At 40.4% G+C, this 121,896-nt stretch overlaps 3 protein-coding genes and 2 pseudogenes across 6 annotated transcripts; 4 read left to right on the top strand and 1 right to left on the bottom strand.

Moving 5' to 3' along the window:
* Nucleotides 1-29,331: 29,331 nt before the first annotated feature.
* Nucleotides 29,332-66,387, bottom strand: SPATA18 (spermatogenesis associated 18). 3 transcript variants are annotated; one of them, XM_036852088.1, is made up of 13 exons: nucleotides 66,084-66,387; nucleotides 52,346-52,451; nucleotides 52,098-52,213; nucleotides 50,569-50,681; nucleotides 45,474-45,569; nucleotides 43,362-43,601; nucleotides 41,418-41,682; nucleotides 39,764-39,922; nucleotides 38,739-38,914; nucleotides 36,391-36,514; nucleotides 34,502-34,585; nucleotides 31,821-31,866; nucleotides 29,332-30,136 (listed from the first exon to the last, which is right to left on the bottom strand). In XM_036852088.1, the coding sequence occupies exons 1-13, from the start codon at nucleotides 66,168-66,170 to the stop codon at nucleotides 30,066-30,068; spliced, it is 1,683 nt and encodes a 560-aa protein (XP_036707983.1). In that variant the 5' UTR covers nucleotides 66,171-66,387; the 3' UTR covers nucleotides 29,332-30,065. The 3 variants fall into 3 exon arrangements, with proteins under 3 accessions (XP_036707983.1, XP_036707982.1, XP_036707981.1); XM_036852086.1 differs by lacking the exon at nucleotides 43,362-43,601 and having other exon boundaries at nucleotides 30,050-31,510; XM_036852087.1 differs by lacking the exons at nucleotides 43,362-43,601; nucleotides 45,474-45,569 and having other exon boundaries at nucleotides 41,418-41,673.
* Nucleotides 66,388-75,937: 9,550 nt separating this feature from the next.
* Nucleotides 75,938-97,535, top strand: SGCB (sarcoglycan beta). Its single transcript, XM_036852841.1, has 6 exons — nucleotides 75,938-76,043; nucleotides 82,437-82,646; nucleotides 89,499-89,684; nucleotides 90,345-90,536; nucleotides 90,871-91,002; nucleotides 94,334-97,535. The coding sequence occupies exons 1-6, from the start codon at nucleotides 75,978-75,980 to the stop codon at nucleotides 94,535-94,537; spliced, it is 990 nt and encodes a 329-aa protein (XP_036708736.1). The 5' UTR covers nucleotides 75,938-75,977; the 3' UTR covers nucleotides 94,538-97,535.
* Nucleotides 84,393-84,893, top strand: LOC118895844 (annotated as a pseudogene).
* Nucleotides 97,536-97,600: 65 nt separating the features above from the next.
* Nucleotides 97,601-120,856, top strand: LRRC66 (leucine rich repeat containing 66). Of its 2 annotated transcripts, XM_036852840.1 has the most exons (6): nucleotides 101,221-101,289; nucleotides 103,134-103,314; nucleotides 109,143-109,290; nucleotides 110,547-110,716; nucleotides 116,770-116,959; nucleotides 118,208-120,856. In XM_036852840.1, exons 3-6 carry the CDS (start codon nucleotides 109,245-109,247, stop codon nucleotides 120,082-120,084), a joined length of 2,283 nt encoding a protein of 760 aa, XP_036708735.1. In that variant the 5' UTR covers nucleotides 101,221-101,289; nucleotides 103,134-103,314; nucleotides 109,143-109,244; the 3' UTR covers nucleotides 120,085-120,856. The 2 variants fall into 2 exon arrangements, with proteins under 2 accessions (XP_036708734.1, XP_036708735.1); XM_036852839.1 differs by lacking the exons at nucleotides 103,134-103,314; nucleotides 109,143-109,290 and adding an exon at nucleotides 97,601-97,949 and having other exon boundaries at nucleotides 100,789-101,289.
* Nucleotides 113,326-113,931, top strand: LOC118895561 (annotated as a pseudogene).
* Nucleotides 120,857-121,896: the final 1,040 nt, after the last annotated feature.

Raw genomic sequence — 121,896 nt, forward strand, 5'->3', positions numbered from 1 at the left:
AGAGTTCTCCATGTGGTGCTCAGATGGAGAATGAAAAGTCCAGAAGAATAAGTATCTGCAGAAGGTGGGCACAGGAAGAGGCAAATCATTTTTCACAGTTTCATTTAAGCAGCAAGAGCTAGATGTAGGAAGTATGGGAGGAGACTGGTTACAAGCTTGATTCTGGCAATCAAACAGATCTGGATGCAAATCCCAATCCCACCATACATCAGCCTTATGATCTTGAAGAAAGTACTTCATCTCTCTGTGCCCTGACTTCCTCATCTATAAAAAGGGAATTCTAATAGTATCTGTTTCAGAGTTCTTTTTTTTCCTGTTTGCTTTTACATCTTTGTTTTGTTCTGTTTTATTTTTAAGGATGCACTAAGACATACCACATAGAGTACCAAGCACCATGTCCAGACCATAGTTCTCAATAAACATTGGTCTTTCAAACTTTATCTGGGGGATACTTCCAGTTGTCATGGATTAACAGGAATCAGATTTACCCTCCTGCCTGGACAACTTAAAAACCAGACAAAGTTTTTGAAGCAAAAATTTTCAAGACATTGAACACAAAGCAACAAAGGAAAATGATCCTTAATTTGATCATTCCAATCAAATTTCCCAGCTGGTTTCTTTGTTGTTGTTGTTAAAATTTACAAACTGATTCTCAAATTCACATAGAAACAACTTTGACAAAGAAAAATAAACTTGGAAGACTTCTACTACGTTACTTTAAGACTTATTTAAAAGCTACAGTAATTAAAACTCTATGTTATTGGTGTCCAAGTAAACAAAGATCAATGTAACAAAATATAGAGTACAGAAATAGACCCACACATGTATGGTCAACTGGTTTTTTTACAAAGGCATAAGGGAAATTCAGTCTGGAAAGAATAGTATTTTCAACAGATATTTTTGGGTCAAGTGGATATCCATATGCAAAAAAAAAAAAAAAAAAGCTAATTTGAATTCATATCAAATCTCACACCAAATACAGAAATTAACTCAAAATGGATCATAGACCCAAGTGTAAAACCTAAAACTAAAATTTCTATAATACATAGGAAAAAATATTTGTAACCATGAGTTAGGCAAAAATTTCTTAGGTAACATCAAAAGCAAGAGCCTTAAATGAATAAAAATGTATAACTTTTTTTGGATCTGCATCAAAATTAGGAATGTCTCTCCTTTGAAAGACACTGTTATGAGAATAAAAAGAAAATTCACAGATTAAGAGAAAATATTTGCAAATCATATATCTGATAAAGAGTTTACATCCACAAATTGTAAAGAATCTTCAAAACTAAATAGTAAAAAAATAAGCAATCAAATAAAAAGTCAACAGAAAACCAAGAAACTTCATCAAAGAAGATATATGGATGCAATAAAAAGAAAGAAGAAAGAAGAGCATATCCTCAGCATCATTTGTCATTAGTGAAATGTGAATTAAAACCACAATGAGATACCACCACTACATACCTACTAGAATAAGAAAGACTGACCTTACCAAGAGTTGGTAAGAATATGGAGCAACCGAAACTCTCATACACTGCTCAAGGAATGTAAGATGGTATAACATTTTGGAAATTAGTTTGTTAGTTTCTTAAAAATTTAACCATCCAGCTACCATATGGCCCAGACATCTCACGCCTAAGTATTTACCCAAGAGAAATGAAAGCATATGTTCACAACAAAGACTTGTACACAAATGTTTATAGCAGCGTTATTTGTAATAGCCCAAGACTGGAAACAATCCAAATGTCTAATAAGTGAATGGATAAACAAATTGTGGTATATCCATATAATGGTATACTACTCAGCAATAAAAAGGAATGCACTATTGATACACACAAAGGATGAATCACAAAATAATTATACTGAGTAAAATAAGCTATACAAATAAAAGAGAGAGAGAGAAAGATGCTATATGATTCCATATATATAAAACTCTAGAAATGTAAATGAATTTATGACAGAAAGCAGATAAGTGGTTGCCTGGGGGCATGGAGAGTGGTGTGATGGAGGGATTATAAAGGAGCACAAGGAAACTTTGGGGATTTGTAGACATGTTTATTATCTTGATTGTAATGATAGTCTCATGAGGATTTACATATGTCAAAAACTCATCAAAAGAGGGAAGAGATATGGGGATATATGTATATGTATAGCTGATTCACTTTGTTATAAAGCAGAAACTAACACACCACTGTAAAGCAATTATACTCCAATAAAGATGTTAAAAAAATTTAAAAATTTAAAAAAATGAAACATGGTAAAGAAAAAAAAACTCATCAAATTGTACACTTTAAATAACTTTGTTCATAGTTAGTTATATCTCAATGAAGATTTTTTTTTAAACTCAAGTCTAATAATTTTTTAAAAGTCTGTGAAATGATGACTGTGCAATTTATTCATTGTAGCATTATTTTTAATAGAAAATTGAAAACAAACCATACCATTAATAAAGTTCTGGATAAATATGCTATGGTGCATCCATATATTAAAATATATATGGAAAGATCTCCAAGATGCTCTGATAAGGGCAAAAGGCAAGGTCAGAAGATTCTTCTAGAGCTCTGATCTTGAGTAGACATTCACACTCCCTTTCATGAATACTGAATGGGGAAGTCTGGAGGCTCCAGAATACTAGGGAACTATATTCAAGTGTTTATTTAAAGACACCCATTGATTTGGGATCCTGACTTTTGTCCTCTGCAATTTAAATTAAAAGTTTATATTTACATGTGTGTGTTTAAATGTTGGAGATAAGAATCTGTATTCATCACCAATATATTCGATATATTATATATTTGCTTATATATATATAAAGATATCTAGAAGGATTCCAAAAAGTGGAAAACCATGGAAAAGAAATAGGCAGATGGGGGAATAAGTACAGCAAGGAGCTTTTAAAAATTAACTTGATAATCTATATCAAAATGTTTCTGAATCTTTAAAAAAAATAGAAAAATTCTGCCTAGGGACTGAGGAAAAGGAGAATTTCTAATGATAACTCTGAAAGGGTATATTTATTCAGAAATCTGGAACTAAGACCTCACAGCTTCCTCATCCAAGAGAAAAAGTACATAAAATAACTAAACTTCAAAGATGCAGAATCTTTTTTGGGACTTTTCCCCCTAGTTTCTTAGACCTTTTACTGAATTTCACAAAGCTTATTTCAGTTCCAGTTTTCTGATATATCCTGCTGAATTTTTAGTCTTGTAATACCTTCATAAAATGGATTAAAAGTGTTAACAACTTCATAGTTATTGGTATATTCCTAATAGATAATGACCAATATTCAAGACGTTTATCTGTTCTTCTCTTTTTCTGTTTTTCCCCCTCTCGCCAGCCCCTGTCTTACTTTCTTGTAGGTCAAATATTAAACAGTCAATGTCAAAAGTTACTTGCAGGCAAATAAGGAAATAAAATAATTGTTATTTTTTTCAAACAACAATTGTTTAGTTCCAGAAACCATATGAAAATGAGTGGTTAACCGTGCTTAACCTTATTAAATGAAAAAAGAAAGGATATTGCAAGCATCACACACACAAAAATAAAGGAATTATTCAATCTCATTTATAGTACCATGAAATCTATACAATTCAGCTGAAAAACATTTGCCCACGGATGGCTGCCTCATTGTGAGCAGATGTTGCCTTCAAAGAATTTTAGACAACGGTGGGTGAAGAGCTTTCCAAATACAATTTAAATGTATACATCTATATTTATATGTTACCCAATGTCCAGTGGCATAGATACATTTTTTATCTGGGATTCAATTTCTTCATGATTGCCTTGATCTGTGTAATAAGTTTCAAGTAATTGTGACCTTCACCGTATCCCAAAACTGAAAGGATTTGGCAAGAAATAAATAAAGGTTTGATTTTTCTCTTCATTCACTCATCAAGGTTATTATTTGCTATTTGTTTCATTCTTTATTTCTTGGGCTCAACATCTGTTTTATTGGAAAGACATGTGTGATGTAGAGAAAATTAAACCAGGATTATTTCCTGGCAATCAACAACCAAAAGTGAATACTAAATTTGTTGGTTGTTAAAGCCTTAAAGAGTATTTGGAGGAAAGAGTATTTCTTTCTCTTATTTCATTTACAGTGGAAAATCAAAAAGTGGATTCTGGAGGAATCATCTCCTGATGATTTTTTTTTTTTTTATGTTTTTATTTTCTCGGTGAATCTAGTGGAGATTGCACATTTCAGCAGAGATGGCCAATACACTGAGTTTTATAAAGGGACAATTCTGAGTTTATTTTCTTAAATGGGTTTATACTTCATATATAGTTCCTCTTTTTCTTTTAAGAAAACAAATGTCATTGGCTTTTCCCCATGTAGGAAATTGTATAAGTTTATCTTGCACATAGGTTTTTTCTGAAACCTAGTTTCTATAACTTGGTTCCAGAGCCAGCTTCATGGGTGTGTGATCTGTCCAGTAACACAGGGCCTCTCACTCTGAGGGGCCAAATGCTTGAGTTAATGCTCTGCTGTCGCCATCTTAGTACTCTTAATAATCAGAACAAGGGACCTCACATTTTCATCTTGAGCTGGGCCCCCCAAATTTTGTAGCAGGCATGCTCGGTTCATGTAAACAGTCATCAAAGTTCTAGTGAAAGAGTATCCTGGGCCTTATGAAGTATAATAGAGGACATTTATTGAGCATTAGGTGCTGTTCTAAGAACTTTATGGGTATTAATTAATTTGAGCGTTAAGAAAACCACTACAAGGTACGTGTGATCATTGGCCTCATTTTACAGATGCAGAAATTGAAACACAGAAGTTCATGAAATTAATCACTTGCTCAGCAAATTGAGGGGCCAGAATTAGATCCCAGACAGCCTGACTCCAGAGCCTGCTATGTTGAAAGTAGTGAGAACAGTTAAAGATCATTTCAGAATCACGTGGCTTCCATAACAGAGTGCCAATCTTGTTTTGTGCCTCTATGTCCCATTTCCCTAGTTTCAGACTTTATCTGGGTAACCAGTATACTGTAGATGTTTGGTTTAGCAGAATTTATAGGATGCCCCCATTGCTTTGATCCATGAAGTATCCCACCTGCAAGTATATCCACAGACCAAAGGATCACATTCTAATTCTTTTGGGAGCATCCATGTTACCATCAAAGCACCTGGGGTGTTTAAGGCTAACTTCCTAATTCACATATTTGCTAATCCAGAAGATATTCTTACTTTTTACTTCTTATTTAAGATGGACTCAGTTCTTTGGCTGAACTAAAAATGCGTATTGCCCCATAAAACTTGCTTCAGCCGACTTGTAATTAGTTTGCCTTCTGTCAGCGATGGGGAAACCAGCTTCTGGACACTAATATTTTTCAGGCAGGGAAGGTAATAAAATCTGGCAGTCAGCAACTATGAATAAAAACAAAGAAAGCAGAAAGGAAGTCCCATTTTGTGAGACATGGCAACTCAAGGCCAAAACATCCACATGGTAAGGGATTTACTTAAAAGTATTTTCAAACAAAGAAAAGAAGATGTAACATAAATACCTCATTGGGGGGAACATGACTGAAAGTGCTAAAAAAGATTGCCAACATATGCCCAGTGAAGACAATGAGAAGAGTTTACCCTGGTGGCTATGAGCTATAGCCTTAAGACCCGGCTTTAAATCCTGGCTTTATCACTTAATAGAAAGTGAAATCTTAGGCAAGGTTTTCTTTTTCTTGGCTGTGTTGGGTCTTCTTTGCTGCACGGTCTTTCTCTAGTTGCCGTGAGCAGGGACTACTCTTCATTGCAGTGCGTGGGCTTCTCATTGCGGTGGCTTCTCTTGTTGTGGCGTGCGGGCTCTAGGGCACTCGGTCTTCAGTAGTTGTGACACGCGGGCTTCAGTAGTCGTGGCTCGAGGGGTCTAGAATTCAGGCTCAGTAGCTGTGGCACACGGGCTTAGTTGCTCCATGGCATGTGGGATCTTCCTGAACCAGGGCTCGAACCCCTGTCCCCTGCATTGGCAGGTGGATTCTTAACCACTGCACCACCAGGAAAGTCCCGGCAAGGTTTTCTTTTATGTAAAATGAACACCTACTATGTGCCAAGTGTTGTGCAAGCGTCAGAAAAAAAAAAAACAACCCAACATGGTGCCTGCTTTTAAGACATTTCCATCTAGAGTGATACTATAGTAGAATACTACTATTGCACATATATACAATAAGTATAAAAGATGGTGAGTTCTAGCATCATTCAGTATTCCACCTCTCTGAGGAACTGGTTACAACCTTACCGAGGGTTAATAGAACGACGCAATGGGATGTCCATTTCTGGCTTCTGAGTCCTCACTTCCAATGACACAAAGAGCTCATTCTGCTTAAGCACTCCTCAGGAGTGCTTACCAGAGCAGCGGTAGACCCAACACTGGGCTTCAGCAGCTAATGGTGTTTAGGGTTCTTCCCTTGAAGCATCTGAAGTACTGGGTTCATGAAGATGATGCTAAATATTTTCTTAGGGCTAAGACCATAAATTCAACTACAAAACTGGAACATTTTCAACCGTATTTCCCCATAATGTGAGTGTTTGGGGTTTTTTAAAAGTACTTTTCCAGTAAATTGCACACTGCTTGCCCACAGAAGTAAACAGCAGCTCAAGGGCAGATGATGAGCACCCGTGGCCTTCGGTGCATAAGTTGTAAGAACACTTCCCCCTCAAATGTCACCGAATTTCTACAGCCAAGTTAAGCACCATATGTGTGCCACATTTATTCCCAGAGCAGCCGTTACTCTTATTTCCCCCAGCAAAGGTTATGAGTCATGTTTGGGTGACTCAGGACTTCATAAATTGTGGTAAATAGAGTCAAATTTTCTTTTTCCTATGTGATTGAGCAACAAAAATCACTGCTCTTGATAACACAAAAATGAATATTGTGACACATGTTCACAGGGCCTCGAATAGGTTAATAGGCCCCTTTCAGAACATCTCCCATATTTTAAGGTCCATGTTTTTTCCAGCGCAGACTTGGGTACCAGGCTTGAGTGATTTTTGTATTCCCTTGGTCTCTCCGCATTAAAATCTTAGGCTCTGGTCAAGTTCAGCTTTCCAATCCAAACCTCCAGCTAGATAAAAGAAAATGTGCTAGAGACGCAGCTAACCAAATCTGGAAAAAGGGTCTTAGGAGTGTGAATGAGGGGTGACCTCACTGGGATGGGTAAGAAGAAAATCTTCTTTATCATCGGTTTGGTGGATGTCTGGAAAACAAAACAGCTGCAGTTATTCCCCTCCCTGCATCCAGGCCCTTTGCAATGCAATGCTGCAGCCCTTGTCATCATCAAGATGCAACCTGTTTCCCCAGTCCTTGGATCTGGCCTGGCCTTGTAACTTGCTTTGGCCAATAGAATATGGAAGAAGTGACAGCGTACAAGGACTTGCACTCTCCCCCTCTCCTTGACCTTGCCTCCACCATGTGAACAAACCTGGGCAAACCTGCTAGAGAATGAAAGACCACTTGGTCCATGGTCAGCTGACTTGATTTACCAACTGTACTCCCAGCTGGTACCTATGGTACACATGGTACAGGATCCAAGAGCCCCATGTGACAAAGTCCAACCAAGACGAGCTTATTGATCTGCAGCTGACTGTGTACAGGAATGAGCAAGCCCAGCTGACATCAACCAACCCTGGCCCAAATCATCAGAACCACACAGGTGCCCCACTGACTTGTGAGCAATAATATGTAGTTACTGTCTTAAACTATGGAGGTTTGTCGTGGCTTGGTATACAGCAGTAACTACCTGATACAAGCATAATCACCATAATCATCTGCATCATCAATAACCATCATTCATTTTCACATTTGTTCCATATACCTTCTCATCCCATCCCCAGTTTCCCTTATTATTAACATCTGACATTAGTGTGGCACATTTGTTACAATGATGAGCTAATATTAATACATTATTATTAACTAAAATCCATAGTTACATTAGGGTTCACTGTATTGCACCTTCTACATGTTTTGACAAATGTATGATGACATGTATTTCCCATTATGGCATCATACAGGGTAGTTTCACTGCCCTGAAAATCCCCTGTGCTCCTATTCATTCCTCCTTTCCTCCCCCACTGAGTCGCTGGCAACCACTGACGTTCTTACTGTCTCCATAGGTTTGTCTTTTCCAGAATGTCATGTAGCTGGAATCATACGGTATGTAGCCTTTTCAGATTGGCTCATTTGAACAGTTTTTATTTGTCTTGCACTGTGTTACTTTTCCTAAATGATCTCATTTAACCCCATAGGGTGCTATTATTATGCTTAGTTTACAGAGGAGAGAACTGAACTCAAAGATGAGTTAACTGGCCCAAGGACACATAGCTAATAAGTGCTGGGGCTCCAGAAACTCCGGCCTTTCTGATTTTAGAGCCTAACCTCTTAATTATTACAGGAAAAGTTGCAAAGTGGGATCCAGAGGCCACATTCAGCCTATGGTTTTGTTTCATTTGGCTCACCTGCTGTTTTAAATACCAGAAAATTTCAGCTTTTCTTTTAAATATTGTAGGGTGTGGCAATTTTAGGCCTGAGTTCTCACACTGCAGTTGTCTTAGCCAGTTGGGACTGGGTAGTTTAAACAACATTTATTCCTCCAGTTCTGGAGGCCAGAAGTCCGAGATCAATCAAGGGGCCAGCAGACTGAGAAGTGAGAGCTCTCTTCCTTGTAAGGAGGATGGTCTGGCTAAAGAATGACAATTTCACTCAGCCAAACACTTTGATGGATTCTGGTCCTGAGAAAATGGGCCTGGGGGTACATTGGGAATAGGGGCTGGAGGGGGGAACAGAGCTCGAGGAGCATGGAGTCCCTATGGGCACCTCGGGCCATATGCTGGTGAAGGAGAAAGAAAGGAAATTGAGAGAGAAGAAGAGCTAGCAAAGTGGCATGAAGCCTAGGCATTATATGGTGTGGCAGAGCTAGTGAGAGATGCTGGTGGTGATAGGTGTCTTAAAACATCTAAGACCAAGTGCTGGCAAGGATGTGGAGAAATTGAAACCCTTGCACACTTTAGTGGGAACTCAGAAGGGTGCAGTTACTATAGAAAGCAATATGGAAGTTCTCAAAAATTAAAAAATAGAACTACCATATGACCCAGCAATCCCACTTCTGGGTATATATCCAAAAGAATTGAAATCAGGATCTCAAAGAGATATCTATACCCCCATGTTCACTGCAGCATGATTGACAATAGTCAAGATATAGAGACAGCCCAAATGGCCAGATGAATGGATAAAGAAAATGTTATATATATATATATATATATATATATATATATATATATATATATATAGTGGAATATTATTCAGCCTTAAAAAACAAAGGAAATCCCACCATTTGTGACAACATGGATGAAACTAGAGGACATTATGCTAAGTGAAATAAGTCAATCATAGGACAAATGTGCATGATACCACCTATATGAGGTATCTAAAAATAGTTAAACTTGTAAATCAACTATACTCCAATAGAAATTAAAAAAAAAAAAGTAGTCAACCTCACAGAAACCAAGAATAGAATAGTAGTTGTCAAGGGCTAGGGGAGAGGGAAATGGAGAATTGTTTCTCAAAAGGTATAAAGTTTCTGTTATGCAAGATGAATAAGTTCTAGATATCTGCTGTACAGTACGGTATCTATAGCTAATGACATGGTATTGTGCACTTTCAAAATATGTTAATAGGATAGATCTCATGAAGTATTCCTACCAGAAAAAATAAAATGCAAAAGAACAAAGGAAATTTTTGGAGGTGAAACATATATTTAGTACCTTGTTTGTGGTGATGATATCACAGGTGTATGCATATGTCCAAATTCATCAAGATATATACATTAAATGTGTGCAATTTTTTGTATATCAATTATACCCCAATAAAGTTAAAAAAAAGAATAAAACTATTTAATATGCAATTTCACACTGATTACTGTGCAGTGCGGTGTTATGAAACTCCCTCATACTAATTCATAGACCTTTACTGAAAGTTCTACTACAGTCCACAGCTGTGTATTCACAATTGTTTGGGGGAGAGACATCAAGAGGAAGATTCTAAGTTTGGAGTAATATGGGGCAGTGAAAATTGAAATAACACTAAGATTCAGAATGTAAAACAAGACTTCAGAGGACACAGGAAATCAGAAGGAGTGACAATGAAATTCAGAATGTTGGGTGGACATTGAACTTTAGTTGAGGTCTTTATTTGTGGGTTCAGGCTATTTCTGTCTAGATCATTAGGACTCAGGAGACTTCAGATGATATCTGAGTTACACAACCATTGTGTTTAATCAAGAATTTCCCACTGAAATCTCCCAGCTGGTTCCATTTGCCTTGCCCCAGGCAAATGCAAACCACAGGTATTTGACTCTAGTTGGGGAACAGGGTGTCCAGACAGAATGAATGCATGGGCCTTGATAGTATATTTTCCCAACAACCTCTGCAATTAAAGAAGTTTGTAATCCAAGATTTGAGTAAGTAGTTGTATGAGAGAAGATGGAATGTGTTTGAGGTTTCTAGATGAATTATAAATAACAGAAATCCTTAAATTGCCCTGAGTTTTTTACTTTTAAAAGTATGCCTTCAGAGTACAGGACATTTTGGCATCTTGACCCGGTGGAAATTTTTATCCCAAGCTCTTGATACTAAAGACTATTTCTGCTCATGGAACATTCTCCAGGATAGATCATATCTTGGGTCACAAATCAAGCCTTGGTAAATTTAAGAAAATTGAAACCGTATCAAATATCTTTTCCAACCACAATGCTATGAGACTAGATATCAATTACAGGAAAAAATCTGTAAAAAATACAAACACATGGAGGCTAAACAATCCACTACTAAATAACCAAGAGATCACTGAAGAAATCAAAGAGGAAATTAAAAAATACCTAGAAACAAATGACAATGAAAACACGATGACCCAAAACCTATGGGATGCAGAAAAAGCAGTTCTAAGAGGGAAGTTTATAGCAATACAAGCCTACCTCAAGAAACAAGAAACATCTCAAATAAAAAACCTAACCTTACACTGAAGCAATTAGAGAAAGAAGAACAAAAACCCCCAAAGTTAGCAGAAGGAAAGAAATCATAAAGATCAGATCAGGAAAAAAATGAAAAAGAAATGAAGGAAAACAAGAGCAAAGAACAATAAAACTAAAACCTGGTTCTTTGAGAAGATAAACAAAATTGATGAACTATTAGCCAGACTCATCAAGAAAAAAAGGGAGAAGACTCAAATCAATAGAATTAGAAATGAAAAAGGAGAAGTAACAACTGACACTGCAGAAATACAAAGGATCATGAGAGGTTACTACAAGCAATTATATGCCAATAAAATGGACAACCTGGAAGAAATGGACAAATTCTTAGAAAAGCACAATGTTCTGAGACTGAACCAGGAAGAAATATAAACAGACCAATCAAAAGCACTGAAATTGAGACTGTGATTAAAAATCTTCCAACAAACAAAAGTCCAGGACCAGATGGCTTCACAGGAAAATTCTATGAAACATTTAGAGAAAACTAACACCTATCCTTCTCCAACTCTTCCAAAATATAGCAGAGGGAGGAACACTCCCAAACTCATTCTATGAGGCCATCATCACCCTGATACCAAAACCAGACAAAGATGTCTCAAAGAAAGAACTCTACAGGCCAATATCACTGATGAACATAGATGCAAAAATCCTCAACAAAATACTAGCAAACAGAATCCAACAGCACATTAAAACGATCATACACCATGATCAAGTGCGGTTTATCCCAGGAATGCAAGGATTCTTCAATATACGCAAATCAATCAATGTGATAAACCATATTAACAAATTGAAGGAGAAAAACCATATCATCTTCTCAATAGATGCAGAAAATGCTTTTGACAAAATTTAACACCCGTTTATGATAAAAACCCTGCAGAAAGTAGGCATAGAAGGAAATTACCTCAACATAATAAAGGCCATATATGACAAACCCACAGCCAACATCGTTCTCAATGGTGAAAAACTGAAACCATTTCCACTAAGATCAGGAACAAGACAAGGTTGCCCACTCTCACCACTATTTTTCAACATAGTTTTGGAGGTTTTAGCCACAGCAATCAGAGAAGAAAAAGAAATAAAAGGAATCCAAATTGGAAAAGAGAAGTAAAGCTGTCACTGTTTGCAGATGACATGATACTATACATAGACAATCCTAAAGATGCTACCAGAAAACTACTAGAGCTAATCAATCAATTTGGTAATGTAGCAGGATACAAAATTAATGCACAGAAATCTCTTGCATTCCTATCCACTAATGATGAAAAATCTGAAACAGAAATTAAGGAAACACTCCCATTTACCACTAAAACAAAAAGAATAAAATACCTAGGAATAAACCTACCTAAGGAGACAAAAGACCTGTATGCAGAAAACTATAAGACACTGATGAAAGAAATTAAAGATGATACAAACAGATGGAGAGATATACCATGTTCTTGGATTGGAAGAATCAACATTGTGAAAATGACTATACTACCCAAAGCAATCTACAGATTCAATGCAATCCCTGTCAAACTACCAATGGCATTTTTCACAGAACTAGGACAAAAAATTTCACAATTTGTATGGAAACACAAAAGACCCCGAATAGCCAAAGCAATCTTGAGAAATAAAAACGGAGCTGGAGGAATCAGGCTCCCCTGACTTCAGACTATACTACAAAGCTACAGTAATCAAGACAGTATGGTACTGGCACAGAAACAGAAATATAGATCAATGGAAAAGGATAGAAAGCCCAGAGATAAACCCACGCACCTATGGTCACCTTATTTTTGATAAAGGAGGCGATAGTATACAGTGGAGAAAAGACAGCCTCTTCAATTAGTGGTGCTGGGAAAACTGGACAGCTACATGTAAAAGAATGAAATTATAACACTCCCTAACACCATACACAAAAATAAAGTCCAAATGGATTAAAGACCTAAATGTAAGGCCAGACACTATAAAACTCTTAGAGAAAAACATAGGCAGAACACTCTATGACATAAATCACAGCAAAATCCTTTTTTGACCCACCTCCTAGAGAAATAGAAATAAAAACAAAAATAAACAAATGGGACCTAGTGAAACTTAAAAGCTTTTGCACAGCAAAGGAAACCATAAACAAGATGAAAAGACAACCCTCAGAATGGGAGAAAATATTTGCAAATGAAGCAACTGACAAAGGATTAATCTCCAAAATTTACAATTAGCTCATGCAGCTCAATATCAAAAAAACAAACAACCCAAACCAGAAATGGGCAGAAGACCTAAATAGACATTTCTCCAAAGAAGACATACAGATTGCCAACAAACACATGAAAGGATGCTCAACATCACTAACCATTTGAGAAATGCAAATCAAAACTACAATGCGGTATCACCTCACACCAGTCAGAATGGCCATCATCAAAAACTCTACAAACAATAAATGCTAGAGAGGACGTGGAGAAAAGGGAACCCTCTTGCACTGTTGGTGGGAATGTAAATTGATACAGCCACTATGGAGAACAGGATGGAGGTTCCTTAAAAAACTAAAAATAGAACTCCCATATGACCCAGCAATCCCACTACTGGGCATATACCCTGAGAAAACCATAATTCAAAAAGAGTCATGTACCACAATGTTCATTGCAGCTCTATTTACAATAGCCAGGACATGGAAGCAACCTAAGTGTCCATCGACAGATGAATGGATAAAGAAGATGTAGCACATATATACAATGGAATATTACTCAGCCATAAAAAGAAATGAAATTGAGTTATTTGTAGTGAGGTAGATGCACCTAGAGTCTGTCATACAGAGTGAAGTAAGTCAGAAAGAGAAAAACAAATACCGTATGTTAACACATATATATGGAATCTAAAAAAAATGGTTCTGAAGAACCTAGGGGCAGGACAGGAATAAAGACGCAGACATAGAGAATGGACTTGAGGACACAGGGAGGGAGAAGGGTAAGCTGGGACAAAGTGAGAGAGTGGCATGGACATATATACACTACCAAATGTGAAATAGATAGCTAGTGGGAAGCAGCCGCATAGCACAGGGAGATCAGCTCAGTGCTTTGTGACCACCTAGAGGGGTGGGATAGGGAGGGTGGGAGGGAGATGCAAGAGGGAGGGGATATGGGGATATATGTATATGTATAGCTGATTCACTTTGTTATAAAGCAGAAACTAACACACCACTGTAAAGCAATTATACTCCAGTAAAGATGTTAAAAATAAATAAATAAATAAATAAATAATAAAGACTATTTCTCTATACGTTTTAATGAGAATGATATGAATATTGACAAATTTCCATATACTATGTTTCAGAAAACATAATTATCAGTTAGACATTATATTCAGCTCTGAGTAAACTGATACCTGAAAAAAAATAGTGTATTGATCACACAAGAATGTATTCTCTTGTGTAAAAGAAGTCTGGAGTCAGGCCCTCCAGGGATCATGTAGTGATTCAGAGTTTATCACTTCCATATAAACACAGGAGCTTTCTTTGCATATCAGACTAGGAAGAGGCCATTTGTGACTTCACCAGAACTGCTGAACACTTTAATAATCTAAGGGTCCAAATGTTCTGCTTCCTTCCATAACTGCTGTCTCATGCGAGTCTCACCTGAGGTAGGTCTGGAGACATTATTACCTCCCTTGCACCAACCATGAAAGGTAAAGGATGTGAGTCATAACCAGGAAGTGGCAGTTCTCTTTCCACTGAGTGAATGAGTATGAAAAGCTCCAGATTTGCCACCAAAGACTGGACAAACAGCTTCTCTGGGACAATGGACACATCATGGGCACTGCTCTCAGGACACACTGAGGTTTCTCACTTCAACCCAACAGTAAGTTTCTGGGCAGAGAATGCTCCCATCCAGACCAAGCAAGGCCGGGGAGAAAGAACCCAGCTGCCCTGGGTCTCAGTGTTCTCTTCCCCCTAAGCGTCCACAACCCTGTTAAAGCTCCAGACCCTACTTATTTCACTGTGTGGCAAGGACAATTTATTTGCAGCTTTCTCAACTCTCACAAGGCCTCACTGTAGCTCTGTTGATCTGATTTAATTAAAATAAATTCCTGAAAAAAACTCATACAAAGGACTTGACCTATAACAATATTCCTTGTTCTCTTTTGTTAATTTACTGGAAAAACGTACTTAAACCCGTTGAACCCAACAGATTGCAGATCCAACTGTATGATCATCCAAAAATTTATTTCTCACTTCCTAAACTAGTTATATAGTCAGGTTCAGGTTCACAGGAAACCCCCAGATCTCATGCAACTTCTTCAGCGTCCAAAGATGTGAGCTGTGTTCCCTTTAAGATGGACGGGAAATCTAGCATGGAAATGATGTTTCTAAATCAGATTCTCTCACTCTGCAGGCTCCAGCTGCTCAAATTTCATGAGGATGACTTCTCAGGGCCTTCAGATCTCATTTCACATCAAGCAAAGTCTGGTCTTGATTAAAGTAGCAGTGAGGAAAGCATACGGCAGTCAGAGATGCAGAGACTGAGTAATCAGCCCCTGCAGGTTCACACTGAAGAAAGTAAGAGCCCATAAACTGTCTGCATCGAAGCTGGGCTCCAAATGAAACATGAGCTTGCACAGTCCCTGTGTTTATATATTTGAGTTAATGGAGTTTTTAATTATTAAAAGTGAGTCGAGCCAGGCAAGGGATTTAGTGAGCTCCGTATTAAAATAACACATAGAGGCAAACTTTCTCCAACTCTTGACAGGATGAGTGTCGGGACTCTTTGTTGTCACGTATTTTAATAGGAAAGGAAGGGGTTGGAGCTGAGACCATGCACAAGTTACTAGGCTTTTGCATCTGCAGAGTGGAAGGAATAATGCCTTCAGCTTTCGAATTCCGTTAGGACTAGACAAAACACTGCTTCCGGGAAACACTGCAAGAACTAGCCATGCAAAGAGGAAATGGAGCTTCTCTTCCTGTCATCAGAGCTACAGGCCAGACCAGACCAGAAATTACACTGGTTACTTCTACAGACATGGCTCGGGGAGAGCGTTTGCAGAGAGGTCTCGTTACAGAAGGAATCGATTCACAGGTCTTGTCCTAGATGTTCGGAGTTCTTTATACTCAGGAGAAAAGCTTTAAAGTTCCCCAGCTTCAGAAATTGTTTGCTTTTTTATTTTAATGGTGTAGAATATTTCAAAACAGTGCGGTAGTATTGCAGCAGGGCGCTCCTGTTTTTTAAGATGTCTGCATCCTTTCCTGCCAAAACAATGTGCTATTCAGTCCTCTCTCTTATGCACAATCCTTAACTATTCTCAAAAATATTAATTCTTTCTAAAGAAACAGTGGTAATGTTTTTTCACCAAAGCCCAGAGCAGAACCAGGTTTGACCTGGCCGCCTGTATGTATACTCTACGGTGGGTTTTCCTTGGCCAACAGTGTCCTGCCTTCACTGACAGCTTCTCACAAGTAATATCCCAGGATTCCTAGAAGTGACCCTGCCTGGGAACTGAAAGCCAGAAAACTGAGAGCCTGGGAATCAGAGAAAGGGGCCACAGCACTGGGGAAGAAAGGGACAGGGTTGGAGTGGGGTGTGCAGAGATGGAATGCTGAGCGTTGTCAGCAAGAGACAGCTTAACTTCTCCAGCTGCTTCTTCAATGTTCTATGGAGATTTGGGTTCTCAGCACATTTATCTAGTACCTGTTCTGCATTGTTTCAAATTTAGTTCTTAAAATATCCCATTTTATTCATCAAGAAAGTAGGTCTCTGGGAAGTTAAATGAATTGCCCAAGTTCACAAAGGAAACCACAGGCAGCATAGGGATTCCCACCGCCAAAGAACTGATGCCAAGCCCTGGGCACTAGTTCCACAGACCAAACAGCCTGAAAATGCTGCCCAGGGGGTCAAGAATTAGTTCCCATTGAGTGATGGAGCTATGTAAGGCTCAGCAGTTCTGGGGGATGGAGTGAGGGGAGGTAACAAGAGGGAGTGGATAGTTTGGTTATGAACTCAGAGGGGGCAGCAAATGCGGAGACCTCCAGACCTACCCAGTAATCTGCCACTCCTTTTATCCATGACTTTTATCCTACCAGTTTCTCTCCGTAGCCCTCTCTCTCTGTGCCGGCTTCAAATACATCTCTTTCATCCACCCAAATCACCCTCTCCCTCTTCCTGGCGCCCAAAGGGAACTCCCACCTACTGGTAGGAAAGCCTTGTTGCAGCCAAGGATTCTTCTTAGTTAGGGTGAAGAAGGAGAGAGAGAAGAGGGAAGAAAGGAGAGGAGAGAAGATAAGGAACCCAAACTGATGGTACCTCAGCAGGGGTCACCATCAGGGAGTCACTTCTCGTCTTCCTTCTGTACTCTCTTCTTCCTGACACATCTCCCTACAAGGCCCGGCATTCCTCAACAGAAGCCAGGCCCTGCACAGCTCTGCCTACTGACCATCCTCCAGCCCCAACATAACTGGAGGAGGAACCACCTGTGGATGAGGCCATTCCTCTAACACACCCTGTGGGCCAATGGTGGAAGCTCTCATCCATCCACTGTCTCCAGGCTGGAGACTCGGGTCCTTGGGGTGAAGTCTCCCACCTCCCTGAGATGTGGGGTTGGCCTGAGACCTGTCAGAAACCTCCCAAGCTCTGGACAGGGCTGCCTGAGTACAAAATAGTCCCTGAGCAAACCTCTACTCGAAGCTGTGTGAGGCCCAGTGTCACTTCTCCCATCCTCCCAGGAGGAAGAGAACCACCAAGACAGGCCTCAGAAAGCTAGAACACCCCCAGACACTTCATTTGACTTTGAGAGGGCAAACTCCTGGGAAGACTTTTTTCTCTCACAGGAATCATTGCACCCCACTTCTGAAGTTTCTGGACTGACAGTTATCTGAAAACTGGCATCAACTCAATTCTCATGCTACTCTCAGTAAGAGCAAATATTTTACTTCATGAGACAGGAGTGAATTTTTTTTTCAAAGACTCATGGCCTGGGATAGACTTTCTCTGGACACTTCCTCTCTGAAGCAGGGTCCCAGCAGGCAGACTTTACATATTCAGAGTAACATTGCCCCCAGCCACGTCTCCAACCTTTATCAGCACACCTCTGCATGCAGTACAGAGTGTGTGTCCATGTGTTTGTGAGCCGTTGACAGAATCTCTCACTCGGCTGGTTCTGGAATGCCTGTCTGTTGGTCATATACCAGCAGAGGAAGCAGCCCAGGGAAAAAGCATTGCCCTCACGTCACCTCCCAGCCTCCCTCGGTCACTCTGGCCCTGCGTTTTGCACAGAACATCGGCGGTCCGCTGCGCTCAAAGCTGAGCCAGAGGAGAAGTGATGGAGTGGATAACCCAGCTCTCTTCTCTCAGTAAAACCTGGAGAAGTATTCTATTTATGCACACAGCGCCACACTAGTCCCCATTCAGTGTCCACACTGGTTGGTGAGGCTCCCTCATGGCTCAGAGACACCGCGTGCAAAGCTGCCTCTGTGGCTAGAATTCCCTCCTCGGACAAAGGCTGTGGAGTTGAGGCTGGTACTGAAGTGAGTTCCCTGCCAGGGGTCCTGTGGAGAGGGCTTCTGCTGGCAGCCAGGACCATCACATGGGCAGTAAAGGGCAGGAACAAAGGGAATTGTCCAGACATGGAGAACTTCTTTTCTGGTCAGAGTTTCCAGTAACAAAACCAGTCCCCTCCCGTGTGGGAAATTCTGAAGAGAGGCGAGCACAGTAGCTGTGGGAAACGTGCAGGCTGACCATCTTCTTTTTTTTTTTTAATGTATTTATTTATTTATTTATTTTGGCTGTGTTGGGTCTTCGTTTCTGTGCGAGGGCTTTCTCTAGTTGCGGCGAGCGGGGGCCACTCTTCATCGCGGTGCGCGGGCCTCTCACTATCGCGGCCTCTCTTGTTGCGGAGCACAGGCTCCAGACGCGCAGGCTCAGTAGTTGTGGCTCACGGGCCCAGTTGCTCCGCGGCACGTGGGATCTTCCCAGACCAGGGCGCGAACCCGTGTCCCCTGCGTTGGCAGGCGGATTCTCAACTGCACCACCAGGGAAGCCCTGACCATCTTCTTGAAAAGCCTCAGTGGACAAACTGGCTTCATGTTTTGCCCCGTACATGTTATTTTGTCTTCAAAGACCTTAAACTTTGAAGAAATTATGACGCATCCCCTCCACCCATTTACAATTCAATTTTTTTCACAGTCTGAAAGCTTAAGGAAGTCCAACAAAATTCTGATTTTTTTTCCTTAAAGCTACTTATAATACTTTTTGAAAATAACAGACACCAAGTTATTTTACTTGGGGGGTGACCTTGCCTTGCTGATACCCTAGTTCATGTTCAGCCTGACTAGCAGCAGCCCAGGATTGGTCCTGGTCCTCTACTTCCAAGTATGAAAATCAAAACAGAGCATTGTTGTTGGCCCTCGGGGTTATAAGCAAACATAGATCTGCAGGTTCATAAGAAGAAGGAAAGAATAATCTTTCTTCTGTTTTCAATGACTCTATTGTCATAACTAAGAATATGTAGAAATTAACAAGTTCATTTAAATTTATTTATGGCTCTTGGGAAAAGGGTGTTCCAAGAGAGGAGGCTTAGTGGGACATTGGTATTATCTCCAAAGGGAATGACTTTCCAAAGTTTCTCTATGAAGTTCTTATTGTTCTTCAAAGCAGAGATCACTCAAGTGCTAGTGCACTCTGCACCATCCTGTAATTGATGGAGGGCTAACTCTTCTTAAGGCAACTCTCCAGTACACAGAGACTAAAGCCAAACAAGATACGTATTTCAGAAAGCCCCATCAAAGAACAGACGATGGGATTACATCCAGTAATTAACAACTCCCCCTTATCTTTGACTTTTCCAAGGAAATGTCTCTCTTCCTGACACAAGATGTTCTCTTTCAGTGTGAATATCAGAGATTATATTTTGCTCAAATAACAGTTTCTGTGCTGTTAAATGTCTTTAAATTTTTATTCACTGTACCCTTGATTAGAAATGCCTTTTAGGTCCACCAGTACAGATGTCCACACATCAGACTGGCACTTCCATCCCAATGTCCATATTGGTCTGAAATATGCCTAGGATTAAATGGAAGTGTATTGATCAGACCTGTGTAACAAAGTTCATGTGATCAGAAACTGAAATTGGGCAAATCCTCATTATTTCTTAGATCTAGCATTTTTTATTTTTGTGGCTACAGAGAAAAGTTGCTCGTAAATGCAGTTTCATGTGATCCAAGAAACCTGTTACTTTTGGTCTTGTTTCCAAACTGATTTATTGAAAAGATACAGATCACAATGAGATTCTCTCATCAAAGCCCAGAGATACTAGCCATATTGAATTAATTTGCAGACAATTCAAAGCATGCATTCAGAATCCAAAAGAATGTATTATCAGTATCATCCCTGTCTTTATTTAAAGTGCAAGTACTTTGTTCGTCATGGATTTTTTTCATTAACTTTGACTTTTTTTTAATATTGCACTAAAATATTATTTTATTACTGAGTTTTTGGTACCCAATGCAACTGCATTACTTGCCTCACCCTAGTCCAGATCCTGTGCATACTTCTCTTCCTAAAGGATCTCAGAAGAAAGGGAGAAGCCCCGTTTGAAGAATATGGTTTATTTCCCCTCAGCAGGGGAACAGCAAAAATGGTTCTGATAATCTCTTCTAGATGAGGCCTTCCAAGAACTTTGAAGATGCTACTAAACCAATACTAAAGCCACCTTCTCTTATGCAGGTTTGCTGGATAAGGTTCACTGTTGGGCAATGCACAATTCTAGGGGACACTGCTGTCATCATAGTCTAATTGGTGCTGCTCAGGACCGCTATCAGCCCACAAGCTATTGATTTTAGGTCCACCATTAAATAAGGAGCTTGCATCAGAATTTAAATCAACTCTATCCCTAAACATGCTGTTTAGTGCAGCTTTTTTTTTTTTTTTTTTTTCCCCCCCGTAGCAAAACTTTCTCAACAAAGGAAGCAGTTCATTGATTTACAATCAGGTCCCAGCTCCTTGTTGACTGGCACTTTGAATAGCAGTGATCCAAGTGAGAGGTGCTCCCTGGGGTTGGGAAAAGCAAAATCTGCACAACTGAACGTGGACATCCTGTTTTCACCTCTCCTTGACTTCCTGATAGACACAGCTCCAGAAGCAAAACTAGTAACAAAGAGATGTCCTTGAGAACAGACCCCCTTCAACCTCTTCTTTAATCCTAACCCCTTTTCCTTATATCTTTAACACTCAAAACTTTTCCTTTCCATTTCCTGGATTGACTCTGGGGCAAAGTCACTATTACACTATTCTGGTTTAAGAGAGATAGGTACCTTACCCACAGTGACTTCTGTCCTCCTGGGACCATGCACAATGTCTAGTTATTAAAATTAAATACTAAGTAGATGGATGCTCTATTGTTAAAACTATATACAAATAAGCTCTTGGCTTCCTGATGGCTTGTAACATCAATTAACAGCATCCTTGTTATTGATAATAAACACACACCAAGGAAGAGTTTCCTTTCCCAGCCATCAGCGACAATATCCTGAAACTGTTATATCTCTGAGGATAGTGGAAAAATTGGGGATTGATCCCCTTACCCAAAAGTCTGACCCAGGTGATACAGAGCCTAAAGACCTGGATTAAAGCCTCAGTGAGGGAGGGGGATGTATAAAATCCTTTGTAAAACTTTGTTTGGAGACTAGAATTTTCACTTAAACTTAGGTGTGTGGTCATTGGCAGAAGGAATATTTAACTGATAAATTCACTGGCCTTAAAGACGTAAATTTTAAGATCAATGTTCTCAGAAAAATTATGTTAAAAAATAAAATAGAAAAAAAATACCAAAGAAGATCTAGAGAAGCCAAAATGCAAATCTACATTTTTTAATTGAAGTATAGTTAATTTAGTGTTGTGTTAGTTTCAAGTATACAGCAAGGTGATTCAGTTATGCATATATATTCTTTTTTGGATTCTTTTCCACTATAAATTATTACAAGATATTGAGTATAGTTCCCTGTGCTATACAGTAGGTCCTGGTTTATTTTGTATGTAGTAGTATGTATATGTTAATCCCAAACTCCTAATTTATCTCCTCCCACCCCCCCCATCCTGGAAATCTACATTTTTGACAGGAAACATTTCTGCTTCTTCAGAGATTTATTTTTTTAAGTAAATAGTTTTAATTAATGCTATAGAATTTTCTTCTTTCATTTGTGACCTTTTTCAAACGCTCGCATATTATTCTCGTGAGTCCCTATAATTTCTTAAGAGAGTTTCTCGGCAATATTATTCCATCTTCCAGGTGAAAACTGAACTATTTGCTTGGAATAACCCTAAGGGTCTCTGAAACTGACCTCCCTGCTCAGGATGGACCTGGGGAGTTTGGATCATGGGAAAAGCTAACAATCTGAAAAATTTTGGAAACCTTCAAGGATGATTAAACCTTCAGTTTCTCCTATTCCATGTTTAAAAGCAAAGAACTATATTCAAAATATTTATTAACAAACTGAATCATGCCTCATTAAGAACTCCAGGTTAACAAGATGGTGGTGGTAGGTTGCATAAGGAAATTTAAAAATTAACACACAGAAAGCTTTGTTTTAGCAGAGGAATTTCTTCCCAGGCCTTGGGGATCAAATACATAAATACTTTATTAGGTATAATTATAGTTATTTAACACTTCACATTTTCTATCACACTTTTTGTATTTTATGCATGGCCATCCTCCATCGATTTAAGTTATTCTCTAAATTTATGGAGAGCAGTAAAACTGGTAATTGTTACAGATTTTACCTAAGGAATTGCTATTTCCCAGTTTGAGTCTTAGTACTGAGGGACAGTAGCCTATTTCTTAAGCAACATTGCCATCTGGTGGCTGGCTGTACATTTCCCAGGCCTACGTGAACTAAAGAGACCTCAAGTTTGGAATTGATTTATGCCCCACAATTTCCTTTAATTGTAGATCAAATTGGTTAAGGACAAAGGGATTATCCTGCCCCCCCAAATTTTACAACTTTTATTTCCAATAATCAATGTTGTTTTGTTTTACAAGGCCACTTCTGGCTATTCAATGAAGAAAAGCTTAACCAAACAAGGAAAACATTAAGAAAAAAAAAAAAAATCTATCATTATTTCCACCAAAGCACCATGTATTTCAAATACTGGCACATTCAATTTGAAGTTACATTTAGCCCCTCTGTATCAATATTTCTTTCTTGGAGCTTTTGAGAACCTAATTTTCAACACTAAGACACTAGTGATGAGAGATTATATTGCGCTCTGAAAACAGAAAAAGTGCTTTAGTTTTTACGAATAGAAACTGAAACAGGTTCATTTCTAATCTTCTCTTTGGGACATTTGTTGAGTAAACAGAAAAAGCCAAATGTCTCTCCTCTATTTAATATTTGGGAAAATTCCAGTTGAGGTGGGCCACCTGTGAGGTCTAATATTTGGATGTCAGTTTCACTCTATTTTAGATTTTCTCTAGAGATTCATATGAATAATCATAAAGCTGTTCCAAAGTCTGAATCATCCAGGTGACAAGCTCCATTTGGCAGACAACCACGAGTAGGCAAACTGTGGCCGATGGGGACTCATTATTCTAACTGTGTTTCTAACTCTCAGTAATACACAGTGAACACAGGTAGAAGGGAATGACATGAAATACACATTCTGACAGCTCAACAAAGAAGCTATCCAAATATGAAACACAAGAGAGGACATTTTTTAACCTCTAGGGAAGAAAAATAAAATTTCTATTCTTTTTTGTCCTTCTCTTTCTTTTATTGAAAATCTAATTATATAGCAATATTTTTATATGTATGTACACAGATCAAGAATACATATACTAAATTTTCAGTAATTTACCTATTACTGGAGTATGGCAAATAATATTCTCAGAGGCTTTTAAATTAACATTTTATTTTCCATTTAGAAAGTTAAGGACAGCATAATACATGCAATAAATTATTTCTGCAATATTCTGCTTGTGAGTCATTAAAGCCAGATCGAGAGCAGTGCTTTTCAAACTTGTCTGCCAATGTTAAAAATACAGATGCCCCTGGAGATTCTGATTCAGTATGCTTGGAGTAGAGTCCAAGAATCTATCTTTGATAATCATGCCAAGTGATTTTCATCATCAAACAAATTTGGGAAATATTAATCAACATTTTTATTGAAGTGACTTAAGATGTAAGTATAATCACAACTCAGACTTATTGGAAGTTACACATAAGTTAAGAATTGTCATTTTTATTAACCCAAATATTCAAACATTTAGAAAATAATTATCTTAAAATTTCATAAAATGCATGCATATATGAATCAGGATACAAATTCATCTTTATAGGGAATGCTATTCAGTGTGTTCTAATTTTGAATAATATCCATTTGTCTTTTTCATTGATTCATAATTACATTAAAGGTTAGGTACCTGTTTTTAAGAAGTGTAAATAGATTTACATTAGAGAGACTAACTAGGAAAACAAAACCCTGATAAAGCAGAAGAGAACAAGAAAGAGAAAATAGAAGTAAAGATGCAAAAGCATAACATGTGAGGGACTGAAGGAGAAACATGAATGCTGGAAAAGCAACACTGACATAAATACTGGGTTCAAGGGAATTTTATTTTATGATACGCTTGATAGAAGGGTGAAGAAAATAAGACAAAAGGGAAAGATAAGCAGAAGTATAAAGAATAGGGATAAATAAGAGATTTCCATTTTGAGCCTTTTATCCCATAACGAATTTATTGAGTGAAAAGTCTGTTTATCAGGTGATAGAGTCAGAATTCTTCCTTCCTTGTAAAAGTTGATAAAACCTAACTCCCAGTGGTGAGCAGCATCTGTAATTCTAGAAAACCAATAGGTCTTAGGAAGAATTTCCTGAAACAGGTCTTCTAGAACAGTACTTCTTCAAGAACTCCATGAAAAAAAAGGCTTCCATGGCAAAATAAATTTAGAGAGTCTGCACATGACATTCTCTTTGAAGCTCCCCACAAACAGTAGGTTAAAGGCTCTGAAGTCCTATAGAGATTTGTTCGAATCACTTTTAACTCATTATTTTCCAAACTTAGTTGGCCACAGGACACTTTTTTTCAGTTCACATCTTACTAACATTCTGTAGAATCAGGGAGAAGAGGGTGGGGCTCAGCATCAGAAAACCTGGGTTGAACTTTTGCTCCAACGTTTACGTGCTTCGTGACCTGGGTCAGGTTACTTAATAACTTAGCCTTAGCTTCTCCATCTGTAAAATGGGTTTAATAATGCTTAGCATAACATCTGGCACATAAAAAATGTTGGAGTAAGTACTAGTTATTTGTATTCTGCAAAGGCTATTCTGAGAAACATCTTAAACTTTCTGTCAAATTATCAATATGAAGCGTATGTATTAAATTATGCCATCACTCTTCTTAACATCAGAAGAAATTTATTTTTCCAATCAAAGAAAACCCGAAAATTTTTCTTTTATTTTTCCTCCCTCCACCCCCAACCCTTTTTATTTTCAGTTAGGCAATTTCAAATCAAACCAAGAAAGGTCAGAAATCAGTCACATCACATCCAGGCCAGTGATATGCAGCAGAGAGTTGTCATAAACAACAGGATAGATTGGATACAAACGGGTCTTAGATAAAGATAACCATTATCTTAGTCTGTTCGGGCTGCCACAACAAAAATAGCATAGAGTGGGAGCTTACTCAACATTTATTTCTCACTGTTCTGGAGGCTGGGTTGTCAAAAATCAAGGTGTCAGCAGCTTCAATGTCTGGTGAGAACCCGCTTTTGGGTTCATAGACGGTCATCTTGCTGTGTCCTTACATGGGAGAAGGGCTGAGGGAGCTCTAGGGGGTCTCTTTTATAAAGGCACTAATTACATTCATGAAGGCTCCATCCTCATGATCTAATCACCTCCCAAAGCCCCCATCTCCAAACACCATCACATTGGGGTTTAGGTTTCAACATATGGATTTTGGGGGGACACAAATATCCAGTCTAAAGCAACCATTTCTAAGATGAAGCTGCCTTCTGGAAACACAGAATTCTCACTGCCTAGTAAAACTCTACTGGTGCCAAACACAAGAGTGTAATAGGTGTAACTTGGTTTTCATGCCCTTGACCATCCCATTCAAAGGGTAAAATTCCATTATATATCCTGCCAACCCTAATCACATGCTAAAGGCGCTAATAGTCCTTCATCTCCCCCTCCATCCATATGACTTCCTGAAAAGACTCCAAAACCTCCTAACACCATGACTGGAACATCATTTAACAAGCATCAAGAGACTTCCCTGGTGGCGCAGTGGTTAAGAATCTGCTTGCCAGTGCTGGGGACATGGGTTCAGTCCCTAGTCTGGGAGGATCCCACGTGCCATGGAGCAACTAAGCACAACTACTGAAGCCCACACGCTTAGAGCCCATGCTCCGCAACCAGAGAAGCTACTGCAATGAGAAGCCCGCGCACCACAAAGAAGAGTAGCCCCCGCTCACTGCAACTAGAGAAAGCCTGCGCGCAGCAACAGAGACCCAATGCAGCCAAAAATAAATAAATTTAAAAAAAAAAAAAAAGCATAGACAAATGCTTCCTAAGTGAATCAATGATGAATGAACGAATAACTGTTTCCATTCTCACTTCAACTTTGTGACCCGCAGAGCCAGGCCAATCCTAAAGTCTGTTATTCTAAAGACACAGCTCTGAAATTTGTCCCCTGGTCTAAGAAGATAGAAGCAAGTAGGAGGGGCGTATAATGCCACATCCCCAGCAACCCAACCCCGGAAATCAATTGCAAAAGGGTCCGATTCATCAAATGGCGCTCAAGAGCTTCTGACAATTATCCAATTACTACCTTTTCCAAAATATATTTCACATCACATTTCAAGACATTATTTTGGTTGTATCCTAAAATTATGGCTTAAACTATATTGAAATAAAGCTATAACATACCCATTTATCATATTTTTTGTTGTTCACCCAATAGCAAATAGAGTTAGCTGCCTGGTTTTTTTGTTTTTTGGTTTTTTTTTACATCTTTATTGGAGTATAATTGCTTTACAATGGTGTGTTAGTTTCTGCTTTATAACAAAGTGAATCAGCTATACATATACATATATCCCCATATCCCCTCCCTCTTGCATCTCCCTCCCACCCTCCCTATCCCACCCCTCTAGGTGGTCACAAAGCACCAAGCTGATCTTCCTGTGCTACGTGGCTGCTTCCCACTAGCTATCTGTTTCACATTTAGTAGTGTATATATATCCATGCCACTCTCTCACTTCGTCCCAGCTTACCCTTCCCCCTTCCCGTGTCCTCAAGTCCATTCTCTATGTCTGCATCTTTATTCCTGTCCTGCCCCTAGGTTCTTCAGAACCTTTTTTTTTTTTTTTTTTAGATTCCATATATATGTGTTAGCATATGGTATTTGTTTTTCTCTTTCTGACTTACTTCACTCTGTATGACAGTCTCTAGGTCCATCCACCTCACTACAAATAACTCAATTTCATTTCTTTTTATGGCTAATATTCCATTGTATATATGTGCCACATCTTCTTTATCCATTCACCTGTCAATGGACACTTAGGTTGCTTCCATGGCCTGGCTATTGTAAACAGAGCTGCAATGAACATTGTGGTACATGACTCTTTTTGAATTACGGTTTTCTCAGGGTATATGCCCAGTAGTGGGATTGCTGGGTCGTATGGTACTTCTATTTTTAGTTTTTTAAGGAACCTCCATACCGTTTTCCATAGTGGCTGTATCCATTTACATTCCCACCAACAATGCAAGAGGGTTCCCTTTTCTCCACGTCCTCTCCAGCATTTATTGTTTGTAGATTTTTTTGATGATGGCCATTCTGACTGGTGTGAGGTGATATTTAATTGTAGTTTTGATTTGCATTTCTCTAATGATTAGTGATGTTGAGCATCCTTTCATGTGTTTGCTGGCTGCCTGGTTTTGATACACTAATTGCCAGTGATACTGTGGAAAGTATGATATTCATGCTGGCACCCAGGGGGCAATTTTTTAAGTGTGAAATTATCGCATCACATTGCATTTGAAAGAAAATTAGTTCCTGCTTCATTTTCGATGCCCCTATTCACTCAGTGTATTAAGGCCAACAGCCTTCACCGTTTTGGTATTTAAATGGCATATGCTGAATGTCACTTACCCTACCCGTATGGTTCCTGGGCTCACAGTTCAATGACCTAATGCAGTTTGGAATACTAACTTCTTAAAATCTCCTTAACACATTACCCTTAACTATAGGTATGATACTATTCAAAGTCATACTGCTAAGAAGTCTCCCATTCAACCCAAACTTTATAGAACACTCTTGGCAGCAATCTGCCTTGTGAAGGATTTGCAGGTGCCTAAAAGTGAATGATAATGCTCTGCAACTTGCCATTTCTTAGGAATATGGCAGGTGGAGGACACAGCTGCAGTAATTGGAAGTATTAGATGGATCTCTGGGCCCCTCTCCCCGCACTCATTTTATGGCTGATGATGACCCTGGGATTATAGTTTCAGTAGATACTTGTAAAAAGACTGAGTAATTCACCTGTGAATGACATAACTGAGTTACATTCTTTTGTGACGTTCACCATATTTCTCCCACTGTCTTGCATAACTTTCTTATATATAGGTATTTGCCCCCCAAATTAATTCTTCAATTGATATGTGGCGCTCTCTCTTTTAAATTTGCTCTACTGGCTGTATTGTTTTTTCTTTCTTCCATCATATATGCTCTCTATGACAGGAAAAACACAAAGGAATGCAACTGGACATGACATTAAGCTCCAGAAGAGCCCGAACCTTGTCCATCACTACATCCCTAGCAGGACATACTGTATCTAGCACACAGGAGGTGCTCATTGCACTTGTGAATGTATGAATGAATGAATGAACGAACAAACCAATAAACAAAATAGCTGATGCTATAGGCCATGGAGGAACAAAAGAAAACAGGAGAGAATATTATTCTGAAATAAAAAGGCTTGGAAGAAGACCACATGGTGTATTGGATGAACAGGTTCTTAACCTATTTTACACTGAAGACACCTGGATTTCTCGTGGGGAGAAACTGAAATAATGTACATGAAAACGGTATAGAACTACTCAGAGAGAGTATCTTGAATATGAAGACAATGAATTGTGAATAAAATAAGCTGAAGCTGATAATTAAGCTGCAGCATGGAATCACAGCATCATGCAGTCAACCCCAGAGCAGAGGCACCATTGATATTTATTGAGGGAATTTGTGGCCCTGGTTCAGACCTCAGAAAATGGAGATGGGTGAAGGGAATCTGCAAGGAAAGCATTTCATTGCAAAGAACCTACAAGTACAGAAGCACTTTTTTTTCTTAATTTTATTATTAGATGTTAAACTGGTAATACAAAAACTAACATTTATCCAGGTTACAAAGAAAGAGTTTATCATTTTTCAAAGTCACCAAGGTTAAGGTGCATTAAGATGTTAATGCATCTTTTTCCCAATCAGATGCATTCCCATATTTCACTCCTAAAAAATTCTGATATGTAGGCATTCTCATTATTTAATGAGATTTTAGAAAAGACCTTTTAACATATAACACATTCTATGGTTTTAATATACACCAGCTTCTCCAGGAATGCATTTACTATGTAAATTAAGGCACAGCTGTAAGTTTTTGTTCAAAACTTTACCAAGAGTTGTTCACCATTTCAGAAAACCCATGACATTAGTGTTTATGATATTGCCAGTACAACGCACATTGATCTGCATTTGTAGCTAGTAATTCTACATAAAGGCGTAAGCGTCTGATGACTTTATCTTCCGGGATAGTCATACCCAAGCTTTTTTGTTGAAATACATTCTATTTTATTAAAAACTGCTTTCCTTTTTTCTGATTTATATTACAGTTCAAGTACTATATTCGTTGTTTAAAAGTATATATGCCTATAAATCATATTAACTTTGAACATCATTTCAGAATAGCCAAAATAAAATATTTGTTATGAAAGAGGGCATGAGTCTGGGAGGGTTGAGAGAACCACTGATCCCATCCACCCTCGTCGCTATGCAGTGAAACTGAGGCTCAGAGAGATGCAGTAACTTGCTTAAGGCCACCAAGCAAGCAGATGATCAAGTCAGAACTGGAGTTACCTGGGCACTGAGTTCTCCTTCCAGCACGCAGCCCTGCCTCAAAGTGATGCCTACATAAATGCAGAGGGAGAACAATTAAGTTCACGCTTCAGAATGAGTTGGTGACCATTAGACCCAAGGGGTGGAGGCTGGGGAGGTCTCTCCCCGTCCCTGTGTCCCAGCACAAGAGGCAAGATGCTTTAGGGAAGATTTTTTTGGTTTTTTGTGGGGTTTTTTGTTTGTTTGTTTTCACCTAAAAAGCCCCAGGTGCTGGTTCCGGTGCTGAGCTTACACAAACTGAGCTGTGACCAGTTCAGCGCTTCTCTCTAAAAGGCACACAGCAAAAGCTGTCATTTGCAAAGCTTGTGTTTAAAACCAGCATTAAAGTGAAAAGAATTTTTAAAAAAAACAAAACAGAAAGAACATTATTAATCTTGAGAAAGCAACATTCCATTATAACCTTGAATGTGAACTTTTTCAACAGTACTTCACAGTGAAGGAATCAAGGGATAGACATTCAATTTAAAATCCATAAATGGTACCCTTAGCTTTTAGCCTTGAGTTTAAGTGTTTTTAGTCAGATGGAGTTCTTACGCGGTCTGAGTTTGTAAACAACCAGGTGGAATAGGTAAAGGGTGTGTCCCAGGAATCTTTTATATTTCACACATACATTAAAACTGCCCGAAATATTCCCAGGAGATAAACACAAGGTAATTAACATTTATCTCCAAACTGGCTTCTATCCAAATCACAGCTCTGCATTTATGAAGCAAGAGAATTCTCTCAAGTAAGTAGCTTCAACAAACAGTGCTCAATTCAGCCACACTGGGCACTTCACAGTAAGAAAAGAGAAGCGAGCCAATGAACTATATTCTCCTAAATCATCATCACCTACATTTAGCCTGAAGTCACTGCTATGCTATAAGTTCCCCAACCTGAGACTAGGGCTGTCTTCCAAACCCCCAAAGAAAATTAAAACACCCCAGATTGTTTTCCAGTTAAAGCTAAAACCAGCAATTATAATATTTATGATCAGTTTATAAACTGAAATGACTCCTCTTGTCTTTTGGACTTAGCATGGTAAAGATTTTCCACTTTAGTTCTTGTAGTTGCTATAAAAGAGCCTCGTATTTCAGGATGAGAATCCTGAACCTGTGTAATGGACTTTGCTTCGAATGAATATGATCCTAAATACCTAGGCAATTGTTTTTTTTATCAAATTAATGGACTCTGTATCTATAAAATAAAATAAAATGCAATATATCTGAAGTTACAAATGCACTAAGCCAAAACATTTAACTCTCTGTGTGAAGTGATACACAGAATTGCCTTTTCACATTATCTTAAGTGAGGTCTGAGGCAGACAGCAGGCAGGCGGAGGCACTGGGTAAGTTGGCCGTTGCAGACATCCTGGGTAGAGGAACATGGCTGGTGGTTTTAAAACCCTAGGGAGAAAAGTAAACGGTTTATTATTATGGTCCATTTCTTAGACTTTCTTTTGGGAAGACCTAAAAGAAAGGTGGGTGGTTAATCTAAGTTTACATCAATCAAATCTCACCATGAGAGCCTCTTCCTGTGTCACCCATGGCACCTGCCGTGGTACCATCCCGCGAGAAGGCCCAGAAATAAGAGGTGTGAAGTGGAGGTAAGAAATGTTCTCCAAGGAGCAAAACATTCATTTTGCTGCATGATGCTGAGTTCTAAAAGCAACAATAAAAAGCAGAAACTTTGTTCCATCTAGACCATCCTACTTACTTGGCAATCCATATCTTATTGGAGAAGGACTCCGGCTTCGAGATATCTGGAAAATATAAAAGTGTAGTGTGAATTACACAGTAGATGGAGCTCAAAGAAAGAATCCTTTTGATGTTTTTTTCCTAAAACCAGCTAAGGAGTTTATCTGAAGCAGTTTAGAACTATGATGGTTTCCCCCTGAGGTTGAGCCCTGTGATTGCTTTTATACTTCCTGAAGTAAATGGACACTCAACTTAGCTTAAATTTTATTATTAACTAAAAGCTGAGCTCAGTGGCCTAGTTTTTTGTTGGTTTTTGTTGCTGTGGTTGTTTTTAGTGGTTGCTAAACACTTTGAGACGGGATGCTCACTGGCCATACTGAAGTCTATGCTTTCCAGAAAATATTTATTATTATTATTAATTAAAGCTAAAATGATCCAATACTCTCTGGCACATCCTTTATATGAATTATATCATGTGTCCAAAATGCTGTCCTATGAAGGAGGGTCACTGGGAAGCCAGAAAAGAGCCATTTTTCAAATCTCACCTTTGATTTCACTGAGGAAAACTACCCCCATACCTACAAGCCTGCGATGGCTCGGAAATAACTGACCGCAAGCATCATTCTTGCTGTGAGCTTTCAAGCACTTTAGATAAATAGACATTAACAAAGATGGAAGCTGTTCTGGATATGAGGTCTCAAACAAGTCAACAAGATTAACCAAAAATGTTTGTACCGGGCTTGTCGTAAAGAGATGATGCTGGAAAGGGACAGGATTTTGGCAGCAGTTTCACCTTTGAGAATCTACTTTAGTCTATCAAAAGTTTAAGTTTGCTCTCCCTGGGCACAAAGTTGGAAAAAGAGAGGATGGGTTCAAACATATACAGGTACTTATTACAGAGGGACATTGCCCATTACTAAGCCTTCCAATGAGGGTCCAGAGTTAAAATTCACCATGGCTGTAAGTGCAACAGGTGTCTAATATTGCTCTTTCTTCTGATAGAACACTTCGTCTTAGAATGAGAATTGTAATTCTTCCAGTATAAAACTCGTAATATGTCTTTTTAATTTATCAGCCCGTTAAATGTACTCTCCTTTTGCTTTTTCCTACTGTGAATACCTATTTGGCAATAAGGATAATTAAGTTATATTAAAATCAGCAAGAGCTAAAGAACTGTGTCTGACACATGGCTTTCCATTCTCAGGCCATTTCTTTCATGTGGATAGTCGTCCCCAGTTTCCCAGCCCACAAAAATTCTGCCAGATCACATAACAACTCTCCCGTGAACTAAATCCAGAGGGAATCTCTACCTCCTCTGACAGCTTTAGCTGTCATTCAGTAACATTCAGTTACTTTGTTGAAATCATACTGATCTTCCTATATTGAAACTCATTCAGGGAAGAAACCATGTTTTAGTCATTTCTGTATTGCCCACACACACATACACACTAGCATCCATCCGATAACGGAAAAAATGTTTGATAAGAATGTTATCAGGGCTCTCCTGGTGGCACAGTGGTTAAGAATCCGCCTGCCAATGCAGGGGACACGGGTTCGAGCCCTGGTCCAGGAAGATCCCACATGCCGCGGAGCAACTAAGCCCGGGTGCTACAACTACTGAGCCTGCGCTCTAGAGCCCGTGAGCCACAACTACTGAGCCCGTGTGCTACAACTACTGAAGCCTGCGCACCTAGAGCCCGTGCTCCACAACAAGGGAAGCCACCACAATGAGAAGCCCGTGCACTGCAAAGAAGAGTAGCCCCCGCTCACCACAACTAGAGAAAGTCCGCACGCAGCAACGAAGACCCAATGCAGCCAAAAATAAATAAATAAATAAATTTATTTTAAAAAAAAAAAGAACATTATCAAACATAATGTTTTGTTGAGAGGGGTTTAGAAGTTTAGGGCTAGAGTTGCATCGCTAGAGATAATTTCAGAGAAGTTGCCTTCTCTACCACTCTCCCTAAAACAAGTTTGAACAAATATTTAAAGAATTTTTATTTGAAGGAACAGCAAATTGTTAGCCTATCTGGTATCTTAACATGTCTTGGTCTAGATCTGTATTCAGAAGGCACTAACTAAATGTTATGTGTTGAATGAATGAACAGTGGTGAATCATAATAATGTTAGTTTTTAGGGATATTATCTCCAAAGTTTTCAGAGATGTTTTTGCTGTTATTTTTTTTTTTTGATAGATGTGTTAGTAATCCTAAGAATGAATACACAGAGACTAATCCTAATTCTTTCTACTTTGAAGTTTGGAGGAAAATTAAGACCTGCAATGCCCTTTATACAGTATTGAAATCCAGACCATTTGAGCAATTTCTCCAAACTCATACAAGAAGTTCTAGAGATACCAGAGACTGATGTGTGCAGAGACCAGTTGACTAAGATGTCCTATTCTCTGTTCAGGAGACTCATAGCTAATAGCCCATTTTCATTTAAAGATAAAAATAAAACACGAAATAACTAAAGTCTATTATTCTTTCAACTAATGAAGAAAAATACTACCTCTACTTCCTTCTTTCTAGAATGATAAATTCCTTAGCCAAGGTAGTATAAAAATCAATCTGGGGTGATTGTAGTAGGCTCTCTTTCTACCTACAAACTTATCATCACCTCTTTTATAGGTGACTGTGGACCAAAAAAAACATCAACCATAAGATGATTTTGTGTAAAAATGATTAGACAGATACGTACCGTGCTTAAACTAATACGGCTACGAGGGCAGATGGGACTTAAACTCCTGCTTCGACATCGACTTAGAGATCGCACTGAGTTCCACTAGAGAAAGAGAAAGAGAAAAATAGTCAATAGTTTGTGAAAGCCCAGGTGGCTTAAAACAATACTCATATCCCATAGAACGAACAAGAGGTTTTTCTGATATGATTACACTTGCCCGTTACTGGTCGTCAGTATGAGTACACTCATTTGCTATAGCTGCCCAATATTTGACAATAGCTCTAGGGTACTTCTCAAATAAAATCCCATTACAATGAACTTTGGGATATTCAAATTCATGATGCTAGTGGAACTTTGTTTTGATGAGTAAACTGTTAGAAATTACATTCAGGTTTGCAAGTGTTGGAGAACGTAAGCTCCATCTGGTCAGGAATTTGTGTTTGCTTTGTTCATTGCTGAATCCCCAGCACCTAAACACAGTGCTTGGGTCGTAAATAACTATTGAATAAAATGAATTAATGAATAAGTGAGTGAGTGAATCACTACTGTGGCCCACCTACTGTCCAACTAAGTTAATGAACAAACAGAAAATTTTATTTCCTATAATGAGATTTTACTAGTCAAAGTCTTCTCATCAATTCCCGTCGTTCAACCCTTTCCCAAGTTCTTGCTTTAAGGGTATTTTCTTTGTTTTAGGAGTTTAAGCTTGGGTAAATATTGGTGACATACTTGAGGGGAGAGAAGAAGGAAGTTAAAAGGCAATTGCTATTTGATGGAGAACACAGGAATAGTGGCTATTTCCTCTCCCTCCCTTCCAAATTGCACTGCAGACAGTCTACAACAAGAGTTTCTTAATAGAGGGTAATTGTTGTAAGGGCAAGAAGCACGTTTTATGAGCTCATTCATTGTAGAGCACGTGCGATTGCCAAGTCAACACAACCCAGTTTCTATGGGCTCAACTCTTACAGCACAGAATATTTTCATTGAGATACTTTATGCTACAGTGGGATGTTTAAGCTTAAGTTCTTAAGTTCTTTTAAATACACTACTCCGCTTCTCCACTTCATGTGTGAAAAGCTGCCATGAAGCACTTCCCCTATTCTCCAGGTCAAAGAGAACAGGAACTGAGACCACCAAGATGGTGGCTTTGCTCTGGACCTGGGAGCTCCTCTCCAGGATTCACTTAACTTCTAGGAAGGGCAGGGTAAAACTCCATAATGGGAACAATACAGAATATCCAAGCACCCGTAGCAACCAGTTCCAACATCCTCTCCCCACCTTAACACACACACTTACACACTTGCATACCTAAGACTCCATTCTGAAGGCTGTCCAATTATTTAACATGTTCAAAACATTCTACAGCCAATGTATATAGGAAGCAACCCTCCAAAACTGATTGGCTCCTCTCTCCCCACCTCCTCTGCCCTCTTTTTCTCCATCCCTCCCCTCCCTACACATCATACCAAGGAGAGAAAAACAGGACACATCCATCATATCCCAAAATACAGAACTATCAGTAAAAATTGGGCCAATTGTTTTCTGACAGTTAATTGATCACTTTTAAATGCTTAGAATTGTAGAGGGCCTCCAAAAGTTGAGCTCAAAGGGCTTTGCCCTTATAATAGCATAATATTTCTAAGACAGAGGAGGCAAATAGGACCAGTTCTATCTTGTAAATAAAGCAATAAACAAAGAAACGACTGCCAGGAAATGATGAAGACTCATGGAAGAATCAAAGAAAAGAATCTGTTCTTTCCCAGCCGGTCCCTTTCCTCTCCTTTGTACGAAATCTTATCAAATAACCCTTTATGAACTTCTTTTATAGAATCTCTGGGTTTATAAATGTTCTCGAACTTGTGAATCAAACACTTGTGATGAATTGTCACTATGCAAGGCCACCGTACAAAAGCCCCTCTCCTGGTGACAGCTTCTCCCTTCATAATGATACAGTCATTCTCCATGATAGCAGGCCACACGTGATAGAAGACCAAGGGAGCCGTGAAATCGGAGTCATAGCTTCGACGGTACCTATTTTAAACACCCAAAAGAACAAGAAAGAGAAGGTAAGCAGTTATGTAACCTAACTGGGAGGGAAGGGGACATCAGTATAAATTTTCATCTTTTATTCTGCTCACATTTAGATAAATATGGATCCTGATTCTATTATTAAAGAGATAGTTGTGGGCTCCTAGAATAGGAACCAGTGATAACAAGGACCCGACATGGGCTCACTAAAAACAAGTCATGTCATAGAGAACAGACTGGTAGTTGCTGAGGGGGAGGGGTTGTGGGAGGGATGCAGTGGGAGGCTGGGGTTAGTGGATGCAAACTAGCATATTTAGATGGATAAACAACAAGGTCCCACTGCAGAGCACAGAGAACTATATTCAATATCCTATGATAAACCATAATGAAAAAGAATATTTTAGAAAGAATGTATATAGAGATATGCATATGTGTAACTGAACCACTTCGCTGTAGAGCAGAAATTAACACAGCATTGTAGAAGTGCAATGCGCTATCACTGCACGATGGAGCCACCCCAACACAATACTGTAAATCAATTATACTTCAATTTTTTTAAACTGACAAAAGAAAAGTCATGTCAGACTAGTCTTGTTCCTTCTCAGGATTACAAGAATTGTAATTCAGGCAAATGCTAGAGACAGAGACCAACCATCTAAGTCCCACAGGCAACCTATAAGATTTCTCATGCTGGGGACTTCCCTGATGACGAAGTGGTTAAGAATCTGCCTGCCAATGTAGGGGACACGGGTTCGAGCCCTGGTCTTAGAAGATCCCACATGTCGCGGAGCAGCTAAGCCCGTGCGCCACAACTGCTGAGCCTGCGCTCTAGAACCTGCGCACCACAATTACTGAGCCCGTGAGCCACAACTACTGAGCCCGCGTGCCGCAACTACTGAAGCCCATGCACCTAGAGCCCGTGCTCCGCAACAAGAGAAGCCACCGCAATGAGAAGCCTGCACACCTCAACGAAGAGTAGCCCCCGCTCGCCGCAACTAGAGAAAGCCCACGCGTAGCAACGGAGACCCAATGCAGCCAAAAATAAATATATAAATAAATAGATTTATTTAAAAAAAAATTAAAAACAGAATTACCATATGATCCAGCAATTCCACTTCTAGGTATTTATCCAAAGAAAACTAAACACTAATTTGAAAAGATATATACACCCCCATGTTCATTGCTGCTTTATTTACAATAGCCAAGATGGACATCTAAGTGTTCATTGATGGATTAATGGTTTAAAAAGTTGTGGTATCTACACAATGGGATACTATTTTGCTATTAAAAAAAAAGAGAATGAAATCTTGTCACCTGAGACAACATGGATGGACCTTGAGGGCATTATGAAATAAGTCAGACAGAGAAAGACAAATACCACACAATCTCACTTATAGGTGGAATCTAAAGCAAACAAACAAACAAAAACCAAGCTCACAGATACAGAAAACAGATTAGTGGTTGCTGGACATGGGGGCAAAATGGGTTAGGGAGGTCCAAAGGTACAAACTTCCAGTTACAAAATAAATGTCATGCAGACGTATAATTGTTAACAATATAGTTAATAATACTGTATTGCAAATTTGAAAGCTGCTTAGAGAATAGATCTTAAAAGTTCTCATTGAAAGAAAAGAAAGTTTTGTAACTATATATGGTGACTGATGGTGATAATCATTTCACAATATATACAAATGTAGAATCATTATGTTGTAGACGTGAAACTAATACAATCTTATATGTCAATTATACCTCAATAAAAAAAATTTTAAACAATAAAAAGCAATACATGTCTGTATTTCTATAGCACTTTTCTTTTTTTTTTAACATCTTTATTGGAGTACAATTGCTTTATAATGGTGTGTTAGTTTCTGCTTTATAACAAAGTGAATCAGCTATACATATACATATATCCCCATATCTCCTCCCTAGCACTTTTCTTTTAAAGAGTTCCAAACAGACTACAGGTACTCATTAGTTCTCCCCAAGACCAATATGTTCGATGGAAATCATAACATCACCTCTGAAGCACATTTGACTGAGAAGGAAAATGACCCCAGAAGAGGGCCCTGCCCTGTAGTACAGAGAAGTATATGGCTGGGCCTGAAAATCAGGTAATGTCTGTTGATTTCCCCACCCAGAGTTCTTTTCCCTAAATTGTTCCCAGAGAATACAGACAAGATCATTTATTTATAAAGAATCCCTTAGCTTCTGCTCCTATGTCTCTTACTTGCAATCATTAAAAATTTCTCCATCGGCCCCAAATGCAATATCGAGAGGTGGGTCTAAAGTCTGCATTGCAAAGGCGATGCAACATATCTCATGGATGAAGTTACTGAGGAGGCAAAAGTCAACTTCAGGAGGGAATGAAATCTTGGGATTGACATTCATGGCTCGGATCACATCCTGAAAAACAAAAAGATGGCATCACCTTGTTACCAACCTGTGAAATACACACTGACAATCCTAAGGACGTTATGACTGATGGGAGGGGAAAAGAGCATGTGAGTGAAAACAAGGTAAACTAGAAGAGAAGTGCATGTGCTGAAAGGAGGAAGCCTCATTAACAGAGAAGGAGGAAAGATGACAGAGGACAAATGATATACTAAAGGCCAAGAAAGTCTCCAAAAACAAAAAACTAAAGCAAAAACCCTTAGTAGCTTTTATTTATTATTTCCTTATTTTTCTATTCTGGGCAAGTTATATAATCGCCAATACAGGACTCTGACCTGTTCATAATCTATAATAATAACAATTATAATAGCTTGCTCTTATTGAGAGTTTGCTCTGTGCCAACTCTTGTGCTAAGCAAATTACCTGCTTCCTTTCATTTAATCCTCTCACAAACTCTATAGGGTCATGACCATTGTTGCTCCCATTTTAAGATTAGAAAACTAAAGCACAGAGAGGTTAAGTAAATGTGCAAGGTCACACAGCTAGTAAGTGGCAGAACCAGGATGCAAATCCATAACTATCTTTCCCAAAATCATTGCTCCTAAGCACTATGGTATTCTATCTTCCAATCTTAAGAGCCTGTCTGAAGAATAGAACTAGAAAGCTCAGGATATTTTCCTCATAATATGTCTGAGAAAGAAAGAGCCAATAATGACTGGTTCTACAAAATACACTGGATGCTCATTCCTGCTCTTCCATTACATAGATGCGATGCTAAGCTGGATGGATTTCTGAGTTATTAGTATTCATTACAAACAGCAGCAGCAGCAAACCAGTCCCAATAAAAGACCCAACACTTACATTAACACTGCTTTGGGAATCATATAGATCAAGATGACAAATGATATAATCCAAAACAGCATCCTCAAAGTCATTTGACCCTGCATAAGACGGTGTCAGCGATTTCCTCACACGGATCTTGAAGTGTCTGAATGCCACTTTAGCTACATGGAACGCCTCCTGCACATAAAAGTACAGCAAGTTTATCTGGTGGGAGGAGGGAGGTAAAGAGGTCCAAAGCAAGGAATGAAGAAAGAATGCCCAACAAAAATTCAACATCATATTGGACTTCTGGTAACTAAACCCAGCGGTCAAAACTACTTTTAACCTGGGAGAAAATACATATCTAAATTGTGGAAAGTACATAAATACATATAAGACTATCCATATTCACTAATTTCAAGACAGTTGACCACTGTTCTGGTAATCCTGATTGCAAGAAGCAGGACAATGCAGGCATTCAAGGAAATAAAATCACCTGTGGTTACATAAATACTTGAAATATGCTAGTTGATGCTCTGATCCCACAGCAATATCATATTACTGGTCAAGAAATAAGAGAAAATTATCAATCTAGTGGTCACATCATACATAGACACATATCAAGCGTCTGACATGTTTCCTGGCATATATTAATTCAACAAATATTTATTAAATGCCTGTAATATAGCAGGCACAGGGAAAACTCAGTTATGCATGAAATATACAGCCTCTACAATTACAGAACTTTAACCAACTCAGTACATGATTCTTAATTATATAAATTATATATAAATTAAATAATTCTTAATGATATAAATTATCTTTTCTGTAAAAAGCCAGATAGTAAATATTTTAGGCTTTGCAGGTCATATAATTGTCTCTGTCACTTTTTTTTTTTTCACAACCCTTTAAAATGTAAAACCATTCTTAAATGTTAGCTCTTGGGTGGTATTTCTCTTAGAATTACAGATCAGGGCCAGATACAGCCCAGGAGTCATAGTTTGCTGACTCCTGATATAAATGAATAAATATAGGATAAAGTCCGGTAGATTCTGATAATTCCACTCTCACACCAATATTTTGTTTTGTTTGTTAATATTTAGCTGCTCTCATTACAGACTCTTAGTATCTCCCTATGGTACCCACAGAATAAACACATTTGCTTTGGATTTTAAGATTATATATGAGCATTTTTTAATCTTGCCATACTCAAGTAGTTAGCAGTTCTAGTAACTACTCTTAGTTAAATAAACAGAAGAGTGAACACAATCACAGCCTTTTGATTTTTCTAAGAAGGGAAGGTAACCTATCAAATGATAGCCCTTAGCAATAATATATCCATTGTTCGTACATATACCCATATTACAATAGAAGATCCAGTGCGAATCAGCTTGGTATATACCCATCTGAGATAGTCCTACATTTATGGATGCTTCAACAAATGTCTGGTCAAAATAGATATTAACATATATGAATAGTTATTGAGTGTGAAAAATAATTCATCGCAAATATCTGTAATGGAAGGAAGGCAGGGAGGGAGGGAGGGAGGAGACAGATGGAAACCCACCCTCCTTCAGTGACCTCAGGCCCTACCAGTCTTTTTTCAGCCGTCCTGTTCAGTTGACCCAAGCACTGCCTGGCCGCAGCGCCCTTGGACCGCGGAAGTGCAGCGGCGCGCGCGAGGCTCACGTACCACTGCCGCGATGTAGATGATCCGCTGCACCGTCTCGGCTTTGTCGATGCAGCGCCGCAGCAGGCACTGCGCATCCAGGCGGGTCTGGGAATAGGCGTCGCTGAACCGGGACAGCAGGGCGGCCTTGCGCGCCGCGCTGGACAGTTTGGCGCGACTTGGAGACGGGCTCCTGACCTTCGCGACCGCGGTGTTGGGGCTGGTGGACCGGCTGCGGCTGCGGCCGTGGCTGCGAGGGTCAGGGCTCGGAGACCGGCTCCTGGCGGACCTGTTGGTGAGCAAGAATCAGGCAGGGAAGCGCTCTGAATCCCTTCACTCTCTTGTTCCTAGACTCGGCTGCTTCTCTCCCCATAAACCAGAAGCCATGGGAGTAGGGAGAGCAGCTCCCTGTGAGAGGCACTGTGTCTCCACAAGGCCTCAAATAGGACCACAAACAAAAATCAATACTCTATACTTGCCTGGTGCATTAGAATTTATAACACACTGTCACTCACTCAGCGCATCAATTTATCCTTCAAGCAGCCAGGTAAGGTCAGCATTGATTGTTGGCCCTTTTACAGATGAGGAAGTTGAGGCTCAGAAATGCTAAGAGGGCTATCCTAGAGTAACACAGCTAGCAAGAGCTAGAGTTAAATAAAAAGTCCGATTTTCAGTATTTCTTACCCCAACCTTGGGCCACTAACACATCACTGAGCTTTCTGGTATAAAATGAGATGAACGCTGATTGAACAATGAGAAAGAAAATCTGTGCTCTCCTTCCATAGCAATGGAACCATTTGCAGTCATTTTCTCCTCTGCAGGTCCTCCATTTTCACCTACAAAATTTGTGCCCTATTTTGGGATGGTGGGGAGGTTATCAAGTGAGCTAATGCATGTGGAAGTACTTGGTGAATCGAAAAGCATTGTATCAGTGAAACGTATATTGCTACCAAGTACAAAGTAAATGATCAGACTAGCTAGTCCAAAGGGAATGGGCCACCAAAAAGAGAAGTTTTGTAGAAGGAACTGTGGGGCAAAAGGTAGTACAAAGCAGACTCTCTGAAGGTGGAAAGGGGACAAAAAAGTCCTCATTTATAGTGTTTGCCAGTTTCCATGGTGCAACAAATACTCTCGCCATAGCCAATTTCAAACTATCAATGTGACGTCACTGAACCCAGAGTTAGGTAGAAATGCACAGAATCAGTTCCCAGAGCTAGTACAAGCTGGCACTCGCACAACACTGATGGAGTGATTCCCCAAAATGAAAGCCTAAGGTGACATTTAGGGGAATGGAGAACAGGGTTAGGGGTGGCTTTGATAGCCTGAATCTGGGTACACTGTGGGGCTGGGGGGGAAGAGGGGAAGTGTTAGAAAGAACAAGGAAAATGCAGAAACTCCTAAGAGAGAAATACTCTACTTTGTCCTCACTTAACACTGTCTGAATGACCTGTCTTAACGTTCTGTCCATCAGTAGAAGGGAATTTCACATTCCCTTACCTACTCATTCCATCAAACAAAGTGAGATGTAAAAAGGCAATACCCTCTAGTAAAATGACAGTTGGTCATCCTGGCGAGAGAACTCGTAGAACTCAGAGAACAGGACCCTTCCCCTATCATGGAACAGTCTTTCAACATGGGTACCGCCTTTTGCATTATAGGCACTCAAATCTGGTATCAAAGAACCTTCCTTTTGCACGTCTTAGTTTCATTCCTTAAGCTTCAATGTCAGTCCGAAATTAATTAGTGCCCAAGTATTGTCAGTCCACGAGGTATTTTCTCTATGGAAGCGTGAAGTTAGAGAAAACAATCCCTCTACAATTCAAAGTTTTCCATATTATTGGGGTTCGCGCTCAGGATGTCATTTTATTTTTCTTTTTTATTTTTCTTTTTTCCTTTTCCAAGCCAGGCTTTTATCACTAACTCAACAAAAGGAACTTAAATGAAAAGATCTGTGAGACTTTGTCAGACCTTCCTTGGAGTACAGATTTTTCAGCGGACAGAACAGCTATCTCGTCCTTCAGCGTTCGGAGCTGTTTCTCATAATCGCATATCGCTTCTGCCTTCCGCTGGTCTACGCTCCACCCGTCCGCGCCCATCTGCTCCGAGCCCCGCAGCTCCTCTCTCCTACGCTCGGAGCCCCGCTTCTCTGAGCTCCTATGCTCTGAGTGTCTGTGGCGAGATTCCTCCTGGGCTTGAAGAGATTTAAGCCTGAACAGAAAAAAAGGTTTGAAAGAAAAGAGAGAAAGGGAGGGATGGAGGAAAGGTAATAAACAGCAATTGGCCTACTTAAGGAGGCTGCTCTATTTAGTGTGCTGTTATTGCCCTGGGAAACTCAGATGGAAATACATAGGATCAAACACAAATTAACAAAGAGCAGAATTGCCAGGGTCAGGGTGCCACTTCATGTCTGCAGCTTGCATGGGAAAAGGCTCCTGAAGAAAAGATAGGCATGCAAATCCTCTAGCCAAAGCAGAGTGGGCAGAGTCATGAAGTCTTTGCAGAGGCAAAGCGGAGACATACTATTCTACGTTGGACGGCTTCACTGCACAAAACTCTGGAAGCCTGTGACCTCCAAAACCTAGTCCAGAAGCTGGTCAAAGATATAATCTATTCTCTCTAGCTCTTCTATTCTCTGAACAGACGGAATGTGGGGGGAAACTGCAGTGGAAATTGAATACCATCCACAACACTAAGCAGAAGTGTGGACCTATGAAAATAATGGACTACTATGGAAAGCAGTAAAGCTTTAGAAATAAAACTGGCATCCTCATTAATACAAAGAGGTATGGCCATCATACCGGGGAGCAAAAGCCATAAGAAGAGAACATGGTGTGATGAAAATAACAGTGGTGTAAGAAGAAAAGGGAAGGGGTAAGATTAAGAAGGATGTAGATGGCTTCCCTGGTGGAGCAGTGGTTGAGAATCTGCCTGCCAATGCAGGGGACACGGGTTCGAGCCCTGGTCTGGGAAGATCCCACATGCCGCGGAGCAACTGGGCCCGTGAGCCACAACTACTGAGCCTGCACGTCTGGAGCCTGTGCTCCGCAACAAGAGAGGCCGCGACAGTGAGAGGCCCGCGCACCGCGATGAAGAGTGGCCCCCCCGCTTGCCGCAACTAGAGAAAGCTCTCGCACAGAAACGAAGACCCAACACAGCCAAAAATAAAAATAATAAATAAATTTAAAAGAAAAAAAGAAGGATGTAGAAAAACTAAAAATGCAATAGCAGAATTAAAAGCTGCCCTAGAAACAGTAAAGAACAGAATTGGTGCTATAAGGAATTGCTGAGTAATATGATCAAAGAATTTGAGAAGCTGTATCAACTAGGAAATGAGATTAGTGCTCCAAGCTAAAATTTATGGATGTTCCTGAAGAAATCAGAACAATTGGAACATGTATGAAGGCAATAGAAAGGTGTGTATGTATGTATGTGTATATATATATATATATATATATTTTTTTTTTTTTTTTTTTTTTTACTACAACTCCCATTTGCTCTTTTTGGGGGAAAAAAAATCAAAGTTAAGATTGAAAAAAGTATACCCTTAAAGGATCAATGTTTATTTTCCCCTTCTAGAAATTTATCTTTAGAGGATAATCTGAACTATATGTTGAAAATGTTGAATGTTGAAAATTGGCATCAAAGTAAATATTCCATGTTAGGGAAATACCCAAATGAGGAAATATGATGTACCTATTTAAGACTAAGCTCTGCTTTATTTTTTTCTTAGTAATAGACAAAAATGTTAAATGAAACAATGGGGTCCACAATTGTATACTTACATTTTGTTGTCTTAACTTTATTTTTAATGTACTAATTGGAAGAAATAGCAAATGGTGACAGTAACTGGCTCTGGAATTATGAGGGCTAAGGTTCCTTTCTACTATGTTGTACTTTGAAGATTTTCTATAGTAGATAAGTATTGTTTTGTAGTAAGAAAAATATATAAACCATTAATAAAAACATTGCTGCCTTTCCTCTTTATGGACAGATTCTTTCATATTGTAATGGAGCACCAAAAAAGCTAAATTCAAAGGTTAATCAGCAGCCTGCAATAATCCTGTCATTATTTTTTCTTACTGCTTTCTTAGCTGATTTATTTCCTCCTCTGCAGTCAGAAGGGATATGGCCGATCTGTTCTTGGTTTCTTCAAGAGTCTTTTCAGTTTCAGCCATACTGTAAGAGAAATCAGTAACTAAAGACAGATTTCCCAAAATTGGCAGACTTTCTAAATCAAGGCATAGGTTCTCTTGGGAACTTTTGCCATATGATATAAATTCAATATAAACAACATCAAATTATAAGACATCTTCATTCAATTAGATGATATTACAAATATTATGGCACACTAGTGTGCAAAAACATGCTAGCATCTTTCCTCGATGTCAAACACAAAGAAATTACAGAGCTACTACCTCTAAAAGACTATCTAATAATTACTGGTATTAGAATGTAAAAGACAAACTTGTTCAGTTTCTCCTTCTCACCCTCCTAATTCATCTGCTCTAGTTACACCGAATCCCCAGGTTGCCTCTCTCTATAAAATCTCCATTTTTCTGTAATATACTAATACCTATTCTTATTACTTTGCACTGTAGAGCTGCATTTGACTTAATTTTCCCAGATTTACTAAATAAATATAGAAAAATTATTTGCCCGCCTATGAAAAAGTCCTCCACTGTTACACTCGACTACCAAGTACATCGTGTCTTCCTGCCTCTGACTTCCACCACTAAATGAGCACAGTTTTCCTGAGTTTTCAACCTAGCTTAGTCCTTGTTAGTTTCAAGGACTCTCCTCATTGTAGACAAATCATAATAAATCATACTGTTTCTTTAGGAAGTGAGAATGTGATGGATGCCATTGGATGAAGACCAATGGTTCTCAATGAGATTGTCCTAGTACAGTGAGAGGCTGTGGATTAGCAAAGGTTTTTGGACTTCTCTGACCTTGCATCCCTGGAACACCCAGTATCTTTCATCACAGTAGTTCTGAAGCTAAGAGATTGCAACTGCTATCCAAACTCACACCAGTCTTCCTCCCTACACTTGGATGGAAGCATGGAAGGTCAAACACTGGCCTCCCCTATACAGTGAGGCAGATTGAGAAATAATGGGACAGCAGGATCCCTATCAAGTTCACACAGATCCGATGAGACAATGCAGGAGGTGGTGTGAGTTTCCCCAAATTCCATCTCATCCCCTTCTCCTCTAACAAACGCCCACTCATCCAATGAGTGCCTCTCCAAAGGCCACACCTGACTCTCAAGCAAAGCTTGTCTTCCCTTCTCCTGAGCCCCTCCAACACTTGTTCATATCTGTAATCTCATTACAAACACACTGTGAACTACTTGAAGGCAAAGATTTTATTTTATTCATCTCTTTATCCCCAGCTCCTAAAACAGTACCTGTCATATAGATTTTTTATAAAAACTGAAAAACTGAATGAATTAATTAATTAATTAATGAAATGTCTGAAGTCTAAAATAAAACCAGAGGAGCAATAACTTCACAATAGGGATGCTGGCGATTGTAAGGAAATTGCTGTGATTTAATTTCAATGTGAATATGTTATAGATTTTTTAAAGTATATATGGGAAAATGAACATTTTTATCAAGAGAAAACTGTGGAAAATTAAAAGAAGAAAATAGACCAAGAAAGGAAGAAGAGTATGAACAGTAATCGGGTTTTTTTCTCTCAAGACATGGCATACATGTGTGAGCACATATATATACAAGAAAATATATATGCCAACTTGGCCCCCTTGGACGATATACAGAGAGAAGAAAGGAGATACCTTCATGTGACAAGCATTGTTTTAAGCAGGCTAACACATTTATTTTTTGTTATAGATTTATTCATTCATTGAGCAAGTTATTGAGAATTTACTATGTGCCAGGTAAGATGCTAGATGCTGGAGATACAAGTGTCAGAATAGCGATACAGGACAGCAACACTTTGGAGCTTCCAGTCTAGTGGATCATAAATATTCAAACAAATTTTTCAAAGTTCCAACTTGCAATAAGTGCTATTCTTAGATGACTGTGAAAGAGAATTAGAGGAGAGGGAGAGGAAAGACCATTTAATGTATAGTGGTCACAGACTCTGAGAAAGTCACATTTAAGCTGAAACCTAAAGGACAAGAAAAAGCCAGCCATGCAAAGAGCAAGCAGAAGACTTCCATTTCTCTGAAAATGCACAGGCAAAGCCCTCGAGGTGAGGAAATAGACAGAAGACTAGGTGAGGGGAACTTGGCATGAGATGAGGGTGGAGCAGGAGGTAGGTTCAGATCACGCAGGGCTGGGAGAACCCTTGGGAAGGAATTTAGAATTTTTTTCTAAGTACAAAAAGAAGCAACTAACAGCTTTTAAGCCAGGGGGTGACTTGCTACAATAAAAGTATATCTGTATTTGCTGTGTGCAAAATGAGTTGTAGTAGAGCAAGAATGGACCCAGGGAAGCCAGTTGGAAGGCAACTGGCTGAGGCAAAAGGTAACAGCGACTTGAACGAGGGCGGTGGTAGTAGAATAGAAAGGAACATGTGTGGGAGACGTTTAGGAGGTAGATTCCACTGGATGTTCTAATAGATTGGATATAGGAAATGAGGACAGGTGAGATTTCTAACCAGAGTCCCAAAATAAAATCCAGCAGTCTTCCCTTGTCTAGGGCTCGTCAAACCTGAGCAGACCCGTCCCCATTCAGCACTCTGTTGGAATTTGCACCTTTGGAACTGAGTCACAGCTAAACTGGTCTCCACAGGGTTAGACATGGGAACCTCCTGGGGTGGGCCCCTCATTCCACATTAGGTAGCACCCTGGATTTAGAGACAGGTAGGCAGAGCAGTGGAGGAGAGAGCTGGCTACCATAGAATGTGGGGAACAGCCTCCGTCATTTCTGATGCCTTAAAAAATGGAACATGAACCACACGTGGGTTAAAAAACAAACCAAAACAAAAATAGGGAAAAGCACCTTCCTGTGTGCAACTTTCAAATGGGGGAGGGCAGTGTGTATACAGATAGGGAGAGTATACATACAAATGATAAAGCAGGGACTTCCCTGATGGCACAGTGGTTAAGAATCTGCCTGCCAGTGCAGGGGAAACAGGTTCGAGCCCTGGTCCGGGAAGATCCCACATGCCACGGAGCAACTAAGCCCGTGCGCCACAACTACTGAGCCCGTGCGCCACAACTACTGAAGCCCGCATGCCTAGAGCCCGTGCTCCTCAACAAGAGAAGCCACCGCAATGAAAAGCACGCACACCGCAACGAAGAGTAGCCCCCGCTTGCTGCAACTGGAGAAAGCCTGAATGCAGAACGAAGACCCAACGCAGCCAAAAATAAATAAATTTAATTAATTTAAAAATGATAAAGTAAACGGGGCAAGGGGCATATGAAAGGGTATATGGGTGTTCTTAGTACTATTCTTGCAAATTTTCTGTATTTGAAATTATTTCCAAATAAAAAGTTTTTTTTAAAAAAGCGTGCAGTCATAGTTTTTGGTCCACGATGCCCCTGATGGGTAACTACTCAGCCATAGTGACAAGAGAGGCAGGTAGGAATTCCTGGCTCCTACGGATTCTGACTGAAGACAAGAATCAGCAGTCGCGAAGCTTTGCCTCACAACCAGAGGCAAATGGAGGCAGCAGCAGGGACCAGCGAATGCCTGAGGAAACTTAACCAGATGAGCCGCAACTCAGCGCCCATCAGCACAAGACTCCAGTGCCCAGGTAGAACCAAGGCAGCAAGAACCCAGAGGGCAGTACAAGACCAAAAGCCCCTCTCCTCCATCACCAGGAGAGCACGGAAACAGCCCTCCACCCCTAGACGCCTGTCTAAGGAAGGAGGAGGACAATGGGACCCCTTGAAAGGGCAAACACAGCCCCGAACAGAACTTGGAATTAACTGAATATTTACACAAAAGGAACTACGATGAACCAGAAAAGAAGTGGCAGATTTAAGGTTCCTTCTTACCCCTCTCCAAATCAGTTGACGTTAGTTGAAATAAGTCATACGAATTCAGACAAATTATGCATTTTGCACATTTCATTTGTAAATTTTGACTGCTGCAGCTGTAAAACTACACACTGACAGTGGTTCCAGTTGGAAAAATGAATGGGAGTGTGTAGAGGTAACCCTGTGTGTGTGTGTGTGTGTGTGTGTGTGTGTGTGAGAGAAAGGAAAAATGTCTGGAGTAAAATATGCCAAAATGTTAACAGGCATGAACTAACAGGTGATTTTCATCTTTATACTTTTATTTGTTATATGCATTTTGACAAAGGAAATGTGTATTACTTTTATAATCAGGCAAAATTAAATCAATCGATAGAGATGTTTTCCTTAGAAGGAAATCTAATCAGAGAACAAGGCAGAATGCCACACCCTATTCCATCACAAGCCTTAACTAGTGACAAAAGAACCCCTTGCCGTCCTCTACATGTCAGCCATGGAGCAATGCTGCGGTAGGAGAAACACCTTACTGATGGATTTTTATTAGATGTGTTAAAAGCAGTTGCATCACATTTGTCTATCTCCCTCAAGTACAACCCAAAGTTTGCAATTTTCTTTGCAGTGATTCCTTGAACTTGCTACCCTGGCTTTACACACAGCATACATCTGAGATCTGTTACTGCCAGACACTGCTTAACTTTTTAAAAATACATTTTTATATCTAAAAGTTATTGCAAAATCTTGAATGGTTCTCAGTTAGGCGCGTATAACCCGTAACTGACAGATAGATGCAGACTGCTTCATCTTACTTTTTCTCTCTTTCTCTTAATTTTTCTCTTTACCTGATCTTTCACTCTCTTTAACCCTTCCTCTTCTGCCTCTTTTCTTATTTTCCTCCCCAAAGTTAGATTTTCATGCAACAATCTTTCTATTTTATACGTATGGACTGATGGTGGGCCTATGGACAAGGAGGAGCCCCAGGAATGAAGCCAAGGGGACCAGGGTCTTAGGGATCATAATGTAATATAGGAATCCTGTCCCCAAATTCAAAGACACTGCTTCCCAACTCATACACACACACACACACACACACACACACACACACACATCATATGACTTATTTGCAAATGTCTACATTTTACATGAGCCAGTATTCTCCTTTCAAACTTAAAAAATTAAGTTAAGAACAAGCAATTCTTTTTGGAAGCAAATAACTTGCATTCCTCTTACTCGTCTTGAACCTGGTTGAGTTGATGACGAGTTGCATTCAAATCAGCATCTAATTGTTGTATGTCCCGATCCCGAGCGCCAGACTCTTTATGTCCGTCCTTATCAAACGTGTCCTGGAATGGTACACAAATCAAAACAGAGTCTGAATACATGAAACCGCATGGGCAGATTGCAAAAACATTACGCTGGACAAAAGTCAAGTACAAAAGGGCACGTAATGTATAGTTCCATCTTCATGAATTTCCCATGCAGGCAAAATTAATGGAGAATGATAAAAATCGGAAGAATGGTTGCCCAGAGGGTGGAAGGAGGGGACTGGGAAGTGGCACAAGGGAATGCTCTGAAGTGATGGAAATGTTTTATATCTCGATAGTGGTGTGACTTACAAGAATATATCCATTTGTCAAAATTCACCAACCTATGGTTTTCACTACAGGTAAATGATTCCTCAGATTTTTAAAAAAGACAGTGAAATATCATCCTACATCTTTATACCCAAAATAACATCCACAGAGGGTAAAAATCTAAGAGGCATATGAAAATCCCCACATAAAAAAATTTGTTTAATAACAACTGATGTCTCCAGAGCCCTTACTACATGTAAGTTGTTTCGCAGGTTTATCACGTTTAACTCTCACGGTGACCCTGTTAGGTCAGCAAAAGCATTGTTTCCATATAACAGATGAGGAAACTGAGACCTAACAGGTTGGACAACCTACCCAGGACCATAGAAGATAGACTAGGATTCTGTCCAGTGATCTCTAAGCAGGAATCCTTTGGCCACTACCTCATAAGGCCCTCTTGCTTAGAACGGCCTGCTCTAAATGGTTCAGTTTTTGAAAGGAATTTATGTAAATCCATATAAACATTTAAAATCAAGGTTACAAATGTTTTGCCTATCCAGACATAGTGATACCAGCGCCTTGAGCAGAGTATGCGTTCTCTTTCCAGTCTGGTCCTCAACTGTTAAAACACTGCCACTGTCGCATGGAAACCACCAATATCAACCACAAATAATGACACTCATGATCAGTCTACCAGAATTGAGTTTTCTTCTTATCTTGGAAGTTTCCAATTAGTTTTATTTTACTCTTTCAGAATACTGAGCTTTCCCCCATCTAATGATCTCTTTCTCTTCTGACCCCGCCCGGAGGTACCCTGTCTGGGTGGCTAACTTGTTGTTTAAAAGTTACTATTTAGTGCCTAGTGTGGGCCCAGCAATGTCCCAGATGCAGATCATCACCAGGACCTTTTCACAGCTGAGGAAGCAGGGGCTTATTGAGTTGCCTGAAGCCATACCACCAGTAAGTAGGCAAGGCTGAGATTTTAATGCCGATCTGTCTTAGGAGAAAGCTCAATCCATTATGCCACGTATTACTGTATATAGAAACTCACCTTTTCGACCCGCGTCTCAATTCACTAACTAGAGTTGAGCCCCTCACTAGGTAAAAACCATATCTTACGTATGTTTGAGTCCCCACAGCCTGATGAGGTGCTGAACACCTAGAAGGATCCTTTAGCATCCCTACCTGTAGAGAGGACACCTTGCTGTCGACAGGTTTTCCTAGGGAAGCGGCAGTAAAGGAGGCCTCCAGCCAAGGCAAAAGGCGCGATTTGATTGTTTCCACACCATCATAATGTCCTCCTAGAAGAATCCACAAATCAGGTCAGTGAGAGAAATCCAACCACACCAACCCAGTCAGAGAGCACAGAGAAGGGACAAAGAAAAGAAAGCAAAGACGGGAGACCCGGAGGGGGATGCATGGGCCATTCTCACCCTCTTGGGCTGCCATAGTGAAGATCCCAAAGAGTTGTCTCTGCACTTCGGCGACTTGTTCAATGAGTTCGAGGCAATGATTTAGATTTTGATCACATGAGTTCGTCTGCAATGCCAGAACAGTAGACATCAGTGCAATTTCCTTATTCTGGGACCCACTGCAGGTGGACAAGCACTTCACTTTACACAAGGGCCAGTGGCTCTGGTATGCTCCCAGGGCAGAGACTGCTGTGTGCTCACAAAACACACTCCCCTCTCCTCCAGGGCACCCACTAGACTGCTTTCCCCAGCTTCCCTAGAAGTCGGTGCAGCCATGCAAACCAGTTCCTGTTAGGGATGGGAAGCAATGTGATTGTCCTGAATGATTGTCTTCTTCCTGTCTTCCCCCATCTACTAGCCAAATGCAGAGGACCCAGCAGAGGACCCCAGGGGCATAAGGGATTGTGGAGCCACAGGATTTAGAAGGTTGCTAACTGAACACTTGAACTGAACTGTCACATCACTGAGAAAGTGGACACTGTTTGGTGGACATTAAGCCACTGAAACTTGGGGGTTGTTTTTATAGCAATAACCCTGACTCCCTATTCAATGGAACCCTGCAAAAACTTCTTTTAAAAGTAAATAGTCCTTTTGTAACACAACATAAATCACTGCCTCCTAATTTACCCACTTTACTGGTTCTTACCCTCTACCTAAGTTCAATACGTGCATAAAGGGCACTACTTGCTAACAATAAGAAGGTATTGCTGGTTTGAGGATACAATAGAGAATAAGACCAAAAATATGGCCCAGGCCATATGGCGAGCCAGACAAGGTGGGGAGAAAGGAGAGTAGACAGTTACCCTGCAGTGGAATAAAGTCTTACTATAGGGATGAGCGCAAGGTCTATTCAAGAGCCCATTGTCTTAGAAAGTCAGGGAAGGCTTCCAAGACAAAGTGAAATCTAGGTGAGAAGAAATTAGGCAGACTTGGGGAAAGTCTGTCCCCAGAAAGAAGAAGCCAAGAGGTAGACCTCTCAGCTCTTTTTCTGCTTTTCTCATCTCCTTGGTGACCTTTCACCAATTCCTCGTTAGCCAAACCTCTTACTGATTCTAACTCCAAAGGAATGAACACAACTACAAGCAACAAATTGTGTGGGTGTAAAAATGCATAGATTTATGTGTGACCTCAAGCCATAATAAGGCACTAGCAGGGGGTACCTTCTGGGCACTACGAATCCCGAGACAGGAAGTGGGAGCTAGAAACTGGAATGAAGAGGAAAGTTTCAGATGATCTCTAGGTAAAAGTTTATAAGTAAAATGCAGATCTGTGTCAACAAGGGAAACGGTTCAGACATGCAGTAAGCTCTTGTGGACAGAGGATATGCCTGGCCTGTTCACTGTTGCATTCCCAGCCCTGCATTCTGTTGTCTCTATATATTCAAATTCAATGTGTATTGGGCTAATGAATGAAAATGAGACGATTCACTCACTTTGGCTTTATTACATCCCCCTTAAGTGCCAGGCACTGTTAATGCTTTACATACGTAAACTCAGTTAACCGCACTATAGTACTCTAGGAGATTAAGAGGGCCTTTGTCATCATCCCCATTTTCAGATGAGAAAACTGAGACCCAGAGAGGTTAAATAACATGGCCAAGGTTACTTTAGTAAAATGCCAGAACTGAGACCTGGTTTCAGAGCCCATGCTCTTAACTACTAAACTATAGTGACTTCTGGATCATGATTCGTGCCGGGAGGAGGAAGAGAAGGACTCGATGATGTGACAAAGTGTGAATGAGGAGGGCACTCAGGGAGGCCTCTCTGAGGACGAGACGCTGGAGCTAAGTTCCGGTTGCAGAGCGGCAGAGAAAGAGCAGGCCGGGCTGTGGGAACAGCAAGGGCAAAGGCCCAATGGCAGGAAGGAGTCTGGCAAACTTGAACCAGAAGTAGGTACATGTGGCAGAGGACAGGTGGTCAGAGAGGTTGGCAGGACAGATCCTGGAGGGCCCAGGAGGCCTGGTAAGCAGTCCAGATGGAATGGACTCGTAACTGAGAGGAAGCTGCTGGTTTACCTTCCATGCCTGGTTAACGGTACCTGGGGACTAGCTCTGTTGTAGCATTGATTTCTGTTGTGGCCATTTCTTCTTCTGTCTCATCTTTCTATCCCCTTCTCCTGCCAAGACTAAGTTTTTTTGTTTGGGTTTGGTTTGGGTTGGTGTTCTTTTGTTTGTTTTTTGTTTGGTCGCGCCACACGGTTTGGGGGATCTTGGATCCCCGACCAGAGATCGAACCTGCGCCCCCTGTAGTGGAAGTGCGGAATCCTAACCACTGGACCACCAGGGAATTTCCTGGTTTGGTTTTGACTATGAGTTTTTTTAAAGACTTTGTCTTTCTCGTGTTTGTATCAATCATCTCTAGTATCCATAGCAAATCGAAGGACCCAAAATATTTGATGAATGAGTGAGCAAGTGAGTGACTTAGCATAATATTGACATGATCAGAACATATGGAACCCACAGCCTGAACAGCTCTCTCCATTCCTTCCTCGTTGAATCAGCAGCTCCTTGTCCTTGCTGTTTTATTCCTGCACTTACCACAGTGAACTTCACTTCCCCACTTACAGCCATTTGCCCTCTGGCTAGATCATGCCATGTGCTAAGTGGACAGAGAAGGGGCTTGGGAGTCAAGCAGACCTGAGTATCTCAGCTCTGCTACCTGCCACAGTCCTGTGTGATCCTGCACAGGTTGTTTAACCTCTCCGATCCCATTTCCTATCCAGGAAAATGGGATAAAGCCTTGCAGAGTGTTAAGAGAATTAAATCAAAATAATGCACGTTCCACACCTTAAAGGCAAAAGATGTTCAACAGTTGGTACCTGCGAGGCACTACACAGAACTGAATGGAGCAATGAACTGAGTAATAGGGCAGACCATGGTTCAGATCTAGTTCTCCACTTATTAGCTTTTTCTCTTAGAAAGGATATTTTAAATATGAGCTTCCATTTACTTGTATTTAGAAGGTGGTTGATCTCACCAGCTAACTTAGGTGCAGAGTAGAGGAGGTATGTAATAATTAGCATTATTGTAATATTATTACTATATGTTCCCGTGCTATGCCCAATGCCTGATACAAAGTAGGGGCTCAATGTTTGTCAAATGAGTTTGTACACACGACTGAAATAACAGAAGAGAATATACCACGTCAGACAGTTCCTGATCCCAAGACATGTCATAACATGCTGCTGTTTCTAACACAAAGAATTGCACAAGACACTCAACTTGCAATAGAGTCACAGTACTCTACCAAACAATTACTCCCACAAGATAAATAGAGCAAGGATATGAACTAATTATATTGTCTCCTAATTCCAAAGCTCATTCATTCATAAATCACTGAGTTCCTTTAATTTGTAAGCCTTGGGCTGGCAGCTCAGGAAACAAAACTACATGAAAAAATAAAAAGTTGCCTGCTGTCAATGAGCTCACCAGCTGGGGAAGCAGGATGGAGAATGGGAAACACACAGAGGATAAATAATTCCCTTAGTGTTTATTAAATGCTCTAGGAAGACAATGAGCTGTAGAGGGAGCAAAATACACTCTGGTGAGGGGTGAGGGTAAGAGGTTAGGACACTTCAAAACGAAAAACATCAGGTACCAAGGCAAGAAGCAGTAAGGCATACTATACAGGAGAAGGGAATGCAGGGTCCAGTGACCAGGTAATGAAGGACTTTATTTGCCACGTGAAGGGCTTTGGGCTTTATCCCATCACTGAAAAGTTTAATGGGGCAAGTGGAAGATTTGCTTTGATTTTACAAGAATTACTCTGGCAGGAACAGACCAGATAATTTGGATTAGAGAGCGAGTCCTGTGAGACGGTAGTAGCTGTCTGGCTGAGAGATGCTGAGAGCTGTGGCAATGACAAGGGTCCCCTAGAAGTCCTTCCCAGCCCCCAAATTACATCTGTATCAGGCAAGGTCCCACTGATTCTAGCATTACCTGAGGAGGAAGTCAGGATGTTTGGAAACAGGTAAGAGGTATGAGAGGGAAGATACTGTTTTCAGACAGTTTAAAGGGTTTGAAGGAGCTTCAGATAGAGATGTCCGGTGAGAGTACGTAACCATTACTGAGCACCTACTCTTTGCCAGCCAGGCACTGCGCTAAGAGCTTTAAATACATGTTTAAACGTTTCATTTAATCCTCAAAACAACCCTACAAATTGGACACCATCCATCATCTCGAATTCACTAATGAGGAAAACAAAGCTCTTAAGTAATTTGGAAGACATGGTGGTTCAACTGGAACCTAAACCCATCCTTGCAGCTTCTGGAACTAGAGCCGAGCTCTCTAACATGAGGCTTTACCAAAAGCCGTTGGAAAGTCATCTGGATCTCAGAAAAGAGGTGAGGGTTAGAGGTGCAGCTTTGGAAGCCTCCAGCAGAGGAAGAATGGAAGCCACGTGCACAGAGGGGAGAGTGGGGAGGGGGCTGAGGGCGGGGCAGAGGGCAATTTGACTGTTTCGGAAGTGGGCTGAGGAAGAGGGGCCAGTGAATGAAAAACAAAGCAAGAGCGGTAAGAAATAAGAGGACAGCCAGAAAGAAGGATGAAGAACGAGGAAGCCAAAGAAGATGGTTTATTCTCTGCTTCACTCATGCATTTATGTTCTCAACAAATCTTTATGGAGGAGGCTACGGTGTGCTCGGTGCTAGGGACCCAAGATAGTCTCGTGCCCCCAAGGAACTTATAGTCTCAGATAAACATGTAAATGAATGCAAAATTGAGTACTGCCTGCTATGGTAAAGGCAGGTCCAGAATTCAGAGGTGAGGCTCAAAGGAGGACGTGGTAAGAAGCCTTCACCCCAGGAGCCTTGTGGGTTCCCACTCTTAAAAATTCTAATTGCTCTAGTTTGGGATCTGGGCATTAGAAAGCTTAAAAAGCTTTCTAGATGATTTGTAGGTGTAACCAAGACCACAACATTAATGAGGAGTGATATTGATTTAGTGAGTCTCACCCAGCTCCCCCTAAAAAAATTAATGAAAAAGAAAACAGAGTACATCACAATTACTAAAGATAAGAATATTTATGAACCTTTACTTCAGTTATATAAGGGTGTATGTGTGCTATGTCGTGATGTAAAATGCATTCATTTCTATGGGTAAGTTTTAAAAACACTGTCCCAGGGCATAGGGCTTTGCCTGCGTTGAGAATCACTGGTATGGGGAATGAGGAGCCCCCCAAAACGATCCCCTGTACAGCTGTATAAAAATTGGATTGGAGAGGGGCATGGAGCAAGGCAGGAAATCAATAGGAATATGCCATGTTGCAGGTGTGGAACTTAAACAAGTAAGCTTCAAACTTATTCTAGTTGCTTCGTGAAAATAGGAAAGCTAGAGGTAAGAGAAAGGAGTAGAACACTCCAGAATATAACCACCAGCATTATTAACATTTTTTTAAAAAGTGTTCTTTTGAAGCTACAAACCTCTGTGCAACAGAGATGGGCTACTAGCCTCCTTTTGTAACCGTGACGGCTATAAAAATACTATGAGTTGTTAGGGACAGAATTCTCTGCACAGCAAGCAGCTGCTACGCCAGTGCGTCTTCTCCCTGCAGCGGTAGGCGTTATTGCTATAAAGTTCACTTGAGATCTGCCTTAAACATATCCTAGAAGTTGGTTTTCCCACATATATAAGAAATGATTGGAGTTTGAATAAGAACAATAGCAGCTAAAGGGGAAAGGTAGGAGATATTTGAGACCTTTAAAAGGTGGAGTCCTCAGGGCTTGATGAACCCATTGGCGAGGTGTGATGGGGAGGGAGGGCGCCCGGGTTTCTGAGTTGGGCCACAGGGGAGATTGTGATGCCGTTGCCTAACCAGAGGCCACAAGTGGAGAACCTGCAAGACTGGAGAGAGGGTAACTAGTCCCGTTTGGTTCATGTTGGGTCAGAGGATGTGGACATCCATGTGGAGCTGTCTGGAAGGCAGGTGGCTGGCCACTCAGGTCAGGAGCTCTGGAGAAAAGCCCAAGCTAGAGATAAATCTGGGAGCCGCCAGCATCTGGGAAGGAGCTAAAGCCATAAAATTGGGTAAGATGTGTCAATTGCTGCAGAGAAATCAAGGAGATAAGGACTGTGAAAAAAAAAAGAGATTGGACGTGACTGACCATCAGGTGGATTTTAGTGACCATCGTGAGAGCAGTTATGACAGAATGATGCAGGGGCAATGGTGCTTGGTGTTGTTCCAGATTATTCCAGGTTGAGGAACAAATGGCAGTTAAAGAGCAGAGGCAATGAAGACAGATTTCTCTTTTAAGAAGTTTCGTAGTGTGGGGAAGGAGAGCAAGGGGACAGGGGCTTTGTTCCCATCCCTTCAGTGTCACCACTCTCTTGCCCAAACCAAAGGTCCTAACCCACTGAGCCTAAGTGTTGCCTAATTGCCAAGGTCCTTCATAATGTGCCTCCCCACCACTTACACAGCCTTATTCCTCCAGCGACCCTCTCCAATCCAGCCACCATCCTGTTTTGCCATCGTACATGTGACGTGTGCACCAGATTGACCACCAGTCCTTTGATCCCTTTCACTTCCTTTACTTCTGAGCAATCTTCACCTTATTAACATTTCTTCGCATGAGACCCTGATCATCCCAGCCTCTATCAATGGTTCTCTCACATCCACTATTCTATTCCTAACTCGAATCACATCCACAACATGAAAAAGAGAGAAGATGTTTCACCCCAAAATAATAAAATTTATCACTAAATATGTTTAATCAACTTGCCAACTTCAGTTTGAAAAGCTATTCAAATCTATCAATTTTAGTACAAAACACAGTTATTTCCACTTTGAGAAATTTTAATCTCATATACACAAAATATGCTTCATCTATATTAGATAAGAATTAAATTGTGCCAAAGGGTTCATCACAATATTCCTTTAAACTATGAATGCTACCACAACATTAAATGACTTGCCTGACATTTTAATTTTTTTAATACTTTTCTTTTTTAAAAAAAAAAAAACAACCTCATTTTACATACAACAAGGATACCATCTCCAAACCTGCCAATTAGGGAATATGTAGATGAGCAAGGGAAAGAGATGATCAGTAGGAAGTAGGTGGAGTCTAGTCTGAGGGGCGGCATTTCGCAGGTCCTTGCGACTGGCCCTGGAAAGACACACATGGAAAGCAAAGCCCTAATTTTTACCTTCTTTCCCTGTTCCCCGCCCCCGTTGTTCAGGGTATTTATTCTTGGGGGAGTGGGCAGGGGAAGGATGGCAGGAAACAGACATCCTTCAAGTGGAGTGTCCTTATACCGTCCCTCCTTCTGTAGGAGATAAGAGAATGGACTTGACAAGCAAAAGACCTAGATTCAAATCCAAGTTCCATCCTTTCTAGCGGAGTGACCTTGGGCAAGCAAGCTGCCCTCCTGGGGTTTGGTTTTCTCATCTGTAAAATGTAGAAAATAAAGCCTGATATTTCATAGGTTCTTACAAAGTTTAAAGGCAATAATGCATGAAGAGTGCTTTGAAGGCTTTCAAGGGCTCTTTAAATGCTGGTTATAGGGGATGAAGAGGTACAAACTACTATGTATAAAATAAATAAGCTACAAGGATATATTGTACAGCACAGGGAATATAGCCAATATTTTATAATTATAATGGAGTATAACCTTTAAAAATTGTGAATCACTATGTTGTACACCTGAAACTTATATAATATTGTACATCAATTATATCTCAAAAAAAATTTTTTAATGAAGTACGCTACAAAGTAAAAACAAAAATTCTGGTTATAACAGGCTATAAACTCTCCTCTAGGGAAGTACAGTCCCATATGTGGGAAGTCTTTCAAGCAGCCCTATTCCAAAATCAACCATCTGTTCTACATCACGGCTGACCTTGCCAGCCACACACCACTGCCTCCACAGCAAAGTTTTTAAACTGAAGTCTTGAATTTTAGATATAAGAAAAAGTAGGCTTATGTACACCCCAACGTTTTAGGAAAAGCTTCTGTTTAGACTTCTCCACGGGATTTTATTGTCTTGACCCATAGTTGATATTCCTACTGGACTTTTTTCATTACTTCTTCTCCTTAAACATTAAACAATGGTGATGTTTACATTAACCAGTTTGCCCAAGATGAAAATAAGAAAAGTCAAATGAAAAAGTTGATAGCCTCTTTGTTAAAAAGAAAATAATCTTCCTTAATCACTTGTCAATTATTTTTGTAGCCATGGACTCATCATTAGTAACTATGGCAGAAGGGGTAGCACCAATTAAATATTCCACATGCTTTTCCACATTTCTCAGGCTCCCTTACAATTAGATGGGAGCCACATAACTAATTCTGCCCACAGGACAATGAGTGCAGGGGACGTGTATAATGTACGAGCAGTGCAAGTTCTCCACTCCGTCTCTTACCCTGCAGAACCTTTGAGGTCCCGTAATGAGTGGTTGCTCCACCTGATGGAAGGTACCTGAATCTGAGCCAGTGACCGATGAGAGAGCTGCCATCAGGCTTTGCATGAATGGGAAATAAATCTCATTTTGTTGAGACACTAAGGTTTGACATTTATTCACTACTGGTTAGTAAAAAGATAAAGGTCCTGAAAGGAAGAAAAATGTTCTCTATAAATTTACTAATTAGAATGAATCCTCAAGAATGTAGAAGGGGAGGGGTAAAGGAGGGCAGGGAATCTGGTTGAAGACACCATAGCAACGACAACAACCTTGTGTACCAAGAAGCAGGCATACTTTGGCATAAAGGCAGCCTCTATTTCAACCACAAAGATTATTCTAAAACAAGCAGAGGAGACACCTCTTTAAGAGCTCTTTTTTATGTGCTGATATTTAATATACTGTTTTCACTTGTTAGTAGAGATTTCTATAGCACAAGAGGAGAGTAATGCAAGAGGAAGCATTATCAGCCCTCCCTACTATCCCCACTTATATATCAAATAATCAGAAGTGTCCAGAGTGTAGTGTCCTGGTGTCTATTATTTTACTTAAGAAATGTAATCGTGTCCTATCTTAGGGATGGGGTTATCAGTGGTATTAAACTCTTACCATTTCTCCATAGAGTACATTTTTAAAAGTAATAAATCTCAGAGAATCTGACCAAAGTTAACTTCTTGGTCCACAGGACTCTGAGTCTAAACAAAAGCATCTCAGAGGGAGGAGAGTTTCAGCCCAGAGTTGATCTTCTCCGGGTACTGCTAACATTATAAGGAGGTTAATCTCTCTTCTCATCTTGACATCTCTAGGGAGTAATTAGGTAATCAGAATCCATTTCTGCATGGGTGGTTATTTGACCCTTTGAAAGAATTAACCAATAAAACCATACAGATGTTGCTTGATAAATCGGAGGCATTTGGAGCCGCACACTCTTACATAAACCTTAAAGACCATCTTCAGAGTCTTTGACCTTGTTTACTAAACGTGCCAGAGTAGTTTACAAGGAGCTGATTTATATAATCTCTTGCCGAAAGTCTTGCTCAGCCCCGACCGTTCTCCCTAGGGTTTCCAATTTTCCCATCATAGAACAGCTAGAGCAACCTTTCCTGAACACAATACAAACATGTCTCCTCCCTGCGTAATGCTTTTAGTTTCTCCCCATTGCCCTTATGATAAAGTCCAAACTCCTTAACACACTACCCAAGGCCCCCCATCCTCTGGCCCCCAACACCCCACCTCCTCGGCCTCACGTCAGCTCCTTGCCTGGAAGTATTCACGGTCCCCCTAGATATGCTAGCTTTTTCATGCTCCCTGCTTCTTGCACACACTGTTTCCCCTATCCTTCAACCTCTTTTCCGGTTGGAAGTTCATCATTAAGATGCAGCTGACATTTCTATTCCCAGCACCTAGCACAGACACACACACATTGTAAACTCTGGGGAAAAAAAAAACATTTTTTGAATGAATAAATGTACACTGCAAGAAGTGTGCAGTGTACATTTATATAGAGTGTCTGACCCAAACCCTTTACACATACCAGAAGCTAAGTAACCTTTTGTTTTTGGGGTTTTTTTTCTTTTTTTGACCACACCGCGCTGCACGTGGGATCTTAGTTCCCTGACCAGGGATCTAACCCATGCCCCCTGCATTGGAAGTGCAGAGTCTTAACCACTGGACCTGCCAGGGAAGTCCCAGTAACCATTTGTTGAACGAATTATTAAACGCTTAATAATTGGCTGAGTTCACGGTTAAACAAGAAGGAATTCTCTATAACCACAAAGGAGGAAAACCAACTCTGCGAGTTATGTGTTTACCCCAACCTGTCCCTCATCCTCCAGTGGAATCCAAGTTTTAAAGGCCAAGTAATGCAATAATTCAGCATCTCTTTAATAACTAAAAGAAAATGAGGTGGTGATGCTTGCTGTTATTTTTAGGATTTGTTTCTCACTGGGGGGGTTGAAAAATATTTCTTCTTGAAGTTTTTTAAGATAAATATAACTTTAAAAAAAAAAAAAATCAAGTGTTTCCCTGGTGGCGCAGTGGTTGAGAATCTGCCTGCTAATGCAGGGGACACGGGTTCGAGCCCTGGTCTGGGAAGATCCCACGTGCCGCGGAGCAACTAGGCCCGTGAGCCACAACTACTGAGCCTGCGCGTCTGGAGCCTGTGCTCCGCAACAAAAGAGGCCGCGATAGTGAGAGGCCCGCGCACCGCGATGAAGAGTGGCCCCCGCTTGCCACGACTAGAGAAAGCCCTCGCACAGAAACGAAGACTCAACACAGCCAAAAATAAATAAATAAATAATTTTTTTAAAAAAATATCTAAATGTTGAAATCATCAAGATTTGTCAAAAAAAAAACAAAAATCAAGCAAGAAGCAGTTTTGCCTAAGGCCCAGAAGATTGGTAGATGTTTTAAGATAAAAAACAAGTAAAATACAAAGGCTTTGGGGCAGAAAATTACATTTTTAAAGAACTTACTGTTTCGGCCAACATATCAAGGAAACAGGCTGTGCCTGAGATGGTGGTGATGCCCGGATGAAGGCAGAGGGGATGGGAATGGATGAAATATCAATGGATGAAAAGCTTTCCAGGAAGAGGGGAACAGTGAGTGTAAAATGCCCTGAAGCTGGAGCATGGCTGGTGTGTTCTAGAACAGCTCTGTCCAATACAGTCGCCACTGGCCATATGTGACTATTTGAATTTAATTAGACTTCAGTGAAGTTAAAAATTCAGTTCCTCAGTTTGCACTTGCCATATTTCAAGTGCCCAATGGCCACCATATTGGACAGTGCAGATATAGGTATAGATATGGATATAGATATAGATACAGAACACGTCTGTCATCATGGAAAGTTCTGTTGGACAGCTTTGCTCTAAGGCTGCAAGTATTGCTGGAGTGGATGAGCAAGGGAGAGGGTAAGAGATGATGTCACAGAATTTAAAGGACCACAGTTGTATAGGAGCTTGATGGCCAGTGTAGGAACTCTTTTTCTGAGACAGGAAGTTTGGAGAGTTTTGCCAGAGGAGTAACTTGATCTGACTTGACATTTAGAAGAATCACTTTGGGTTATTTTTTTAATGATCCAAATAAAAGATGACCAAAGGTGGACAAGGGTGGCAGCAGCAGGGGTGGTGGAAAGTGGTCCGGTTCTGCACGAATTTACAACTGGTACCCACAGATTCTGCTGGTGAGGAGAAAGCGGAGTATGTCATGACAAAGACTATTAAGTGAGGAAAGAAGTTGGTGTTTGGGGCATGGGAGAGGCTAGGGTCAGTCTTAGACTGATTTGACTTTGAGATGACAATAGCACAACTGAAAATGTCCAACGTACAATTGGAGAAGAGAGAGCTCAGATGAGAATAGGACCTGAATATAGATGTGAGATGATCAGCATAGGAGTAAGAGATGAAGCAGGAACAGAGGTAGAAGAGAAGATTTCTAAAGTCTGGCCCTTGAAGAACAGTTACAAGAGGGGAGTGGGTGAGGCAAGGAGACAAATTATTAGAGCCTTAGAAGAATAGGGGTGTCGAGAGTCAAATGTGACAGAGACGCCAAAGAGTTGAAGACAAATGATGTTGCCCAGGGAATGGCCACAAAATTTGGAAAGCCACTGATCTCTTAGAGTGCAGTCTCTACTATTCGTGTGTGTGTGTGTGTGTGTGTGTGTTTGTGTTTTAGGGGGCGGGGTGGGACAGGTGAAGAACCTAGATTAAAATGGTTTCAGTGAGAACAGAGGAATGGGATGCACCAGTGTCAGTGAGAAGGGAAAGTGCAATAAACTTTGGCATTTCTCAGTACTTACAGGTATTTTCAAAGCAATCATTTAATTCGGTCCAGCCACTACTAGTATCATTTGTGTTAAATGTTGTCTAGTGACAAACTGAATACACTTTTTAATATTCCGAGCTAATTTAGACCACAAGCAAGAAAAACATTTTTTTTTGTACGAGGGAGTTTTAAGAAGGGTGAATACATGTATAGGATTTGTTATTCTCAACCTTCTGAGACTAGGTAACAAGTAGCCACTTTTAAAGGTAGGTGGTGAGGGGAATCCAAGTCTTTGTGCTAGAGGTGAATTTTAGTTTTCTTGCAATCTTGGTGGAGAAGGAATAATCACTGCTGGTTCTTTAAATGTGCACGAAGGGGGTAAACACTAGGAAGGAAGGCTAAGGAGAAAGCTGTAGCTATGCTTTGAGCTCCCCTCCTCCCAGGAGCCCTGGTTAGAGGGTGGATAGGAAAGCCCAGGGACTCATGACAGCAACCAGTTGCATTTTTCCTGGTAGAATTTCAGAAACAAGCTGATCTAGACTCAAAAATTTGAGATCTAAAAAGGAATTTTACTATCATCTAATTCTCCCATTTAGCAGGGGAGGTACTGAGACCCAGAGGTTAAATAAGTTGCCCCAAATGATTCAGCTAATTCTATGCAGAGCCAGACCTAGAAGCTAGGGGGACTGATTCCGCATCCCTAGCTCATTCTGCCTCCCTGTTCTACTTGCTGTGTGAAAATAGGACTCCCCTTTTTAAGACAGACCAACCGAAGCAAAATTCAGCACTGGAGTTCTACTCTCTGGGTGGTGGAGATTAACTGGAGCTGGAGTCGGGGTGGGGATTAAGGAGATTTGAAGAACCCTTCTGGGTTTGATGAGAGAATATGGGCTTACAAATGCCTTGGCAACAGGCCTTCTGAAATCTGCCCTGGTGTTGAAACTGTGCCTTACTTGCCATGCTGACCAGCACACAAGTGAAACCCGCAACGTTAACAACTGCCCGTTTCACTGATTTCTGGGTACTAACTCCTGGGTGTATTTTTATAAGAATCCATTCTGATACAACCACAAGTTATCCCCAGAGTGGGAGACTTGAGGAAAGGCAAGAGGAGGGACGTAGTAAAAAAAAAAAAAAAATTCGAGTCGGGGGTATGAGGATAGACTGCTGGCGGAGGGCATAGGAGGGAGAGTGGCAGGCTTGACCAGTCCCCGGCGGCTCGAAGGGCTTTCGCGTTGCTAGGGCCGCCAGCGTCCTTGGCTACCGCTGTGTAAAATGCGCGCTCCCTTCCCAGACTCCGAGTCCCGCGCTCCGCGGGCTGCGCCACCCAAGCGCCGCCTCGCGCCGCACGGAGAAAGGGGAACGCGCACTGTCCTTCCTTCCCGGCGATGCGGGTCCGACGCTGGGCCCCAGTTAGGCATCACAACCGCGGGACTTGGCAAAGCGGCCACCCGGAGACCAGTCCTAAGAAGCCCCCGCCGAGGGTCGTGCGAGGAACTAGAGGGAGGGGCGAGCCCCGGGGGTCTCCCACCCTGACTCACGTTGTACTCCCTCAGCCAGGACTCTAGCTGGTCCTGCATCGATCTTAAAGATTCGTTGGAGACCAGTTTCCTCAGGTTATCCGCCATTGCTCGCTTTTCCGCTCGGCCCCGCTCTGGGAGATGGGCTCGTAGACCGCGGGGCGGTGTGGCGGGAAAAGTGTTATCTTCCGGAGGGGCTCAGAGCGCGGCTGGTGTTTCCATCCTCCCTCCCCGGTCGGACGGGGCAGGGTTCGGGAAGCCGGGGGTGGGGGGGTGCCCTGGGCCACAGCCGCCGCACCTCATTCGCCGCCCCGCGCGGTCTCCAGGCTCCCCTGCGTCTGCCCAGAGCCCCGGCCAGAAACACCCGGGTGATTGTGAAACAAACCTTGACGTGAGCGCGCGCCTGCTAGGTACGCGCGCCGCCCAGCCCCAGCCGCGCCCTCCGCCCGCCTGCAGCCCAGGCGCCCTCCCTCCGACCCCGCGCGATGCCGCCGTTCGTCCCACTGCTGAAGCTCTTCCTCCTGCTGCTGGTGGTGCTGCTGGTGGTCGAAAGCGAGGGTGCCCAAAGCCAGTGAGGCTCCGGGTTGGGCCGGGGGCTGGAAGACGCTAAGACTACGGATGGCGGCTGCCCTACCCCCTGATGGGCTGAGACGCGCCCGCAGTGTAGGATGGGGGGCAGCTGGAGGCCTCTTGTCTAGAAAAGCAAAGGTCGTTTCTCCCTGGACGTCTTTGGTTAGGCTCTGAAGAAAGCACCTGTTTGGGTCCTTCCTTTATTCTTTCATTTCTCAAGGCTTTAATTCTTCATCTGTTAACACCTAGGGTTTGGTGGGTGCCCAGCTAAATAGATGTTAGCTCCAGGATGTTCACAAATTAATCAGGTTTAAACAAGATTTGGTCTATTTTTAGAATCATTAACACTCTAAAGCTTCATTTAATTATGAATTCTCTAATTGAGACTTTGTTCAAGTTCAGAGCCGGTTTGGCGCTATTTCAAAAGGGTGTATTAAGCCACAGTGATAGTTTGAACTACTTAAGAAATGAAACCATTTCAACCATCATTAAGCACTTTAGAACCCTTATTTTCTATGCCATCAAATGATGTGCAGATTGCAAATCATCCTTATCTATTCATTAAAACAGTGCGGGTGGAGCAGGGCCTCAGCCAGCTAGTTTAATTCAGTTCCTTTTTTTCAGGTATATGAGAATACATGAACATTGCACATGTCCACCTACCGTAAAATTCAGAATTTTTGCCCCCCCCCCCTTTTTTTTCTCTTAATTACAATGGTTTTAATGTCCTCTAATAAAAATGAAAGGCTCATTTCTGGAGCCTATGTGCTTACTATCTTCTATAGACCACAAAATAAGAACTATAAAAGTTCTCATCACAAGAAAAAAAAAAACAAACTTGTAACTATGTGTGGTGATGGATGTTAATTAGATTTATTGTGGTGATCATTTCACAGAATATACAAATACTGAATCATTGTACATAATGTATTATTTTGATTATATCTCTACAAAAAGAGAAAAACTAAGGAATATAAAAAGAACACACATTTTATCATGGTGCAATAACAATTACTAAACTACAAAAAAACACTATTCATTAGAGACTTTCTTCCTTTAAAAAATTATAAAGAAGGAGGAAGGGAATGGGGAAGAATCTCATAGATTTCTTAATTTAGGGCCAATAACTGCACATTTTAATAGGCAATTGGAATCTTTGAACAGTCGGATTTACTTATTAATAAAAACCAAGTTGGAATATTTGCTTATATCAGATTGTGTTAAATCCTCTTCCTTGCTATGGGCACTTTAATTAACTGCTAATCCTTGTTTATATCATCTTACAATAGTTCTTACTTCACAGGAATATTAGAGACTAAATAAGATCATTCATGTGAAGTATACTTAGCACAGTGCTTGGCATATATTATAGCAAGTGCTTCCTAAATGCTATGATCACTCTTACGACGACGAATGTAGATCACGGTATTATATTAAACAGAGAAAACTAGGTTGGAAACAATGTAAATCAATGATAGGGTAATGATTGAGCAAATCATTCAATGAAATTTTCACACTAGAAATCTTGTTATTGAAGAATATCTAGTATCTAGGAATTCTTACTACATAATGTTAAGTGAAAAAAGCCAGACACTAAATTATATATATTGTGTTACGTTATACAACATGAAACAAAGGCATGATTATGGATGATTTTAATTTGTTCCTTTATACTTTTCTGATTTTCCAAATTTCTACCATGAACACAAACTGCTTTTATGAAAACTTACTCAGAAACAAAGTTACGCAAAAACTTTACCACCTTCAGAAACATGTTAGTCAAAATATCAATATTTAAGCCAACTCAAAACAGAATATGCTTTGACCAAATGTTCATATTACTAATTTAATAGACTTATAGAGTCTTAGGATAAAATGGGTCTTTGAAATCACTTTACAATATGCTACCTGATGTTATTTATCTCTACAATACTGGAGCCCCACAGCTAGATTCAAGACCCTTCAGGCCTCCAGGCATTTCATGCACTTCTTGGTTTCTGTAGAATTCTGGAGCATGGTTGCCCATAGCAGGAACTTGATGCTTACTAACAACAAGCATAGTTCTTAAGGACTCAAAACAAAGGAAATGCATACTTATTCATTATTTATCCCCGCCAAAACTTCCAAAAGAGGATCTGAGATGGCTTCCAGTAAAAGGTTTGTAGAAAATACCATTGTTAGATTTAGAAATTTTTTTAATGGAAAAAATATGCCCCCAATTTAAGCTTATGTACTAAGATTGAGCCTTATTTTACATTTATTTCTGGGCTTTGTAGTAGTCAAGGCAAAAAGGAAAATGGGTGGTATGAGTAGTACTATTTGATTTTAAAAGTATACATACTAATTTTTTGAATAAAAACACATTTTTCTGGTACCAGTTCTAAAATATGTTTATTCTTTTCCAAAGAGTATAGAACATAGATGAAGCTGTCCTTAATAACCCCCCCTTTTTTTTAGAAAATATAGAAACAATCTTAATTTGATTGTTTCTTGCAGTCACCTTTGATCAATGCCAAGGGGGTAACACTAGAACACATGCCATCAAAGAGAGGGCCAAGCGATTGACACCCCATTTCTTAGCTCTCTGGTGATGTTACTTGATACAAGCTTAGAATTTCCATACATGTAGGAATAAGTGGATATCCTCATAAGTGCCCTTAATGATGATCCCCTCCTCAGAGCTTTTTATGGGTGTAGGATGGTAATCAATTTAAGAGAGAGGTAGAGTCTGGAATGCAAACAGTCGATGTTGCTAATTAAAGAAGAATCCATATGCTTCAAACTACAAGTATGCACTCAACAAGTTTGAGATTCTGCTTTAAAAGTCTATTTTATGCGTATATATGAAAGAAAATATCAGTTAAGTAAAGGTACTATTTGGAGACTCTTTTGATGCTCTAAATTTTGTTCCAATTCGATTATTTTAGGATATTATCAAGTAGGCAATTATTTGGGAAGAAAAGATAAAAATCAAATCTTTCTTTTTGGTACACTATCAGGTATCATGGAGAAGTTGAAAGAACAATAAACTTGGAACATGGATACTCTTCCAACATGGATATCTCACACTCTGCCAGTTAGTGGCTTCTCACGACTTTACATAAGTCTTTAATCATTCCGAGCCTCATGTTTTTTCCATTCTATATAATGAAAAACATGGGCTAGATGAGCTCTAAGGTCTCTTACAGTTCTCACATTCTTTAATGCTATTTTTCCTTTTTTTTTTTTTTTTAACATATTGGTTATGGTTTGGATTGAGCAAATCTTGCCCTTTGTTTCAGTTTTTGGTTCACAGTTCAGCTGAGGTCAAGCCTTGATTCTGAGAGCATTAGCCAATCAGCAAAAGTTGAGCCTCTTCCTTGTATACAATTTAATCTGCAGACTTTCTGGAATAACTAATATACCTAACCTCCAGGAAATAAACAAGGGGATTCACGATAGTTGCACTTTTAATTAATTTAAATCCAGCTCAAACTGACAAAATCTTCCTAACTCCTCCAACCCCACAAAGCTCATTACTCTCTTCTTTATACTTTCTCTCTCTAACTTTAGACATGTTGATATTGTTAAAGTTATCATACTATATTAAACTTATTTGTCTGCATCCTATATAAGCTTGTGAGCTTCTTAAAGAAAAGGGCAAAGGTTTATTTAGCTTAATATCCTCAGCACAGCAAGTGACACTTTCTAAGCCCTCTATAAACATTCGTTAAACTGAATTGTTAACAGAAAGATACAGAAGTAAAAGAAAGAGGAAAGAAGGTAGGAAGGAGATGATTGGCTGCTCATATCTGATGTCATAATCCCATTGAGGTAGAAGAAAAGCAAATTTAATAGCCAGTTGGTTGTTCTTAGAGCATCATAATTCTACCATCCAGCCGGGAGCCACTTGATCTAGAGAAGTGTAGGAGTCAAACATCTGGGTGGAATAGGCTTTCTGAAAGTCCTTAATTGTGTCTGGTTCATATTTTACCTACATCAGTTAGCTGGAGATATTTTTAATTTGGGATTTTAAGAAGCCAACAAAAGACTGACGGAACCCACTCTCAGTATAGTGAGATCTGTGTGTGTTTTTCACGCTTGTATGTAAGAAACTTGTATGCAGGAAGCTACAAGGATATACAGTGGGATCCTCATCATAATTTCCAGTGCTCCCTCACTAGGGACAGTTGCAAACCCTTAGCCAATGTGGCTAAAGGCATAATCTGTTCTGCTCTGGCCAGGATTCTTTTTCAGGCACCCCAGTCCTCTTCTGTGTGTGCCATGCTATTCTTATCCTACAGCTGTCCATGTCAGAATCTCAGTCCTTTGGGTCAGGGCCTATATTACTATTTGAAGAAAATCTTTTAGCCTTTGCTGACCCAATTGCATGAAGTTTCCTTTAAATTAAATTTGTATTGGTAGTATTGCCAAAGCACTTTGTCTCTACTCGTAAGGTAGAAAACACTAATTTGTCCATTCACTCAGCATTCTGTAACCTGAATGCTCTGTGTTCTCATACTATCAACTTCATTTGGATCTTTTTGTTCTCTGCCACACTGGAAAGAAGCTTCCCCCCACTGGACAGAAGCAGGGATTCTGTTTTCTGTATAATACCAATAAGCATTCCCTACTCAGTGCAACAGTTCAGAATTTTTCTGTAAAATTATTTCATGCCCACTATTGATTAAACTACAAAAACGAGGAAAATTTTAATATATCACAGCTGTATCGCCTTAGCATGTAAATAAACTATTGATACTATAGAACATTTGTAGCAAATACAGATTAGCAGGGGGGGGAAAGTAGATTTGGTGTGATTTTTGAGGGCTACAAGATACCCCTCCTATCTCAACCCAGGATTCCATCATTTTAGTTAGTTCAAAAAAGAAGGCATCCTTGCCCTCAATCTTTTCAGCTTTGCTCGCTAGACACATGGCAAATACTTGGCTCTGAGAAAATGGTCATTGAAGGTATGAGCTTAGGACGCATTAAGCTGATGCAAAGGTGCAGTGGGTATGATCTACATTATAAGATACCCTTAAACACCTCAGGAGAGGGACATGGGACAGCATGAGAACAGTCTCTAGGATGAAGGATGTTGAAATAGATCTTTTCAACACATTTGATAAACATTTACTGAATTTCTAGTGTGACGGAAACAACTGCCTTAATCCTAAGGCAAAATTAGACTCAGTCCCTTCTCCCTAACATCTCACAATCTATTCAGGAGACAGAGACACAACCATAGTTCATTGTGACAAGTTACAATAGGGTAAATATAAAATTGTATGGAAACACTGACCTTCCTCTACTTCCTCCTCCATCCCCCTGAAGAAAGGAAATTGTAATGCATGTACACATATCAGCAACATTTAGGTGCTAGTAATATTTTTTACCCAATAGAAAAAAATTAATCCAATAGTCACCCATCAAAGTTACTAAGTACATATGATGTACTTGGTTCCTAATGTGTCCAGGATTTGGGGCAAACAGAAGTAGTAACACATTATCCCTGCTTTTTAATGAGCTTACAGTCTACCCGGGAGCACAATCTATGTGCATGAAAAGTAGAATAACATAAGATAATGTGTTATTAAGTATCAAATGGGTGTCATAGCAAATTGGTGCAATACAGTTAAAAATAGAGAGTAAGGGCTACCCCTGGTGGCACAGTGGTTAAGAATCTGCCTACCAATGCAGGGGACACGGGTTCGAGCCCTGGTTTGGGAAGATCCCACATGCCACAGAGAAGCTAAGCCGGTGTGCCACAACTACTGAGCCCACGTGCTGCAACTACTGAAGCCGGCGCGCCTAAAGCCTGTGCTCTGCAGCAAGAGAAGCCACCACAATGAGAAGCCCGCGCACCGCAACGAAGAGTAGCCCCACTCGCCGCAACTAAAGAAAGCCCGCGCGCAGCAATGAAGACCCAACGTAGCCAAAAATTCATTCATTCATTCATTCATTTTTTTTAAAAAAGAGCATAATAATGATTGGCTGTAATTGTCAGGCAGAGGTGGAACTGAGGTTGGTGCCTAAAGATGACTGGAATTTGGAGAGGTATGAATTCATAGACCAGAAAGATGGCCAAATAAATAAATTTCAGCTTAGTGGAAGAAACGTGACAATAAAGGCATGCTTGAGGATCACAGGGAGGGGCACGGAAATCAGAAATTCATGATGGGGAGGAAGATTAAAGAAGTCTTCCCAAAAGAAATATCCCTTGAGCTGAGTTTTAGTGGACAAGCTGAAGAATATCTAGATAAAAAAGAGAAATATTCACATATGCAAAGGCACAGAGACATTAAGAACTTGATATGTTCAGGCAAATACTTGGGAACTGCAGATACTGCACACGGCAGGAGTGAAGGATGAGTTTGTGGAAGGGGCAGGAAAGGAGGCTAAAAAGAGGTAGACAGGAACCAAAAAGTAAAGGACTATATATATACACACACACATATATATATATATTACTATAAAGAGTTTGATTTTTATCATGGAAGGTATTGGAGGGTTTTAAGCATCAGGGTGAAGAGAGACATGATCAGGTTTGTACTGCAGAAAGATCACACTAGAAATAGTATAGAATGACTTCTGAGGTTTCTGACAGGATGGTGGTGTCATTCACTAAGAGAACACAGGAAAAGTAGATTGGGGGGAAGTTTCTGAGTTTAATTTTTGGATGGTTTCCTAAGGGCTGCCATAACAAATTATCACAAACTTGGTGGCTTCAAACAACAGAAACTGATTCCCTCACAGTTCTGAAAGTTAGAAGTTAGCCGGGTTGGTTCCTTCTGGAGCCTCTAAGGGAGAATCTGTCTCAGGCTGCTCTCCTAGTTTTTGGTGACAAGTCTTGGCATCCCTTGCCTTGTAGACACATGGCTCCAATCTCTGCCTCTGTCTTCACATCATCTTCTCCCATGTGTGTGTCTCTGTCCTCACCTCTTCTTATAAGGACATCAGTCATTACATTTACAGCCTACTCTAAATCGAGAGTGATCGCATCTTGAGATCCTTAACTTTATTACATCTGCAAAGATCCTATTCCCAAATAATGTCACATTCGCAGGTACTGGAAATTAGGACTTGGATATATCTTTTGCGGGGGGAACACTATTTAACCCACTATAATGTGAATGAATGGATAACTGTCTCTATGTTCTGACTAGTACTCTAGCCTTGGGGAGCTCTGCTTTGCACTTCTAAATGCTAATAATATGTAACAGGCAAAAGGAAGTGCAGAATTAAAGGTTATGTGATATGGTAGAAAAAGCAAACACTTTAGTCAAGTGGACTTAGGTTCAATCCTGGCTCTTTAGTAGTTGAAAGCTTGGTTAGGTGTTTAACCTCTATGAGCCTTGATTTCTTCATTTGTAAAATGGGAATAACATGACCTATCTCGTAAGACTGCTGGGAGAATTGGACTTAAAATATTATTTCAGAAAAAAAAAAGCTTGAAGATAATGCATTTGGGACTGACCTACATTAAAGTTGTGGTCTTATGAGTGAATTTAAAGACTATACAGTAATTGGCATCAAGGAGAATAGTGAGGTGTCCTTTCACAGAGCTGGAGATCAGCAAGGAGGAATCCAAGAGAAGGTAATTTTTTTCTCAGATAGCCTAAGGGGAATTTGGCATTAGGAAAATCAGGTATCTCACCACCTAAGTGCGAGAGAGGTTGGCAAAATCAAGGCAGGACTGCTGGTCTTAGAAACTGGGGTATCAGGCATATTTCTAAGACATTTATTAAGTTTCCTTACTGTGTTAGGCATTGGAGATAAAAGAGTGAGTGAGATACGGGCGTTCCAGATAGAGCTCCCTGCTTTTTAGATGAAATTAGACAGGTTAACAAAATAGAATACAATGCACTCTAAAGTGCGTGTAGAAGACTAGGAGCAGAGTTAAGGGACGGACCAGCTAAAACTGCACATACGCCCGGGGAGGTTTTAAAGAGAATGCGACATTTGAATGGATTTTTGGAGGATGTATAAGAGTGTGCTTGCCAGAAAAAAAGAGAAGGATTTTCCAAGCAGAGGGGGGAAAGGCAAAGCATAGGAAGTAAGGACTACAGGACCAGAATTGGAGACAGGAAATAAAGATCAGTCAAAAGCCCTGTTATCTGAATGGATAATTGGGACCACAGTCAAGACTATTCAAAGAGAATTCCTGCTGACTGCCAAAGCATTGGGCTATAACTTACAGTCTTCCTGCCTAAGATGAGGTTTGTCCTAGAGATCCAGGCAGGAGTGAGCCTAGAGATGCAAATCAATTGGTTCCAGCATTTGGGAAAGGATAGGCAGAGATTGATGACCAGGTAGGTACTGACATTAGCCGAAACCAGAGGAGAGAAGGGAAAAGATTATGAGGGACTTACCACGTGAGAAAGTGTCTAACTTAAACTTCACGGAAATCCTCTGAAGTAAAGTAGGCAGAGAGCGAAACAACGGCTCCAGTCATTGAAAAGCAAAACTGACCTAGTTCCCAGAGAAAGGAAAACTTGGTCAGAAGGTAGGTCTCTTTGGTGCTTCCTGCTGAGTTAGGCAGGCCTAGGGCCCAAAGGTGCTTAGGAGAACTGGTTTCGGCTACCTGAGGAACAGTTCTTGGAACGGTTTTTGCACCTTGATTGCCACTGCTCTTTTTTTTTTTTTTTTAAATAAGAGGATTATTGGATTATATTGACTCGACTGGGAACAAGGAATGTGTGTACTCGAGTTACTTGTGTATCTGAGTGGCTTCCTGGTGTGCAGCAAATATCTGTTAAATCGGGTCCCCAGGAGATACATCGACACTATCTCCAACCCACCTCCAATACTACAGAAAAAAGCATCAGACTTCACAGGCCCTCCAGAGCTAAGAAGCATCCCTGAAGTGATTGTATGTCCTCTTAAGGGGTCTCGGTTTTCAAGATTTTCGCTACCTAATCGGGAACTTGTTAACTTTGGCCACATTATCACCACCTTCCTCGTCCACGCGTACTCTGCTCTCTCCAGGGAGATCCCGGCCCGTGCAGCAAGGAGGACTCGGGATGGCACCAGCCCCTCGTGATGGGGAATGGAGGGGAAAGGGAGAGGCGTCTTCTGTATTTTGAGGGCGCCCTTTTGGAGGAATCCAGAGGCAGCCCGAGGTCGCGTGGAATCCCGGTGCGTGGGAAGTCGCGCCCGGAGGCCACCGCCTGGGCGCCGGGTCCCCGCTGCAGCCTCCGGCTCGGAACCTCCCTGCCGGGGCGGGGCGAGGTTGGAGGAGGGGAGAGGCGGTGAGGGGCTGGGCCCCCTCCCGCCCCTCCAGGGCGCAGGCGCAGGCGTGCGGGGTGCGGCCGCGGCGGGGAGGACGGTGGCAGTGGCGGCGGCGGCGGCCAGTGCTGGAACATGGCGGCATCGGCGGCGGCGGCGGCGGCGGCGGCCGCTGCTTCGGCGGTGGCGGCAGCCGAGCAGGTCTGTGAGCCCCGCCGCGGCCGGGCGCTGGAGGGCCAGAGGAGGCCGGGGTGCTGCCGGCGGGGCCCGCCTAGGGCCGGCCGGCATGACTCCGCGGGGTGGGGCGGGGCGGGAGGAGCTGTCCGCAGTCCGCGATGCTGGCAAAGGCCGGGCGGGACCCCAGGCAGGGGCCCCGGGACGGAGAAGGGGGAGCCAGTCCCGGCCCTCGGCCTGGCCTGGCTGTCCGTCGGCGGGGTGAGGAGGGGTCGCTGTCCTGAGGGCCCGGGAGGCGGCCGTGGCACCCGGGAGCCTGGGCCAGGACGTGCCGGGGACATGCCCTGCTCGGTGGCCAGCGAAGATGGAGGCAAAAATAACCACAACCAGCGATCCAAGAGCCTCCCCTGACACCAGCCAAGAAACACTCAGCTGTTGCCTGGGTGTCAGCTTGCAGCCCCTTCTTGTGTGCCATCCCCATATGCTGACATCCACGTTTCTCCTCCCGCTTTGGCTTTTGGAGACAGTCACCAATATAAAACTGTTTCCTATCCAGTTGGTTTAAAATCATTTTTTAAAATGCTTTATCAAGTATTTCCTGATCTGCATTGTAAACGGGTAACTTAGAATAATAGTTTAAAAGGCTGTTTTCTTACAAAAAGCAAGCTATACATAGGCACACATGCACATTTACATACACACACATATACATACATACATGTAGTTACTAGGGTGATTTGTAATAATAAAAATAATTTTGATAGTCACTTTTTCCCCTTAACTGTTATTTCCTTTTAAAAAGAAACTGTGGTATGATAGTTTCTTTGGGAAAGTCTCATTCTTCAACACTGCTGAAAAAATACACAAGTCAAGTAGCCAACATTCTGTTTCCAGAACTGGAAAGATTTTCTTAGGCAATTAACAGCTTTTAGAGACATTGTAGATAGATATCACTGGAACAGTCATTCTGAGGGACATAAAAAATAAAAGACATGACATCTGCCTTCAAAGCTTAAAGTCAAACTGCCAGATAAATGCAGAAAAATCAGCTAAAGATGGTAGGCAAGCTACAGGTCCTAACAATAAAATAAAATCTAAAGGAATGAGTGAAATTGAAAGGAGACAAAGCTTCTTGCAGTTGTTGAGATTAAAATTGTCCCTTGGCTTTCCTGATTTCCCATCAGTGCCCGTTTTAGATGGTTCTTTTTTCATCTGCATCACCTGTTGATGCTCTTGAAGTTCCACCGAACTTCTGTTCTTGCTTTACACCTGCACTGGGCAATCTGATCCATTCCTCAATCTCTACTTCAGACTTAGGCGTTTATGTCTCCAGCCTGAACTTAACTGAATTTTCCACGGGCACCCCAAGCTCAAAAATGTTGCATTGCATCATATTCACCATTAAAAGGGTTACAGCCATCCATTCACTTGGTTCACCTCGCCACAAATTTGGGAGCAGGGCGGGCTCAAGGGAACTCAGAAGACACCTGCATTTGGTTTAATGCTCTGGTGTCCCAAGCTTGATATTTGAGCAAAGGGCCTCACATTTTCTTTTTGCTCTGGACCCCACAAATTATGTAGCGGGTCCTACTTGGGAGTCATCGTAGATGCCTCTAAGTCACACTCACATCCAGTCAATCACCAGGTCCTTTAGGTTCTACCTCTTAAGGCTTCTCCCCAATCTTCTCTTCATCTGCAGCGCCAAAGCTCAGTCAAGCCTTCATTTGGACTGTTAGAGAAACCTGCTGTTGAAATCTCCATCTCTAAACTCTTCTATTCCAGTTCATCTCTTTTTGGTTTGATTTTGCTATAATGCAGATCTGATTATATCACTGACCTATTTGAAATCTTCAGTAGTTCCCCATTGCCTTCAGGATAAACTTCATCATTCTTGATGTGATACTTATGTCCACTCATTTTCTAGCCCCTAACCACATCTCACCTCAATTTTTGTCCCATTCCTATACTCATCCTCTTCACCATCCACATAAAGCTACCAAAATTAGTTTGCAGAGATGACTTATACTCAAAGTTCCCATGCTGTTCCCTCTGCCTGGAATGCCTTTCTCTGTACTTTGCTTGGCTAACTCCTGTTTGTCCTTCAAGATTCAACTGAAGCCCCAACTTTTCTTAAAAACCTTCAACTGATGCCCCTGCTCGCCAAGTCGAGTGGCATTCCTCTTCTGCACTCTTTCAGTATTGTGTGCATTGCTGTACGACAGCACTTGCCATGTTGAACTGCAATTGCTAGTGACCCTGTCTATCTACTCTGCTGGCCTATAAGTAAGTTTGTTGAGGGTAGCTGCTCTGCCTTGCTCATCTTGGTAGTCTGGAGCATCTGACATATAGTAACTCCTCAGTAAATGGTAAGTACATCAAATGAAATATAATACTGTACATGAATTGGCAGAGAAAATTAAAGAATGCATCTCAGGAGGTTAAGTTTTGCCCTGTCTCTCTATTATGTAGACCTATATTCAAACTCTGGCTAAGATTTTTAAATTGCCCACCTGCGAGCACTGTCATAAACCCATACTGTGTCTGTGAAAATTAGAAGCAAGCACACTTCCCCTAAGGTATTTTACTGCTTTCGGCTGTCAAAATGCATATTCAACTCTAAAATGTTTGAGTGTTAGTGCACCCTCATAGCTTTGTACCTCATGCAGGTATACAACCTACACAACTGTATTCAGCAACTTGTTTTGTGTTACATCTGTTGAGTAGATTGAATTATCTTCTACAGAGCCTTTCTTACCGCTTTGTGGAATTAAAAAATTTTTGTCTGCCACATTACTCACAATGATTATTCCTGTCTTTTTCCATTTTCCATAAGCCCTCAACCAGCCTGCTACCCCTGCCACCACAATAAGATTCCAGCTGCCCTCTCCACTCTTTCTTGGCAGATGACCTTGCCTTTTACATCCCCAGGGAAAAGAAGAATTTTTTTTCTCTTCTTTGTGTGAACCATTTCAATGAGGTGGGAACCCACCCTTTAAGACTGTTTTCTCCTGTACTATCACTTTTCTTTCCTATCTCCTGAAAGATCTTATTTCACTCATTATTCTGCCCTACTCTGAGATCTTTGACCTTTGCCCTTCTTGGCATCTTTCCCTCTGCCATCAAACATACAAGTCTTTCTGCAAATTGTTGTGAGGAGAGGATGGAGAGATACTAAGAACAACAAGAACGAGCACAATTTTCCTCCAACAGTACATAATCCTATAGTTAGTGTTCTGTCTTAACACTTTCGTCTTTCTGGACTCGAAAATAAATGCATACATGCTGGCATCCTTTCTGGACTATTCCTACTTACCAATTTGCTACTCAAGAGTTCGTATTTGAAAGTCACAGAGGCACTTCTTGACAAATCCAGCAACACTGCACCTCCGTAGTTTTCTTGTATTTCTCATTTTCCACTGTTCCTGCACATTTAAAGTTTTCCAAGGGTACATCCTGGGCTCTTTATTCTCTTCCTCTATACTGTTTTTTACAGCAAACGGATGTAGTCTCATAGATTTAATTTACCTTGAAGGTGAAGACTCAAATCTGTATTTCTAGTCCTGACCGACCTAATAGCCCATCCCATCCTTCCCATTGCCTTTAAAGCAGGTGCTTATTTCTCAATCAGTTCAAATGCAACATGTGTAAAATCTTCTCCCTGCTTCATTCCCCATATTTAAGTAGTCACCATTCAGTAAACATGAGGGGCTTTTTTTTTAACCTGGTACAAATTCACTTAACTCTTCTCTTGAAGTATATTTTAAATCTATCCTTTTTCATCCCACCTTAGTTTAGGCCCTCAATACTTCAGGCCTCCATTACTACAACATCCCAACAGCCTACTTGCTGGTTTTCCTCTTTCCTGTGTCTCCTACAAATGCCCACACATTTAGCATCCTGAAACATGTCATTCATCTTCAGAGACTTCCAGTGACTCCCAAATAAGCAGACATAAAGACTAGAGTTTGTACCCAGATGTCCAAAAAGTTTCACAACCTATCCTCCATTTCCAACTTGATTCTGCCTTCATTGCCAGATTTGACCCACCTACTCCTTCTGGTTTCCCTGACAACTCCAAGCCCTCCTGTCTCTTCTCCCATGAACTCCACAGCATGTATTGTCTAAACTATTGATTTTGGCATTTGAACATACAGAGCATTTTATTGCATTGCTAACTGTTTTGTGTACCCAAATCACATTTGTAATATCTGGAGGAAAAGGATCTTGTCCTATATTTCTTTTGTATTCCTATTTATAATACTAGTGTTTAAGCATAAAGTGCTTAATAAATGCCTATTCAATAAATTAATTTTCTCAGAGCTCTGAAAAATATGAAAATTGGGCAGTATTCCATTCTACTCCTTCCTTTTGTGTTCATGATATACCAGATTATTACCTAAAATGTCTTTCAACCATAGTTGAAAGTCAGAGGTTCTCAAACTCTTTGGTCTCAGGTTCTCTTTATACTCTTTTTTTTAAGATTTTTTTTTTTTTAAGATGTGGACCATTTTTAAAGTCTTTATTGAATTTGTTACAATATTGCTTCTGTTTTATGTTTTGGTTTTTTGGCGTGAGGCATGTGGGATCTTAGCTTCCTGACCAGGGATCAAATCCGCACCCCCTGCATTGAAAGGCGAAGTCCTGACCACTGGACCGTCAGGGAAGTCCCCCTCTTGATACTCTTAAAAATGACTGAGAATCCCAAAGAGCTTTGTTTATGTGGGTTATATCTGTTGATACTTACCATATTAGAAATTAAAACTGAGAAATTTTGTAAACACAGGAATATACAAACACACATTCCATTAGCTGTTAGAGCAATGATGTCATCACATAAGGTCATGTAGCCTCTGGAAGCTTCACTGTACAGTTGACCCTGGAATGATGCAGGGGTTAGAGACGCTGATCCCCACACAGTCAAAAGTTCCCGTATAACTTTTGACTCCCCCAAAACCTAAACTAATAGAATGCTGTTGACCTGAAGCCTTACTGGTTACATAAACAGTCAATTAACATGTATTTTGTATGTTATATTTGTTATATACTGTATTCTTACAATAAAGTAAGCTAGAGGAAAGAAAATGTTATTAAGAAAATCATAAGGAAGGAGAAAATACATTTACAGTACTGTACTGTCTTTATCGATACCATAAATTTATGTCGTCTGTTTACAAGATGAATCATCTGTCAGCACCTACATCAATATTGTCTTATATGGTACAAAACACTGTAGATGTTATACATATTACTAACACTGGACATCAAAAATGAAAAGATAATGTGGAAAAGAAATTCATATTTACGTGCATAACGATTCATGCATTGATAACGAAGAAGCAGCAGTATGGTTGCTTTACAGTAGCCTCGTGTAATCAGTACAATTCCTTCACAGTAGCCTAACCTATACACTAATGAAAGGATCGTAATAAAATTTTTTATGGCATAGAGTATCACAGTCATATTCATAATATCTTTTTTAAAAAACCAGTTACATGGGATGATAGGCTGATACACAATTTCTCCAGTTAGAGAGAGAGAGAGAGACACTGTACAGTAATGTAATTCTTTGAAAACAGAGTGATAAAACAGTAAGAAAACTAGCATTATTAATTTTATGTTAAATATCACTAAACTTATGTATCTACATATATTTTATGCATTCATGACACACCTTTTTCTTAATTTTTTTGATATTTCTAGGCTACACAGTTTATCTGCAAGTTTTTTCAAATTGTTACAAATCTCCAAATTTTTTTCCAGTATATTTACTGAAAAAAATCCACGTATAGGTGGACCCACACAGTTCAAATCCATGTTGTTCAAGTGTCATCTGCATGTTCATGGGAGAAGAAGAGTAAAAAAAGAAAATAACATCTTAGTGTTATTTTGAAAATAATTTGCACCCTCCAGACACTTGAAAGAGTTCAGGGGACCCCTCCAGGGCTTCCCAGCCCGTATTTTGAAAACTGCTAGGCTAGGATAATGTTAACTTTAGCCAATTGGAGTGATAAATAAAGTGTATTAGCCTTTCCAAATTATTTTCATATAAATGAAAAACTATATACAATTAAACAAATCGTTATAAATCATTCATTAAAACAAGATTACCCACTGTAGAATGTGTATGTTAACTCTTCCCCCAAATGAGCTAGCTGTTCAGTTTACTGACGGTAGGACTATTCAAAGCAGACAGTGGAAATATGTTATCAGATGGTCACACTGAAGGTTCTTCTCTCTGACCCTTCTCAGCACAGTCATGTCCTTACTTGGAGCTTGCAACTCAACGTGACTTGAGGTTTATTGGTGGAAAATACATCACTAACCAATTCAGCTTTCTTTAGTTATGAATTTGCACCTAACAAATAAATGCACCAAAAAGAGAGGGTATAGCTGCTCCATTGTGTTGTATTTCGTTTTTAGCCAAGTTCCAATGGTCCTGTAAAGAAGTCCATGCGTGAGAAGGCCGTTGAAAGAAGGAACATCAATAAAGAGCACAACAGTAACTTTAAAGCCGGGTATATTCCAATTGATGAAGATCGCCTGCATAAAACGGGGCTGAGAGGGAGAAAGGGCAGCTTAGCCATCTGTGTGATTATCCTCCTGTTTATTCTGGCTGTCATCAATTTAATTGTGAGTATTTAGTACAGAATATTCTTTTCTTAATTACCATGGGGAATTTTTCTTCTGTTTTTTAGTCAAATCATGGACTCTCTTCCTATCATTTCTTTCAGGACCCTCTTTCTGCTTTTCTGTACAGGCATACCTTGTTTTATTGCACTTAGCTTTATTGCACTTTGCAGATACTGCGTTTTTTACAAATTGAAGGTTTGTGGCAACCCTGCATCAAGCACATCAGTCGGTGCCATTTTCCCAACCGCATTTGCTCACTTCAGTCTCCATGTCACAGTTTGGTAATTCTCACAATATTTCAAGCTTTTTCAATATTAGTATATTTGTTATGGTGATCTGTGATCAGTGATCTTTAATGTTACTATTGTAATTTTTGGGGGTTGCCACTAACCACATCCATATAAGATGGTGAATTTAATTGATAAATGTTGTGTACGTTCTGACTGCTCCATTCACTGGCCGTTCCCCGTTTCTCTCCCTCTTCTCGGACCTCCCTATTCCCTGAGATAACCCTACAATGGCCTCTAAGTGTTCAAGTGAAAGGAGGAGTTGCAGGTGTCCCTCACTTTAAATCAAAAGTTAGAAATGATGAAGCTTAGTGAGGAAGGCACGTGAAAAGCTGAGATCAGCTGAAAGCTAGGCCTCTTACGCCAAATACTTAGCCAAGTTGTGAATGCAAAGGAAAGGTTCTTGAAGGAAATTAGAAGTCCTACTCTAGGGAACATATGAATGATAAGAAAGCAAAACAGTCTTATTGCTGATATGGAGAAAGGTTTACTGGTCTGGGTAGAAGATCAAACCAACAACAGTATTCCCTCAAGTCAAAGACAAATCCAGAGCAAGGCCCTAACTCTCTTCAATTCTCTGAAGGCTGAGAGAGGTGAGGAAGCTGCAGAAGAAGTTCGAAGCTAACAGAGGCTGGTTCATGAGGTTTAAAGAAAGAAGCCATCTCCATAACATAAAAGTACAAGGCGAAGCAGCAAGTGCTGATGTCGAAGCTGCAGCAACTTATCCAGAAGATCTTGCTAAGATAAGTAATGAAGGTGGCTACACTAAACAACAAATTTTCCATGCAAACAAAACAGCCTTCTATTAGAAGAAGATGCCATCTTGGACTTTCATAGCTAGAGACGAGAAGTCGGTGCCTGGCTTCAAAACTTCAAAGGACAGGGTGACTCTCCGTTAGGGGCTAAGGCAGGCAGTGACTTTAAGTTGAATCCAGTGCTCATTTGCCATTTGGAAAATCCTAGGGCCCTTAAGAATTATGCTAAATCTACTTCTGCCTGGGCTCTATAAACGGAACAACAAAATCTGGATAACTGCACACCTGTTTACAACATAGTTTACTGAATATTTTAAGCCCACTGTTAAGATCTACTGCTCAGAAAAAAAAGATTTCTCTCAAAATGTTACACCTCATGGACAATGCATTGGCCACCCAAGAGCTCTGATGGAGATGTACAATGAAACTAGTGTTGTTTTCATGCTTGCTAACACAACATCCATTCTGCAGCCCACAGATCAAGCAATAATTTTGACTTTCAGGTCTTATTATTTAAGAAATACATTTTTTAAGGCTATAGCTGCCATAGATAATGATTCCTCTGATGGATCCAGGTGAAGTAAGTTGAAAAGCCTCTGGAAAGGATTCATCATTCTAGATGCCATTAAGAACATTAGCAGTTCATGAGAAGAGGTCAAAATATCAAAGTTAACAGGAGTTTGGAAGAAGTTGATTCCAGCCCTATGGATGACTTTGAGGGGTTTAAGCCTTCAGTGGAGCAGGTAACTGCAGATGTGATAGAAATAGCAAGATAATTAGAATTAGAAGTAGAGCCTGAAGATGTGACTGAATTGCTACAATCTCATGATAAAACTTTGAAGGATAAGGAGTTGCTTCTTATGGATGAGCAAAGAAAGTGTTTTCTTGAGATGGAATCTACTCCTGGTGGAGATGCCGTGAAGATTATTAAAATGATAATAAAGGATTTAGAATATTACATAAACTTAGTTGATAAGGCAGTAGCAGGGGCTGCCTGAGCTGCTTCCAAGCCTTAAGAATGTTTGCATCTCCGTGAAGCTCTGCTGTACCTAAGTTTACCAGGAGATTTGGGTCGGAATGGGGTTGACGGGCTTCATCGTTTATAAAATCAGGAGTGCTGATAAAAGAAGTAAAGCCTTGAAAGCTTCCAGTCCTACGCCTGCTCGTGGTCATCATTAACCAGCTTTACTTGGATGGGACGTCGGTCTGGCTGTATTGTGGGAATGTGGGACATCATGCACACTTGTAGCAGTGCCGCTGTCCTCAAGCACGAATAGACGTACCTGTGAGATACCCGCAACAAAAAGAAAGAAATTAAATAAAGCAGTGGCAGGATTTGAGAGGATTGACTCCAATTTTGAGAGAAGTTCTACTGTGGCTGAAACGCTACCAAACAGCATCACATGCTACAGAGAAATCGTTCATGGAAAGAAGAGTCAGTGCAGCCGATTTCATTGTGGTCTTACTTGAAGAAATGGCCCCAGCCACCCCAGCCTTCAGTGACCACCACCCTGGTTAGTCAACAGCCATCAGCGTCAAGGGAAGACCCTCCACCAGCAAAGAGATTACAACTTGCTAAACGCTCAGGTGATGGTTAGCATTTTTTAGCAAAAAAGTATTTTCTAATTAAGGTATGCACATTGGTTTTTTTGGGTTTTGGTTTTTTGGTTTTTTCAGCCCCATCGCGTGGCTTATACAGGACCTTAGTTCCCGAACCAGGGATCGAACCCCGGGACCCCGGCAGTGAGAGCGCCGAGTCCTAACCACTGGACTGCCAGGGAATTCCCTATACATAGTTTTTTTAGACATAATCCTGTTGCACATGTAATAGACTACAGTATAGTGTAGCCATAAGTTTTATATGCACTTGGAAACCAAAAAAGTTTGTGTGGACTTGCTTTATTGCAACATTCGCTTTATTGCTGTTATCTGGAACCAAACCCACAATTTCTCTGAAGTATGCCTGTATATGTTTTATCTCTTATTGAATTTTAATGAATATTTTCTATATGAAAACCTAGTATGTTAATATTGCCATGCACTAATTTTATTTAGAAAAAAATGTTCATAGACTCTTTCCTTTAAAAGACTTAACTTTTAGGGCTTCCCCCAATGCAGGGGACACGGGTTCGAGCCCTGGTCTGGGAAGATGCCACATGCCGCAGAGCAACTAAGCCCATGCGCCACAACTACTGAGCCTGTGCTCTAGAGCCCGTGCTCCACAACAAGAGAAGCCACCGCAATGAGAAACCCGCGCACCACAACGAAGAGTAGCCCCCGCTTGCCAGCAACAAAGACCCAATGCAACCAAAAATAATTAATTAATTAATTTTAAAAAATAAAAGACTTAACTTTTAAAAGGTTAGAGTCAACTCAATAGAAGAGACCTTTGCCAAGATTATTTTACTGCCTTCATCTCTCCTAAAAATATACTCCTTCCTGTTTTCATTCAACTTTTCCAAAATTTGCTCTTGCCTCCTCAGCTAGATTTTAAAATTGTAAACCTTGGATGGCAGTAAAGGGTTATATTTTGTAGTCCTAAATCTCTGTTATAAAAGAATGAAAGGATCTGAGGTAGACTGGTTTACACTAAGGTGTGAGGAACTGGTGTGTTGCCTTTTCCAAAGATATTTGCTTTCTTAAAGAAGAAGACTTTTCATCCAAGGTTGTAACTACCTGAGGGTTAAATTTGAACCCCTCTGGCATGTGTGTGGATAGATATTTTCAGAGAGTGATTATTGGTATCCCTGAGACCAATCATGAACATGGATGCAGCAGTTCTAACGTAATTTCACTTACTACTGTATTTTTTTACTTCTAATACTCTCAAACCAGTCCATTGTATTTTATGTACATCCAAAACATTTGTGTCTAATTCTTCACTTAAATCAAAAAGAGCTGATACTGTAAATAGCTTTACTAGGAGCACATGCTCTGAATTTATTTTATTTTAGAAATTTATTTTTTTGGAAAGTTATGGTTAAGATGGCAAAAAAAAAAAAAAAAGACATTTTCATCCCCTTCTGCTTTAAAAGCTCATCCTAAGATGACAATGTCAAGAACCAGAAATATCTTGGAAGAAAGTGGGAGGCAACCGAAATCCTAAACCATAATATATGAAGACAAAAAGGAGGAGTGGCAAATACCTTACCAGAGAAGAGAAACTGCATGTTGGCAGAGAGGGTTGCAGGGGGCATTGGTGGAAGCGCCTTGCAGAATCCTGAAAAGCCTCAGGAACTGGGAATACAAGTGCCTTGAAAAGCAGGAGTGAAGGGGGAACTGAAAACAGAGAGCTTGTTTGAAAAGTCCATGGAAGGAGGCATGCGATCCCCAGCCTCCCTCTCCTTCCAGGCAGCAGTTAGGCAGCCAGCCCTCCTAACCCCACACTGGACCAGAGGGGATGCTTTCTGCCTGAGGATATTGCCAAGAGGAGAGTAGGGATGGGTTTCCACACTGAAGGCAGGAAAGCCTGTATCCTGAGCACTGAGGCTCCCTTATCCTCATCCTCCACCTCCAGCTCCCCGTACCAGGCTTACATCCCCCAGCAAGAGATAAAATAGCCTGCTCTGGAGAAACTGAAGAACACAGAGAAAAGACCTGAAGATACACTTGGCAGGTCCCTGTGAAAAAGCCACCTAACCTCCCTACTGTGAAGCCTGTCAGTCACAAGTGCCACCCCACCCAGAGAACTTTCCCTGAGCTTTTTATAACCACTCCGTTAACTATGAACACAGAGCCACCAGGGGTCAGTAGATTTTTATGGAAAGCTCCCAGAATTGAGAAATGATTGAGATCAAAAGCACCCAAACCATGGGGAAAGTGGGAATTCAGGGAAGTGGAGAGAAGGCAACAAATGACAGGAAACTTAAAAAAATTAAAACACACAATCAATAGCTTCAGAGAAGTCAGAGGATATTGCATCCATTAAACAAGGATACCATGCCATTAAACAGAAGCAGTTAAAGAATATGGAAGAACTCATAGAAATACACATACAAGGATGGATAGACAGACATTGGAAGATAAAAGAAAATCTTCCACAAAGTTCAACTAAATTAAAGAATCAATCCAGGAACATTCTGTTAATAGGAGTTTTAGAAAGAGAGAAGAAAAAACACAATGGGAAGAAAGTTATCAAATAAAGAAAGAAAGAAAGATTCCTAGGACAGGTTGAAAACTACCATTCTGGATCCAGCATATGCATTAAAAAAAGACTCACACCAAGGCTATTACTGTGAAATTTAAGAAGACCAGGAATAAAGAGATGATCCTAAAATCTTCCAGAGAATTAAAAAAACAGGTTTTGTATAAAGAACACAAAATCAGAGTGGCATCGGACCTGTCAAAAGCAGTGCTGGAAACTAGAAGGCAAGAAAGCAAGGACCTTCAAAATTCAGAGAGAAAATAATTTCAAATCTAGAAATGCATACCAAGCTAAACTATCAGTCAAATGTGAGGAATTATAGAGACGTTGTTTTAGCCACGCACACTCTCAAAAAATATTTACTTCACGTACATTCTTTCTAAGGAAGCCACGGGACAATGTGCTCTACCAAAAGAAGGTACAAAACCGAGAATGTTGAAGACAAGGATACCGGAAACTGGGTACCCTGCATGGGAGAAAGACGAAAGGAAGTTCCAGCATGAAAGTGAAGGGAAAGCTCATGATTACAGCCATGCGACAGACCCAGAGGGCAGGAGCTCAGACTGGAGCAAGAAGATGAGGGTTCATTCCAGAAAGATTTCCTGGGAGAGGAAAATATAACTAATCCATTTTCTGGGAGGTTTGGACTTTTAGAACATTTTATTAAGAGACATTTTATGGGGCTTCCCTGGTGGCGCAGTGGTTGAGAGTCTGCCTGCCAGTGCAGGGGACATGGGTTCGAGCCCTGGTCTGGGAAGATCCCACATGCCGTGGAGCGGCTGGGCCCGTGAGCCACGATTACTGAGCCTGCGCGTCTGGAGCCTGTGCCCCGCAACAAGAGAGGCCACGACAGTGAAAGGCCCGCGCACCGCGATGAAGAGTGGCCCCCGCTTGCCACAACTAGAGAAAGCCCTCGCACAGAAATGAAGACCCAACACAGCCATAAATATGTAAATAAATAAATAAAAATTAAAAAAAAACTAAAATAAATTTAAAAAAAAAAAAGAGACATTTTATGGAAATGTTGGAGAGTTTGAAAAAACTTAGTCTGATTTTCAAAGAAACTAAGCAAATGAAAGAAGGACAGATATTAAACTCTGAAAGACACAAAGTACAAGAAGGGAACTGAGATCATAGTACAGTATTTGGCTTAGCAGTGAACAATATTTATATTGTTGTAATACTGAAAATACTGAACATGGATTTAACCAAAACTTGAGATTGGAGTTGGAGGAGAAGAAATATAAATGAGCTAAAATTCTCATCTGCTAAAATAGGAAATTGATAGATACAACCTAAAATTGATCAGTGAAGAAATAACATATACTTACATTTAGAAATATGGAGATAAATTCTAGACGAAATAGCTAAGATTGTTGAAAGTGGTTGTTCCTGGACGAGGTGTAGGGGAGGTAGAAGAAATAAACTGCTCTTTTTATTTTTATTATAGAACCTTTAGCACTTTTTGACTTTTAGTTATTGGTATGTAATACCTTGATAAAAATAAAATTGGTTTTGTTTGTAAGTGGAAACCCAATTGATGTGTTCATCTCATTGATGAAACATTTTAGGAAGTTTAATCCTTTGGCAACTATCTTTCCTATTTGTTTACTGATTATGTTAAATGTATGCTACCTATTAACAGTGGGCTTGATTTCTTTTTTAGGTAACGCTTGTTATCTGGGCTGTGATTCGCATTGGACCAAATGGCTGTGACAGCATGGAGTTTCATGAAAGTGGTCTGCTTCGATTTAAGCAAGTATCTGACATGGGAGTTATACATCCTCTTTATAAGAGCACAGTAGGAGGAAGGCGAAATGAAAATTTAGTCATCACTGGCAACAACCAGCCTGTAAGTAACCACATTAATTGAGGAACATTAGAGAAAAATTCTTCGTAAAAACCTAGGGTTGATTACTGGAAACGGATACTTTCCTTTAGAGAAAATTCATAATATATTTAATAATATTGTTGGTCTTCTCATCTATTAATGTTAGATACTTTCTTAATATTCTAGATTTTGTCCCATGGTAGCATTTTCTGGGGTAGATATAATTACTGTAAGAATACGTAGTTTACTCTTTTCTCCTCCATATGAGGAAACCATTTAAAAAAGCACCTTCCCAGGTTAGAATACCCTCTACTCTCTGGGAGTCTGGAAGAGAATATGCCAGTCTAGTCAGTGGCAGCCCCTGTCAAGTGGCTACTATAACGTAGGTTTTCAACTGACCAGAACCTCAAGGAGGCATCCTTACTGCCCCTGCCCGTCTTAGCTCTGGGCCCCTGTGCTCTGCGACCATCTGTGTCTGCCAAGCATTACAGCAAATAAGCATGTTAAGGCCTCGTTTTAAAGGACTCTTCTCCCAAGTGGGTGGAGGGAGTCAGAGAGAGGCAGTTAAAATTATTAGGAGTTAATAAGCCTGCTATTGTAGAGTTTTCTTATAATGTTCTTGATGAATTTTGGATGCAGTCTTGTTCGAAAACATATTCATGATAAAGTGTTTTTCTGAAGATTGTTTTTCAGCAAGGGACAACAAAGCTCAGTGTAGAAAAGAACAAAACTTCTATTATAAGTGACATTGGTGTGCAGTTTTTCGACCCAAGGACTCAAAATATCTTATTCAGCACAGACTATGAAACTCATGAGTTTCGTTTGCCAAGTGGAGTGAAGAGTTTGAATGTTCAAAAAGCATCTACTGAAAGGGTATGATTTATTTTCCTTGCTTTATTAATGGAAGAGAATTATTATCTAAAGTTACAAAGTGTGTGAGGTGGGGGGACAGGGGCAGCTTTACTAAATAAAATGCTATGAAAGAAGTGACTCCAGAGCAGCGGAAAGGATTAGTTCTAGATTTGTCATCAACTAGTTTATGTGACCGTTATCAAATCATCTCTCTTTATCTCTACATGTGTAAAATGTGAATTAAAACACTTGCCTTTCATATGTTGTCATTGAAACGCCTCCTCCTCTATCTGTAATAATAATCCCCACTTTAATGTAGAAACTCTTCATCACTACTTTTTTTTTTAATCTTCAGATTACCAGCAATGCTACTAGTGATTTAAATATAAAAGTTGATGGGCGTGCTATTGTGCGTGGAAATGAAGGAGTATTCATTATGGGCAAAACCATTGAATTTCACATGGGTGGTAATATGGAGTTAAAGGCTGTGAGTATTTTTTGATTTTAAGAGAATTATTAGATTCTTGGGTACATAAGTCCTTATGTGGAAAAATGGTTATGAAAAATGATAATGTAGTTGTATTTTTTGGACATGGAAAGATGTTCAAAATGGATTATGAAGTGAAAGAAAGTTATAAAACAATCTGTGAAATATCTCATTTTTATTTTTCAGATTATGTGTATGTTTATAACAACCTAGAAGGGTATGCCAAAATGTCAACAATGGTTAGTTATGGGTAGCAGGGTAACAGATGATTTTCATTTTATTTCTGCTTGCCTGTTATTTTCTAAATTTTATTTTTTTTGCATAATGATGCCTGTGTTATTTTAAAAGGCAAACAAACAAGCAAGCAAAAAGCTTCCAAAAGAGAATTCTCAGTATGCACGCCCTGAAGTTGACGGGGTATTTTTCAGTTAAAGATTTTTCACATCTCTTCATGGGTTTTGTGTCTAGTGATGTGAAAATCAATTAGCAAATATATTAAATGTATTTTTATTTATACATCTATTATTAATTGTAAAGGAAAAAGATTTTGCCTTTATTATACCTGTTGAAAAGTAAAATTTTCTTCGTGCCTCACAGATTATATCTGAACTTTAATAAGTAACATTTTTCATATAAGGGAGCGATAAGTTCAAAAACATTTTACCTGCTCACAATTCTGGTCAAAGTATATTTATTCAAAATGTCTTTGGGCACCTGCTCTATGCTACCTAATTAAAGCTAATTAAATTTGTTTTACTAAGCATTAAATGACAAAAGTTAAACCTAAGGACTTATAAAATAGTTCTTTCCTTTTAAAAAATTTAATCATAGTTCTTGAAGGAAAAAACTTTAAAAAATTAAGTTCTTTCAATTTCATAAATATCTTTTCCCCATGAAGAATATGTTCCAATCTCTAAATAATAAATATGAACATAAAACGTGATTCTTGCCAGAAACTCAATAGTAATGCTGAGTATTGTTTACATACATTGTAGAAAGAAGCCATTCCTCTGAGAGAATAATAGTGTTGAAGAATGGTCACAGTGGGGCTGTTGTTCTCTGCATCAGAAACTCAAAAGCAGCAAGAGATGGGATTGATTTGTTTATAGCCATTAGCAAGTCACCTAAATCCTTTATTTTTTTCTACCTGAAAATTCTACCTGTTGTTAATATGACATACTTTGAAATACATATACACACATATCAGTTTCTCCACAGTTAAAAAAAATAAGCCAGTATTGAAAAGATCATTAGCTTTATAATTCAGTTAATATCAGAGGTTAGTTTTTAAGTGTATGTCTAGTCATTAGAAAGAATTTTATCAATCAAACTGCTTTTTTAAAAAAACTGCTAAGACAAATATTATATCACTTACATGCGGACTCTAAGAAACAGTACAAATGAATCTATATACAAAATAGAAACAGACATTAAAAACAAATTTATGGTTCCCAAAGGGGAAAGGAAGGCAGGGAGGGATAAATTAGGAGAATGGGATTAACAGATACAAACTACTATATATAAAACAGATAAGCCACAAGAATTTAATAACCTATGATGGAAAATAACCTGAAAAAATATATATATGACTGAATCACCTTGATGTACACCTGAAACTAACACAGTATTGTAAATTAACTATACTCCAATTTAAAAAAAAAAAAACTACTTTAGCAATTTAAAGAAAGTAAAATTACGTAACCACAAGATGGCAGCGTTGGAACAAAATTTGAAAACTCCATATGCTATCACTACATAGTCAATTAGCCATTTCTGTTACTTCATAATCAACTTTCGTTGCTTTAAATACCCTCTATAAGCTGATGACTCTCAACTTTGGAACTCCTTCTTTCTCCTCTGAACTAAGATTCACATATCCAGCTGCCTTCTTACCTCTCCACTTCAATATCTAATAGGCATCTCAAACTCAACAAGTCTAAAGTCTTCATATCCTCCTTCCTTCCCCAAACATGGATTTCTTTCAGTGTTCCCATCTTGTTAAATGGTACCCATTAGTTCATCAGCAAAGCCTTTGGGCTCTACCTTCAGAAGATGTACAAAGTCTGGTTGATTCTCACCACCACCACCATGGTGTAAACCAGCATCGTTTCCTGCCTGCACTGCTAGAATAGCCTCCTAAGTGGTCTCCCTGCTTCGTCTTTCACCCCTGTATTCAGTTCTCTGTACAGCAGCCAGAGCGATCCTTTTTAAAAGATCGTCACTTCTCTCTTCAGAACCTTCCAAATGGCTTCCCATCTGATTCAGAATAAAATCCAAAGTCCATTCCCTGGCCTTATGTGTCTGGCCCCTAGTTATTTCTTTGACTCATCTCCTACCTACCAGTCGACTCCCTCTCTCTGTCCTTCAACCACTCTGGCCTCCTCTCTGTTCCTAGAACACAAGGCACGTCCTCACCTTGGGGCCTTTGCGTATGTGCTTTCCTCTGCCCAGTTACCCACATGCCCTACTCCCTCATGTCATCCAGTTTCCATCAGACTGTGACCTTATCAGAGAGGCCTTCCCTGACCATCCTCTGGTCACTCTCTCTCTACTTATCCTGACTTGCTTTTCTCAGATGATGTCCTGTTTGTTTTACCTCTTCAGGTGTTTGTTGTCTGCCCCTCCCCAGTAAACGGGGACTTGGACTTTGCCTGTCTGTTGACTGCTGCATCTCCAGCACCTGGAATAGTATCTGACACATAGGAGACCTTTAATAATTATTTGTTGAATGAATGAAAAGAAGAAAAGGGAAGAAGGGAGAGAGAGGGTTAGGAGTTCCGAAAAAGAGAGGGTCTGCAATACTAGAATGTTCCTGGGATAGTGGGCTGGAAGAAGAGAACCTCCAGGCGGTTTTCTTTGAGTGCCTGGGCTTCAAAATCGTATGGTTTGAATTCACTTCATTTATGGTGTTACAAAAAAACATTGGAAATTAAAATTACTCTCCTCTAGGAGAAAAAGAGTCTTTTTCTTCTTATCGTCAGAAATTTATCAATCAGTAGCTTGGTTAAAACTCTCTTAGGAAGTAATAAATGAAAATGATCTGAGACCTTATCAGTATTAGTCTTATTGTGCACTTAGGAATTTTGATATAATTTTTAACTAATTAAGAAATAAATTGTGTTAACAAGTGTACTGATATACATTGTGAACAATTACTAAGAGGTCACTAGGTGAATTTTGATTGGTTTTGGTTTTCTGTTGTTGTTGTTTGGGTCATGACTTTTTCTTGCTGCCCTCTATTCTTGCTAAGATTTCAGTGAGTTTTGTTTATTAATTTTGTTCTCCCCCTACTTGTGGATGCAAACAAGCCATATGAGTTTTCTCCTGATAGGAAAACAGCATCATCCTGAATGGAACTGTGGTGGTCAGCACAACTCGCCTCCCTAGTTCCTCCAGCGGAGACCAGTTTGGGGGCGGTGACTGGGTACGCTACAAGCTCTGTATGTGCGCTGACGGAACCCTCTTCAAAGTACAGGTGACGGGCCAGAACATGGGCTGCCAGACCTCAGACAACCCCTGTGGAGACACTCATTAGAAGAACCCGAGAGGGCGTCAGTAGGTTCATATCGTGACTTGACTTTTTTTCTTTTTTCAGAGTAGGCATGCAAATCATGTTTTTACAGAGTTTGTGATAACTCGTAATTATTTTATCTGCAGAGCACTACTGTATCTATTATATAGTCTCCATGTTTAAAATAGTCTCAGAGACCCTAAATTCTAATACATTTCATTAAGTTGCACTGATCTGCAATTTACAGTTCTCTAAAACAATTAAGAGAAGTGATTACAATCAATATTAATCTTTAAAGAAGTGTTTTTAAAATGCCACTGTTCCTTGTCTAAAGGCTAAAGGGCTGAAGCAACTGTTCAGACTCACTATAAGCTTTTGGTAACTAATGGGGATAGACCCACTTAAGATGTTTAAAGGTGCACCATCAGTAAATGTTACATGCTCTGTCTTTTGGCTTCTAAGAGGAAAGACAGATTTTTAGTGCATTGACTTTCAGCCATATTCTCACATGCAAGTGAGGTCATTAAAGAACTTCACATATGGGAGTTAGTAAGAAACTATGGTTCCTTAGTTTTGCACTAGGAAGAAAATACTCTAATAGAATGTATACTCATTAAATATTGGTAAGTATTGTGCTCGCAATGTGGTAGAAGTTAAAGCACCATCTCAGCTTTAACTGTTAAATGATGATAGCTGTCATGTATTGAGCACCTTACAGTGCTAGGCATTGTCCTAGGCATTGCACATGGAATGTCTCTGATTCTCACCACAACTCTATAAGCAGGTGTTGTTATCCCAGTTTACCCATTAGGAAACTGAGGTTCAGAGAAGTTAAGAGACTTGCCTAATGTTACAGAGGAAATAGCAGAGTTGGGATTGGAATTCGGGTGTGATTCAAACCTAGATGGACCTGTTTCTAAATACCGCATTCTTTTCACTATCTGCGCTGGAGTTTTAATTATTTAAAACTCTGCAAAGATGAACAAGGACTAATTCAGACTTACCTAGGCAGATAAGAATCAAACAAAACAGGTATGCTTACTCTAATTAAAAGAAAATAAATCAACCTCAGTCAAAAAACTGACCAATCACTGTCAGATTTTAAATTTTCTCCAGCCAATTCCAAAATATACTATAGAGAGATCAAATGGGCCTAGTTGTGGGTTAACCCCGTTTCCCAACTGGGGTACCTGAATGGGTAAAAGGGTTGCCAAGATATGTATACCCTCAGCCCTCGGGGCAGCACAGTGGGAAATGGGGAGGCCATGCCCCAGACGAGTCCTGCTGGCCCAGAATGGCTGGTGGATTTACCCCAGCAAGCCAGACAAATATTACTCTTTTTAATATGTACCATACCTTGTAAAAAGTCAGGAAGCACTGGACTAAAGGGTACTAATGCAGGAAATAATATAAGTAATTTTTACGTAAGTATGAGATTGATCTCTGCTCCTAACATCACCACCCGTTATAATGTATTACAACCCTCAAGCCAGTTGATTTTTAAGGTGTTTTATATTTGACTTGAAAGGAACTCTCTGGTATTATTAAGATACACATAACATCAGGAAGAGAGACCTCAAAGTAGTGTGCTGTAAAATAGGCAGAAGAGATAAATCATAGGCCCCATTCTGCATTCAAGTAAAATATTCTGTCCTTGCCAGTTTGAACTATATAGATAAGAAAATCAATACAAAAAAAAATTTGCATTCAATATTGTCACAGTTCTCTCTGATAGAAAAACCAAATACTTTAGAGATTATGAATAGTCATTAAAGTATACTAAAGTAGAGATTGACTTACTACCTACTACTGAGTGAAGTTTTTTTTTAAGTGAAGAAAAAAAGAGAGTGAAATTTATGACCTCTGGGTGTTATTTGTTGTCGTGATATTCAGAACCCATATGAATATATTCAGTATCATTTAATATCTGAATAATGTTCAGAAAAAATCCATTGGAATATTCGTTCAGATGCTCAGTGTATTTGTAAATTTTACATTCATTACTTGTCTGCTCTATTTAGATTTGTTTTGAAAGTTTGTTTAGGTAAATATTTTTACAAAAACCACAGAACACTATGTTACAAAGTATTATTTATTGAATGTAATTCATGAAATAATATTTTTACTTCTCTTTGAGAAATACTTGTTTTTGATACATCTCCATTAAGTGCTTTGGACATGAGAGAATATTTTGACGTTTTCACAGAACTGATTGTTAAGGTAACAGGTATAGTAATTTAGGACACTTTACAGGTAGCTTTTGCTTTTTCATTGAAATGTAGACCTGGGAAATTCCCTGGGAAGCAGAACAAGAACAAACTGTCCATTTTACCTGTGACCTGTTTAGCTTAACAGTAAAGCCTCAGCTACTCATTCTCACCATCAGATGCTATTTTTCTATAAACTGAATTGTTAATTTTGCCTCTTCTGCTGTCATTCCTCCCCTCCATCAAGCGCTGATATGACAAGCAACAGACTTGGGGGAGGTAGAGGACAAAGACAGGATCCCAGGAGATGGGGCAGACACATGCTTGTTTAAATAACTACAGTCCTTTAGAGGTGGATTTTAATGACATGGGGGACAAATGAAATGAAAGCAAGGTATTTTAGGGGCTCTCTAATGGGCAGGTAGGAAGAATGCAAAACTATACACAGTAGGGACTGTATGTGTGCTCTGTAATATTTTAAAATATACTTATTTGTATTCTTTTTGCATTGAAAAAACAAATTGTGTGTGATAGTTTTGAATGAAAAGTGGAAGTTCTACCTAGTTTTTGAGTGAGTTTTTTTAAAGATCATGAGAATGTTACGGTGCTAAACTTGACAAAAAAGAAAAAGAGAACATTGAAATGCTGATAATTTTAGTAATCTTTTTTAAAGCATTGAGGGGGGCAAAGATTACAAGTTATGCCATACAAAAATAAACCTATAAATGTGTCGAGTTACCAATTTGACTTTCAGTTGATTCAGTTTGTAATAACTATTAATGACCTCTGTTTACAATAAAGATTCTGTAAAATTGTTTGCTGTTAATGTTTTAATTGTTAAAATATTAGCAGGTTTCTACTTACTCATATAAACGTGCTGAATGTAAATACAGCTTGAGAATTGGACGCTGCCAGTATTTATGTAATCTCTCTGGAATCCTGGAGCTCAAAGTTAGAAGTTGTACAGACCCCGTCTGGAAAGTCCTACCCTCTGCATTGCAGAAGGCCTCTCTCTGTTGCTTTTCCCCCAGTATCCTAGGGGAATGTGCACCACGCTGTCTGTCGCTGTCACCTCTGCAAGAGGCCAGAGCTTGGAGATGAAAGGGTTGAAGGTTTGCCACAGGGCAGGCTCCAGGGCAAATGGGTGGAGCCTCAAAGGCTCGAGTCTAAAATCCCCACCTGGCTTGATTCAGAGAGAGATCCATTTGAAAAATCCCTAAGGATCAAAGGTATGCCTTAGAAACGGTGTTACTGTTTTCTTCTTTCTACATCTTAGCAAAACTAGCCTCTCCTGCTTTTTTTCTTGAACTGTTGTAACTTCTCTTTCTTTTTATAGGAATGAACTCTTCATTTCCTTTCTACTTTGTTTTTTCTACTGCCTTCTCCCTATCTCACTGTCTGACACACCCAGTATTTCTGCTTCCTCATACTTCAGCTTGAATATGTCCATTTAAAGATTTACATTCCACGTAATTGTCTCCAATATCCTCAGAAAATTTTTCTGGAGTTCTCAGGTGTTCCTTAGCTAATACATATAAGTTTGTTTTATATATATATCTAATATTTTTTAAAAATTACAAATGAGTACCTTTTACTTTATAAGATTATCTTTATCTAGCTGTTTTGAACTCAAAACTGTTATAGATAAATCTCTTCAACTTAGAAAGAATCAGGTCAGTGAAAATCTTACTTAAGTCCCCTTAAGAAGAAGTTTTTTTCAGCCACATGTTTCTCTTCAGTATTGTGGTGTGCCTGTGAAGGATGAATCTTTTTTCATTGCTGATGTTGTTACATTACCTTGCTATATAATTACATATGTAATGATTGCAGCTTTGAATATGGTAACAAATATCTTTCTGACTCTACAAATTAATTCAGTTTCTGGTATTGCATAAGAGGCACACTTTAAAAATAAATCACTCCTCCATGCTGTAGGGCACCTTTGCAGTTCACAGCCACGTGTACCGGAACTTAGATGCCTTTCAAAATATGGCAGATTTGACCTTGTATGAAACCAAAGTTTAGAAAGTTACATGGTAAATTTCATCCATTGCATGCATTCATTTATCCAAGCAGAGCATAGCCCTATGACAGACTGCAGACTATTAAAAATATAAAACATGGGGAAAATATATAGATACATAGATGAGATAAATAGATGACAGGTAGATGATACAGATATAGCCCTATATATAGATATATAGATAGCATAGTCCTATGACAGACTAAAGACTATTAAACATGTAAAACATGGGGGGAAGTTGTATATATATGTATGTATGTATGACAACATGGCCCTTACCATCTGGGAGCTTATAGTCTTTTGGGCTGTTTAAAACAGACGCAATGCAAAGCAATAGCAATACAGGACAGTACTGATATTCTGTCAAACTGAATGTTACTAACATGCATTCATTCATTCAATAAATATTTACTGAAAGATTTCTGAACAAAATAGAGGCCAAAGCAGGAAGAAGGGTCTTCAGGTCATAGGATTTGTGATGGATCTGGAAGGACATATGTAGGATTTGGACTGAGGAGAGGAAAAGGCATTGGGCTTGGAATTGGAGTGAACTAAAAGCTAATTTTTGCGTGAGATCTACACATATACCGAGGTGCACAAGCCCCATCTTGTAGTTGCTCATGTACTTTTAAAACTAGTTCATAAAGTAAAGTAAATAATACAAAGCCTGGGATGCCAACCTGAGGGATTTGGACTGTAGGCACTGCGGAGCCCTTTAACGATTCTGAATGAGGATGTGATATGGGAAAACAGTACTACGGGGAAGTAACCCTTTGGAATTTCATTGGATGAATCAAGAAGGAAAATTGAAAGGCAGTGACAGGAAAACCAGTTAGCCCATTCTAGTGTTGCAGATTAGTGATGAGAACTAGAGTGGTGCCATTTGCCATTGGAACAGAACGGAAGGGACAATTTGTTGTAAACCTACGTGCCGAGTAATGGGGTTATTTGTACACACACTGATTTTTTAATGGAATTTAGTAATTAAAACAAATCACAAAAAAGTTATTCATCTACTCTTAAAATTGTTTTTTGTGTATACATTCAGGCATTGTGATTTGTAGTTACTTGTTTTAAAGCTTTCAGTTGCTTCTCAAGAATCTTTGGTGATTATATCTTCATGGGTCCTAGGGAGAGCATCCTTTTTATAACCCATTTTTTTTTAACATAGATATCTAAATGGTTTCAAGCGGATTTGAAAAGTCACAAAAGCCGCAAAGACAAAGCTTGTAGTTCTTCTAGTCATTAAGAAAATCAAGAGTCTCTTTCGTGAGTTGAACTTTCCACCGATGCAGTTCCACGGTTTGGTGTAACTGTATGGCTTGTCACTCATGTGACAAAGCACATGGCTGATTACCGTGCTGTAAAATAAGGATAATAGACTTTGCTCGGTACTAAAGACCAGGAAGGCAGCAGAGAATTTTTTTTTTTTTTTTTTTTTTTTTTTTTTTTTTTTTTAGTTTTCTGTTTTGTTCAAAGCTTTATCCTGAAAATAGGCACTACATAATATTTTTTATTTATTTTTTTTATTTTTATTTTTTTAACATCTTTATTGGAATATAATTGCTTTACAATGGTGTGTTAGTTTCTGCTCTACAACAAAGTGAATCAGCCACACATAGACATATGTTCCCCCATCTCCTCCCTCCCGCATCTCCCTCCCTCCCACCTCCCCCATCCCACCCCTCCAGGCGGTCACAACTTTTTAATCTTGGTAGGTTTCCCTCATTCCAAAGCAGACTGCAGGGTGAGTAATCCTGGAAAAGCAGACACAGAGGTGAGGCCCAAGTGAATACATATTTTCTGACAAATCAGGAGGGGTTCTTTCTTTAAAAATGTAGCATAAATGTAATTTTACACTATAGCTGTTTACCATTTTGGTAGCTACATTTTGCCCCACTTTCTAAGAAATCAAACATCCGTGTAAATTGGCAATCAAGGCAAGATAACTTTCCTAAATCTTAAATTGAAAATTAAAATTTCTGCTTATTTGCTATTAGTTTTTACATAAGTTATTTTGAATAAGTCAATTTTTCTTTCTCCAGGCATTATGAAAAACCTACGTTTCAGAGTCATTACCATGGTTATAGGTCTTTATTTTACTGGCACAATGACAAACCCATCAAGAAAAAGCAGTATTTTATTCAATTCCGAGTGCCAATGGAACGGATATCTTCTGACAAATTGTACTGTTGCTGGAAAGCATGAAATACCTGTGGACATACCACAGATAGCAGCCACAGTGGATGTAAGTTCCAGTTTCTTTAGGGTTCTCTTACAAACTCACATGAAAAAAGAAGAATGGAATATAAAACACCTGGACCTCAGTAACAATCTCATATCGAAAATAACCTTAAGCTCTCTTGCACATTTTCATGCTTTGGAAATATTAAACCTCAGCAACAACGCCATTCACTCCGTGTCATTGGATCTACTCAGTTTTAAGTCCTTGTGGGTGAAACGCCACAGAGGCAGCTTGAGAAATGGGCTTCCATTTCTAAAGTTGCTCATTCTTCAAAGAAATAAACTCAGTGACATTCCCAAGGGTAAGTACAACTTTAAAAGATGGACTAGACCACGAAACAATGAGTATGTGGAGAGCTAATGTTTTATGTCAATAAGAATTCCAGGTTTGTTTTCAGTTTCAAGGAAACAGCTGAAAGTAAAGCAATTGGATCAGAGCAAATACAATAAAAGGAGTTTCTTAGTGGAATTTTAAGTTATAATATGTGGAATTTAAAGTCAGTGTAATTTAATCTCCCATTGCTATAACTTACATTAATCTTATATGGATTTGTCAAGAGATACTAGGAAGTATTTAAGTACTAAATAATAATGTGTGATTTTAAATTACCTACTTTGATTTATGTATTTTTTTTACTAACTACAGAAAAGCACTGAGAAATAACTAGTTCAGATGCTTTTAATATGTAACAATGCAAATTAAGTGTTGCGGTATTTATAATTTTTATTTTTACAGAATACATTTTACATCTTCTTATCTAGTTTTCCTCCAAATGTAGACTACATATATGCTAATATTATATATAAACTTCCTTATTATCAAATCAAAGTAGAGCTCCTTATCAGAACTCCACATACCCTCCTATTATAATAAATTCTCATCCATTCCAACACTCAATAATCTACATTTTGGAGTTTCTTAACTAATCCACCAATGTTTTATTTAGAAAATGTATCAGATTCATAAGCCAGAGCTTCCTTTTTAATATTCAGGAGTGCTAGACAGTTTCCTTTCCCTGTCTATTTTCAGTCTTGGTCACTATTTGCTAAGTACTTACTTTATATAAGATCTTATGCTAAAAAAAGAAAGTGTAAGGATATTGTCATTTTTCTCCATCTCAAATTATGCATATTTAGTTTTTCTCATTTTCAGTTCTTTCATTTCATGCTTTTATTTTTTTATTTATTCATTTATTTTTTGCTCTTTCTCCAGTATCTTGTTTTAAGCATAATTTTGACTATAGTAGCCTGGCAGGTGAAGGGACTACTATTTCAGTCACCACATCAGCAGAATTGTGTGAGAAGGACAGGAGTCTTCTCTCCCTGAACTTTTCCATAAAAGCAGTGTATAGTATTTTCAGTGCAAAGTGTAAACTAATTGCGTTTTATTTTATGATTTTTATCATATTGTTCTTATTACAAAAGGAATGCCTGTTTTTTGTAAAACATTAGGAATTAAAGAAAAATTTAAAGGGAAACATTAAAGTCCCTCATGTAATTTGTATTCTTCAAGTTTATTCTTTATGCCTACATATATATTTTTCTTTCAAAATTGGATTTACTGTCCATAATATTTCATAACATAATTTTATATCACAGAATATTTTGAACATCTTACATAATTAAGCAATCTCATAAATAATATTTTAAATAGTTGAATAATTTTAATATATACATATATTATAATCTGTTCAATCAAACAACATTTAGATTATTTCCATTTTCTTTGCTATAACTCTGACAAACATCATTAAAGCTACACATATCCACATGATATAACTGTGTTTTCTAACTAGTATGGTAGATGTGAATCTCAACCCACAAATTCAAGTGTACTGGAGATATAACCTTCTACTGTTTATAACTCAGCACAGTTTCTGATTCTGAGCCCCTGTTTTGCTAGCGTCAGTTGTGGTGGGATGTAGGGGTACTTACACTTAACATCAGTTTTTCATGGGCTTTCCTTTATCTTTTCCTAGATTTATACCGCAGCTCTAGAATCTTATACCCTGACAAGGCATCAAAGTGTGTGTGTATGTGTGTGTGTGTGTCCCTTACCCCCTCTAGCCAGAGAATGTTTCTTTTCAGTCTTTCAGTTTGGAGAAAATTCTTACCTGCTTTTGTTTCTTCAAAACTCTCTATCTAGATCTAGAAATTCCTTTCCTCTAAAGATTCAGGCCTTTGGAAAACAAAAGCCAAAAAGACTTGTAGTCGCCTCTGCTTGCCTCTGCTTTCTGCCTTGCGATGTGCCTCCCCTGGAACAATTAACACAGAGCTTTTACTTTCTGCTTGAACAGAGAGAAAGGACACAAGGAAAATAGAGACAGGTAAAAGCTTAATATGTCAAAATATTATCCCACCATAACAGTAGATAGAGAAATGCTGACTATATCTCCTTAAGGCAGATGAATTCTCCAGAGCTAACTGGAGGTTAGGATGAATACATTTCATTTAAGGACCAAACATCCCTATAAAATGCAGATACAGTCCCATCCTCCTTTCCCAAGTTAAACTTCTGCCTCCCAGAATATCAGGAAATATGTTAAGCTTGCCAAGGAGGGGATAAAAAGATGTGAAATGAGCAAATCCTTTATCTGAAATTCTAATGGAATTCTAGCAGATAAAACCATGGAGAGATGAATGAAACAGATTGATGATGGAGATCCACTGCAATCCCTGAATCTAATTGGATGTAATTCAGAGTTCTTTTCTCCATAGCATTTTGCAGTTTGAAGTGTTTTCCTGTAATCATCATACACTTTCAGTTCTTATTAGGGACTAGAGTCCCCTCTGGCGTCCCGTCCCATTTTATGATTCTGTGACTATGGCTGGGTAACTCTGACGTTGAAATCCCATTTTCGAGGGAAAAAGCTGGTAAGAGAGGTGCCCCCTGAAGTGCCATCCTATTCCTGACCTTTGTTCTTTTTTGATTCCTTTATCCTACGCCTTTTTAAAGGAAATGTCTAGATAATGTAATATTTACTCAGAACTGTGAGGATTAAAGGAAAGATGTATCTTAAGAACCTAACTTAACACAGTATTTGGCGTCATAAACAGTAGCTATTAAAATGTGAAAAGCACTTCATAAACTTCTAAAGTACTTTGCAAATATTAGTTATTATTACTCTCGGCACAAATTGAGAATAACAGTCTTTTAGAAACAAATGATAAATTTGTTTTTGTCTGAATCTCAAGTTATCTTTTAAAATGTTAAATAATTATTGCAGTAGATGTGACTCCTAGCCCACTATAATTCATAAGCAGAGAATCATTTGTATCTAACTATTTACATAGGTGTTTGCACTCATCTAAAGATAATTAATTAGAGATTTCTCAGAAAGCAGCAATCAAGCAATTGGTCTATAGCACCTTTCTAAATCGTGTTTCACATGTCTTAATATGGTGACAGTTTATAGAGTCAGTGAAAAGTTGCTTTGACTGTGGAAAGCCCATTTTTGTAAGGGTGAAAGATCACATTGACTAACCAGCCCAGTGTCAGCTGATTTCCTTTCTTGATGCTGATCATCTGTGATGTTACCAATAAGCTTCATGTTGGGAAAACACCCAGAGGAGGTACCGGCCAATGCAATTCACAAAACAGAAGCCAGCCATGAATTTAACCTTCATGATCATTCCACCTTCCTCCCATATTCTTGGAGTACAGCATTAATAATGGAAAAATCAGTTTAAAAAAATTGAGAACAAGGGGATTGGTCTCCAGTTAAACTATCCCACTTTCATCAAGCAGTATTTCTGGAGTGCCCACAAAGTGCCTGAAAATGCACTCAGCACCAACATCTTACTGAGTTTCCAGTTAGGTTGAAAGACCAGATGTGACAGCCTCACATTAACATACTAAATTCCAGAATCCAAGAGATAAATATGTTATCGATGAGATGAAATAATACCTGATTTTTGAAACTGATGGAGGAGAGAAAAACATAACCAGTGTATTGTTGAAACAAAAAGTATATTCTTTTCATTTGTAGGGAATTGAACCTTTCATCCTGATTACTATTTGGATTATGGAAATACCAATAACCAATGCTCTTAAAACCAATTCAGGTTCTAAAGTAACAAAATGAATGTATATCATTAAGCTAAGACGTCAAGGTCTTTGGCTCACCTATATAAATTTGACCACATTAAGGGCCTGATTTTATGACTCAAATATCTTATCCAGCATCATTCCAGACTCTATTCCAATTCCTAATACTCTTTGAACTTGAAGCCATAACCCTTGAATATCATCATTTTATGTTATCAGATTATCACATTTGGGAGACCACTTAAGAAGTTCAGAGTCCAAAGGAATATTTCTAAGATGGTGTAATGTCTGGGCGTGCCCTCTGTGGCCTTTTTTCTCATAGACACTGAGATAATTTCTTGGAAATAATGAAACTGCCTCTGGCGTTTTAAATGCAAAGGCTTATCAAATTCCTGCCTATGTGATCATCAGAAAGCAGTTCAATAAATAATCCCATCTCCACAAAAGTGCCTCCATATGCCTCTCCCAACATTTTACTCTCTTAAAACATAAAATGTACTCTCTGATGTCCAAGCCCCAGCTCTGAATGCACCTCACAACCTCTTTCACTCACCTGAATACTCCTCAACGTTGATTTGCCATGCAAAATATGTAAAAGAACATATTCCCTTATTGAGAAACACAGCCAAGTGTCATAGAAGAGTTTACCCAAATTTTCCAACTCCATCTTGAGAGACCCCCAAACAAAAAGGTCATTTGCAGGACTCCACCAGTTCTCTTAATAACATTGAATCTTAATTCTCTAAAATTGGAAGTAAAAGGAAAATCTTCATGTGGGAGGAGTAACTGAACTTCACAGTCTTAATTCCTATGTGCAGAAGTTTCCCTTCTTCTTGGGGATCTTAGCTTGATATTAAGAAGGGAGTCAAATAAGAGGATATTCTTGTAACTCTCCATGTTCAAAATCACCCCCATGCTTGGGCATGTTCTGGTCCCACTCTTCCTATTTACTCTTTTACTTTATCTTTTATACTTTTATACTCCTTGTATTACTCTATTTGCTTGTTTATTGACCTTAAGCAAGTCACTTAACCTATAAAAGCATCCTGGTCCTTATCTTTAACTGGAGATAGTGATATATACAGGGTTGATGTGAGGGTTAGAGGTAGCATTTGTAAAAACTATAACACACAGAGTGATGATATATGTAAAACATCTCTCATTGTACCTCGTACATAACAGGTGCTCAAAAAGTGTTAGTTCTCCTTTAGGGCCATTTGATCAGCCTGAGTATCTAATTCTGTTTCCCATCTCAGTCTTTGCTGTAATAGTCATCACCTCCTTGATTTCTGGTACAATGAGTAACTGAAGGTGATTTTCATTCTCTTTCTACAACTGTTCAGAGTTTGTATAAAGTTCAGAGTACTCACCAACAATCTTGCACTACAGTTCATACTTCTGTAGGCCTGTATAATGTTGGAGGCCGCTAATTCTCCATGTTCTGAGTGCTCTGGTCTGTCCTCTGGCTCTCTGAACCACGCTGACCTGTGAGACCATCACCACTATCAAGATAACTATCCATCGCCCCCCAAAATTTCCTCATGCCTCTCTGCAATCTATCTTTCCCACCCATCATCTGTCCCCTGCCCAAGTAGCCACTGATCTTCTTTCTGTCACTATCGATTCATTTGCATTTTCTATAATTTTATATAAATGCAATCGTTCAACACATTCTTTTATTTTTGATGTATCTTCTTTCATTCAGTATAATTATTTTGAGATTCATCCATGTTGTCGTATGTATTAAAATTGCATTCCTTTTTATTTCTGAGTAGAATTTCATTGTGTGGATACTCTCATTTACCTGTCAGCAGACACTTGGGCTGTCTTTTTTGGTATTACAAATAAAACTGCTAGCTAAAGGGATGGAGAAAGATACGCCATTAGAGAAACACTAATCTAAGGAAAGGTGGAGTAGCCATATTAATTTCAGACAAAGGAGACTTCAGGGATAAAGAAAGCACTACTTAATGATAAAGGGAAGAGTTCTTGAAGGGGATATAATAATTCTAATGTGAATACACCTAACAATAGATTGTCAAAATATGTGAGGAAAAACCTGACAGAACTGTAAAGAGAAGTGAGCAAATCTGTTACCAAACCTAACTTGCATCTGCTGGCCCGATGTGCAACAAAGCCGATCTACTGGCACCGGGTTGTGGTGAAGGAGAGCACAGACAGCATTTACCTCAGGGTGCCGAGGAAGGAGAACAGGCAGCTCATGCTCACATGGCCTGAACTCCTTGATGGTTTTCAGAGAAGAGTTTTTAAAGACAGGGTGAGGGAGAGGGTCATAGGGTGTGTGATCCGCTCATGCACAATTCTCTGATTGGTTGATGGCAAAGAAACAGGGTGATGTTTCAGGAATCATCAACCTTCTGGTTCCAACCATGGGGTGTATCTATGTGCTCATGGGGTCAGCATGCAGTTAACTTCCTCCACCTGGTGGGGGTCTTAGTATCTGCAAAACAGCTCGAGGCTATGACTCAGGATGTTATCTATACCCTTGAGGAGGAACTAAAGGTCATTGACTTTTTTTTATAGCTAAACTATTATTTTTTTTAATTGAAGTATAGTTGATTTACAATGTTGTTCCAATCTCTACTGTACAGCAAAGTGACTCAGTTATACACACATATACATTCTTTTTTTATATTCTTTTCCATTATGGTTTATCACAGGATCTGAATATAGTTCCCTGTGCAATACAGTAGGACCTTGTTGTTTATCCATTCTAAAGGTAATAGTTTGCATCTGCCAACCCCAAACTCCCCCAGTCCGTCCCTCTCCCTCCCCCGCTCTCCCTTGGCAACCACAAGTCTGTTTCTGTTTTGTAGATAGGTTCACTTGTGCCGTGTTTTAGATTCCACATATAAGTGATATCACATGGTATTTGTCTTTCTCTTTCTGACTTACTTCACTTAGTATGATAATCTCTAGTTGCATCCATGTTGCTGCAAATGGCATTATTTCATTCTTTTTTATGGCTGAGTAGTATTCCATTGTATATATGTACCACATCTTCTTTATCCATTCATCTGTCCATGGACATTTAGGTTGTTTCCATGTTTTGGCTCTTGTGAACAGTGCTGCTATGAACATAGGGAGGCATGTATCTTTTTGAATTATAGTTTTGTCTGGGTATATTCTCAGGAGTGGGATTGCTAGACCATATGGTCATTCTATTTTTATAAACTATTATTATTTTGTCTTGCTTGACTGTTTTCCTTTGTTTCTACATTTTGTCACTTCTGTGATTGAATTTGCTCTTTGGAACTTGGGGAAGCCCTAGGAGGCTAAAGCTTTTCTACAAATGAGAGGTCAGGGACACAGGGGTCTGTCCCTGAGAAGGCCCTGCAAGGTCCAGCTCCATTTCAAATCCACTGTTACAGTTGGAGATTTCAACACCCCCCTATCCATTGATAGAGACCAAACTAGACATGGTCTCCCTCTCCACTGAACTCCTGGGGTACTTATTCAGTTCAGTTAAGTACTAGATATGATAGGGACCATGAGCTCACATCCCTGTACAGGTCAGGCAATTATCATGAAAATGTTAAGAAACTTCTTTCATATCAGCTTCTGTGTTGCATTTTTTTCTCAAGACCCATACATTTGCATATTAAAACACATAGGAATATTCTTCACTCCAGAAAGAAATGTATTTTCTCCAGAGCTGGGTTCCCAAGTTGGATGCCTCCTGGCTGTAATGATGAAGCAGAATCCTGCTGGGGGTGGGAGGTGGAAGGGAGAATAGACTAAAGTGCCCAGGGCAGCGGGGCAACACACAGTGGCTCAGCAGTGGCTATTTATGAACCAATATGGAAGTATTTCTCACCAGCATATGCCAGCTGAATCTCAGCCTTGGCTCTCTCTCTCATTTTTTTAAACATACAGGCTTCTTGGCCTATCCTTTGTCTTCCTATTTTTGATAGAGACATCATATTCTTCTGTAAGTGCATGCCCCATCCAAAGCAGGCAGCCCTCATTCAGCTCCAGCCAAATGTCTTGTGCCAGTTGAGACTTATTTTTCAAGAGAAGCTAGAAATGTACATGTTTGTATTGAATCTTTGATGTTGGCTCAACAACTTTTAAATCTCTGCGCAGGTCAAACACTGTGACTTCTAGCCTATTGAATGTATATTATATATTGGGCATTACAAGTGTTCACAAAGGTGTGAATTCTGCCCTGAAAGGACTAATCATCTGATGGAGAGGCTGACAAACAACAATTATTTTACAGTCAATAGTGGGGGTAAAACTGCTTTATATAACTAATAACTTTTTCTTGTGTGTGTGTCTTATCACGCAACCAGACACAAAGTTTCTCTGCTGTCTTTGTCCTCAGCACGAAGTGCCATGCTCATAATATTTTGACTGAGTTGTCATCCTTGTGGTCTCTTGCTTAGTCTGTGCAGCTGAAATGAGCAAATGAGAACATAGATGTGCAGCCATTTCATTTAGGTCATCATCTGTCTGCATAATTAGTCTTACAGTAAGTACTGATAATAGATAGTAGTGCAGATAGTAGACAAGGAATAAACCCTTCTGGAATTGAACCAACCTGATCTGCTATGTAGTAGTTTGTTAAAGACACAGACTATGTGTGAGAACAGAGCAGAAGGAAACGTAAAAATGCAGGGCTTCCATGTGAGACTCATATGGGAACTCAAATTTGGAAGACTGCTATGGCTGGCACATCATTCTCAACCTTTATCTTCAGTGCCAAATGGGCCTCATGGTTACTTCTGGAATCAAGTGAAATACAAAGGCAGAGACCAAAACTCAATTATATTATTTTGCCAGAAAATAAAACCTCTAGCTATAATATACTACCTTTGAAAAATATAAAAAATAGTTATAATATCAACAATAAGTAGTTAAAGGATACATCTACAAAATAGAATAAGAACATCTTAAAAGGGGAAGAATTCATCCATGTAAATAAAGCATCAAAACAACTTTTTCCTCTATAACCATAGCAAGATCATCCAGTTTTACCCATGGTTCAATCCAATAAGCAAGTATCATATTTACCGTTTCATTCAATCAAGGTTAAATTTTTGATTGATGCTTTTATTATAAAATTAGCACATGTTCATTCAAAGGAAGAATTCAAAAGTGTATAAAATAGAAGCATAGTTTCACCTCCCTCCACCATCCTACTTCTAAGTGTAGCTACCACTGGTAGCTTAGTTCATCTCCTTCCAGGCCTCTTTCTCTGCTCTCTTGAAACATATGTGTATGTTTGCATGTGGCCTTTTTTTCTAAGAACATTAGAATTATACTCTACTTTCCTGCAACTTAACTTTTCCTTCCTGTTCAGTTATTTCATGTTGATCTATCCCATTCTCTTTTAAGACTACACAGTATTTTGTAGTATTGATATGCCATCCTTTGCCCATTCTCTGTCGTGAACCATTTAAGTTGTGTCCAATTTTCCACCATTACAAACAATGCTGCAGTAAATACCACCAATTTATATTTCAATTTGCTTTTTAATTTTAACAGGGCTATGGAAACTGAAGTCATTACAGAGTTTGGATCTGTCATTCAATGGGATAACGCAAATTGGTTTGTCTGATTTTCATAACTGCCTGCAACTAGAAAACCTCCATTTAAAGAGTAACAAGATATTCAGAATTCATCCAGAAGCCTTCAAGGACCTAAAAAAATTACAGGTTAGAAAATAGTGTTTATAATATTTCAAATATGCAGAACTATAGGCAATTATATTAGAAGAATATTTCCATTGAAGAGTTTCTTCATGCCCAATAGTACTGGCTACCAATCGAAAAATATGTCTATTTTAAGATTCCCCTAAAAGAGCCGAAGTCTCTCTCTTGCCTCAAAAATCCAAGGCCTCAGTAGTGGACATGAATGTGGACATTTTATTTGAACATGTATGCTCAGCAGCAAGAATTGGTACATTATTTTTCCTGAATCTACTTAAACCCAACTCCAAGCTGCCACTTACCAGTTGGCAAGAAATTAAATCTCGGTTATTAGCAAGGCTCACTCCCTGAGCTACAAGGTCAGTCAAAGGCCCCTGGGGTTTTATGCAATATGGGACTATATGGGCCTAAATGGGCTCTACACCCCATATAGCCCAGGACCACATGGGCCTCTGAAGGCCAGTGACCCTGGTGCTTCCACATCAAAATTGGGCACAGAATAATACAAATCATAATGATATCAACTCATCCACACTTACCACGTGCCACGTGCAGTTCTAAACATCAGAGCCATGTTGGGGGGATCGACGTCACATTTTGGAGCCATGGTGCCTGTCTCTCGGGCACCTTGCAGTGAATCTCACCGAGGTCCTGACAGCTGGGAGTGTGAGTAAGCCCCAGAGCCCTGCTCTAGCTTTGGCAGCTTCAGCCCCTTCTCCTCCTAGCCCCTTCCTCCTCTCTCCTCCTCTTTGGGGAGATATTGTAAAATCTCCCCTCAGTGCTCCTTTAGAAACACCAGGACCTAGAGATGGCTTAGGAGAAGCTTGAATCCCCCGTCTCCGTAACCTGCACCACACACCCCCATTCTTTATATAGGCCAGTATCATCCAATAAAGCATAATGTGGGCCACATATGTAACTTTAGATGTTCTCGGTAACTAGATTTAAGAAGTAAAAATAAGCAGGTGAATTTAATTTTACTAATATATTTTGTAACCCAATATATCCAAATATTATCTTTTACACATGTAGTCAATATAAAAATTATTAATGAGATATTTTCCATTCTCTTTTTTCATACTAAGTCTTCAAAGCCCTGTGTGTATAGCTGATGCTTGGTATCCAAGGGGATTGGTTCCAGGACCCCCATGGATACCAAAATCCGTGGATGCTCAAGTCCTTCATGTAAAATGGCATAGTACTTGCGTAAAACCTAAACACACCCTCCCATATACTTTAAATCATCTCTAGATTACTTATAATAATACAATGTAAATGCTATGTAAATACAATGTAAGTGCTATGTAAATAGTTGCCTGTGCAGGACAAATTCAAGTTTTGCTTTTTGGAACACTCAGAATTTTTTTTTTTTTTAAACTATTTTCTGTCCGTGGTTGGTTGAATCCGAGAATGCAGAAACCACAGATATGGAGGGCAGACCGTATCTTACCCTTACTGCACATCCCAGTTTGGACTAGCCATATGTCAATGATCGATAGCCATATGTGGCCAATGGCTGTCACCTTAGAGCACATCAATGCAGACAGCTGGCGTTTTCCCAGTTTTATGTAAGGTGCTCTTTGAGCATAGCTGCAAGACAAATGCCCAACCTTGCCCCCGCCCCTTTCAACTGGAATGGCCCTCCAAGCCCGTCCTCTCTCAAAGGGAGACTAGTGACGCAGTGGTGAGGGAGGTCCACTCTGCAGCCAGCTGCCTGAGTTTAACCCTAGGCTCTGCTGCTCACCAGCCACACGATCTTGGGTAAGTTACCGAATCACTCTGTGCCTCAGTTTTCTCATCTGTAAAATGGACGTAAGTTGCTTCCTTTCTCATAGAGTTTTGTGAGAATTAAGTGTTTTAATCCATAGACTGTGCTTTGAACAGTAGTTGGAATACAGTAAGCCCTTTATAAATGTAGACTACATATAGAAATTCTAAAGTGGCTGCGACGCCCTACTCTTTTAACCTACAAATCTGATTGTAAGCTTTCACGACAAGGGCCTGGCCCCTGCTTGCCCCTCCAGCCTCATTTCAAGCCACCCTCCCCTTGCTGACTGCATTCCTGCCTGGTTTTCACCCCAAGCCCTCCCCTCTTGCTGATGCTTTTGCCTGGAAGAGCTAACTCTTACTAGCCCTCAAGGAAGCCTTCCCTGGGTCTCCAGATTGAATTAGTTTCCCTTTATACACAGGTATAGTAGACTGTGCTTTTTCCATATTGCACGTATGGACACTGAAATTATTTCATTTTAGGTATGGTTTAGCCATTAATGCCTATATCCCCATAACCCTTGTACCAGACGGTGAGCTCTTTGAGGACATACATCATGGCTATTTTGTTTTCTAATGCTTAACATATGTCCAGTACATACCATGTATTTACAAACACTTGTTGAATAAACAAAGGAATGAGTGGCTGGATGATGATCACGGATAGGTGTATTAGTTATCTATTGCTGAGGTCAGCAATCCAGGCAAGGCTTGGCTGGGGCCTCTGCTGAGGGTGTCTCAAGAGGCTGCAGTATAACCACGGAGGGCAGGTGGGCGACGAGCAGGCCCAGGGGCCGGGAGGCTGCGGGCAGTGGCGCTGGGCCCGGCGCAGCAAGAGAGGCCACGAGATGCCGAGCAAGAGGAGGTACAACGTGCGGCTCCCACCGGCCCGATCAAGAAGATCGTGTAGACGGACGAAGAGATTGGGAAGGTGGCGGCGGCCGTGCCTGTCATCCTCTGTCGGGCGCTCGAGCTTTTCCCGAAGTCACTGTGGAGGAAGGCCTGCCAGTGACCCAGTCCTGAAACGCCAAGACCGTGAGCACAACCCCCCGGAAGCAGTGCATCGTGCTGGAGCAGCAGTTTGACTTCTTGAAGGTTCTGGTGGCGTCCATGCCTGACGTGTAGGGGGACGGGGAAGACAACCACGTGGATGGGAACAAGGGTCCCCGCAGGGGCCAGAAGAACGGTGGGGTGCGAAGCAAAGGCAAGGACAAGAAGCTGTCAGGGACAGGCTCAGAGCAGGAGGATGTCTGAGGATACAGACAGTGACGGGGAAGAAGAGACACCCCTGGCCCCATCCCAGGCCAGCCACCCCCCTGCCCGCTTCCAGAGCCCCCCCCCCCCCGCTGACACCCTTCATGCCCTTCACCTCGACTCTGCCTCTGCCCCCAGCACCCCACCGCCTGGGCCCCTCAGCACCTGAGGCAGAGGATGAAGAGGATTATGACTCCTAGCGCCCTCTGCCCCCCAGGCCACACCCCCTTGTAGCTGGGTTTAGTTGCTCTGGGGGGAAGGGAGACGTTAGAGCTGTTCTTAAGTTTATTAATAAAATAATAATAAAAGGGGGGAAATAAAGGCTGCAATCAAGGTGTTGGCCAGGGTTGGAGTCTCACCTGAAGGCCCAGGGGAAGAAGGATCCACTTCCAAGCCCACGTGGTCGTTGGCAGGATTCAGTTCCACGTGGGCTACTGGGCTTCGGGCACCGTTCCTTACTGGCTGCCAGCCTAAGCCTGCCCTCAGTTCTGTGCCATGTGGCCCTCCCCACAGGGCAGTTCACAGCATGGCAGCTCGCTTCAGAGCCCGAAGGAGAGAGGCTGCTAGCAAGAGCATTACAGTCTTATGGAATGTAACTGTGGAAGGGACATCCATTGCCTTTGCCACGGTCTGTCGGTTAGAAGAGAGGCACAGGTCTCGCCTGTACTCAAGGGGAGGAGATTACCCAGATGGTGTGAATACGGGGGCAGGTTACTGGGGACCTGTCTGCCGTCGTAGTTATCAGAGCAGACGAGAAAGTCCACTTAACTTGGCAGTGCTCCCGGTTCACCACAAACAGGCTGTCGGATTGCCTGGGAACCTCATTTAGTATATTGTGTACTGATTATATTTGTATGTGTAATTTCCCTATGCCTGTTTTATTTCCTGTGCATTTTTATTGTGCTTTATAAGTCTTCTGCAGCTCACAGGTAATAGATGCTACAGGCAAACTAAAAAACAAGCCCAAGAATGTTCTGAATCATCTGTAATTCTAAATTACCTGAGCTGCCCAGAATCATACAATTTCTCCGTCTCTATTAACCCTTCTGCCTGTTCAGCAATAACTCTGAAAACTTCTTTGGGAACATGATGAGCGTATTTGGTACCAGAAGGTCGAATATTAAAATGGATGTAGTTGGGTTTTTTTCCCAGGAGACGTATTTAATACTTGCATTATATATTACGTGTCTTCCCACGTGGGGATCTTTTCAGAAACCAGATAGATTTTTCAAAGCATAAATTCATCATCATGTGGCGGTAGAATGAAATGTTTCGTTGGCATTTCAAATAAGCATTCCTTTTCTTCTGCCATTCTTCTTAGAGCAGTAATTTGTTAGCAACATTATATGCTTCTCCCGATCTTTCTATAATGTGCACTCCTTTCAAATGACAGTGGATGGCCACTTCTTTAGCCAAATTGGACTATTCTGTTTTAATCTTTTCTCAGAAATTATTCCTCCTGAATCATTTGATTAGCTTTCTGTCCTCTCTTCTGTTTTGCTTTTAGTTTCGTGATTTATAGTATAATAGCTGCTAGGATGAAAAAAAAAAAACGCAGACATGCACTAAGAAGAAAATACCCCCAAAAACATTAGAATATTTCACCCTGTTGTTGAGGAGGGGGTACATAGAAAACTATTGATCCTAGTCAAGGCCAGGCCAAAGCAAAGTTTTGTTTTGTTTTGTTTTTCCTTCCTGGTCCCAGTCTCCTACTTCCTGTTTTTGACAGCCTTCCCTTGGGAGTCAAGAGTGCTTGGTTACTCAACAGTGCAAAGGTCCCCCTCACTACTGAGTCTTGGTTATGGTGCTGTTTGAGTGTTTGTCTGAGTAAGCTCTTCTCAGGAATTTATATAACCCATGATGCCAATGCTGCTTTTTCCCTGATGTTTATTAAACAACTGACCTGAATTACATTCAGCCTCCATGGTTTTCATCCACGACCCTCTTTTTTACTTTTCAGCAAGGTTTGCATTTATGATTTTCTCCCAAACCCCATGACCTGGCTCTGCGCATCCCTTCACTCCAGTGCAGTGGGAGCTCAGGCTCCAAGAGGCTGTGTTCTGGAGTGGAAGGCACACAGCTACGGAGCCAGGTCAGATCTCAACTCTGCCATTCACTCATTCATTCATTCATTCATTCATTCCTCCATTATTTTCTGAGCACCTGGGTACCAAGCCTTAGGCGTAGGGATTATATGGGATATACTGTGACCTAGCCCAGTTTCCTCCTCTGAAAAAAAGGGGGAAATGACAAAGCTGTTGGGAGGAATAGAGAGAATGCATGTAAAGCACCCAGTAGAATGCCTGGTACACAGCGGTGCTCTGCAAATGGTAGCTAGAGCTACACCTAACTATGCTGTCCTGGCCACATCATACCACTGCCATATCCAGCTTCACAGATCCTACTCTGTGTTTTTAGAGTCACTGAATCCTTTTTGTTCCTCGGTTTCCCCTTCATTTCTGATGAGACTAGGAAAATTAGTCATTTTGTTTATACTGAGTAGCCATGGATGCAGAGAAATGTACTATTACCTTTAAGATAATACTTGATGCAAAAGAACTCTCTTTGCTACTTTTAGTCAACTGCAGTTCTTCTGGGCTCTATGTCCTCATCATCCAGTATCTCCTGCCACTTTGAAGATCACAGTGCTTCTAGACATTCTAGACCTGATATCTAATTCCAGACCTTGATAACAGCTGGGAGTCTAGGTTATATCGAACAGTACAAATCACAGTTCATAGGAAAGAAGGAAGGGAAAGTGATTGGGCATCTAATACAGGCACCATACTTAAAGCTTTCACATACATTTAATCCTCAGAACAACCCTGGGAGGTAGGCTCATTGAGAGTCAACAATTTGCCGAGTCTCACAGAGTTCTTAGGGACAGAGCAGGGAATTAAACCCAGTATTCTGACTCTGAGATCAGTGCTAAATTCATATGGCTTCCATAGAGATATAGACAGTATCTGTAACTAGTTTATTTTGTCTCCAAATGTCTTTATTCACAGATTGTCCTAAAGTTGTTTCTTCTCAATCAGGTTGTAGACCTCAGCAACAATGCCCTGACCGCCATCCTGCCGATGATGATGGTGGCTCTAGAACTTCCCCACCTGGAGGCTGACTTGGCTGGTAACCAGTGGCAGTGTGACTATGGCGTGGCAGTCTTCCAAAATGTTATTTCTGAATCCTGGAGAAGAAAGTGGAATGCAATTTGCAACAAGTCTATTGGTAAGTCAGTAGTGCCTCTTCTCTCAGAAATGGTTCCATTTAAACAGAAAAGAGCACATGAAAAATTTAGTCTCATTTGAAACAGTGACAGTCCCCCTAGAAGCAAGAGTGCTGGTCTATGGCATTAGTCATCCTTGAGCTGTATCACAGAAAAATAATTGGTACCTAACTGTTTTCCTCAGTTCATGAACGAGTTTCTTCATGTGGTCAGAGAAACCTAGCTCAGCTAGCTCAGAAACCACTGGATTTGGTCAAAACCAGAAACTTCACAAAGAGAGGATTTTTCCCTAAAGCCCCAAAATGTCATATTTTTATCCCAAATATTAACAAAATAATTGATCAAAGAAAGCACTTCTAAAACTTGAAACATAATTATTTAAAGTGCTGGCTAACACTCTGGAAGTATAATCCTATACATATACAAAACACACATATTTCAAAAGTCTATTTTTCTTTGATTTGTTCCCTGCCACTCTCCCAAAGTGCTAGAATATGTTACTGCAGTTGAATATTTTGGAAAGCTTTTTTTTTTTTCCCCCCCCACTATTAACTATCTTGGCTAATTCTCAAACTCCTAACTGGGGGGGGGAAAAAAGTCATTTTTTTAAAATGAGTCCTGGCCTCTGTTCTATTCAGGACTGCTATTAAGTAGAGACATGGCCATGCTTGCCGGGTTTAGGAGAAATCCATGAAGATTAGAGAGAAGTCTTAATGGTGACAGCCACACTTGTTTCACTGCCCCGTACGAGCCACAATGGCATTCTGAGTGTGGAGGGCAGAATGTCAGGAACCAGCAGAGAAACCTGAATATTTATGCTGTTTGCCAGCACTGAGGAATGGTGAGGAAATGATACAGCAAACACAGGTGTGGCCAAGGCAGATTCTGCAGAGGGTTGATGGAATGTTCTCGTAAATGTGCAGTAAGTAGGGAAGGCTGTGGAGAAAGGAGGAACAGACTGGCTTCCTTTCTCCCGTGGGCAGCAGTCAGTCAGGAAGCCTAAGACACACAGTCTCCCGGGCCTGGGAGCAGCAGACCCGAGCCTGAGAGCCTCGTGTAAGTGTGCACAGAGCCTGACACATGCTGTCGGCATCGACAACCAATCAAGCAATCAGCCAGTAAAGTTGCTAATCGTGTAATACCCACTTTAAATCTAGCTAGACGAGGACTGAGGACTCACAGATGCTTTTTAAACCGCTGGAATCTCATTCCCGTGTCAACTCAGCGTGTGCTTTTACCCCCACTCTCAGGGAAGGAGGAGGCATACTGGTGGACGCCCACAAGGCGAGCGTCCAGAGAGACCCACCTTCCTCGCACTAATCTGAATCGTACGAAAAGCCTCACGGCGACGAGCAAAGCTGAGAGGCCCTGGGAAGTGCGCTTTTCCACTCTGCGCAAGAAGGACCCTGCGGGCTCTGATACCAGTGAGGGGCAGAGACGGCTGCCAAGAAGGGTTAGGAGCGCCGGGGATGTGCAAGCTGCCGGCAGAAGGGAGGACGCTTCCCAGGACCTGGCCCTGGCCGTCTGCCTGTCAGTGTTCATCACGTTCTTCGTGGCTTTCTGCCTGGGGGCTTTGGCGAGGCCTTATGTGGACAGACTGTGGCAACAGAGATGCCGGAAAAAAAGTCCAGGTTCAGGGAACGTGTATTCAAACGAGGGCTTCTACGATGAAATCGTAGCTGTAGGGAACACGCAGCAGCCAAGGATGGCTCTGCGCCAAACTTTCCACGGTCCAAACCTCTGTGAGAACCAAGCGCCACACGCGGCTGTCACTCCTGCGAGGACGCTGGCACCCAGTAGCAAGGAGGCTGGCCGCCGGCAGGGCGGAGAACGATGCGGGGACCACACTGGGGCAGGAAGCGGGAAGGATAACGCGCTCCCAAATCACGCTGCAGCCCGGCCCGTTCTCCGCGGACGGCCGAATGCTGATGACACCCAACTAATGCCGGCGGGACAGGACTGCATCTACAGGTATGATATTCCTGGAGAAGTAAATTATGACACCGTGGCCGGGGAAGATTCCCTCGGTGAGCGTTCAGTGGGCATCCCTGCCGTGGCTGCCAGATTACAGACAAGCCCTGGCTCGATCCGTAAGGATTCCAACGAATTAGGCCCACCCCTCCCCAGGGAAATGGCCACGCCTGTCTCCCAAATGGTGGCGCGCGCAAAAGCGCTGAGGACGGGAGAGAAGGAGGGGAGAGGGGGCACTCCACACTGCCCTTCGGAGTTTTCTAAGGAGAATGTGCTGAGCGCACAGCAGCAAAGGCTCGAGGGCGCCGGTGACGAGGAGGAGCCCCTCGCCCACTGCGGAGCGGCCACGCTCAGTGACCCAGGAGCCACGGACCCGTCCCCACCCGTCTTCGCTCCGGGCTGTGGTCATGACCTGCATGTGACTCCTGCTAACAAGGAGCTAGCACAAAAGGACACTCCTGACGCTCAGTACGAGTTGGACACCGATTCTGACGAAGGGTCTTTATTTACTCTAAGTTCAACAAGTTCAGAAGACTGGAGAAATGTGGCTGAAGCAGAGGCACGTGGCGAGGAGAGCTGCAGAGCCAACGAGCCCCGGGGGGACGAGGACTCAGGGGAGAGGAGGGACAATGTCGTGTCATTAGAGAGTCTTGAGGACAGCATCACCTTCCAGAAGATTCTGGGGAAATGTGAGAATCAGGAAGATCGTTCTGGAAAAACTCTCATTTCTGATCCAGACTACGGTTTGTACGAGGCTCATCCAGAAAGTCGCTCTAACACCAATAAGTTTGAGGATCCCCTGACCTTGCCCAGGTCACTGGGCAACAGTCCTTGCAGTGATGAGATCCCGGGCATGTCCATTGATGACTGTGTCACAGCTCTTCAATCCAAGGCAGCAGAGTGGCAATGCTCACTTAGAGACTTGGAGTTTTCAGTTGTGGATGTTTTACCACAAACGCCAACACGTTCTGCTGAAGTTCCCTCGGATCCTGATGAGAGTGCCTGTGGTGAAGGAGATGCAGACATTTGTAAATACGAACCTTACATTCAGGGAGTAGACACAGCTCAAAGCAACATTCCTTCCAAGATCGCTGTGGGGAAAAACTTAAGACCCTCACGACAAGATTCTGAAGAGGACAACATGAATGGACACTGATGAGGGGTTTGTATGTCCTCTTGAGGACAGTGATTCCAGAAAGGTTATAAGCCGAACACAATTGTTACACTCCTGTGGTGATGAACCAGATCTTCAGTGTGAGAGGGGTTGGGGTGGTGGGAGGGGTATTTTGAAGATGGTGTCAAGAGCCAGGTACCACTATTACAGATGCTTCCAAATGAAACCAGTTCACTAAGAACACGGGAGCACTTCAGTGACAGAGACTGGGGTCAACATCCAGAGCCGAATCAATGAATTTGATTCTCTAAATTCTCCCCTGTGTTTAGTTAATTCTAATATAAAACTACCATTCACAAGACATAGATCATTTAGGTAGGAAAGCACTGAGATATTTGAACATCAAAGGTTCCAATTAATAAATTTTACATTAAAACTGAACACGGATGATGTTGCAGTTAGGAAAAGATGATTCTAATTTTTATACTCAAATGCAGACTCAGATAAACCTGATAGTTGTTGGCTGTCTATGTGAGGACCAGATCTACTATGACAAAGACAAGGACGTTCACCTTGAAAATCAAAGGGAATTCAAGTAACATTTTTAGTGCATATTGAAACATTTACATGGAACTGCTGAAGAGATTTTAACAAGTTCTGCACAAAGACCAGCACAGCCTTTTGGAGTTTGATGAGGAAACTAAAAAATTGGAGGGATTCAGAGTAATTCTAAGTATTTGTTAAAAGCAATGTTAAAGGAGGGACCATTTTGTAGGACACAGTGTAAATTAAAAATCAATTTTCAAGAAGAGAAGTGACGTTTCTTGTAAAAGAAAAAGGTACTCCACCACTACCCTTGAGTAGGCCTTCCTCGGAGTGACTCTCCAATTGGGGATCTCAGGAGCTGTGTTCTTCTGTTTATCTTCCTACTTCTCTGACAGTTTCTCCTTTTCCTCCCTGACACTCCTCCTCTGCTTTGTCTTCTTAAAGAGCATTCCTCAAGGGTCTGTTCCCAGTCTTGGCCACTCTCCTTGGACCCCACTGCTTCACGACCAGCTCTATACAGGTGACGCCCAGGTCTGCACGACAAGACCCAACCTTCCTCCCAAGCTCCAGACTCCCATTCTCCACCCCAATTGCCCAAATCCAAGTAGATCCTCCGGGGGCCAAAATCTATCATTTTCCCTCATGATCATGACCTCCCACATCCTCTTCCTTAGTCAATAGCATCATGACACTCACCCAGTAAAGCCAGTTAAAATTTCTGACTCCTCTCTCATTTCCTAAATCTGAGTAGCCTCTAAGCTCTATACAGTGGAAATTTGTCTCTGCAAGGAGACATTCAGGCTTGAAAATCTGGATGGGGGCTAGGCTATGTATGTTGAACCAGTGCTTGCATAGAAAGCACCCTCTTTTTACTTAGAGTGAATATTTAGGGTAGACTAAGATGGAACGTGATGGAGTTTGGGGGGAATGACCTTAAGGACCTCCCAATCCAACTGTGGGCATCACCACTAGTCTTGTAGGATCCAACTCCTCAGGAGCTCTTAACTTTGTGATCTCAACTCTCAACGCCCAAATAAGGCACATCCCTTATCTATCACCTAGATTATTTTGAGGCCTCTTTGTGACCTTTAGTATCTCTCCTTGACTCCACTCACCCCCAAATAATCTTATATCGTATCCATCTGTCCACTACGCAAAAACCTTTGATAGCTCTCCATTGTCTATATAAAGACCAAACTCCATAATCTAGACACATCCTACCTTTCCAGCTTCATCTCACAACATTATCACTTCATCACACATTCTATATTCTGGTTTATATATTTACATCAATAATTTATTCATTTA

The sequence above is a fragment of the Balaenoptera musculus genome, chromosome 5 (assembly GCF_009873245.2).
Source record: "Balaenoptera musculus isolate JJ_BM4_2016_0621 chromosome 5, mBalMus1.pri.v3, whole genome shotgun sequence".
In the NCBI taxonomy this organism is placed as follows: Eukaryota; Metazoa; Chordata; class Mammalia; order Artiodactyla; family Balaenopteridae; genus Balaenoptera; species Balaenoptera musculus.

Bases quoted from the DNA above. Each gene is read 5' to 3' on its own strand.
- SPATA18 (XM_036852088.1), bottom strand. From the start codon at position 66,170: ATGGCGGATAACCTGAGGAAACTGGTCTCCAACGAATCTTTAAGATCG. The intron at 52,452-66,083 runs GTGAGTCAGGGT...CTGGCATTGCAG, and splicing joins CCTGGCTGAGGGAGTACAAC to ACGAACTCATGTGATCAAAA. The intron at 38,915-39,763 runs GTAAGTGTTGGG...TTTGTTTTTCAG, and splicing joins ATTCCCAAAGCAGTGTTAAT to GATGTGATCCGAGCCATGAA.
- SGCB (XM_036852841.1), top strand. From the start codon at position 75,978: ATGGCGGCATCGGCGGCGGCGGCGGCGGCGGCGGCCGCTGCTTCGGCG. The intron at 82,647-89,498 runs GTGAGTATTTAG...TTTCTTTTTTAG, and splicing joins TGGCTGTCATCAATTTAATT to GTAACGCTTGTTATCTGGGC. The intron at 90,537-90,870 runs GTATGATTTATT...TTTAATCTTCAG, and splicing joins AAAAAGCATCTACTGAAAGG to ATTACCAGCAATGCTACTAG.
- LRRC66 (XM_036852839.1), top strand. From the start codon at position 100,794: ATGAAAAACCTACGTTTCAGAGTCATTACCATGGTTATAGGTCTTTAT. The intron at 101,290-110,546 runs GTAAGTACAACT...TAATTTTAACAG, and splicing joins ACTCAGTGACATTCCCAAGG to GGCTATGGAAACTGAAGTCA. The intron at 110,717-116,769 runs GTTAGAAAATAG...CTTCTCAATCAG, and splicing joins AGGACCTAAAAAAATTACAG to GTTGTAGACCTCAGCAACAA.